This window comes from Phyllostomus hastatus, unplaced genomic scaffold (assembly GCF_019186645.2).
Source record: "Phyllostomus hastatus isolate PE091 unplaced genomic scaffold, TTU_PhHast_1.1 phas_scaffold_317, whole genome shotgun sequence".
Classification (NCBI taxonomy): domain Eukaryota; kingdom Metazoa; phylum Chordata; class Mammalia; order Chiroptera; family Phyllostomidae; genus Phyllostomus; species Phyllostomus hastatus.
Window position 1 is genome coordinate 3870085 of NW_025334023.1, and position 140328 is coordinate 4010412.

General features: G+C 53.6%; 2 protein-coding genes, 2 non-coding genes and 1 pseudogene across 12 annotated transcripts; 4 read left to right on the plus strand and 1 right to left on the minus strand.

Moving 5' to 3' along the window:
- The first annotated feature begins 8890 nt into the window (after positions 1-8890).
- On the plus strand, positions 8891-14451 carry RPS3 (ribosomal protein S3). The gene is made up of 7 exons (XM_045818015.1): positions 8891-9004; positions 10116-10246; positions 10491-10584; positions 11077-11171; positions 13047-13234; positions 13708-13904; positions 14379-14451. Exons 1-6 carry the CDS (start codon positions 8975-8977, stop codon positions 13899-13901), a joined length of 732 nt encoding a protein of 243 aa, XP_045673971.1. The 5' UTR covers positions 8891-8974; the 3' UTR covers positions 13902-13904; positions 14379-14451.
- On the plus strand, positions 9811-9957 carry LOC123805672. The gene has a single exon (XR_006783335.1). It is a non-coding gene; the product is annotated as a small nucleolar RNA SNORD15 (small nucleolar RNA).
- On the plus strand, positions 13449-13591 carry LOC123805671. Its single transcript, XR_006783334.1, has one exon. It is a non-coding gene; the product is annotated as a small nucleolar RNA SNORD15 (small nucleolar RNA).
- Positions 14452-29412: 14961 nt separating the features above from the next.
- On the minus strand, positions 29413-116313 carry GDPD5 (glycerophosphodiester phosphodiesterase domain containing 5). 9 transcript variants are annotated; one of them, XM_045817911.1, is made up of 19 exons: positions 115470-116313; positions 96357-96536; positions 80803-80885; positions 70069-70245; positions 54133-54236; positions 51246-51339; positions 50563-50622; positions 44609-44707; positions 44228-44321; positions 43709-43854; positions 39738-39820; positions 38462-38612; positions 37702-37920; positions 36907-37064; positions 36409-36556; positions 35312-35394; positions 34804-34818; positions 32721-32833; positions 29413-30396 (listed from the first exon to the last, which is right to left on the minus strand). In XM_045817911.1, the coding sequence occupies exons 4-19, from the start codon at positions 70183-70185 to the stop codon at positions 30248-30250; spliced, it is 1833 nt and encodes a 610-aa protein (XP_045673867.1). In that variant the 5' UTR covers positions 70186-70245; positions 80803-80885; positions 96357-96536; positions 115470-116313; the 3' UTR covers positions 29413-30247. The 9 variants fall into 9 exon arrangements, with proteins under 9 accessions (XP_045673867.1, XP_045673865.1, XP_045673869.1 ...); XM_045817909.1 differs by lacking the exon at positions 96357-96536; XM_045817913.1 differs by lacking the exons at positions 96357-96536; positions 115470-116313 and adding an exon at positions 100879-100898.
- A 15164-nt stretch (positions 116314-131477) lies between these two features.
- Positions 131478-131623, plus strand: LOC123805696 (annotated as a pseudogene).
- Positions 131624-140328: the final 8705 nt, after the last annotated feature.

Below are 140328 nucleotides of genomic sequence, written 5' to 3' on the forward strand. Positions count from 1 at the left end.
GTTGTTTAAAATTCTTAGCAGTTGGCAGGCTGTAATGATGGGACTAATTGTTTGGCTGGAGGTGGCAGGAGGCGACACCATGACAGACCCATCCAGGGTCTGAAGGTCTGGCCAGAGCAGCTCCAGGCCCAGCGCAGGCACTGGTGGTTCACAGCAGTTTATGTATTTTACCAAATTATTGTTCTTTAAAAGTGCTGAAATGAAGTTATGCAAACGTAGATTTTTAAGAGTTGATATTTATTTAGCTCTTAATATGTGCCAAGAGCAACTTTAGGTATCTATTTCATGCCCACAACAAGCCTATTAGATAGCTACTGTTACTACCCACATTTCACAGATGAGGAAACTGAGGCGCCGAGAGAGCTTTAAGTCATTTGCCCAAGGCCAGCACAGGGGGGGTCCACACCAGGTCTGGGGAGACCAGAGCCTGCCTTACCTCTCTGAGGTCTGCCTCTCGGTGGGGACTGGGTCTAGAGTCAAGCCGCTGTCCTCCTCCCAATCATCCTGCTCTTCGGAAGCAAAGCTCTCTCCACTCTGGGACCTCCTCAAGTCCGAACGGCTCTGGTCTCTGACCAGAGAAGGGCAAAGGGAGCAAGAGGCATCACAAAAGTTTCCTAACCTGGGAATTTTAGAAAGCAGCCCTAGTGTAGCAAAGAGGGGGCTGAGAGGTGAGGAGAGAGACTGCAGCACCCTGGCAGAAATGTTTGCAGGAGGCGTCTGGTGGAGGGGTGCTGAAGGTAGCGCCAGGGGAGGTCCTTGGCCCTACCCACAGCCCTGGGACGGCAGGGGAATCCTCCTAAGACCCTTGTCCGCAAGAGGTACTTATCTGCTGGAAATTAAATGTCTATAGTCAGTGGTAGCTGTTGCACCCCTGAACTGTGGCTAGTCCAAATTGAGAAGTGCTGTAAATAGGAAGTACATGTTGGATTTCAAAGACTTAATATTTTACTAAAAAAACTGAGATATCTCAATAATTTTTATATTAATTACATGTTACAATGATACTTCAGATCTACCAGGTAAATAAAAATATTAATATTAATGCCACCTGTTTCTTCTTCCTTTTTCTTACGTGGCTACCAGAAAATTTGAAATTATGTATGTGGCTCACATTTTATATTTCTATTGGACAGCACTAGCCCATAACCTTCCTCCAGGCACCTGCCTCCCTTCCCCGTTGTGAGGAACTGTAGCGGGTTAGCGAGATGTGCTCTCGGCCAGGCTTTTTCATTGGGGTTCACTTGACCAGGGGACCACGGCTGGGTTTCCCGGGACCGGCCCGGGTCTGCTGTGCTCTGCCGCCCTCTAGTGGCTCCTCTTCCAAGCTGTCCTGCTCTTCAGCGACCTCCCATCTTCCTGATGGGACTGCACTGGACTTGGTATCCTGAAACACTCTGTGGTCCCCAACCACTTACTCCACTCACCATCTTGTTTTGATTTTAGTTCGTTTAAAGTCACTTTGCAGAATTGAAGAGATGTCATGGTTCCTAGTTACTATCTTCTCATCGGCTCTCAATACAATTCAGATGGAGGCATCTTAAGTTTTCTTAACTTCTCCTACTGTGGCTTTTTGTTGGTAGAAAATGATCAGTAACATCTAGGAAACAACACTGCCTAACCCTTTACATTCCTGGATATTAATAAGTAATTTTACTTGGGTGGATAGATTTTTGTCTTAGAAGACAATCTCCTTTTGTCAGTAAAATGAGTTAATAGTATGGTAAATAGGTTCAACTGTATTGTGGTTCAGACCCTTCTGGATGAGTAAACAAGGGGGGATGGAAAGAAATTAAATCTTGATAGGTCACTGACCTGGCAAAAACAGCCAGCTGGTTCCAGATCTTCCTGGAAAATCACCCAGCTAAACGAAACCTGGGTTAACTCAGTCATTCGGGGCAAGACGAATGCATGGGGTCATGGACCCACTCCACAGGGCGCTCTGGATTTTCCAGGGTGCATGGAAACATTCCCGGGCTCATGCAGAATGGAAACATAAGTTCAAGGAGAAAATGAAACAATATAAAAATGTGCAACTGTTCAAGAAAACTTGTTTTTATATTTTTAAGTGGGTAATTGTGGGTATCAAATAACTGTGGCATTTATATTCTTATGGAGACATTTATAAGAGTGACTAACTGCTTTATTTTACAGTGTTGACATTATGATAATGCTGGAAATTATAGTCTTTGCAAGTTTATTTAAACATGGTGAAAAGTGTCTACCTACGTTAAAGTTCTACGTAACTTAGAATGTACAGAGGGAAACCACACCCTTCGTATTCTTGTAAGGGAGAATGTGAGCACAAAGTTTCAAAGACCAGACCATAGGCCGTATACCCAGGAGTGGAATTGCTGATTTTGGGGAGTGCACAATCAGCATTCCTCAAGGATAACAAACTTTCCAGAGCCACAAAGTTAATTTACGTTCCCCCCAGCAGCGGAGTTCGAGTTCTATTGCTCTGAGTCCTCCCCAAAGCTCAGTGCCTGTGTGGAGCTCTGCGCCAGTCAAAAGGCGGACCAGCCCATTGTCTCTCTGCAAAGCACGAGGCTAAGCAGAGGTTCCTTGGAGCCAGAACCCCAGCCTTCCAAGCTTCTAAAGGCTTCTCTCTACAAAATCCCAAAGCACTCATCTCTAAGTAAGAGCCCCCCCTAGCCAGTACCCCAGGCCTGGCTCCTGCCTCTGGGCAGTGTTGGCTGCATGCCAACCCTTGGCTCTTACCCTTTCTTTTTGTCTTCAAGCTAACCAGCTACCTGTTCCCACGGCCTTGCTCTGGGCAGGAAGCTGGGCAGTTGGTAGCACTGGCTCATTAGCATCTTATTCCGGTCCTCTGGTCACTTCAGTGGAATCACAGTAAATTCAGTCCTTTATGTGTGGGTTTCGCTATCCAAATCCTGGGAAGCCAGCTTCTCTTGCCTTTTGTTTCTGTGGAGCATTCCCACCTCCCCAGCTATGTCGGTCCCACGTCCTCAGCCTCTTGAATGGAGTCACCAAAGATGACCACTTGACTACCTGACCACTGGAAAGGGTAAGGAGGGCCGCTTAGGGACAGCAGCAGCTCCACCTACCTCTGGGAAATAGGGTCACCAAGGCGCTGTAGTTGCAGGTCGCCGACGCCAGAGGGCAAAGCACGCAGCACTGTGGGAGAGCCAGTTTTGGAAAAGTGGAATTTCCGCGTTCTAAAATTAAACGGGACAAACTTACTGTCTGGGTACTGCGCTGTGTTCCCTCCAGCTGGGTGCAGTGACACCCCCAGGAAGGATCCAGCAGGTGTTTCTTACCTGCACCTCACTCCCCCTCCTAGACCTCACTGGCCCTGTCAGGCCTTGTTCCAGCTGGTCTTGGGCCCCACCTCCCCAGATCAGACACTGATCCCACACTCCAGGAGGATGCTTGATGGTTTGGGACCTCCCTGCTCCTTTTATCTCCCTTGGCCACATCTTTCTGCTTCAGCAGCCTGATCTCCGGCCCAATTATTCCCACCTCTTCCCTTAAAGGAAGCTTTCTCTGCCCTGTACATTATAGCAGTGTGGTCCTTTTGCTTGTAGTCCAACTGTGCCCGATGTGTGTCCATCCGCGAAGAGCAGAGGTCAGAGCCCGTGTGTTCGCGTTCGGTAGGACTTGGTGAGGCAGCTCACCCTAGCCAAAGCCATTGAAGATGAACGTAACCTAAACGCCGAGTTGATTTGAACTAACAGCGATGGTACTCTGTCCCATATTGTGAACATTTTCCACGTTAAGTGGCTTGCATGGGATCACCAAGCTCGTCCGTGGCACACTGGGTATGAGACAGGTTGAGCTGGCTCCATATCTCCGCACTGCCCCTGCCTCTGTCCCCTCCTCCGGCACCCTCCTGCTGCGGCACCGACCTCCTCCGTGGTGCCCACACAGTGCAGTGACCCCATGTGTGTGACACTGCAGGTGCACATCCGGTTGTTACAGGGTATCTCGTTACTTAAGGAGAGATCTGGAAAAGGTGCCCCAAAATATTTACATGGCTCAACCAGAACAGTGTTGCTCTTGCTTGCTTCTTTATCCTTCTCAGTGTTTTTATTCATGTATTTCATTTTTTAATCATTTGAATGTATTTTATATTTTGAGCTTTTTACTTTTATTTTATTTTTAGATTGTGGGAAGGGGGTTCTTCTTAAGCTCCTAAAGTGTTCGGCCCCTTCATTCTGCTGCTGTGTCAGCTGGCCTGGCCAACACCTGGTGTCTTGTGAGCCTCAGATCAAGGACTGGACCTTTCCAATACCCCGCCCTCCTCAGTGCTCTATTGTCCCTATCATGACATGACACTTATCACATTTATTTATCTGTATCCCCACCCTGCACCCCCAGATCTGAGCTTCTGGAGGACAACAGCTGAATCAAATTAATGTGTGTCCCCTGCACCTGGCACAGGCAGTGGATCCAAGCAATAAAACAATTGCTAATTGAGCACTTACTATATTCCAGATGCTTTATTATGTGTTAAGCACTCCGCCTCTATTAATTCATTTAACCTCACAGCCATCCTGTGGGGTGGGCTTATTAATATTTTCATCCACTTTACAGAAGAGAAAATCTATGTAGAGATAACTCCACCAAAGTTGCATAGCTAGTACACAACCAGACCAGGGATGAGAACTCAGGCTGACCGGCTCACGTCTGTGACCTTTGACACTGTGCCTCACTGAACGGATGCCTGGAAAAGTTTTGTCGAGTGAAAAACACCTAGAGTTTCTCTAAAGCATCGTTTGATTTGAGAAACATTTCATCTGGCTGCAGAAGCAGGGAGTTAAAACTATACTCCTAGGCCCTGGCTGGCGTAGCTCAGTGGATTGAGCTCGGGCTGCGAACTAAAGTGTCACAGGTTCTATTCCCAGTCAGGGTACATGCCTGGGTTGCAGGACATGACCCCCAGCAACCGCACATTGATGTTTCTCCCTCTCTCTCTCTCCCTCCCTTCCCTCTCTAAAAATAAATAAATTAAATTAAAAAAAAAAAAACTATACCCCAGAACACTAAGGGCCCAGTGGCCATGCAGGCTATTTGCTTGGAAGGACCTAAACAAGGTTAAACGGTCGCTCTCGCTGAGTTCACCTCCACTTGCTCACTGGACCACTTTGGCCTCAGTTTCCGGAGGAGGGAGGGCGTTTATGTGGACCGGGAGGCTGTGATGATCTCACTTTCCTGGCTCCAGGGCTCTAGAAACAATTCTGAGTTCCACGTGACAGGCCTCCTTCACCCCTGGGCCAGGGTGGGGTCCCAGGAACTCAAACGAGCATGAAACCGAACCCCGAGTTTCCCGGGTCCCAGGCAAACAGGGAACAGATTCATCACACTCCTTGTAAAGTTTCTTTTGTTCAATAAGCCTTTAAACAGTAACTAAGTGCCCTCTCTCTGCCAATCACTGTGCCAGATCTCGTGAGAACAGAGAAGGAAAGCACCATTGACTTCCATGGTTGAAAGGTTACAGCCCTGCCCTAACTGGTGTAGCTCACCCCACACGTCAAAAGGTTGCTGGTTCGACTCCCCAATGGGGAACATACCTGGGTTGTGGGCCTGGTTGGGGGTTGTGGATGCTTCTATCCTTCGCCTTTCTCTCTTCCTCTCTCCAACAATAAATAAATAAAATCTTTTTAAACAAAAAAGAAAGAAAGATCCCAACAGCACTGTCCAACGGAAATATAAGCCCCATATGGAATTCTAAATTTTCTGGTAGCCGCATAAAAAAAGAGAAAGAAACAGGTGAACTTAATGGCATATTTTATTTAATTCAATGTCTCTAAAATATTATTGTTTTAACAATATAAAAATTATTTAGGCACTCTTTTTTTATATACTTTGGAATCTGGTCTGTATTTCACACACAGAGCCGTTCTCCACGGGGACCAGCCACCCCCCAGGTGCCCAGCAGCCCCGTGAGGCCTGCAGCCACCATATCGGACAGGGATGTGCAATCCAATGGACAGACTCAGATTTCCTCACCCCGCACTGTCAGAAGACAGGGTTGTGAGAATTCGTGTTAGAGGCTGGGCCATACACACTGTTTCACAAGTGACCACATAGTCAGAAATGCGGCTCTTGCATTTTTTCCTTTTTATTTATTTTCAATTTCACAAGTAATGTGTGAACGTATTTTTATTATTTTAAAAAGTTGAGCAATACAGCAGCTTGCCCCTTAACCTCCCAAGTACTGCTCCACTCTCAGAAGTTAGTTATCTATCAGTTGGGTATTTATCGTCCCATGCATTTACATGCATGTATGTCTCATTTTATTGTACATCAATATTATACAGCCCAGCCCTGGCTGTTGTGGCTCAGTGAATCGAGTGCCAGCCTGTGAACCAGAGGGTTGCAGGTTTGATTCCCAGTCAGGGCACATGCCTGGGTTGCAGGCCAGGTCCCTGGTGGGGCAGTGAGAGGTAACCATGCATCAATGTTTCTCTACCTCTCTTTCTCTCTCCATTGTCTTCTGTCTAAAAATAAATAAAATATTTTAAAAAGTATTATACAGCCCATAGTGTTCTGCAACTTGGCTTTGTCACATAGCGATATTTCTTGTTGCTCTTTGTGTGTCCACATCATTCTTTTTAATCACTACGTAATGTTCTATAACCACTTCTCTGCTGAGGGACTTTGGGGTCGTTCTTTATGTTTTCACCATCCCCAACAGTGCCATAATGAGCATGCCCACAGCCACCTCCATGCACATTTGTGCAGGTGTTTTTCTGGAGTAGATAAAAAGGGGTGTATTTGCTGACCAAAGAGAATCTGCATTTTAGGTGTTACCATCAAGCTGCCCTCCCAAACGAAGCCCAGTTCACATCCCACCTGCAGGGTGAGGATGCTCCTTTTCTCACGCTCTTCCACACTCTGGGTGTCATTTTTACTGTAAGGAGGGATATCAGAAGTGTGCGTCCTCTAGCAATAATACAAAAACAGTACAAAAATCCTTTTAGAATTTATTCTACAATTAGGAGCAACTAAGAGAGTCATGACCCTGGAGGAAAGGACATATTTAACATGAGTGACAAGGAAGAAATGAGCCAGTAACAAAGAGCATTGCCAGAAAGGGAGGGCGTGATTGCCAGAGCAAGTTCTCAAAGGAACAGAACTGAACTAGAACTAGAATACACAGGGAATGCTGACCGAGGGCAAGAAGAGGGTCTCTTTCATGAGCAGGGAGGGGAAAAGAGAAAGATGGGCAAGGAAACATAGTCACGGGATAGATCAGAGGCAGGTCTCACCTGTACAATCTGTTGGGGGGGGCGGGATGAGTTAGGAGGGAGGTTGACTGCTGAAAATGAGGGGGAGGTTCTGATTTGACAAAGATGATAACGGGCACCATGAGAGAATCAGGAGAATAACTGAATGGGGACGTATTCTGACTACAGCACGCAAAGCCAGGTGCCTTCCCACAGTACCCACACCCCAAGTGGGGGTATAGCAAAGTCAAGTAGACAGATTGAGCAGGGTAGGGATTTTAGCAGCCTGGCACTGATGAATTAACAGGCCATGGAGCTCAACGAAGAGGGAAGTGAAGAGCAGAGGGAAATAACACATGAAGAAAAAAACTCTCCCTGGGTTCCTCATCTCAGTGAGGGTTGTCACTAAGCATCCACTACTGGAGTCAGAAACCTGGGCATCATTCTCAGTTCCACTCTTTATGTTTTCACCATCCCCAACAGTGCCGTAATGAGCATGCTCATTGGAATAGCTCAATCCATTTGGATACATCAGGTCCATGGCCCATCTTCGTCTTTGATTCACCCACTTCTTTTCATGTTCCTTGGTCCCTCTGCTCAGCTCTCCACAGTGCTCTGTTAATTCCATGGTTATAGCACAGATCTTTGCATCAGAATTGTTAATTTAGTGCTGCGGAAAAGCATGGGTGTCTCGTAGGGCCAGACAAGAAATGAGTGAAGCTGCCAGGGACTGTGGCACCTGGGAGAGTTCTCTGCCATCTGACAAGGGAGAGAGTACAGTCACGAGGAAATGTGAGCCTGGTATTTTGTTAGGTCTTTCTATATATTTCTCTTCTCTTTTATTTATTTTTTTGAGATCTTTGTATATTTTTACAGAATAACCTGAAATAGTTTTATAGAGATATCTCCTGATTTTAAATGGAGGCAAATTATCCAAATAAACATAAAACCGTTGAAGTGTTGAGGAGTGAAGCGTACTGATGTCTGCAACTTACTTTGAAATGCAGGAAGACATGAACTGGCGGGTGAATAGAGGGGTGAATGGATATGTGACGAAGCGAATATAGCAAAAATGTTCATTGCAGCACCTAGGTGAACCATAGATGGGTGTGCACTGCACAATTCTTTCAACTTTTCTGTACGCTTGACAATTTTCATAGTAAAATGTGGGAGGAAATTTTTTTTCATTGAAAAAGAATCGTGAGTGCACAAGCCAGTACTTTGTTACTGATGGTTACAAGTTGTAACAGAATTTATGAAAGCGAGGTGGGGGTGGATTAGTTTATAATATAAAGGACATGGAACAGTCTCTAGAATACTTAACAAATGTTAAGATATCAGTTGGAACGGAGGAAATGAAAACATAAAGAGCTGGGCAACTAAGTGGATTTCACTGAGGACTTTCAGTCAGTTTTCATTACGGTGTAGAGTGTAGGGACCAGGGTTCCGTGCTTGTTAAACTATGCTGCTCTGACTTCATACTTGTAGTTTTCATCTCTGCTCCTCACATTGTTCATTTTGAAACTGCAGTACTGAGACCTGGATTCTCAGCTCCCTTGCAATTCCCAATTTCTGATGGATCTGTTCCCTTCCTTATTTCTTCCGGTAGGTGTCTCCCTTACTCTTCTCCTTCCCGGAACGCCTTCCTCAACATAAAAACTACATTTCCCAAGAGCCCTCACAGACGTGGAAGTGGCGCAGTTTTTCGTGATCGCTCTGCGCCCTTTATACCTACTTCCGCCCACGGGCCTCTTCCTTTCCTTTTGGCAGCGCCGAGCGTAAAGATGGCTGTGCAAATTTCCAAGAAGAGGAAGGTGAGATGTTGGGGTTCGGATCCAGGGAGGCTGCAGCGCCGTGCGGGTCTGGGGCTTCTCCAGGTGCCATCGCGAATCCCGCAGCTCTGTGCCCTGCCCCTGGAAGTGGCCTGGGCCGCGGGCATGCCCGAAGACCGCGGATGGCGGTGGATTGAGTACCGGGCCCGAGGCCGGCGAGCGCAGTGTGGAGGGGAAAGGAAGACGATTTCTGCCGGTTCCGGGCGGAGCGCAGAATTGAGCCCCGGGCGCCTCTCCTGCCCCAGAGAAGGCGCATGTGAGCATTTCGTGGTCAACAAATGAAATCACTAAACGTGTTGGTATTTTGAGAGCGTGAGCCGAGCCAGATCGTTAATACCATGGCTTTGGGAGGGGTAGTAGCAGCGTATTCTTGCCTTTTTATTAGTCTTGCCCGGGTGCAGCCTTCCGAACCCAAAGGCCTTAACCGCACAGGCTGCTGACAATGTATTGCTCCTTCGAGGGTCCAAGGAATCCGCGGGCTAGCGGAGGGAGGGAGCCTGGGAGGAACGCTTCCTTGAGTTTAACTTTTCCATGAGAAAGAACTGTCAAGTCTGGTTGCTGAGGAGTAGGCCGCTGGCCGCTTTTGTATGCATACGTCCGTGTTAAAGTAAAATTAGCACGCTTTTGTGATTTGCCAGCTGTCTCAGACAGCTACACTCAGACACACAAGTAAGACAAGGGAACGTGGCTGGGACTCTTCCCGCCGAGTCTCGGTGAGACTGCTGGCGTCGGAGACTTGAACAGTTTTTGTGTAGCGCGTGTTCATACACATGGCAGCCTTAAAGACCCTTCAATGAAGAGATGATGACGAGTCTGACTGGAGGTGTGATTGTCCAGGTGGCCCCTGCTCGGTGCTGCGTTCTGCAGCACCAGCTTCAGGGCCCTGGGTGAAAGCGACCACCAGACGATGACCTAGAGGCATTTGTCTGAGAAGGGTTTGCTGTGTTCCTGTTGGAGCAAGGGTGGTACAATCCGCGAGGGGTCCTGTGCCAGAGGTGTTGAGTTTGGATGAGAGCTGCATTGGCTGAAAGACCAGGCCGGGGAAGGGAACCTGCACCTGTGTCCTAACTTTGGATTTTTATTTTTTGGTTAGTTTGTGGCTGATGGCATCTTCAAAGCCGAACTGAACGAGTTTCTCACCCGAGAACTGGCTGAGGATGGCTACTCTGGAGTTGAAGTCCGAGTTACGCCAACCAGGACAGAAATTATTATTTTGGCCACCAGGTAAGAACTCACCTTCCTTGCCATCACTGTAATTGTTATCTATGTTAAGATGGTTTAGTCTGTGAACATAGGGGACGACCAGTGAGTTCGGCCTTGGGGAATGCAGTTGGTTTTTTAAAACTGCATTTTTAAATCTAACTAGTTACCATCTGACGAAGGAGGTTTTACTACTACACATATGCAAGACAAAGTTACATCAGGAATTCTGTGAGAGCTATGAACTGTCATTTTTTACTCTCGCCAGGACGCAGAATGTTCTCGGTGAGAAGGGCCGACGGATCCGGGAATTGACTGCTGTGGTTCAGAAGAGGTTTGGCTTCCCTGAGGGCAGTGTAGAGGTGAGTGGGCCTGGCCAGCGCCAGAGATTGCTGTGGGCTGGAAATAGCTCTTTAGGGGGGTACTTCCATAAACCCTCATCACACCGAAGACCTAGTTATATATATATTTATGATCAGTGGGTATTACAAGTGGATTAGTATTTTGCTGAAGTTCTCAAGGTAAGGGGTAGGGGTAGTCTCAGCTCAGTTCTTATTGTTAAGGGAATTTAGGGTCACCTTGGGTGTGGTGATGCTGCACAGGCTGACTTGGCTGCCCCACCGCTGTCCTTGTTGTGGCTGTGGGAGGAGCTGGGGATGGGAGGGCAGTGAGGGTCCGTGCAGCCCACAGTGCGGAGGGTGTACTGGGTGTGGGGAGCGGGAGTGCTTTAGTGCCTAAGGTGCCACAGCGATATATACGGCAGTATGTGTGTACATGATGGATGTGCTGGTTTTTCATCGAAACCCATGGTGGAGGTAACAGGTTGAAGGACATACCTTGTTTCTTTCTTAAAGCTTTATGCTGAGAAGGTGGCCACAAGAGGGCTGTGTGCCATTGCCCAGGCAGAGTCTCTGCGCTACAAACTCCTAGGAGGCCTTGCTGTGCGGAGGTGAGTGTCCCTTTTTTGTGGGTCAGAATGCAGTGTGTCTTCCGTTCTGTTGTTTCAACAAGTGAACTCTTTCCACGTGGCAGGCTCTGCTAGTCTCTGAGGGTTTTAATGATAAGACACTTTGCATCCATGTCCTTGTTGGACTGGCAGTCTAGCAGGAAAAAGTAGCAAAGAACCAAGTTTTTAAAGAACTGGTCAGTGTTATAATGGAGATTGGTTCTGAGTGCTTTGGGGGTGAGACTGAAAAAGAGCTCAGGGGAGGGAGGGCAGGGCCCCCGTTGAAGGCATTCGGCCGCACCGTGTGGTGACTGTCCCGGGGAGTACTAAGGAGATGAGACTGTGTGGTTGGAAGGGAGCCTGAAACCTGGGTGTTTGTCTTTGTAGGCTGCGTTTAGATAGTAATGTGAGCAGGGGTGGGCCATAGAGGGCTTGGGGTGGCTGGGCTGACCCTGAGCACAGCCCCAGAGGTTTTTCAGAGGAGAAAGGGCTATGCCGGCGGCAGGCAGACGCTGGAGTGGGTAAGAAAGGACGTGTAGAAGACCACCCCCTGGTTTTAATGCCAGCTCCACCACTTACAACACTGATTCTCAAGAGTTGGTCCCTGGGCCAGCATCACTGCCATCATCTGAGGACTTGTTAGGGGAAATTCTCAGTCTCCACCCTAGACCCCCCTGGCTTAGAAAGGGGGAGTGTGGCGCAGCTGGTGTATCTTCGGCCCTCTGGGGGATTCCGGCACACACTGGAGTTTGACTTGGAAGTTCTGGGACCTGAGTGGCTAGCTGGACTTCTCTGGCTCTTGGGTGTCTGTCTCTAAATGGCGATCATTACGTTGCTCCGTTTTTGTGGGAGTAGATGGGACCGAGTGAAAGGGTCTGCGGCCTGGTGGTAGGTCTTCCTCTGCCTTCCTATTGAAAGTGGCGGCTAGCTCCACTTAGCACCTTCCAGGTGTAAACTAATGGATGGGTTGGGGCGTGATACTTGAAGGCTTACTATCAGTTTTATGGAACTGGAAATGTTTTCCAGCATTCTAATGATCAAGGCAGCTAGGAACCTAAATTGGTGGTTAGGGTACCCAATGCACATGATTTCTGGAGGTTGTGAAATGTTTCAGTAAAGGGGTCGCATAGTGACGGGGGTACTTCTGGGTTCTTACTCACTGCTTGCCTTGTTCAGAGACCTGAGCTGGCAGAGCTGGACTGGACTGGAAAGGCCAGCTCCGGAGTGATTGGTGGGGGAGGGGGGTCAGCTTGATAATCGTTAGTTTGGGTGTGGGTTTCAACTTCGGTTGCACTTTAGAATTGCCCAGGGAGTGTTTTTTTGTTTTGTTATGTTTTTTAGAAAATGCTTATTCCGAGCATCACCACACCCAGCTCCCCACATTGCCAGTTTACTTGGTTTGGTGTAGGGCCTAGGCTTGGGGCCAGAGCCGGGTGTCCAACCTTTTGGTATCTCTGGGCCACACTGGAAGAATTGTTGATTTGGACCACTCATTAAATACATAAACACTAACGAAAACTGATGAGTAGGAAAAAAAGGGTTTTAAGTAAATTTACGATTTTGCATTGGCCTGCATTCATGGCCATCCTGGGCCGCAGGTTGGACGCCCTGCGTGAAAACAGGGCAGACTAGAGAGAGCGAGAGAAATAGCTGCTGGTTGCCTTCCACACGTGCCCCGAACGGGGACCGAGCTCTGCAGCCCAGGCCTGTGCCCTGACCAGGAATCCAGCTGGCAACCTTTTGGCTTGTGGAATGATGCCCAAGCAACTGAGCTTACACTGGCGGGGGCTATTTTATTTATTTTAATATGGGATTGGGTTGGATGATCCTGTGTTTGGTGACAACACAAACGAACATCTATCTTTTGTTCTCCCAAAGGGCCTGCTATGGTGTGCTGCGGTTCATCATGGAGAGCGGGGCCAAAGGCTGCGAGGTCGTGGTGTCTGGGAAACTCCGAGGACAGAGGGCTAAGTCCATGAAGTTTGTCGATGGCCTGATGATCCACAGTGGGGACCCTGTTAACTACTATGTTGACACCGCTGTGCGCCATGTGCTGCTTAGGCAGGGTGAGCAGATGGGCGCTCTTAGGGCAAAGGGTTTTGGTGCATAGATGCGGTTTCCCGTGCACACCTCCGTGTGTGGGGAATTCATCTTGGGGTGGCAGAGCATGTTAGTGCTCATCGGGTTTATTGATCAGCTACACTGAAGTGTAAGAAGTAAATCATTGGTATCAGTCACATCCAAGAGTTGGTTTATCCTTGTCTCAGCCACCTGGGTACCCTTCAGTGATGACACGATGACGAGTCAGAAAGGTCACATCCTGCTCTTGGTCCTTGTCAGTGCCATGTTCTATGGCACTGCGTGCGTTCCTTTTGCAAAAGTGTCCTGTTCATTGGTTGATTAGAGGCATTTGTCTGAGAAGGGACCAGATCCAGGGGTACTTAAGTAACTTGTTCTCTTCCCGTGCCCCGTCCTGTTGTATAGTGGGGGCCAGTGACACCACAGGTAGGTCCTAACCATGCTTCTAACTGCACTCTAGGTGTGCTGGGCATCAAAGTGAAGATCATGCTTCCTTGGGACCCAAGCGGGAAGATAGGCCCCAAGAAGCCCCTGCCTGACCACGTAAGCATTGTGGAACCCAAAGACGAGATCCTGCCCACCACCCCCATCTCGGAACAGAAGGGCGGGAAGCCAGAGCCGCCTGCCATGCCCCAGCCAGTGCCCACAGCGTAACAGGTATGTCTCTAGCAGCCTCTCAGGTGGAATAGGGCCCTGTTTCTGTCTCCCTGTTATTACTTATATTGCACACTGGCAAGCATTTGGCATGTAATAATTGGATTATACTTAACTTACATGGGAAAATGCAGGTTGGAGCCAGGGGCCTTTTAACTCAGGACTTTGTTGGGGACTTGGGTGTTTGGCCTTGGTCTCTTGAATTCCTATATTTTACTACAGTGTTTGAAATAGAAGTTTTCCTTTATTGTCTTATTATTTACCCAAAAATTTCAAGGCACTCTTGCTAGTAATTAGCTGTCATCCTTCAGCAGCCCCTTTAAAACAGAACACCTGTGTTGTTTTTTTTCTAAGTATTCTTTGTGGTTATTTTCATGCAAACCCTAAGGGGGAGAGTATATGCTTATAGGGTAAATGAAAGAACCTGATACTCAGATGAAGTTTCCGTTCTTACCGTTGTGCTTTGTTTGGTTTTAGGGTCTTGTCGGCAGCTGGATCTGGAGCCTGGATGTTGCTCTATAAAGACCTTTAATAAAAGCTTTTTAAAAGATGCATGGCCTGATGATTCATCCAGTATTTAGAATAAGGGTCAGGTCACCCCATCAGAGGAGCGTTACCAATTGATTTTCAGGGCTGGCGAGCTCACGGTGTTTCTGTGCTTTCCCTGAAATCCTCTTGGTTTCAGCTGTACTTGAGACAAGGGCCAGACCAGGGGGACCCAAGCAGAGCTGACCAGAGAGCGACCCCGTTGGGGCTAAGAGGTGACGATGAGGTCTGACAGCACCTTGATTAACTCCTCCGTGGTTCAGTGCTATAGGTATCGAAGAGGGATATGTTTAAGGCAATTTTATTTTCTTCATGTTTGTGGAAATTTACATTGCACATAGAAAATAAATACAAGGGCCATTATATTGGGTTGGCCAAAAATATGCTTTTTATGTAAAATAAAAGACATTTCTTATTTTCACCAATAACTATTGATTTGGATATTTTGAGTATGTCGGCTATCTCCCACTGTCCTGGTTTCTAGTGGGTAGAGGCCAGGGGTGCTGCTGAACATCTTCCAGTGTGTGAGACAGCCCCACAGCAAAGAATTACTTGGCCAAATTGTCAATAGCACCAAGAAACTTGGCAAACCATTTTTTATACATTCGATCAGTCACAGCACAAATCTTTTTTTGTGTTTCAGTTGTTTTTACCTTTGTTGAAATAATAAAGCATAATGTGCCGAAAATGTTGCATATCTTCCATCTTCATTGGTACAATGGCTGCACAAAACACCAGTTTTGAGGTTTTTGATGCACGTTGATATGACAGCTGTCACAATACAATCTAAATTGGTTTGAATGTAGTTAAAGACAACTAAGTGCTACTAGAGCCACATTATGGGAAGATGTGACAGACTTTGGCCAACGCAGTATTTTGGGCTGCATGTGCTCTGGATGTGCTTCATGTGCTTTCTTAATCTTCAAGTGTAAAGGGTGTTTGTGCCAGTGGTAAAGAGCCTAAAGCACAGAAGTAAAGGGCATTTTTTAATTGTCTACTGTTTTATTATCTCATATTCAAAGTGTTTTCTAGAGGGAGAAAAACATCAATGTACGAGAGATACATTGATTGGTTACCTCTCATAGTCCCCCAGCTGGGGACCTGGCCAACAACCCAGGCATGTGCCCTGACTGGGAACTGAACCAGTGACCTGTTTGACTCGCAGACTGGGATTCAATCCACTGAGCATCCCCCCACCTTTCGAAAGAACCTTTGTTCATATTGACTTTGTCTAGACTAACATCTTATTGATTTTGTCAGTATTGATAGAACTGAGACATCTCATTAGTAGAGGTAATCCCCTTCATAAGACTTATCTCTTGTGGCTAAAAAGCTATTAGCATTTTGCAGTTTTATGGGAAATGTTACTGTTTGAACTGTGCTAAGCTGCTTTATTCCTGTATTTCTGGATTTGTGTAGTTGGTTGTGAGGGGATCACTTTTACAGAAATTAGTTCAGCTAAGGTTAGGGCAGTCCTGGTCACGTAGGATTATAGCTTTTAGTACTGACACAGCCAGTTGGGTGTTTGTATATTACATTAGGTGATATTTCAAATTTCCTATTTCCCTAATGAGTTTTCTGCAAACGTCAGCCCACTAAAATTGGAAATTAGTTTTGCGAGGTTCAGTAGTGCTGTAACAGGAGTAGCACCAAAGTAGTGGCTTGGGAGGGGAAAAAATGACTGAAGTACTGATGCTCCTTGACTTACGATGGTGTTAATCCAGGTAAACCAGTAAGTTAAAGACACCAGAAGTCAAAAATGCCTTTAATATACCTAACCTAATGAAACCAGCCTAGCTAACCTTAAATGTGCTCAGAACAATTCTATTTTACAGTTGGGCAATTACCTTGAGTTTTCACCTCAAGTAATTTCCATCCTCTATTCACCAGAAGCAGTAGACGCAGGTGGGCATTTTGTAGACATGATGGGATGTGAAAACAACTATCTAAAAAACGCTGGCGACACAGCACTGGAGAGGGTCAGTTGTTCGCTCTCGTGGCTTGGGGGCTGCAGGGCTGCGGCTGGCTGCCCTTGCTCGGCCTCAGGCGTGGTGCCGCGTGTCCCTACCCTGGGAGAGGTTGGAATCCAAAGTCGTTTCTACTGAATGGGTGTCACCTCCACACCAGCATAAAGTCAAAAAATCACAAGTTGAACATTGTCTGCTGAGGACTGTTTGAACTGATGTGCAGAAAAATGTGCAAGCCATTAGTATTTAAATGTACAGCTTGAATTGTAAACACAGCACCTCTGTATAGCCATTACTTGAGATCAGGAAAGAGAGGGAGGGTGTTTTAAAAATCTTTTCACTTTAGAAAACCATGCAAGGTAAATGTACAACTTAGGTGAGCACTTAATAACCACAGGGGATAGCACCACCATCCCTTAGTTTATCCCAGTGAATGGTGTTTCTTCTCATTTTCTTTACATCTTTTCCTTTAAGGTTCAAAGTTCCAGATAGGAGCATCTGACTGACGGAGCCTGGTATCTGACCCAGTGGTCAGGGGTGAGGAGAAAGATAGCCAGCTCCTTTGGCTTTCGTCATGGAGGTGAGGCCTGGATTTGTGCGTTACCTCCTCCCCTGAATAGGTTAGGTACTGTGCCGGGCAGCCAGAACTGCTGTGAACCAGCCTCTGGGACCACCAGTAGAAATGCGGCTGTTGGCAGCATGAAAGCCAGTGCCAGAGCCTTTCATGGACTTTCTACCAGAAGGCCCTGAAGAGTCAGCCTGTGGTCACTACCATGTGTGGCAGCTGATGATGGGGGCCTCCAAGGGGCCGGGGGCTGACAGCCCTCAGGCTAGGAGGGGATGGATACCTGCTGCAGTCTGAGAACTCGGAATAGGCCCAGAGGGCCAGCAAGGGTTGGGGCCCATCCGACAGCCCTGCAGACCTGGGAGAAAGATAAACTGGTGAGGTCAGAGGAAAACTGCTGAAGGGTGTTTGGGGTCGGGGGGTGTCCCACCTCCAGACAGAAACTGGGCTTGCAGACACTGCTGCAGAGGCTGCTGGAGCCCCCCACAGAGCGATGGTCTGCATCTCGCAGCTGTGGTTTCACACTCATTCCCAGGGGGAGGTCCAGGAAACTTCAGCCACGAGCCCCAGCTTGCCAGTGTCCACGCCTGGCTGGGAAGTTAGGTCGAGGCTGTGAGGGAGCCAGCTAGGATGTGGAGGACGGAAGGATGCCCTTCTAGGCAGAGCGTTTTACAAAGGGCACTCAAGAAGCTGGGTTTTGCAGTTAGAAACCTGGGTTTAAATCCTGACACCAGCACTGATTCTCTGGGACTGGACCTTTCTGATCCTTGGTTGTCTCACTCAGCCATCATGGGAGGTAAAGGAGAGCCAAATGCCGATACACGTGTCTTCGTTAGTACTCACCACCTAATATCATCCCTGTTTGGATGTTAAGAGCCCAGGCCTTCAGGCCAGACTGTGGATTCAAAACCAGGTCCACCATGCAGCAGTGCGAGCACACGTCTGCCTCCATTTGCTTGTCTGCATGTACGAGTCCTTCGCACAGGGCCTGACCTCACACCAAGTGCTTGGCGTGTGCTAGCTGGTGTTACTATTACTACTAAGTTATGACTATCCCCTTGGAAATTAATAGCTAACTTCACGGTAATGGATTCTCCCCATCCTAATTCTAAGAGCCCTGACCACAGGGGCCATGCTTTCTGCCGCTACTGGAAGTGAGCACAGCTGGGCGGGTGTGAACTTGGCCTTTCACCGGGCCACGTTTCATCTAGTGGTTGCTGCTGAGCTCCTGTGTTGCTGTGTATCAATGACTCAACAATGAGGTATTATTGGGAGTCAACATTTTCTACCTCAAAGATAGTTTTTCTTAACTCTTCCTCAGGGACATCAGATGCTTGATGTTATTTATAAAACAAGCAATTTCCGTATTTATTATTAAAGTTACATTTTTAGCTTCATAACAGCATGAACATGGTGAGAAGGTAATTATGTGCCCAGAGCCTGCTGTGAAAGTGTCATTTAATCTTCCCAACATCCCTGTAATGGGCAGATTCCATTACTAACCTCATTTTGCAGTGATTTTAAAATCCATGCAACATACCTTAGGGGAATGTGTGATTTCCGCTAGGCTTTGAAAAATATTTAGAGTATCTCAGGATCCCCACTTCAGATTTGAGAATGAGCGACATAAAGCCCTAGGTTGCGAACACCTCACCGGACCCCACACCCTCACTTTCACGAGTGAGATGGAGCCCCAGCAGCTCTGCGGTTGAGACAGGACCACTCAGCAGAGGGTCCTGCCGCTCAGCCCTCTGCTGTGCCATCGCAGCCAGCCAGGTGCAGGGGGGCCTGTGTCCTCAGTGGGGAGCACTCACTGCTGGGGCGGGTGCATCCTGCCTTGTGCTGTGCTGGCCATCACCTGCCCCATGACCAGCACGAGTATTAGCGCAGCTCTGAATATGCTGAAAACCAATGAGTTGCACTTGTCAAATGGGGAATTTTATGGAGTGTGGATTACATCTCAATAAGGTTACATGTGTGTATGCATACATGTATATGAATTAAACCAACAATTTCAAATTTTCCATGTTTTGAAGGTATGTATGCCCCAAATTAACAATATCCCTTGAATGCAATGGTGTGCTCATCGGCTGCTGTATGTGAGGCTGGAACGTAGTCGTGTAACTGACCCCAGAGTTCAGATAGATCTCTGATGGGCTCTGGCCTTTCATTGCTTTTGGGGGGTTTTCCAGTTTGGTTTGGTTTTGCATTTGCATTGTCAATATGCAATATTTTTGATGGCTCATAATTTTGTGGAAGAAAGGACAGTCGTGTTTTTTGCTCCATAATTTTTAAACAGTTTTAGATTTATAATGATCAATGGGAATAAATGACCAAGCCCATGAATTTGAAGAAAAAATTGGCACTATGGACACTTGGGGACATTGGACCTGGTTTCCACCCTGGGGACTCCCATTCTGGGGGCTGCAGGATGCCCAGTTGGGACATGGAAGGTAGGGATTCCAGGCAGGGCTCGATCCACCATTCTCTCATTCCAGCCAAGAGTCTGGGCACCTCAAGCCATAGGTTCTGATGCAGAGTGAGGGACCCAGCCCCTGAAAGGTGACATGTCATCCTGCCTCTTTTTCACACCCACACCCACTCACACAAACATGCTTGGATTTGTAGACACCACACAGCTGGGGCAGCCCAGTGTCCTAGGCACTTACCTGGCCATGCCCTCTCCCAGGTGCCCTGCAGCTGCTGCTCTTGCTGGGACCACTCTTGTCTGTCCTGCCGCCGGAACCCCTGGCAGCCTGGGCTCCAGTGTCCCTGCCGCTCTGCCTGGACTGTGGCTCAGGCTTAGTTGCAGGAAGACAAAGGGACTGGATGCCAGGGGGAGGGGAAAGGTGAGGGGAAAGGAGAGGGGGATGAATAGAGGGGACGCTGGGCTTTTGTTCCCCTCTTGGACCAGCCCTGAAAGGGAGGGTAAGAGGGAGGAGGCAGGAGTAAGGGCCAGATTGACTCTGTGCAGCTCTGGGGTCTGTGTGCCTGGGCTGGGGAGACTGGGTCCTCCCAAGGTCCTGGCTCTGCCCGGGGATGATGCTCACATGTGAGGGTGGTGGCGGGAAGCGAGTGCCTCTGCCAGGAGATGGTGTGCGATCTGGTGGTTGTGAGCTTTCAGGTGTTAGGGAGTCCTGTGCTTAGGACTCTAAGTCCTAAGAGTGTGGGAGTGTGGGGGTTCGTGGGACTGGACAACTGCATGGCATTGGGGTGAGCGTAGCCTCGTAGCTGCTGTGCGACTAAGAATGTGGCTGCCTGGCTTGGAGGTCTGGGTTTCCCTCCCGCCCCTGTGTGACTGTGTCGTGTCTGTGCTCCTGCTTGTAGCAGGCGTCACTGTGGGACCGTGCAGCTGCGTATATGCCTAGCGTGTCCCTCTCTGTCTGTGCCTCTATGTGGCTGCTCATTTCTGTGTGTGGCAGGGCTGTATCTCTGTGAACAGTGTGTGTGCACGTCAGGGGTCTGTGTCTGTGGACCATATGGTGAGCGTGACGTCCTCGGGTTCTCTGTGGTATGGTATGAGTTCAGGAGGTTTTCACTCAACAGTGGACCCAACTTGGAGGGGGCATAGCAGGACTGGCGTGGTGGTCTGGACAAGCCGGGCTGGGGCGGAGAGAACGAGGCAGCTCTGGGCTGGCTTGGCCTCCTGGGGCCAGAGGGAAGCAACTCCACAAATGGGCGCCAGATCATTTGCTGCCTCTACACAGGGCCCCAGGCCTGGTGTCCTTGGGGCGGGTCAGGAGATTTGGCCTCGTGGAATAGGTCAGCATCTTGGGAGGTGGTTGCCTTGACAAGAGCCCCAGTGGGCCTGGGGCACCAGTGGCCTGTTCCTGGATGTTGCCCCACAGCCCTTGGCTAGCCCCTCCCCTGGCCCTGGCCTTTTACCACAACAGGAGGGATAATCCAGATTCCTGCTCTGTCTGATGGAAAGCCTTGTGCCGAGGGGAGTGGTTGAGGCCAGGGTGCTGCGGGAGCCCGCCCTGCCAGGCTCAGGCAGGCCCAGTCTGGGGAAGGAACTGCGGTGGGAGGGGTTACTGTCACCGTGACCAGGTTTGTGTCCAGGGACCCGGGCACGGGGTGTTCCATGGACCCTGTTCCAGAGAATGGTGTATCCCCCTTCTGCCTAAAAATAGGATGGTATGTGTTGCTCTCTGTTAAAGGATGTGAGAGATTCAGGCACTTTTTACAAACTATTTATTTATTCTTTATTCCCATCCTTCACCCCTCTACTCATTGGCAACCATCATCTATTCTCTGTATCTCTGAGTATGTTTGTTTTGTTTTGTTTGTTTATTTGTTTGAGGTTTTCAAAATTCCACATATAAGGGGAATTATAAGGTATTTGTCTTTATCTGACTTATTTCACTTAGCATAATCCATCCATGTTGCCACAAATGGCAAACTTTATTCTTTTTTAATTGCCGAATAATATTCCTCTGTGTGTGTGTGTGTGTGTGTGCACACCACATCTTTCTTATCCATTCGTTTGTAATGGACACGTAGGTTGTTTTCTTGGCTATTACTGTGAACCCTACAATGAACATAGGAGTGCATATATTTTTTCAAATAGTGTTTCTTTTCTTTGGATAAATACCCAGAAATGGATTTGCTGGATTGTATGGCAGCTCTATTTGTAATTTTTTGAGGACCCTCCATACTGTTTCACATAGTGCCTGCACTAATTTCAAATCCTACCAGCAGTGAGTAAGGGTCCCCTTTTCTTCACATCCTGGCCAGTGCTTACTATTTGTTGTTTATTGAGCATGGTCATTCTGACAGGTGTGAGGTGATATCTTATTGTGTGTTTTTTAAATTATTTTATCAGTTATTTTTTTTAAGATTTTATTTATTTTTAGAGAGAGGGGAAAGAAAGAAAAAGAGGAGAGAAACATCAATGTGTGGTTGCTTCTCGTGCTCCCCCTACTGGGGACCTGGCCCACAACTCAGGCATGTGCCCTGACTGGGAATTGAACCAGCGACCCTTTGGTTCACAGGTCAGCACTCAATCCACTGAGCCACGGCAGCCAGGGTTATCAGTTTTTTCATTTATTTATTTATAAATTCTCTTGTATTTTTTCCTTTACCATTTGTCCCCCCATACCCACTTCCACCTTTACCCACCCTCCTCCCCCCACAGCAATATGGTTTTCATTTGCATTTCCCTGATTATTAGTGATGGTGAGCATCTTTTCAAATGACAGTTGGGCATCTGTGTGTTCTCTTTGCAGAAATGTTTATTTAGGTTCTCTGCCTATATTTAAAATCAGATTGTTTGGGTTTTGGGGGTTTTCTTTGCTAAAGTTGTATGAGTTCCTTATATATTTTGGATATTAAGACTTTATCGAATGTCTTTTGAGAAGATCTTCTCCCATTCAGTAGGTTGTCTTTTTGTTCTGTTGATGGTTTCCTTTGATGTGCAAAATTTTTTAATTTGATATAGTCCTGTTCATTTAATTTTTCTTTTGTTGCCCTTGCCTGAGGAGACCTATCCAAAAAGATATTGCTGAGAGTTATGTCAAAGAGTTTACTGCCCATGTTCTAGGAATTTTATGGTTTTGGGCCTTACAGTAATTTAAGACTTTAATCTACTTTGAGTTAACTTTTATAGATGGTGTGGGAAAGTGGTCCAATTTCATTTTTTGCCAGGTATCTGTCCAGTGTTCTCAACACCATTTGTCTTTACCCTCCTGTATATTCTTGCCTCCTTGTCATAGATAAATTGACCATACAGGTGTGGTTTTATTTCTGAACTCTATTTTGTTTCATTGATCTGTGTGCCTGTGTACATGCCAGTGCCATGCTGCTTTGATTACTGTAGCCTTCTAGTTTAGTTAGTATAGTTAGATACCAAGTAGCATGAGTCCTCTAACTTTGTTCTTCTTTCTCAAGATTTCTTTGGCTGTTCAGGGTCTTTTGTAGTTTTGTATAAATTTTAGGATTATTTGTTCAGTTCTGTGTAAAATGCCATTAGTATTTTGATAGGGATTGCATTGAATCTGTAGATTGCTTTGCAAAGTATGGATATTTTACCTATGTGAATTTTCCCATTCATGGGCAAGGTGTATTCTTCCATTTATTTGTGTGTTCTTCCATTTCTTTGTTCAGTGTCTTATAGTTTTCAGAGTATAGGTCTTTCATCTTTTTTGGTTAAATTTATTCCTAGGTGTTTTATTCTGTTTGATGCAATTGCAAATGCCATTGTTTTCTTAATTTCTCTTTTGAATAGTTCATTATTGGCATATAAAAATGCAGCCCATTTCTGAATATTTATTTTGTGTCCATCTACTTTATGAAATAATTCTACTAGAACTATTTATTAGTTCTAGTAAAGGCAACCATTTTGGATGCCTTTTATTTCTTTTCTTGTCTGATTGCTGTGGCTAGGACTTCCACTACTGTGTTGAATAAAACCGGCAAAAATGGATGTCTTTATCTTGTTCCTGATCTTAAAGAGTATGATGTCAGTTGTGGGTTTGTCATATATGTCTTTTACTATGTTGAGGTATGTTCCCTCTATTCACATTTTGCTGAGAATTTTTATAAAAACTAGATGTTGGCCCTGACTGGTGTGGCTCACTGGATTGAGCACTAGGCTGCAAACTGAAAGGGCTTCAGTTTGATTCCCAGACTGGGCACATGCTTAGGTTGTGGGCCAGGTCTGCAGCGGGGGATGTGTGAGAGGCAGCTGATTGATCCTCCCTCTCTTTGTCCCTCCCTTCTCCTCTCTCTGAAAACAAATAAATACAATCTTTAAAAAAATGAAAAATAGATGTTGGATTTTGTCAAATGCTTTTTCTGCATCTGTTGATATTATCATATGATTTTTCTCCTTCAGTTTATTTATATGGTGTATCATGTTAATTGATTTGCTGATATTGAACTGGTATTGAATCCTGGGAATAAATCCCACTTGATCAAGGGGTATGATCCTTTTACTATAATCCTGAATTTGGTTTGCTAATATTTTGTTGAGGGTTTTTATTAAGGGTAATGTCCTGTAGTTTTATTTCTTTGTATTGTCTTTTTCTAGTATTGGTATCAGGGTAATGCTGGCCTCATAAAATGAATTTGAAAGCTTTCCCTCCTCTTCAGTTTTTTGGAATTGTTTGAGGATTGGTATTCTTAGTTGAATGTTTGGTAAACTTTATCTATGAAACTATCTGGTACAGGAATTTTACTTTTTGGGAGTTTTTTGATTACTGTATCTGTTTCATTAATAGTTATGGTCTATTCAGATTTTCTGTTTCTTTGTCATTCAGTCTTGGAAGATTGTATGTTTCTAGGAATTTGTCTATTTCTTCTGGGTTGTCTAATTTGTTGGCATATAATTGTTTGTAGTGTGTTCTTATAATCCTTTCTATTTCTATGGTATCCGTTGTCACTTCTCTTTTGTTTCTGGTTTTATTTATTTGGGCCCTCTCTTTATTTTCTTGATAAGCTTGGCTAAAGCTTTATCAATTTTGATTATATTTTAAAGAACCAGTTCTTGATTTGATTGATTTTTTTTTGTATTTTCAGTCTCTATTGTTTTTCCTTCCATTCTGATCTTCATTATTTCCTTTCTTCGGGCTTCGGGCTTTGCTTGTTTTTTCCTAATTCTTTTAGGTGTGAGGTTATATTGTTTATTTGAGATTTTTCTTGTTTCTTGAGGTAGGACTTTATTGCTATGAATTTCCCTATAAGGACTGCTTTGGCTATGCCTCAGATTTGGGGTTATTGTATTAATATTTTCATTTTCATTTATCTCAAAGCACCTTTTCATATACTCCTTGATCTCATTGTTAATCCATTCATTGTTCAGTAGTGTGTTACTTAGCCTCCATGTTTGTGTGTTTTTCATTTTTCTTCTTGTAATTGATTTCCAGTTTTATACTGTTGTGATCAGAGAGGCACTTTATATGATTTCAATCTTCTTAAACTTTTTAAGACTTGTTTTGTGACCTAACATGTGGTCTGTCCTGGAAAATACTCCATGTGCACTTGAAAAGCATGTATATTTTGTTGCTTTTGGGTGAAATGTTAAAAAAAATACTAATTCCATCTGGCCTAATTGTCATTTAAGGCCACTGTTTCTTTTTTTATTTTAAGATTTTATTTATTTATTTTTTTAGAGAGAGGGGAAGGAAGGGAGACAGAAAGGGAGAGAAACATCAATGTGTGGTTGCCTCTTGCATGCCCCCAACTGGGGGCCTGGCCCACAACCCAGGCATGTGCCCTGACTGGGAATCAAACCCACAACCATTTGGTTCTCAAGCCAGCACTCTACCCAATGAGTCACACCAGCCAGGGCAAGGCCATTGCTTCCTTATTGATTTCACTTTCAGTCTGAATGTGTCTTTTGATTTGAAGTGAGTCTCTTGTAAGCAGCATAAAGATGTATCATGTTTTTTAATACATTCAGCCATCCTATTTACTTCTGAATTGATATGTATGTACTTATTGACATTTTAAAATTGTTTTATGGTTGTTTTTATAGTCCTCTTCTTTTTTTTGGTGTCTTCTGTGTGGTTTGCTGTTTTACTTGAGTATTTTGTTTGGATTCCTTTCTGGTTTGTTTGTTTGCATATTTTGTATAGACTTTTGACTTGTGGCTACCATGAAGTTTGTGTATGTCACTCTGTATCTATAGCAGTACATTTTAAGCATTTAAATTTAAGTTCTTTTTGTAAGGACTATATTTTTACAACCCCCTCCATGTTTTATGTTTTTGCTGTTACTTTTTTAGATCTTTTTTGTTGTGTACCTCCTAACTATGTATTATAGTTAGAATTGAGCTTGATGCTTTTTCTTTTGACCTTTGTAGTAGCTTTTTAGATGTCTGATTTTCAGTATTTATTAAATATTTGCCTTTATCTTTTAGATTTTTTCCCTTTTCTCATATTTTGTTATTTCTGGTTATGGCCGTTCCTTTTCTGTTTAAAGAAGACCCTCTAACATTTCTCATACAATTGGTTTAATGGTGATTTGCTCCTTTAGTTTTTGCTTGGTCAGGAAAACAAGCTCCTGCTTTCACACTGTAACAATGTCCTTTTGCTCCCGTCCGACTGGTCAGGTTGCTGCTGAGAAATCAGCTGACAGCATTATGCTGTCTCCTTTGTATATAGCTTGTTGTTTTCCTCCCGATTCCTTCAAGATTGTCTCTTTAACTTCTGCCATTTTAATTACAGCGTGTCCTGGTGTGGGTCTCTGTGGCTTCGTGTTGTTTGGGACTCTCTGTGTGTCCTGAAACTGGATGTCTGTTCCCTTTCCCAGGTTGGGAAAGTTTTCCACCATTATTTGTTTAAATAAAATTTTTTTCTTTTCTATTTTTTAACCAGATTTAAAATAAATATTTAATTAGGACTTCACTAGTATTTAATATTTTCTTCTAAATAAATTTTCTGTTTCTTTCTCTTCTCCTTCTGGAATTTCTATAACGTGAATGTGTGAGCACTTGGTGTTATCCCGGAGGTCCCTTAAATGAATCCTCATTTTCTTTGTGCTTTCTGGTTGGTTGATTTCCACTAGTTTATCCTCTGGGTCACTTATCTGTTCTTCTCTATTGGATAGTCTGTGTTGATTCCTCCTAATGTGTTTTTCATCTCTGCCATTGTATTTTTCAGTTCTGCTTGGTTATTTATTATGCTTCGTAACTCTTTGTTGAAGTTCTCCATAAGTTCCTCTATTTCATTCCCAAGTTTGGTGCGCATCCTTACGACTGTTACTTTGAATTTTTCTTCAGGAAAATTATCTCCACTTCCTAAAGGTTTTTTCTTTATTTAATTTTATTTTAAAATTAAATTTACCAGTGTAACATTGGTTAAGTTTTTTTTTCTGGGGATTTTTCTTTTTCCTTCATTTGAGAGACATACTATCTTTTCACTTTCACTGTGCGTTCAAATGAATTAGGGGAAATAGCTGTCTCTTCCAGTCTCGAAAAAGTGGCCTTATGTAGAAGCTGTGAGTAGACTGTCAGGTGATTTTGGCTGGCTGGGAGGAGCTGAGCAGGTGCGTGGGATGTCCTGGGCACTGGCCTACCAAACCAGAGCGGCTCTGGATGGGGAGTCCAGGTGCACATGGTAATGTCCTGTTGGGTGTGCTTGCTCCCTTCGTTTGGAGCCAACATGGGCTCGGGAACTCAACTTGCAGCAACCTTGCAGGCATACCAGAGTGCCTGGATTGAGGCTCCACCTACCTGTGGAGGTGGAGGGGATGTAAACAATGGTATTCACTTGCGCCTCCAGCCTCGGAGTATTCCCGTGGTTCCTGGAGAGTTCCCATAGCTCCCACCCTTCTTCATACAGTCTCTCTCCTGTTGTACAGAAAGTGAGCCCGTGTAGAAGCAGCTTCTGTGCCTTTGTGCCTGGTAGTTTTGGGGAAGCTAGTTGCAGCCAACTGGGTGCTTATGGAGCCTGGGTCACTGGCCTGCCAGGCTTAGTGGTCCTGGCAGGGAAGCCTGGTGCATGTGGTGACATCCTGCTGTTCCTGATTTCTCCCTTTTTGTTGGAGGCAAAAGGTTCCAGGCAGTCTTGCAGGCAGGCTAGAGCCCTCCAAACAGAACTCTGCCCACCCTGTCAAAGTGGAGCTGAGTGTAAACAGTGGTGCTCAATGGCTCCTCCAGTAGGGAGCGTTCCCACAGCTCCTGGAGGGCTCCCGTGGCCTCCCAGCCTCCTCTATTCGGTCTCTTTCTGGTTTTCGGAAGATGTCGTTCAGTCCTCAGTTGTCTTGCAAGAGTAATTGTTCTCTATACATATGTGTGTGTTTGGTTTTCATGGTTGAGTACAGTGTCCTCCTACACCAAGGCCATCTTGGACCTCTAGGTTCAGGCATCTTCATAGCTGTACTTGGAGAGGAGAGGCTGAGAGTTCATGGGGGGCCCTGGAGGGAGTAGAGGGTGAGTTCAGCCTGGAGGAGACCTCAGCCACTGAGTCCATGGGAGGGAGGAAGGACTGTGTCTACAGGGGGTGGCAGGGAAGTAGAGGGGCCTCATCTCTGGCTTCCCAGTCAGGCTGTCCTCTGCAGACACGGGGAAGACATCGGGAAGGTGGGGTTCTCAGTAACTCCTCAGGTCGAGGGACAGGAGCCAGGGTTGACCAGGGGCTGTGGGCTCAGCTGAGGGTGGAGACAGGCCCAGCTCTCTGCCCAGCTGGGGGTTCGAGCAGGAAGTGGGACTGCCTCTGCACTGGGGGTGAGGGGTACGGAGCAGGGCTCTGGTGAGAGGGGGACTCTGGCCGTTCCACACAGCTCACCTAGCCTGCTCTACCCTCTTCTGGAAACTCCAGGGTGTCTCAAGTTGCCAGAGTCTGGCCAGGAGCCTGGGACACCGTGGCCAGGGGCGCTGGCTGGACAGGGAGGAGCTGGCATGAAGGGTCAGATCCTCACCTGGCGGGTCTGCCAGAGGCTGCGGAGGAGCTTGTTGAGGCACTTTGGGTAGGGCAGTGAACCCCACTCCTGACCCTGCCACTCCAGGTTTCACTCACATTCCCTTGGGCCTGAGGAGAGGCGGGGGCTGACCCCTGAATCCTTCACCATTCCGGAGGGGTGTCCTAGGAGTTAATGTGGGGAGCCCAGCCTAGCCTGGGCACCAACACTGGGGAGGGGTTTCTTTTCCTTTCCTCCAAGAAGGTGGCAGAATCACTCAGACCCCAAGAGCTCCACCCAGAAGGCCCCTGTTTGGAGAAGAGACATATCCCCAGGCTCCCAGGAAGCGCCATGTTTATTTAGTGCAGGCTGGTGCTAGGGGTCAGCTCCCTGCCTTCCCCCTCGGACACACACCCGGGATCACATGGACTGTTCGGACAAAGGTGGGAGTTTCTGACCTGCCCCGACCCTGCTGCTCGCTGCCCCCTTCATGGAGGGCAGAGGTGCAAGGCCCGAAAGCCAGGAAGGGACATCTGACATCTGTGGTCCCAGGGGCTACACTGGGGCTTTCAGCCCAGGCACCCCAATGTGCCAGGAATGGGGTGGACCCCACTTTGGTCAGGCCCAAAGCCTTGAGAAGTCCAAGCCCCACCTCCACCATGGTGGAGGGGCATCTCCTGGCTGAAAGTCTGTCACTCCCCAGGCCAGGGAGCTCAGAAAGCCTCTCTGTGGCTGGGAGGGGACCTCCTGGGCCCGTTGCCCACCCTGCACTGGGCCCAGCAGCCCCCGCCGATCTGCCGCACTGTCCCGGCTGGTCACTGAAGGTACCCCGAGCCCTGGGACAGGAGCCCAGGTGGGGTCTGGCGCCACCCGTCCTGTGGCCCTGGACGGTCACTTCGCCTGTCCGAGACTGTCTTCCTCACCGCAGTCAGGGGGAATGTCCCCCATCCCAGGGCCGTGAGGAACCTGCTGCCCTGTCACTGCGCCACTCATTTCTGAGAATGGCCCCTCCTCAAATCACGGGGCTGAGACTGAATCCCAAACCCAGCGAGGACTGCCCCCACCCTCCCACTGACAATTCAGAGATGACATGTCAAGATGGCAGCTTTAATCATCTTGGCCAAGGTCCGTCAGGCTCCCCCCACAGGGCAGGCCTTCGAGGCCACGTGCCCACCGCTGACCACACCCCAGACCACTCTTCCCAGGTGGCCCCTGCCCTGTGGCCACTCAGGTCGCATCTGTCCGTGGATGCCCTGAGCCGCTCTGCCCTGGAGGCCTGCCAGACACCTGGGCACGGGATCGAGCAGCCCCGAGCCTGCTCTTCTGGCCGTTTCCGGCCGTTTCCAGCTGCTCCCGGCTGGGAACACGGCTCCGCCAGGTTCCCGGGGCGGGGCCGGTGGTGATGGGAGCCTGGTCAGGAGGAGCAGCTGCACCACTGCGGCCGGCTCCCTCCCAAGTCGAACCTCCTTGTGCTTTGAGACTGATGTGAAGGGAGGGCTGCTGGGGGCAGAGGCCCAGTGCCATCAGGTCCTCAAGGCAGGAGAAACCAGGGAAGTCGGCCGCCTCACAACACGAACACGTGAGCATCCACATCCTGTTCTGCCACGGGGGTGCGGCATGGCCCAGCAGAACTTCTGGATAGGGATGCGAGGGGACCTCGGGAGGACTGGGCCCCAGGCCCCATGCTTCCCAGCAGAAGGATCCCCAGGCCTGCAGGGGCAACCGAGAGGCTGGAGTCCTGGCCCAGCTGGGCCTCGGGGACGAGGGGGGGCCCCCACCCCCATGAGAGGCCATGGCAGACGAGGGCTAGAGCCACTGAGGCCGTGGAGCCAGCTCCCAGGGCACCCTGGGTCCAGACACACTTCCGCCAGCTCTTTTGGGCATCCTGGTCTCTGCGTTAGGTCCAGCCTGGGAGAACAGGTCTTCAACTAGCGGCCACTCCTGTCTGTGAGGGTCCTGGCACGGCCGCCAGTCCCCCGGGGGTCCCCTGGGGTGGCGGTGCTGTTGGAGTATGTGTCGTAGCTGTTGTCGGAGCACACGGAGAGCTCATCGGAGACCTCCATGCCATCGCTGATCTCTGCGGGGCCAGAGGAGGCAGAACGTGAGTGGGGGCGGGAGAAGGCTCACCGGGGGTGGCTGGACGACACTGTGGGAAGGACGTGTCTGCAGTGACGCCTGGTCAGGCACTTGGAGGCTGATGAGACCACTGGGTTCAGGTTTGGTGTTGAGCGTAGTGTCCACTCTCTGCTGGAACGCTGCCTGCTAGCCCCCGGAAACCATGTGCACCCTCCCGAGCATGGCACCGTGTGTTAACTCTCCGCAGGGCCTCGGCACACGCCAGGCCCTCTCCTGGGGGGGACCTCCCGTCAACACCTCCTTGTCTTAAAGTCTGGCTCTGTTCCCCTCCTCTATGTTACTGCAGCCTCCTGCAAGCCTCCCTGATCCCCCTCCCCCGGCTGGGGTGGGACCTCCCCCTCGCCACCCTAGCCCCTGCTGCCCCTGCCCCGTCACTGCCTGTGGCCTCATCACCTGGGACACTTCAGGGACAGGGGTAAGGTCTGGGCATCTGTGTCCCCAGGGCCTGGCACAGTCAGGACACACAGCAGAGGCACAGGAAGGGTCTGCTGAGTGGAGCTGCGTACCCGCTCCCCCAAGGGGGCTGGGGGTTCCTCTGTGGGGTTGAGGGTCTCTGGAGAGGGCCTCTATTCAACCTAGAGTGGGCGGCGGTGGGGACTGGGGCTGACTCCACAGAGCCTGCACTCGGAAGGTGCCCAGTGAATGGTTTGGGGTGCTACATGAGAGGCGAGGGTCCGGCTGGGCAGGAACTGCCGGGCCTGGGGGCTGGCCTCCTGCCTGCAGTTCATTCCACTGGCCCCTTCCTCCAGGAGCTCTGCTGGGTGGCCAGAGGGCTGTGGAAGGCTGGGGAGGCCCTCCACCCTGGTCCTGGGGCTTAGGGAAGGCTCCCCAGAGGAGGAGGTTTTCTGAGCTAAGGTAAGCCCAAATCTGTGTGTCTTAAGCACCTAAAGCAGTGTGTGGCATTCATCTGTTAGAGGGGTGAGTGAGGGAAGGAGCAAATGAGATGTTCACACGATCCTTGGTCCTTGGAGCCAGCCCCCACCCCAAAGCACAGTCACCCCTGTGGGGCCCTCTGCCACTCACGCAGTGTTTACCAAGTACCCCTCTGGGCCGGGCATGGCAGTAACCCTCACAAGCACCTCAGGAGGGGATGCTAGCCCATCTTACAGAGCAGTCTGATGCTGAGAGAGGTTAGTGTGCTCGGCTCACACACTGAGCTGGGGGCAGTGCTGGGGTTTGAAGTGTGCTATAAATCTCTCCCCTTCTGTCTGGTCCCACGCCCACGTCTCTGGCCTGAATCACTGAGCCGCACACTAGGAGAATGCCATGTGAACAGGAAGACGACCCTCTACAAGCCGAGGGGTGCAGCGTGGGCCGGATCTTCCCACACAGCCCTGCTGACCCCTTGATCTTGGACTCCCAGCCTCCAGACGGTGAGACAATAAATCTGTTGTTTAAGCCCCCGCTTTGTGGTTCTTTGTCGCAGCCTGCTGAAGACAGATCTGCCCACAGCCCTTCTCTGCTTTTAGAACAAAGCCCAAGTTCCTGATCACACACCCGGGGCCCAAGAATCTCCCCTCCTCCACCCCCTAGCACCATCTTGGGGTGAGCCTGACAAAGGCGCCCCCCGCTCAAGCCATCTGGAAAGGTACTTAGCTCTCTCGGTGCCCTGGGAGGCAGTGCTCCTTCACCCCCTCTGACCACAGGGTTTTCGTGCCTGGGACGCCCTTCCTTCCCTCCGCTCGCCCAGCCCGGGCCTCAGACCCATCACCGGGCCCCTCCCAGCCATCCTTCCCAGGTCCCCGCCCGTGCCACTTCCTTGCACAGAGGGCTCCAAACCCTCCACATGAGCCCAGGGAGCGCTGGCCACCCCACTCGGGCTCAGCACTGCCATCTGGTAGAGCTCTCGTGACGCCCAGCTTCCCAGGTTTGCTTTTATAGCTGCCTCCTCCATCAGACTGGGGATGTCAGCGGGCTGGCGACAACAGGGGTGAAATCCGTGTGTGGGTCCCCGTACGAACCAGGCAGAGGGGCAGAGCCTCCAAGCTGATGCCCCCTCCCATTCCTGCCCGTTGGCCCTGCCCACTCCCCCCCTTCCCCCCACCCCCAGGGGCTGCCAGTAGGCCATAGGATGGGGAGTTCATGGCCGCACGTGGAGGGTGTGCACGTCTACATGTGAACGCGTGCCTCTGTGTGTGTGTGGGCCCCGCACGTCTCTGCCGTGCCCCCACCTGCGTGTGAACGTGTGCGCCCACATCCCTGTGCACCTATGGGGTGCAGAGCTGAGCCCAGTGCCTGGCTCAGCCTGTCTGCGGGGCCGCCCACCTGAGAAGATGAGCTTCTCCTTCATGATGCTGACGTCCCGGCTGCTCCGGTGCACGGCTGCACTCAGCATGATCTGCTCAGGGTTGTAGCTCCGTATGCCGCCCAGGCGCCACCTGCGGAGACGGCCGTGTGCATTAGGCCTGTCCCCGGGAGCAGGGGCCCTGCCTGCTCCCAGAGCCTCTCTGGGTCTGGCCTGAGGCCAGCGGGGTGCTGGTCCGCCGCACAGGCGGGGCCCAGGGAGAGGCAGAGCTGGGGCTTGAACCGGAGCCCACCAACTCTCAGCCAGGGTTCCCTGGCTGCCTCCTCTGACCTCCGGAGCTTAAGGTCCACTCCCCTTGCCCAGGAAGGTGGTTTGGGCTGGTTTACTTGGTTGGTTCTGCCTCAGGTGTCCCCCACCCCCCACATTATGCACCTGGCTCTCTCTGAATGGGACAAATTTGGGTCGGGGGAGGGCTTAGCAGACATGACTCTGATGACCCACACTGGGGTACACACCCATCTTGGGGAGCCCCAGCTGATGTCTCCTACAGCTCCACTGTCATGACCAGGCTGAGTGAAGCCAGGGGGAAACCCCAGAGGGGAGGTGAAGGAAAGCAGAGAGGTGAGGGGACATGGCCGGGGCCTTGCTCAGAGCTGGTGTGCAGAAAGTTCAGTGCCAAGGGCGTGAGAGTAACTTGGGATGGGGCTGCTGCTACTCTGGAAGAGCGGGGCATGTACTCCCCCACGGGAGGCCAGGCTGGCGTGTTAACCTGCTGATGGCCGAGGCCGGGGTGAGGCCAGGGCTGGGGGTCAAATCAACCAAGTGGGCTGAGAGGTGGGGCCGCACAGGGTGCGCAGGGGCCCGGCAGAGCCAGGCACTGTTTATCCTGCCGCAGTTCCTCTGAACCAGCCCCGAATCCCTGGCCTCTGAACCAAAGACTTGTCCCGTGACCTGGACAGAGGACTCACCAGACCCCCCACTCCCACCAGGAGAAGTGAGGGTCAGCTCGGAAACAACCCAGCCCCCAGGGCGCTGAGCCCTGCTGGGGTGGATGAAGGGAGCCCAGACTCCACAAGAAATCAGTTGTTTCCAGACCGGGTCAGCACGGCAGAAGTGGACAGACAGATGGACAGGCAGATGGGCGGAAGAACAGGGCAGACAGACAAGGGCCAAGCGGGAGGCAGGGGAAAAGGCGGCCTGCGCTCCAGCCAGGCAAGCCCCCTGCACGGCAAGCCCCCTGCACGTGCTGAAGGCCGGCCGCCGGGTCTCTCATTGTCGCTGTGTCCCTGGCACCAGCCTCAGCACCTGCTCTGTGTGGGTGGGTGCAGGTCCCCTAGGTACTTGTTGGCAAGTGAGGGGAAGAATGAGGAAATGACCTTCTCTCCCAGGAGGCCGACAACACTGCCCGTGCCGTGTGTTGAGCTGGTCAGTGAGGCCCCTGACCCAGGAGGGCCCCAGGCACTCCACCAAGGAGAGAGGGCTTGAGTCCCTGAGACGTAAGTCTCATCCTGGGACTTAGCATGGAGCCCAGAAGGAGAGTGTTAGGCCAGGGCTTCTGCAGCCATGCACACTTAAGACAGGAAGCCCAGCCACTGTGGGACCCTCCCCAGGGGAGGGGGGGTCAGACAGAAAGCAATAGAGATGAGACAGAGACAGAGAGAAGGAGTGAAGGGAGAGGCAGACCCCAAGAGGGGAAGGGAGAGACAGGAGTCGGTAGGGCGGGCGTGCGCTGGGCGGCGGGGGAGGCTCTGCAGGCGACACTGGGGGGGCAGGCGCCTGGGCAGAGCCCCCTCCCCAGGGGAAGGTGCGTTGGTGCTGAGAGAGGGCAGGTCAGCCACCTGCGGAAACACTGGCTCCCCATCCACAGAAACAGCAGGGGGAAGGGAGAGCGGAGGGGCACACAGGGCAAGAAGGGGACAGAAGGGAGGGGCCGGGGCCAGGAGGGCTGCTGGGGCGGGAAGGAGGCTCCAGGCGCCCAAGGGGTCTGGGGGGTGGCGGTGAGGGAGCCTGGGCTCCGTGCAGGTTCTCAGAGGAACTGGAGAAAGGGGGGGCAAGGACCAGGGAGAAAGAGGAACAGGAGGAGGAAGACCACACCAGAATTACCTGATCAAGTGATAGCTGTGAGAGGCCAGAGTGCAGCAGAGAGGGGGAGGATGGGGAGAGAGAGGAGGGACATGCGCCGGGTCAGAGCAGTGTGGGACAGAGAGAGAACGTCAGTCAAGAACAAAACCCCTTCCCGTGGGTTCATGGCTGGGCTGGGACCCCAGCCTGGCCCTGATCCCCCACCCTCCACCTCCCCACTGCAACCACTGTGCCAGCTGCTGTCCTGAGGGGTGGGAGGTCTCTAGCGCGGCACAACCGAGTGCTGAGTGCGGTGGGGTCCCCTGGCCCCGGGCAACAACAGGTGAGGAGAAGAGCCAGCCACAGGGAGCTGAAACCCGGCAGAGTCCACACGGCAAACCCAGCCATTGGGAGCCCTCCTCCCCTGCACAGGCCGCCTGGTTGGGCCTCCTCCTGGCCCAGGGCCCAGGAGGGGCTTCCCCTGGCTGCGGTGGGTCCAGGTCTGTCTTGGGGCAGGGAAGGCCGAGGAAGGAGGTCAGAGCCTACTCACTTCTGGAGCACGAAGATGCCAACGATGAGGGTGAAGGAGATCAGGTCGGCGATGACCCACATGAGGCAGTACTCGTCCGGGGGCTGTGGACAGATGGCCGAGGCAGCTTCAGTCACGGCCGGCCCACACTGGGCTCCAGACTGAGGGCCCAAGGGCGGGAGGACCCCTGTCACCGCTGGGGAGGGGCAGGGGAAGGCCGGGAGGCACCGGCACCAGGCACCGTGGGCCCAGGTCAGGGTCCCGTGCGCATGCGCACAGCACAGGGGGCGCCTGCGTGGTGCTCGGGCGGAGGTGGTTTGTGTTGAGCCTGTTCACTCGCTCTCAGGGGGTTCGTGTGCTTCGGGGGGCTCAAAGCAAGAGGTGAATGATGAAGGACAAACAGGTGTGTGCGAGGGCTCAACGTGGCCTGCAGGCGTGTGTGTAAGACTGCGTGTGCTGTGGGGGCTCCCCCTCCAGGGTCAGCGGAGAGGGGCCTGGCGGGCAAACCGCCGGGACCTCAGGTGGACCGGGGAGGAGCGGCGGGGGCCTGCTTGCTGTTGGTGAACTCCCGTGACCCCGAAACTTGGGTGTGCTCTCGCTGCCGCTGCCACAGGGCTGAGCGCCCGGAGGTTTTAAAGGACAGTGGGCAGGTGGATGGACTTCACCACCCACAACTTAGACCTGATTCCCTGACCCTGCCTCCCCAGAGGGGCCCCAGCGGGCGCCAAGGCGGGAGATCGAGGGCCCCCCACTCCCACCAGCGGCAGAGCTGGGACTGGAGCTCAGGCCTGTCCGCGGGAGCTCGGGTGCCCAGTTGAAAACTGGCCCGATTCACCGTAATCCCGGCAGATCTTAATGTTCCTGTACTTGTCCTGTTACCCTCTATGTATAATGACTTCCCCTCCCTTGAAACAAAATGTAACAACACCCAACCAAACCCGCAGTCGTTTACTAGACGTTCTCGCCTCGTGCCTCAGGCCTGTCCCCTCCATGGGCTCCCCCCAACCTGGGACCTCACTGGGGGCCCCAATTGTGGAGCCTGCACCTTCCCGGGTGCCATTGGCAGCTCTCCGCACCGCCCAGGTGCCCTCTGCCCCCCAGACACCCCTCCGACTCACCATGATCCAGAGTGGGGAAGGCACCTGGGACAGGGTGTGGGAGTTGTCGGAGGTGACCGAGGGGACCCCCGCACACCACAGCAGGGAGAAGAGCCAGGGCGCATTGACCGTGTAGAGGTTCACACTCAGGTTCCAGGACGCGTAGTCCCTGTGGGGAAGGAACGGGCTGGTCAGCCCCCGGGCCTGGGCCCCCGGGAAGCCTGTAGAGCACAGCACCATCCTCACAGCTGCCCCCAGAGGAAGGCCTCCGCACCCCCAGAGCACGGGACACAGAGACAAGCCCATGTGTGCCTCACGCTCTCGGCATCTCCTCTTTGAACCAGGAGCCCCTGTGCTTCCAGCCCTCTGCCCGACTGTGCGGGTGTGCAGGTGTGTGTGTATGTGTGTGTGTGTGTGTGTGTGTGAGAGAGAGAGAGAGAGAGAGAGAGAGAGAGAGAGGCGGGATGGAGGGACTCGGCCTTGCCCTCCCCTGGGTGAGCTGGAGGAGGCGGCGGGCACCTGAGCTCCTGGCGGGACACCTGAGTGTAGCGCAGGTTCAGCCGCTGGATGTGACCTCTCCGCAGGCTGGCGGCCGCCTCCTTAGAGCCTGACGTCTGCTGGAAGCCTGGAGCCACCTTCCGCACGAAGGGCCTCTGCCTGTTGGGCAACCACATGACCTGCAGGCAGAGAGGGGGTGGCCTCTAATTTCTTATCTGCAAAATGGGTTTAGAGTGCTCCCCCCGCCAGGTCCGAAAGCACCTGCAAGGGTTGGGAGGGACAGGCCCTAGCACTCGGTGAAAGCTCGCACATAATAGTCATCATGGGTGCGGCTCGGTCCCAGCTGAGGCTGTGAACTGTTTTAACCCAGGGAGCTTCCCTCTCCACCCCAGTCACGGTGAGCCTGATGGCTTGAACGGCAGTTACTCTGCCCGAGGCCGCCAGCACCGAGCACATGTCACACATTGGTGTGACAGTCCTCCGACCTCCAAATACTACACCCCAAGGCTGTGGACACTGCTTCGTCAAAGTAACAGTACTTCATAGAACCTGGACTTGCTCCTGCCCTTTGTACACTTTGAAGGACTTTCTTGTTCCCCCCTTGTTCCCTTTGTGATCCCATTTTACAAATGAGGAAGCTGAGGTTTGGACAGGGGCATGGGGAGTTTATGCTGGAGTCCTGCTCCAGCCAGGCCCTGGCTGCCTGGGGCAGCGGGGTTCTGAGGCTGCGCTCCCCAGGGGGCGTGGCTGGGCGGGGCATGGCTGGGCGGAGCCGGGCGGGGCGAGGCGGGGCGGGGCGGGGCTGCGGAGCCTCACCTGGTGCTGGGGGAAGCCTGAGCGCAACACGGCCTCCAGTGTGACGTTGAGGAAGCTGCTGCGGTAGGGATGCTCCCTCGGGGGGTCGCGCAGGTTGAGCAGCAGAGTGGCATTGCCCTTGGCCAACTCCAGGAGCTCAGCTAGGCTGCAGATGGACTGGTTCTGGACCTCCCTGTAGTCGGAGGGTGACAGGGAGCTGGCCGTCCAGAAGGGGTCCGTCTGGCAGAGACAATGACACATGTGGATGCCTCACCAGCCTTTTAGGGGTCTACACGTGCCTTCCTGGCTACCGAGCGTGGAGACCCCTGAGCTGCCAGTGTCTACTGAGGTGTGCGTGCCTAGCAGAGTGATGGCTGTGGCCTGTGGGGGCTCTTGGAGACCCCAGCCCTAACCTCTGTGCCACACCCTGCTTACCCAAAGAATTATTTGCTCGGAATGTCTCCCGGACCCCAGCATGTTTCTCCTTTAGTAACACTTCTGAGCAGAGAACCAGCCTCCCTCTAGAGTTTTACAGAATTGACAATTTTAACTGTTATCAGCATCAGCTTTTTCTGGTGAGGGAGTCAGGACCAGCGCAAGCAATGACAACAACGACATTCGGGCTGCGGTGGTGGGAGCCCAAGGAGGCTGCTAAGCAGCCTGGCCGTGAGGGAGGCTGGGGGTGTGGGGGTCACCTGAGCGATGGCCACCCGGCTCTCTCACTCTGGAGGGTCCCCGCCCATGCTTTCCAAGCCCAGGAGTGGGACAGCTGCAGCCAGACCTTCAGGAACCACCGGCCGGCGTTGAGCCTCTGCAGGACAGTCCAGTTGAGCATGGAGGCGGGCCGGCGGGCGAGCTCCGGGAACCGCTCCTCCACGTTGGTGGTGCGCCGCAGGGTGGTGTCATGCATGAGGAAGGGCACGCCGTCCAGGCTGCAGGGGGGTGGCGCCGCCGGGTCACTGCCTGTCCCCGCCTCTCACCTGCCCACAATAATCAGCGCCCTCCACTCCATTTACACCGACCCACCCTCTCTGGGCCTCCGGTTCCCGGCTGCACAGGGAGGGCAGTAGGCTGGTGGGCGACTCCTTCGCGTTCTCTGTGAGGGTCAGGTGGGGGTGGGGATTGTTGAGGAAAGAGGGTTGGGCCTATTCTCTTAGCAACCTTGGAAGGTAGGCGCTACTGTATTTGATAATGGGGAAACTGAGGCTGGGAGAGGGAAGTACCTAGCTCAAGGTCCACAGCCAGTAAGGGGTGGATCCTGGCTTGGAACCCAGACCATGCGATGCCACGATGAGAACGGTGCAGATGCAGGTTCCTTTGACCAATCTTGGCCCCCACCACCCTGGTCCACCCTGCTGCAGCTGTCTGAGCCTCTATAGTGCCTGAGCGTGAAATGGTAAAGGCACCCGAGTGCCCCTTCCTCGGGCATTTCGCCACCATCTACTAGAAAGGTTTGACAAATACATATTTCTAGGACATCTGCCCTGGGGAGGCGTTCTCACATAAGAGGTGCCCTGGTCCAGGATATAACCTGTGCATGCCCACAGCGCAGCCCTGCTCCTCTGCCCTTCCCAGGGGTATCTGCTGTGAGATGGGGGTGGATTCTTCCTCCCCGTTGTACTAGGATGCACATACATCTACATGTCGAAAACGTGCAAGTCATTTTAATGTGGTCTTTGAAAATGCCATCGACACCACAATGAGTGATCGCTCTGCAATGTGCTGCTTTCACTTGTCAGAGTGTTTAAGCTCCATCTTTCTGCGATCTGGTCCTCCACAGGGATCTGGTCTTTCCTTCAAGCGGATTTGTGGCAGACTCCGGGTCCCAGCCCTCCCTCCCTGCTTGAACCAAGAGCATCTGTTCTGTTCTTTATTTTACATCCTGGAGTTTGGCACGAGATTCACAGTCATGAACACGGTGCCCAGCCTGCAGTGGACCATTGAGACTCTGCCCTCCCACCCTGAGGCTCTGGGACCTGAAGTTTCTCCAGCAGCGACCCAGAGGTGGATGCCATGGGGACGGGACACAGTGCCATCCTTCCAACCCCAACACCTACCTGATGGTGACGTCAGCTTGTAGCCCGTACAGCTTCTGCTCGAGGGCCTTCCGGAAGGACATCAGCGTGTGCTCTGGGGCCAGCTGTGGGGACAGGGTGGTGAGGGAAGGGCTCAGAGTTAGCTGATGTGCACCCCCCCAGCCAGTGAAACTCCCATGTTGAGCCTGGCCCTAATTCCAGCTCCTCCAAGAAATAGCTGTGTGACCTGCCCCCCCCCCCACCACGGCTTCTCTGAAGCTCAGTTTCCTCATCTGTCCAGTCGTGCCTGCCTCACAGGTTTTCTGGGTGGGAGCGGTGAGTGTTGATGTCTGTAAGTGTGGGGGTGGGAGGGCTTGTCTATGGTCCTCTGCCTCTTGGGCTGGGCTGAATGCCAAGTTCTCCCCTTGTTGTACCCCGAGTCCAGGTTGAGATCCCGGAGGGAGGAGAGAGTAGACAGGCGGCAGTTTCAAGGGGCGACCAGTTTCCTTGTCTGTACAGAAAATGACATGCCCATCTCTGAGACTGTCACATGGGTGAAAAGGCCCAAGCATGTTGCCTGATAAACAGTAAGCGCTTAATAACTAACACCTGCTGACCCCGTGGCATCCATGTCAGAAGAGCTGTTTGTAGCCCTGGCTCTACCATTTAACCAGCTTTGTGACTTGGGGTGCATCTCTTCCTCCTCCAGACCACAGTTTCCTCACTGGCCCCTTGAGAGAGTATATTCACTGTTCTCTGAGGGTCCTTCCACTTGGGGAGGGTGGAGGTTCTGTCTCCCCAGTTCTCTGGTCTGAGTTCCCTGTCATACTCTTTGCTGCCACTGGGGGTCAGCACCATACCAAGGATTGGGCTAGAACAAGGAGCCGGGTCAGGAAGCGGGGCGGGCAACAACTCCTGACTGTGAGGGGATGGGGTGGAAAGGGTCCCCCTTCTCTCTCCCTCTGCCCATGCTGTTCTCTGACGTGTAACACACCCCCCTCTGGGAGGCAGCCAGGCACGGAAAGGGCTTTGGAGCTGAGGAGAAACAATTCCATTTCCCACTCCTAGGTCATCACCTCACTTTTTGGAACCTCAGTTTTTTTATCTATAAAGTAGGCTAATATTCCCAAGCTCATAGGTGAGAAAACAGCCAATAGAAGTCTCTATAACAACAGTTTCTTTCTTCCCCTTTTCCTGGTGCAGAGCTGCCTTGGGGAATGCACCCCCTGTCTCCCGGTGAAGCCAGTCTTGTGAGGCCTCACCCAGAAGTGGAACAGGGCCACAGAGGCATCTAGAGAGAGGTGTGGGTTTCCCATCCATTTTGTCTCTAAAGGTCCTGTGGCCTGGCCTCTCCGAGTGACCGCCCAAGAGGTACCACTGCTCCCTCCTGCCTGGGCTGGGGCTGCAGAGGGTAGACTGTGGGTAGACACACAGGAAGTATTTGGAAGGAGTGAAGTCTCTCTCTGGAGGCTTTTTTCAACTGAAGTCTCCCTGTATCAGGTGCTGGCCTCCTAGAGAGAGGGGCGTGGAAAGTTGGCCCTCCCTGGCCAGTCTCCGGACTCCAGGAAGGCCCCGGGAAGTGTTTGGGGTTCCAGGGTGACTTCTTAGTCTCCATCTCTGGGCTCCCACTGCCTCCAGCCTCAGCCCACGTGTGAGCCTGCTGTCAGGAGTATGCATGTGTGTGTGTGTATGTGTGTGTGAGGAGGGGTCGAGGGGTCACAAACTCAAGTGGGCAAGCCACTGTGGTGAAGAGGCCAAGATTTGGAGTGTTAAAGTGTAAATGCACACACACCCAGGCACACTTGCATAGGGAGGACACACCCAGGGCACAGGGACACCATCTCCAAGACAGGGGTGTGCACTTGGGCTCACCGCACAGATGTGTGGACTCAGGACCTCCCACAGAGAGACACGCACAGACCTCCGTGCATTCCCAGGGACATTCCCAGGGACACATGGCGGAGTTGTGCCCACACCTTTGCCAGCCCCTCAGAAAACACCCTGAGAAGTCAGTCAGCCAGATGCATAATGTGTGGATTCTATAGAACAGATAACTGTTTCTTCAACAATAAACAGCATATGGAAAAAAGGGGGAAGGGGGTCGTTACAGCCTCAAACACACTTAGGAGACATGTCAACCAGAAGCACTGGCTGGACCCCATTTGGGCTCTGATTTTTAATGACTCAACTGTAAAGAGGTATTTTTGAGAATATAAAGGAAAACTGAGTATGGATTCAATATTAGATAACATAAAGGAATTGTTATTAATTGGGTTGGTTGTCATAAAAGCATTGTGGTTATGGCCATGTTAAAAGAAAAGTCCTGTGCGTTAGAGGCACGTCCAGAAGTATGTGTGCAGAGAACGGTACGATGTCTGAGACCCACTTCAAACTGTTGCTGCAGGAAAAGGCAAGCAGGGAAGGAGATGAGCTGAGAGTGGCAAGGCACCGAGAGATGCGGGAGGTGGGACTGGATTCATCTCGCTCTTCTCCATTACACTGCTCTTCCCATGTCTGTGATTGTTGGAAAATTTCCCACTAAAAAAATAATCCACGCTGGGCCACCCTGCCACTTCCGCTTGCTGCCTCCTTCCCTACTGCCACCCTGCCACTTCCGCTTGCCGCCTCCTTCCCTACTAAGCGCCCCCTCCTGTCCCCTGGCCTACGGAGCAGGTGGGTGGGTATCTGGGTCACGGAGAAAAGGGGGGCCCCACCACCGCCAGGAGACGCTGTGCTTCCACATCCTCACTGTAGACAGGTGACCCCCGAGGCACACAGGCAGCATATGGCAAAACGGGACCCCAAATCCAGATCCCTCCGACTGCAAAGCCAAGGCCTTTCCAGCTGGTTGCCTTCAGGAAGTGATGTGACCAGAGGGGATGTGGTGGGAGGGCACCAGAGCCCAGCTCGGCACAGGTCTCTGGGTGTCGCCTGGAAAGTGGGCATAACGCCCACCACACGCAGTGCGGGCAGGCCCTTGGGGTGATTCACAGCCACATCAGACTCAACACCTCCGTTTAAAAGTTTATGAGGCCACCTTGACTACCCTGAATTCAATACCATAGCACTCCCAATCCCTGTGATAACCAAGAAAAAGCTCTCACGAAGACCCCCAAGCACCCACTAGCGGTGGGGAGTGGTACTGCCTCTGTTTAGAACCCAGGTTCAAGGTGAGGAAGCCTCTATCCAGAGAAGCTGGGGGAGGGGGGGGGGTTAGGCCCAAGATAACAGGAATGTCGATCCACCGGGCTCAGAGCTGGGCACTTCTCGCGGCCAAAGTCCCGCCTCACGGGGCCCTCCGTCCCAGGCAACCTCATTATCTCAGGGTACAAGATGAGGGAGCTGGCACAGAGAAGATGGAGTCGGGCTCCCATAGCTGCCAAGACGCCGAGGAGGCCTGGCTCTGGAGCATGCCCGTTGGCAGGGGGCGGGGCTGAGGGGGGAGTCTACCTACTGCAGGGGCCCGGGGCATCAGTAGTAAGGGGCGTCCCTGGCTTTGACTCCTCTCTCTCCCTCTCAGCACAGCCCAACTTTCACGGTCTTCCCTTTAGCGGTGGGCTCTGCGCTTCACCCGCCTCCCCTGCCCCCACGGCCGGGTGCGTTCTCCTGCTGCCCGGCCTGTGGGCCCTGCTCTCCAGCCCACACCCAGCAGTTCTCTCCTCTGGACCTTCTTAACCCACAACCTGGCAGTGTCTGGCCCTGGCCCAAACCTTCCTGTGTCCTTCCAGGGCCCTCGTGACAGAAGTCGCAGCGTTTTACAGGATGCCTTCAGGGATCATCAGGATTCAATCCCACCTAAGCTCTCCAACCTTTTCATTAGTCCTTCCCATGTACCCTCCCCCCAAAAGGGCTAAACACTGTTGTTATTATTATATTACATGTATTATATTCATTTCCTTCCAAGTTCCTCCCTACAGGAAGATAGGTCTTTGCTTAGCTCCCCCTAGAATGGCAGCTCTGCTCCCCCACCTCACCCCCACCCCTGTCCGTTAGGGCCCTCAGGTGGCACTCACCATGGGGGCGCCTCGGTGGCCAATGAGGGCGGGCTTGGGGCCCAGGTCCTTCTTCTCCATGATGCAGGGAGAGGAGAAGGTGAGAGGGGCCAGGTAGAGGGCAAACACCACAGCAAAGAAGATGCAGAGGATGGCCATCTGGGAGGCTGCAGGCACAGGCCGTGAGCACCGCCTGCTGAGTGTTCGGCTCCCACCAGGCCCGACCGTGAGCCCTGGGCAGGGGAACCCCTCTTCCCTCTGCCTGCCAGGACCCAGATGCTCTGAAGGGACTCTGTACTAAGGGCAGCCCCCATCCTTGCTGGAAGGTGACCCTGGCCCCTAAGTCACACACAGACACCCCAGGCAGACGCAGAAGGGGAAACAGGCACAGCCGACTGAAGCTGCAGGCCCCATGGAGCCGCCCACACAGAGCACGAGGGCCCCACCTCATCCCAGGAAACACCTAGGTGAGGGCAGGGCAGGCTGGCCTGGTACTTGGAGGGTACCGTCGGGGGATAGGTCCTGCCCAGTCGTACTTACAGGAACGCTCCGCTCGGGCAAACTGTCCTGCCACGATCCAGGAGAGTGCCGTGAGGGCGGCCAGGGCCCCCATGTGCAGGAACGGAGCTGTGCCCTTGGGTGGAAGGGGCAAGAGGGCCATTGACTCCCAGCCATGCCAGGCCCTCTGGCCACCAACATCCTGAGGGCCCATCTCTACCCACGGGGCAGGGGACTCTCAGAGGAAACTGGGAGTTCAGGCACCCTGGGCTGCAGTGTCCTCCCTGCCTCTGACTAGTTACGTGACCTGGACCCCCTCCCTGCCCACGCTGGGTCTTGGTCTGAGCAAATGGAAGTGATAAAAAAAGCTGCTTCCTTCTTTTGAGGGTTTGGGGAAAGCAGCGGCCCCCCACACACACTCACCTGCAGGGAGATCAGGAGCACCTCCCACTCGTCCTCCCACAGCTGGGCCACGGCCGACATGGCCACCACTGTGGACACCAGGATGACCACCAGCCCCATCTGCAAGGGGGGAGAGCCACCAGATGGGGTCAGAGCAGGTGTGGCTGGATGGCCCGAGGGTCCCCCGTGTGTCTGAGAGAGGGAGGGCAGAGGCAGAGAAGCAGAAGGAGGTGCTGAGGGGAAGAAACGGAGAGTGCAGAGGCAGACAAAGCCGGGAGGGGAGAAGCAGGAAAGAGAAGGTGGAGACCCAAAGAAGCCAGAGACAGCCAGTCAGAGATAACAGTGAGACGGGCAGGAGGAGGCAGGCAGACCCAGTGACAAAGGACCAAGGACCAAGAGAAACAGGAGGATGGAGAGGTGGGAGGGAGCTGGAGCAAGGCCCAAGTGAAGCCCCAGGCACAACCCCCTGCGGGTGTGAGGGAGACACCCAGCAAACTGCGGGGCAGGGCTCTCCTGGGCCCAGCAGGTCACCTCTGAGGCCTCCCTAGCCCTGCCAGCAACTGTTGGGTGAAGGGTAACTTGCCTGGCTCACAGGGGCAGGAGACAGCAGCCAGTTCCCCTGCAGGAGCCTGATACCCTGCCCAGCCAGGATCACAAGAAGCCCTTCAGGCTGGAGCAGGGGTGAGGGAGGGGCCTACTGCACCGGCCCCACCCCCAGGTCCCATCCCCCCTCACAGAGGCTGCCTCTAAACCCCAGCCCCTGGGCTTCCAGCCTCGAATGTGTCAGTTCGGCTGCCCTCACAGCCACCTACCAGAGACTCAAACACAGGTCTGACCGAAGACTAGATGGAACCTTCGGGGGACAGGTGGGATCTGAAATACCTCGTGGTAAGCAAGATGAGCCCCCAAACCAAGCCTGGTGTCTGGCATCTTGGTCTCCAGCCCCACACCCCCCACCCCTTTGAGCCCTGGCACTCACTCTGCCCACCTCTTCTGCAGGTCCAGGCAGGCCTCCCTAAGGCCCAGGCCCATGCCACCTCTCTCCCCTAAAGCCCCTGCCCTGCTCTAACTGGCCAGCCGTGGCCACCACACGCTGCCCGACTGACTTCCTCTGGCCTGCCCGCCAGCCGGCGCCTCTGCCAGCCAGCAGGGCCCGCACCCCCTTCTCTTCCTGCAGGGCCTTTCCTAGCCCCCTCTCGGCAGCGTCCTGAGAACCCTCCAATGACACGAACAAGCTCTAAATCAGTTTCTAGATGGTCAGGGCAGAGACGGGGGCTGATCCATGGTGGTTCCCTGCCAGGCAGGGAGGATTCACGCTTGCCTGGGATGAAGTTTTCCTCTGCGGGTTTGCCATTCCAGCCCACCAGTCTGGAGACTAATGTTCCAATAAGAAACAGTAATAAGGCTGAGATGGGCAGGGGCCTTTACAGACTGCGACATGGCTGCCCGGGGAACACAAAATGCAGGTCCACAGAAGGCTGTGGGTGCCTGAGTGTGTGGGAGGCACTTCCCGGTTTCCCCCTGTGTGTTCTCCTCACGTCCCAGGGAGGTATCGTCTTCATTTCATGCGCAGAGAAACTGGGCTCGGGGACCGGAAGGGTTTGCTTGGTCATGAGGTTTCGCGGGGGTGGATCTGGACCAAACCCCATTCTGCCTGTCTCAGAGGTCTCGCTCCAGGGGCGGGATAATGAGCCGTTTCCTGGCCATCCCTGAGAACCCCCGTCCATGTGCAGGTGCTCTGGCCCCAGCTGCCCCCACCAGGCCGGCCGTGGGCACAGCAAGTATCTCTGAAGGGCTGTTTCTGGGAGCATCTTATTGCAATATTTAATTGCTAGTGGAAACACTTGCAATAAAACGAATTCCCCCTAATCCTAATGCAATTAAAAATTTTATTATGAGTTTTTCAGTTGCCATAGTGGTGCCATGATCAGTAGTGCTGCTGCAGTGTTGGTGTCGGTGGGATTCCCCCACACACATCCTTAGGCCACAGTAACAGTGCCCACAGAGGGGCCAGCATCCTCAGATCTGACTGGAAAGGAGAAGCTCCACCCAGAAGGCACAGGGGCAGCCCACTGTCCTCTGATGTCACCGTCTTTGGTCTTCCATGTTGGGGAGATTGTGTTTTTTTATGTCAGCGGGAAGGATAGGGACATAGGAGGAATACCCATTTGTTCCGTGAGCCTTGCCTGGGTGCTGGGACCCTTACCTAGGTGCTGGGACCCAGCCTTGCAAAGGTGCCACAGGTTGGCCTCTTGAGGGCAGCTGGCACCTGGGTTCTGTGGCAGATGGTTGGCCAGAGCTCAGGGACACACAGGAGTATATCCATCAGTCAAAGCCCAGCCCTGCTGTCTGCTGAAGGAGGTTGACCTTGCAAAGTGTGTTTTCTGAGCTGTGAAATGGGGAAAGCGAGGGCCTACCCTAGTGGGTATTGGGGAAGATGAATGAGAAAATGCAGCCCTGCCTGGTGTGGCTCAGTGGATTGAGTGACAGCTTGCAAAGCAAAAGGTTGCCAGTTTGATTCCCACTCAGGGCACATGCCTGGATTGTGGGCCATGTCCCCAGCAGGGGCCACTTGAGAGGCAACCACGCACTGATGTTTCCCTCTTTTTCCCTCCCTTCCCTTCTGTCTAAAAACAACATAAATTTAAAAAATTTTTTTAAAGAAAGAAAATTCAAGTGATGTGCTTAGCACAGTGGTTGGCACCAAAATAGTAAATGCTTACTAAGTGTCAGTGGTATAATTTTTTAAAGTGGGCATAGGACCAGATGAACAGAATTATGACGAGGAATAAATGAAGCACTCTGTGGAAAGTGCCTGACACACAGAGTACGTGCCCAATAAATGAAGTCAGGGCTGTCGTGACGAGCCCAGTGCCCGACGCGCCCTGAGCAGCTCTGCTCCAGCCTCCCCACCCCAGGGCCTCGGGAACCAGAGACTCTCAAAGTACAGATCTTGGTTAAAACGTAGTATAAAACTGTAGTATTTAAAGCAGTATGATATTGCTATAGACTAGAGAGATAAAAGAAAGTAAATAAAAAGCTTAAAAACAGATCTAAATAGATTTTTTAAAATTAGAAAAAATTAGTATTTGATAACAGTGGCATCACCAATTAGAGGGAAAAGGACAGATTACTCAACAGAGAGTCAGGAACCATGGGAAGCCATCAAAAAACAAAGAAAGACCATACTATACCTAAAAGTAACTTCCAAAAAGATAAAAATGTTAAGTGTTAAAAAAGTAGAAACATGTAATTATCAAATAATACCATAGAGAGTTTTCTTTTAATCATGGAGCGGGAAGGACTTCTGACACGAAAGCCGGGTCATGAAAAGAGATGACATGTCCACACCCTTAAGGATAAAAAGTTCCCATGGCAAAACCATGACCGGCAAAGTCAAAGGGTGAGTGACAGAGGAGGAAGAATTATTCACAGTTCATCGGCCCAGGGGCCAAATTTGCAGATCTAGACAGAGCTCCTGCAAAGGAATAAGCCAAAAGCCAATCCTGTAGCAAAAAGGGCAAAAAATATGAAGAGACTGTTTATAGAAAGAAAATGCAAATGACTCAGGCACATGAAAGATGCTGACTCTAACTCATCATCAGGGAGACGCAAACCCAAACTGCATCGAGGGACTATTTTCGCCCCTCAGTCGGCACCAGTGGAGACACCCTCAGACACTTCACGGGCAAGGCTGATTATCTGTAAGCGCAATCACAGATTGCTGAGGGAGCACGAACTGGTGGCACTTAGCAAGGAGGCCATTTGATAAGAACTATCACAATTACTAAAGTACATGCTTTTTACCCAGAATTCCCCACCCAGGTCCCTGCTACACATCCTGGCAATGAATTAAAAGCAAGTGGGGTGTCATCAGGCCCATCGAGGGGGGCTAGCTAGATACCGCAGGACCCGGGGTTACTAACCCGGACACAGGCATAGGCGCTGGGCGCCAGCGGGCAGCTGTCAGTGCACGGAGGGGAGGCGCTCCGGGAGTGTCGGTTGTGTGCGAAATGGAGGGTACAGAGGCTTGTGTGTGAATAAAGGCAAGAAGGAAGTGTACATGTATATTTGTACATACTTAAAATACTCTGGAAAGATGGTAGGAAGATTTACATTGTGTACTTTTTTTGTACCTTTCTAATTTTGAAAATTGGCTAAAACACGAAAAGGATTACTTAGAATATCCCGATCAAATAATAGAATCTTGGGAACTGAACAGGAAAGTGTCCAGCCCCTACTTGAAAACTCTGAGCCCCAGAGGGCTAGCCCCCTCCTGGTGCAGTGGGCCCTGCCTGGAATGACCTTCCTCGTGCTGAGCCTGAGCTCTTGGTTGGGGGCGGTTGGGGAGCAGAGGGGAGAGGAAGGCAGGGCTGGCACTGGAGCTGGCCCTGGCATAGATGAAGGGATCTGACCCCCCTCCCAGGAGAAGACCCCCTGCAGTGACCTGCCGCCCCTGCTGGCTTGGTGCCTCGGGAGGCCTCTCCACGAGGATCACGCAGGTGTGACCTGCTGAGATGCAGGCATGACCTAGAGGAGGTGACCATGGTGTGTGCCAGCCCCACCCAGGTGCCATCTGGTGCGGTTCTTTCAAGTGTCAGTTGTGCAGCTGGGAGAAAAAAGGGCTTCACAGAGGGAACTTCACGAGCCCAAAGGAGACCTCCAGATAGAGTGACAAGCAGGAGGAGGGTGGGACACCGGGGCTGCTGGCTGCTCTTCACTGCCCCCAAGACTTCAGTCACGCAGGCTGACTCCCCAGCTAATCTCAGAGGTCCCCCTGGATGCCCATGGGCCCTCCCGGTACACAGCTCACTAGGTCTTTCTCCCAGTCCCTGCCCCATGTCTCCCTTGAAGCTGGAAGTGAGCCCCTCCCCTCAGAGTCACTCTGGACGCATCTCATGGGCTCTTAGCTATTTCTGGACATGTCTGCCCCTTCCTAAATGGCATGCCCACTCTGAGCCAGGCTCTGGGGGAAAAAGGGATGGCCTAGCCCTCCCTCCAAGGCCCAAGAGGGAAGGGCTCTCTTCTGGTCAGTTTTGCGCCACCACTGTGTCCACTGGGGCCTCCAGAAGAGCAGCATCAGGCACACACTGTACATTCGGCACCATGTACGCACTGAGGTTCTGAGATTCTGAAGCCATGAAGCCTCCCTGCTCTGGGCCCAGCCCTGAGGGGGGCACTGGGGACGCAGAGACAGGAAGAGCCCATTCTGGCCTGCAAGGAGCTCCCAGCTGGGAGAGTCGGGGTCGGGGAGCCAGATGGAAATGGACAACACAGGCGCTCAAGGCCATGGTAGGGGGCCTGCAGGGGCTGGGGCAGCCCACGCAGCCTGTGCAGGTAGAAGAGAACTGAGGAAAGGTCCAAAGGACAGAGAAAGGGAGGCAAGAGAGAAGAGGTAGAGAAGGGACAGGCATGCTGGCAGGGCCTGAGACGCCTCATGGGGTGAAAGCAGGGGTGACCGTCCCATGACGGCAGTTGGGAGACATCAGCGGGGGCCTTAATGGTGGGTGGGGGCGTGTGGGTCATCCTGGAGCAATGGGAGTGTGGGAAGGGCTTTAAGCCGGGAATAACATGACTGGGTCAGAGTTTCAGAACGAGCTCACTGAGGAATGAAGAGGCGGAGACTCTAGACAGAGCCCAGTGCAAGGGCTGGAGCCATGACCCGTGCTGCTTGATTGCATGGCTGTGGGGTTAAGATCCTGGATCCTCCACTTACTAAGCAGGAGGCCTTGGGCAAATGACTTAACCTCTTTGTACCTCAGTTTCCCTAGCTGCAAAATGAGATGACAGTGCCTGCATCACGGGGCCGCTGTGAGGGTTCAGTGAGTTAATGCGGGGCAGGCTGTGAGCGCTCAGTGTTAGCTCCCGGGGCAGCCACAGTCATGGTCCAGAGGAGGGGTGATGTGTCCTGGCTCTTCCTCTGCTGCTGAGGCCTCCAGCCTCCCCCTGTCAGACCTCGCGGAGGCGGCCCTTACCTTGTGCAGCCAGTGCAGGTTCATCTGCTGCCCCACGGCGATGTGACACAGTGCCAGCACCTGAAGAGGGGCCCACGTGTGACTCAAAGTTTCCCACCAATTCCCCAGACACCCTTCTTCCCAAAGCCTGGCTCTGATCAGCCAGCAAACCCTGCTGGTTGGCGATGGGTAGGCCCGGCCCAGCTCAGCCCAAGCCTGGCCGCCTCCCAAAGTATTTCAGGCCTCCAGCTCCTCCTCTAGGATTTCTCCCTCAGGAGGTCACTAGGAACCTGCTGCGCTTGAACTACTCAACGAACATTTTAGGAGTTCCAGGCCCCAGGAGGCTGAGATACATTTGAACCTTGTCCCCAAGGAGCCCCCAGTTCAACCTGGGGACTGACCTGCATCTGAGGGAACAGAGTAGTGGGAACAGGAACCAGAGCAGGAGTTCCTCTTTCTCACAGAAGGGAAAGTCTTCAGCGGGGCCTCAGAGCAAGACAGCTCTCCCTGGGGTGCAGGGGGAATACTCCAGGGTGAGGTGAGAGCAAGGGGACCTCCCACCTTGAAGGAGCTGAGCCCCTGAAGTGCAGCAGCCCAAGAGATGGGAAAAGCCTGCTTCCCCCCTTAGACCAGGGTGGCCCCCCACCATCAGCCCTGCACGGGCCAGGTCTCCCTTCCCCGAGAGCAGGGCCGGCGCCACATACCAGGAGGCCTGCGATGTAAGTGAAGGCAGTGGCTGTGGTCATGAGGATGGGCATGGACCAGTCGCTCCAGTAGCCCATGCGGTTGTAGAGGTACCTGAGGAGGAGAAGGCCCTGGGGTCAGACCTCCGCCAGGGACCAGGCCCGGAGCCGGGCCCCGCCCACTCTGAGAGGTGTTACTGTTTCCTTAAGCATCCGTCAGGCCTGTCCGGGCTCAGGTGGACACCTGGCATGCCGAGAGTGTAGAGAAGAAAGCGACAATCCCCACAGTCCTGCCCAGAAATAGCCAGTTCCCGAACTGGGCTGACTTGTCTTCCGTGGGCGTCCCCCACGCTTGTCTGTTTGTGCGATCGGCAGAGCCGGGGCCGCCGCACGCAGGCAGCACTCCGGCCGAGACCGGGCTTCGGAGGGAGGTGCGCTCGGGTTCAGCGCCCACGGGTTCAGCGCCCACCTGCCTCTCACCGGCCTGTAGGCGCCTGGGCAGGTGACAGGTTTCTCCAATTCTAAAACGCCATCCACTGTGACACTCATCTCAATGTCAGTGTTGAAATGTAAAAATAAGGGGTCTCGGAATTGATAAAATGCCCTTCATAGGGTGTCCTGGGGATGAACTGGGCGGGGGGGGCACGTGGTAAGTAGTCGATTATCTCCTAATTAACACGGGCATTTACTGAGGTCAGTGAACATCTGGGGATGTGTAGTTTCCCAGGGCCCCATGCAACTGAGTTAGCACACCACATGTAGTCAAACTCCTACTGATGGCAATTCATCATTTCCAGTTATTTGCTGTTAAAACTAACACAAAAAAGAAATTTTTGCACATATCTTTCCATGTTAGTAATCATTTACTTAGGATAGACTCCTACAAACAGAATTGCAGGGCTGAAGGGAATGAACTTCAAAGGCGCCTGGCGCCTGCCTTCCCCAGCCCTCACCCTCCGGTGCCAGAAGCAGATCTGCCGCCTGAAGGCCACTCACTGGGTGCACTCTTCTGCTGCACAGCTGGTGGGACCGCGGTCCACAGAGGGGTGGCCCTGCTCCTGGGAACTACTTTTAAAAAATGTTCTGTCTCTCACTGGTCAGGGAGCCTCGTGGTCCCGCACAGCGAGGCCCCAACAGCCCCTCCTGCCCTGACAGCCCCTCCCAGGCTCTCGTCATCCAGCCCTGACCGCCGGGCTCTCACTCGAGTCCTCTACAGGCTTGAGGTCACAGGGGCCCGGCCAGGCCCTCTGAGTCCCAGCCCCGACTTCAAGAAGCCAAGGTGGCAGGCAGGTGGCAGGCCGCCCCTATGTCCCAGGCAGGCCTTCCGTCTGCGGCCTCCCGACAGGACAGACACCCGCCCTCTGCTCGAGCCGCCCAGGCACCGGGAGCTTGCTCTCTGGGAGGAGTGGGGTGGCTCTGCGGACAGTATGATACAGTCAGTCAGGCGTCAGCCCCTGTCCTAGAGCTGTCGGCCTTTCACTGTGTGACTCTGGAGGGGCTACTTAACCTCCCTGAGCCTCAGTTTCCTCAGACCGTCCTCAGTACACCTTGTTAGTCCTAACTGGTTGTGAGTCCCACCCCCCTCTGGGCCTTCGCTCCCCCATCCGAGCCCCATTGGGGTGGACCCGATGGGCTTCCAGCAGCTGATGGCCAGCTCAGCAGAACCGCCCAGGGCCTGCAGGCGAGGCCAGCAATCCTACGTTCCTGTACCCACGACAGCACCTGTGCTGGGGACACCTGTGAGGGTGAATGCTTGACTTATGGGCCTTAACAGAGGCCAGAGGCCGCCTCTGGGAGTTGGCTGGGGCCCAGGCTTGTCTCGCCAGGCTGCGCCGGAGGGACAGCGGCAGGTCCTTTACTGCGCTCGTTAATAGCAGAGGTGCCGCTGAGGGCCAGGTGGAAGGCCACACGGAGGGCAGTGGGCGCCCAACTGCGTGAACAGAGTCTTAGCATCATCCTTATGGAACCCTAGAACACGGCCAATCAGCAGCCCGGAGCCCCAGAAATCCCCACTTCTGACATCATGGCCACCTTCCAGCTAGAGAACGGGCCTCCCGGGAAACAGCCCTCAGGTCTAGGGAGAACTTGGAGCCCTCTCAAGTCCGTCACCTCACTCCACCCTCAGAAAGACCTGATGCAGCATCCTCCCATTCTACAGAGGAGGACACTGAGGCTCAGAGAGGACCAGAGACTGTCCACAGCCACACGGAGCTGAACTTCTGAGCAAAAGGAAGAGGCATCACTGAACAGGGAGTGAGGAGGTCTGGCTTTCAAGCCCCAACTCTGCCCCGAAATGATGGTGTGAACATGGGCCTTAGTATCTACACTTTCCAACAGAGGAGTTCCCACCAGAACCCAGGGTCCCTCTGCTCCTCCCTTCACTGTTTGACAGAGACAGGCCATGCACGCAGAGGCGGGGGTTGGGGGGAGAAATAGGCGCCCTCCTGTACCCAGGCACAACACTCAGACAGCCCTGCCCTTGGACCTGAGACCGGTGTTCACATTGAACCTGAGCTGCACCAGAACCATGGCATCTGCCTGCCCCACCCACGGCCCTGCTCAGGGAGTTGAGAGGTCTGGGGTCTGGGGCCACTTCCTCTGCCAAGGCCTTGGCATCTCTGGGCCCCGGAGTTCTTGTCTACAAAGGCGGCATGCTGAGCCCTGCGCCAGCCCCCCACCTATTTTCCAAGACAGCAGCCCCAGGAAGGAGTTCCTGTTCCCCCCAACTGGTCTCAGCTCCTGCTGGGCTTTGTCCTTCCAGAGGACCCTGCCCCCAAAGCCGCCAGGAGCTGGTGCGGAGCTCTGAGGGCCAGCCTGGGAGAGAGGCTCACACTTCAACTCCTCTCCCCACCCCAGTCTCAGCCACCGGATGCCAGGGACCCAGGCCTCGTCCCCTGCCCTCACTTACCAGTTGAACTCGTCGTAGTCATTGTGGACTTCCCACCAGAAGTAGAGCCAGGTGAGCGTGAGGCCAAAGGTGACGGTGAGGAGCAGGAACCAGAGGCGTTCCCACTGGAGGGGCAGAGCAGGAAAGGGGTCAAGTGGGGTCAGGGGTTGGCCCGGCAGGCCACCCACCTGAATGTGCCCTCCCTTCCCCCCCTCTGTAGCCAAACCTATCAGACAGGGACTAGTGCCCTCTTCACACTGGTAGGGACCTGAGGCTCAGAGAGGGGAGGTGACCTTCCAACATCAGAGCCTAAAGCACAAAACAGCAGGAGCCAGGAGAAGGGGAGGGCCACCCCAGAGCTGGCCGTTTTATTTGCTGCAGCCAGAGGCCTTTCCGGTGTACAACAGCCTCTCCCCTCTGGCAATGGCCCCAGGAGCAAAGGCCACATCTGCCCAGAGCCTTCCCACTGGCCTGATGACCTGCAGTCTGTGAACAGAGGACCCATCATGCATCTCCTTCCCTCCTCACTCAGGCCTGCAGTGCAGGTATTGTTCTTCCCTGCCTAGGCCAGTGCTACTGGTGTGAACACTGAGGCCCAGAGAGGCAAAGCAACTTGCCTAAGTCACACAGCAACTTAGTGAAGGATAAGGTAGGAGACAACCCCTAACCCCAATACACACACACTGAGGACCTGAGGAAATGCAGTGTCTATCCCCCCCATCAGGCACTGGCCCCCCAAGCTGGGCCAGGCCACCCCTCTGTCTCCTACAGGGGTGGAAGTAGGGAGGGTGGGGGCTGCTGACCAGCACGGCTGCTTCCCGAAGGGCCGGCTCAGAGGTCTGCAGACACTTCCGCCGGGCCCCGGGTTTATCCCTGCTTTCCTCCATCCCCTTATCTCAGAAGCACAACCAGCTCGGACATCCTGCTCTCTGGGAAACCGCTGAGATCATCAGAACCAACGAAGAGCCCTTGAGGGGAAGCCGGTGCAGGAGAGAACCAAGACCACCCTCCCCTGAGGGGTGGGAGGGCTTGAGGCACCGGCAACCTCTCACTTGGGTGCTGCCCAGGGGCCCCCCGGCGGGGCTCCCTGCAGCTTGCCTCCACTGCACAGGACAGCCAGCCCTGGTGCTACGGTTCTAATCCCAATTTACCTTCTTGATGGTTCCTTACTGTTCCACCAAGCAGGGTGCCCTCTGGGATGCGGCCTATCCCCAACCCTCCAGTTTCATATCCCCTTCCAGTTCTCTTACTCTGGAAGGCCCACCCCTGCCCCGGGTTTGGTCACCTAACGTTCCCATTTACTTTTCAAGTCAGCTCAGATGTCACCTCCTCTGTGAATCCTTCCTGAACTTTGCCCCTGCCCCCATGCTCCCTCTTTGGTGCTCCCACAGCATCAGTGTCCCTGTCTTTAAACTCATACTCTGTACATTGTGATCTGCTCATGTGACTGTATGTCCCAGATGACAACCCTGTGTCCCTGTGGTTCCTGCAAGGGCAGGGGCTGAGCCTGCCTCCACTCTCCTGGTACTTATGACTGGTTATGACTGGAAGAAGAGAAGGGAGAGTTCACTCACCGCCCAGGATTCCTCCATCCTACGCTGCCCAGAGGCACCCCCATGGGGCAGTTATGCCTGGTGTCTGGAGCCAGACCCCCTGCCCACCATTCACTAGCTGTCTCACCTCAGGCATGGCAAGAGGATGCAAACTCTCTGTGCCTCAGTTTCCTCCTCTGTGAACTGAGGACAATAACAGTGCTGATCCATGGGGTTGATGTGAGAATTAAATGAGATAATACAAGTCAAGTGCTCAGGACTGGCCAGTGGCCGGCATTGTCTCGGTGCAACTGTAAGCACATTCTGCCTCTCCCCAGCATGAGTGGCGGTGGTCCACAGACCCCGATAAGTCACAACTGTGAGCGTGTCTGCAGACCTGGTCCTGGGCAGGGGGCTGGAGCTCGGGTGACAAAGCAGCCTCCTCCACCTGCTGCTACACACAGAGCCTGGCGCCTTGCTCAGCCCCACTCTGCACGTACACAGAGATGTGAAGATGGCAACACCCTGAGGATACCATCCTTCCAGCAGGTGGAGGGGTGGCTCCTCAGAGAGCAGGCCACGGGTGTCTGCCCCACCCAGACGCCGAATGGCACAAGCCCCAATGAGTGTGGCCCAGCAAGGCCCAGCCTTGCTCGGGAGTGGAGAAGCCCTGGCTAGGACCAGACAAGCCCTGCACCTTCCTGGAGCAAAGGAGCCCCGGCAGCCACCAGCCAGAGGATGGCTGGTAGTGTCTGGGGGAGCAGAGAAGGGCCCAAGTTCAGTCCTGCCTTTCTCGGCTGGGCCCTAACTCCAGAGAGGCTGGCCCACACTGGCATGTCTGAGCCACCACCCCCGTCCTGGCTGGTCCAGCATCACCCCTCCCCCAAATCTAAGAATCCCTCTTGTTACCTCCAATTCTTATTTGCTCACAGTAAGAATTCATTTACACCCATTTCCTGCAGAGGGCAGCTGGCAGGTCCCAGGCCAACTTAAACAGCTGGATCTCGGAAGACGGATGCACCTTTGCTGATGGCATTTGAGAGTCCGCTTCTGCATCCCAGCCCCCGCCTCTGCCCCAACACGGGCACTTTACCAGCCATGCACCCCATCACCTACAGCCCCTCAAACAGGCTCTTTCAAGCTGGTGTCCATGCACGAGCCGTGCCCTCCATCTAGTCCACAGCCAGGCCCTCCTCCTCCCTGAGGCCCTCCCTGTCCCTGCAGGGTCTCCCATCTCCTCCGTCCATTCCAGCACACACCCACTGGGCCGTTCTACAGCGTCTAGGTGCCAGTCTCCCTGCTGTACTGTAGGAGCCTTGACAATCTGGGTGGTCCTCATATTTCCAGGGTGGGTGGGGACTTAAGAGAGATTTGATAATGAAACAGAAAGTGAGGAAACACCCTTTCTCCTGCCCCTGAAAGAATATGCCCACCCAGGAGAGATTTCACTGCAAGCTTACCACACACCTCCCCCCCGTCAGAGGAGCCTTAGTCTTCTAGGGACCCTGAACTGGCAGTAGTGAGTGGCCATCTGTCCAGAGGTCACTCTGCCACAGCAGGACAAGGCCACTGTGCCTCTGATCAGCAGGCAAGGTTCTAAGAGGGTCCCAGGTGAAGGCTGAGCCTTGGCCAGTGATGGGTCCTGCCCCAGGCAAGCAGCCTAGAGGTCAGCAGGTGGTGGGACCAGGGGTTGGCTACAGATGCTGGGGGATGCCCCATGATGAGGTGTGATGGAGGACCCAGGGACTACGCTGGCCAGGTAGACCACAGGTGCCAGGAGGGCCCGCAGCAGGCAGGGGTCTTGTCCACCAAGGGTCACTGTCCTCACTTGGCTAGATCCTGAGAGTGGGGCAGGGCCGACAGGGTGGAAATGAGGGGCTGCCCCGCCCTGCCCCTGGGAACCAGCCGGGGTGACAGGACTAGCGCTGACAGGCGGTGAAGTACCCAGGGCAGGGAGGAGGTGGAAGCAGGGCCTAAGGAACATGGAACTAGGAACCGCAGGACTAGGCGTGGGCTGGGGCTGAGGGCACCTAGGGATGGCTGTGCTGGGAGCCGGAAGCCAGAGGTCCCTCGGCCACAGGGAACCTGGAGATGGGGATGAAGAGGCCCCGGCACAGTGCGGAGGGAGACAGGGTCATTCTAAGAACAATCAGAGGAAAAAACTAAAGGGCAGGGGCTGGAAGAAGGGGGAGGGGAGGGCAGGGCACTGGTAGGAGGAAGTGGGGGTTGGGGAGCGGCTCCACGGACAAAGGGCTCCCAGCGGCACTAGCAGTCCCTGTCAGGGCCGCCCGCACACTGCCCAGCCTGTTTGGAGGGGGCGAGGGGACGTGGGCTGAGAACCCAGAGGAGGCACGTGGATGCTCCGGCCCTCGCTTGCTTCTCCGTCTGTACAACGCCGGGGCGGGGGTGGCGCTGATTATGGGTCTGCACCCCACCCGAGAGCAAATGAAGACACTGACCCTCAGAGAGGAGCCACCACAGACAGGGCTGAGCAAACTGTGGACACCAACACCAAAAAGTGCCACTTACGCCGTGGCCACCATTGACGCGCATGTGTGTCGTGACAGTTTTCCAGCAGATGCCCGCCGAGAGTCCCGGGAAGGGGCACCTTGGCTGTTTTGCACGAAGGCTCCGTGTGGGTGAGTGGAGGAGACCCAGAGGCTGATGACGTGCCCAAGGCTAGCGAGTGGGGCAGGATGGAGGGGGGTGCACCCGGGGACCCTGACAGAAGGCAGTCCTCCAAGGTGCCTCGGGACCCAGCCCCCTACACCTCTCCCCAAAACCCACCCTTGCCCTCTGGGACCTGCATGGCCACCCCAGGCCCAGCTCGACTCACTGGGGTTCCTCTCTCCTCTCTCTCTGCTCCCACCCTCCTCCCTACCCAACCTGTCCTCCTTGGGGAAGCCCTCTCCTTGCTCCAGCCTCTCAGCCCTCCCTGCCCTGGCCCCTTCTGCACAGACTTTTGGCACCCACCAGTGTGACCCTTACATTCTGAATTATGGAGGTGGAAACAGCCCAGGCTCGAGAGCCAGACAAACCTGGTTCTGCCACCTGGATAAGAGGGGCAACTTATTCCGCCCCTCTGAGTCTCAGTTTTGTCTCCTGTAAAATGGGAACAACGCCCCCTGCCTCGGAGGTTGATGTTAAATGAGGTGGTGCGTGTCACGTGGGACACAGCAGAAGCACAGTAGGAACCAGGGCCGTGAACTCCTTCGGGGCAGGGTATCTGAGGTACTCTGCGTGCCCTGGGCCCGCATCCTGTGGGGCACGAGGCAGAACTCAGATACGGTACAGATAAGTGTGCGAAGGCAGCTGTCACGCAAGGAGGGGGCAGGGCTCCCTGTGGGTAAACCATCACCCAAGCCCAGACATGCCCGCAGGCTGAGCCCAGGGGCCCATGGAACCAAGGGAAGGAGCTCCCCAACCTCCTTCCCGTCAGACCCTGAGCTGCCTGGGCGCAGGGCGAAGGTCAGGCAGCCCGGAGCTGGCAGGTGCGGCAGGCGCCCAGAGGCTGAAAGCAGCCGGGAAGGGGTGGGCCCTGGCTCTGACACCATCCCGGAGACTCCGGGCATTCAGCCCCCCACCCCCAGCCTCATCTCCTCCCTTCTTGTCCCCACCCTCCAGGAAGATGAGACCCTCCATCCTTTCGGGGCACCAGTGTGCCACCTGCCCCAAGGCCCTGCCCCTCCTTCCTGTCTCATGCTGACTGTCACATCTTCTCCTCACCCCTCTTCATCTCCATCCCACCCACCCCAGAGCCTTCTGAATGCAGAGAAAAACAATGGCAAGAGCTTATTAGCAGCGGGCTCACGTAATCACAGAGCATGGCTGAAGCCGCAAACCCTGGCCCTACACAGGAAGTACGGGCCTGGAACCTGCTGCTGCTGCTGCTACTGCTGCACCCCAGACTACGGCCTCAGGCCAGGGTGCACACAGACACAGCTCCTGGGGCTGGGGGCACTGCAGGGCTTGCAGCGACGCCCCTGGAGCCGGGCTTCCCATCAGGACAGCACTTGAGCAGGAGCCACCTCCCTGGCCATCGCAGACGTCAGACCCACAGAGTCACAAAGCAAAGCTGTCTTGCCGGACTCCTGTCCCCTGTCCATCACCCCGAGCAGAGACTGCCTCTGCAGCATCCAGGACAGGAGCTCACTGTTTCTGCCCTCACGGCTCCAGGTATGGGCACGCTCCCTCTGGCTGCTGCCTGGTCATCCCTCCGGACCAAAAGTTCTTCCTTCTGAGACCACAGCCAGATAGGGGCAGCTGCGTTTGGGGGTTCAACAACCCTGGGTTTGCAGCCCAGACTGGATGCCTCCTGAACGTGTGCCCTTGGAGAAAACATGTGTTTGTCTTGTCTGAGTGCCTGGCTCCCTACTCTGGGAAATGGGACAGCAGGGCTGGCATGTGCACAGACCAGCGGGACCTGTGAAGCGTCTGGTGATGACAGGGCAGGAGGGGTTACTTTCCTTCCCTCGTCCCTCCCTGAGACACAGCTGAATCTGCCTGCAGCTGGTTCTCTGCTCCCACACAGGACAAGTCCCCACACAGGGCAGGAAACTCTGGGGTCAAACGACTGGAGCCTGAGGGAATGCAGTCAAGAGCCAGTCCTCCTGTTTACGAGCCACGTGGCCGTGGGCCAGTCACTCAGGACGTGAGGCCTCGGCTTCCTCTCTTCACGGGATGACGTCACCCCTACCTCATGGGAGGGCTGCCAGGCCCAAACAAGATTACAGATGTAAGCTGTAAGTCGCCAAATCCAGGATCGTTCCTGTAATTATCATTTCGCGTCTGACAGCCCTTTAATTATGTGAAGACAGTGATCAAGTCTTCCCTGCCCCTTGCTCTACACCAAACTTCTCTGGCTGCTGAGGACAGCCAGATGACTGTCCACCCCCAGCCCAGGGTGGGTGCCATGATCAGCGGACACAGAGGTCCAGTCCGGCTGTGCAGGCTGCAGCCCTGGGAGCCGCACCGGTGGAGGAAGAAGACCCTGGTGGGGCGGCCTCCCCATCTTGCCCCGTGGCCCTGCATCACTGGCTGTGGGGGCCAGAGCCCTGTGTGAGCGCTCCATAGAGCTGAGGGTGGGGGCAGACTCCTAAGAGCTCTCTGCTTGTCCATCTCATCTCACCCTCTCCAAGGTCTGCAACGGGGGCAGGAGAAGTGGAGGAAGCCAGGGCTCGGGAGGGCGGGGGATGGGGGGCACAGCGACTCACCCAAAATCATAAAGGACAAATATAATGGTGGAGCCAGAATTATTCACACCCGGATCTGGCTGCCCCAAGTCCCAAGTGTCCCAGAGCAACACGGAGCAGGGCATGTAATTTTCCTTGTCTGATTGAGGAAATAGACTTAGGAGGCAGGGCCTTGCCCGAGGTTGCCCAGTCAGTCACAGGCAGTGCCAGGTCAGGACCCCTGGAATTTCAGACTTAGAAAAGATTTCAGACATCACCTCGCTGTGTCCTCTACAGGGCCAATTAAGAAATGACAAAACTGGGACTCAGAGCAGAGACATGGCCGGGAAGCATGGACAATAGGGTAAATGGGTACAGAAATGACAGGGAATCCAACAGATGTGTTGGAACATCTGGACATCTATTTGGTAAAAATACTAGACCCCTACCTCACGCCCTCTACCAAACTGAATTCCTGCACCTCCCTTCCACATCCTCAGTGCCACTCTCTCCCCATCATTCTGCACACTCGTGCTGGCGCTGGACTATCGATCGGCCTGGACTCCATTGGGGCAGCTCACGCAAGTGACGGGCTGACCAGCAGGCAGCTCCAGCCCCAGGAGAGAGCATGCAGATGGGGGAGCCCAGGCTGCTCTGGAGCTCTCTGCCAGGTGTGGGAGCAGGGGAGGTCTGGCAGGCTCCCAAGGGGGGCTGCCCACAGCAGAGCTGGCAGAAATGGGCTTTCTAGGATGACAGAGTTAGGAGCCTCCGTGCAGGCAGAGGGAGGGCGTGGAAGGTGCCAGAGCACAGAACCAGGCAGGTTTTGTTGGGGGGAAAAGGCCTCTTTTCTTATGGGCTTATAAAAGCTTTCTCTATATAAGAGTATTAATCTTCATATATAGCACATTTTTTATTCTATCATTTGACTTTAATTTTGTTATTAAACCCTGTAGATAAAATTTTAAGTTTGTAGGCAGTCAAATCTATCTCTTTTCCTTTATAGGTTTCACCCTTGGTGTCCTGTTTAAGGACGGTGGCCCAAGATTGTATATCTAACCTACACCTCACACTGGTAATTTCCTGGCTTCATTGTTTACATCGAAATTTGTAACTCAGCCCTGGCTGGTGAGGTTTAGTGGATTGAGCGCTGGTCTGTGAGCCAGAGGGTTGCAGGTTCTAGTCCCAGTCAGGGCACGTGCCTGGGTTGCAGACCAGGTCCCCAGTAGGGGACATGCGAGAGGCAACCACACATTATGTTTCTTTCCCTCTCTTTCTCCCTCTCTTCCTCTCTCTCTAAAAATAGATAAATAAAATCTAAAAAAAAAAAAGAAATCTGTAACCCATCTCTCCATATCCATCTATCCATAGCTCCATACGGACATCTATGTGCATGGAGAGAGGCTGGAAAGCCGTATCTCTAAAGCAGTGAGACTAGAATTTGACTTTACATCTTCCCAAGTTTGAATTTTCTCAACAAATGTGTGCTTCCTAAATAGAACGAAAATACATGTGAACCCATCTGGGATTTATTTTGGTTCAAGGTAAGAGGCAGGGATCTAATTTTACTCCCACCAAACGGATGCTCCGGCTGTCCCATCCCATTCTCGATGTTCGCGCTGACGCTTGGGTTCGCTGGGCACACAGCCCGCGCTCAGTGGTGGTGGATGCTTCTAGGCTGTCAGGTCTGTCCTGAGGCTGCCCCTCCCCGAGTGCTGGCTCTGCCTGGCTCGGCTCCTTTGGCACAGCGGGGCTCTGGCCCCTGGGTCACCCTTGTGGTCCTGGCTCTGCTTTGAGGTTTGAGGCCAGCTGTGTCTTCAGCACCACACAGCACCACCCTGGCGAGAGAGATGGAGGGGTGCCTGCCCATCTAGTCTGCCCACCTGCAGGCCAGATTTGGGGCACCCAGTTCCTCCAATCACCACCTGTTTCACCCTGACCAAGTTACAAATGGGGGAACTGATGCACAAGGGGGAAGAAAGTCCAGGAAATGTCAGCTGGGAAGGGTGCAGGGAGCTCCTGGAAGGGAGAGACAGACAGGCTCTGGCAGGATTATTCTGGCCCCGACACAGGAGATTTGGGGGAGGGGCAGCCCAGGGAGGTTTGAGCAACGAGACAGCATTAGGGCCTAGCAGGCAATGGGGTTAGAGTCCCCACCCCCAGCCAGTTCCTGACAGCCTAAGAGGCTGGATTTATTTTTCTGGGCTCCAGAGAGCAGGGCAATTAGGCCTCCATCTGCCCTTCTTCTGCTGGGGGCACTCAGGGCCGCTCGTTATGCAGGAGCGTGGAACCAGGCCCAGTCTGGAGCACCTGGGTTCTCCCGCCCGTCTGGTGGGTTGCATCAGCCCAAGAGGAGGTCTGAGCAGAAGAGCTGGGGGCCCTTAGGAGAGACTATCTGGGAGTCCCTCAGAGGGCCCTGGCATGGGGCAGTGGTGGCCACCACCCCTGCTGATCCCCCATCATCGCCGTGCCCCGTCCACACGCCCTAGGCAGCCACTCACAGTGGTCAGGAGTGCCACGAATGAGGCCTAGCCACTCCCCAAGGGCCCATCAGGCATCCTCTGCCACAGTCAGGGAAGAGCTAGGAAGGGCGTGGGGTTCCCCGAAGGCCAGAAACAGCATGCTTTATTGCGGAGATAAATCCTCAGCGCCCGGTGCTGCCACAGCCCAGGCTGTGCCAGCCTGTCCTCCTCTCCCTCATGGGCACAATATCATCATCTCGCATGTTCTCATCCTCTTAGCAGCCCGGTATGGTTTAAAGGATAAAATGAGGTCTTATCTTCCTTGTTTTAGAAGTGGTAAAACTGAAGCTTGGAGGGCACTTCTCTGACCTGCTGTGCCCCTTTCCCCAAACACGGAAGACAGCACGGCCACCCCTCTGCGGGTGTGCAGGTAGGACATGTTCCTCCAGGGTTGGAGTAGCAGTCTCTCTGGAAGGCACTTTGGTGCCCTTATATAACTCGACCCCCAGGGCATGGATTTGTATCTGCATCTAACCCACAAGCAAGTAGAGGCCCAGAGAGGGTCTGGCCTTGCCTAAGGTCACTCACTAAGTCACTGGAGGAGGCAGGTAGAGTTCAGAGTACATGCAGCTCCCTTGGCCAGGAATGCCCACCCAGGTGCTTCTGGTTGACTCCAATCACATCTTGTCCCAAAGGCTGCTTCATCCAGGGAGCCCACCTTGATTCCCAAGCAAGATCCACATTTCCTTGCTGCACATCCGTCCCTGTCATAGGTCCACACGGTGTTGCTGGAACAGGGAGGTGGGAGCCAGCTTGGAATCATCCCGCCGCACACTGGCAGAGCCCAACCCCAGGGGCCTGGGCGGTCCCACAGTGGAGTCGGCACCCTTCCCCACCAGCCCCAGCCAGGGGCAGCGAAATGCAGCATCCCCTGCACCCTGCAGTCCACCCCGCACCCGTGAGCTCGGTGGTGTCCCGCCTCTCCACACAGTTCGCCCATGGCAGGGCGGCAGGGCGGCAGGGCGGCAGGACTGCGGGACGGCAGCGGCTGCGTTCCCTAACTGGCTTCCTCACCCGCTCCTCATCTCAGGGCCCAGTTGTCCCTCCGGTTGGTGCGCAGCCCCTCCTCTGAGCCAGGCCCTCTCCTCAAAACACTCGGATTCTAGCCCTGGCTGGGTAGCCCCAGGCTGCAGGTTCAATTCCTGGGCAGGGCACATGTAAGAAGAAACCAATGAGTGTATAAATGGGTAGAACAACAAATAAATGTTTCTCTCTCCCTTCTTCTCCCTTTCTAAAGTCAATAAATAAAATAAATGTTATAAAAACCACTCAGAATCTAGCTGGAGACACAGACAGTCACAACCCACATGGCAGCCCAAGCTGGAGGGTGCTACCAGAGCCCAGAGGGGAATGTCTGACTCATTTTTGGTTGGAGAAGGGGGGACTACTTAGGGGAATCGACATTTTCAATGAGCCAGCCTTGAGAGGCAGAGATGAAGAGAATTCTGGGCAGCAATGGCCTGAGCCCAGGCAGGTGCTGAGGAAGGGTGAGGGATGCTGGGACAGCTGAAGTGGCGCAAGCGTGTGTGTGTGTGCGTGTGCGTGTGTGCGTGCAAGTGCATGTGTGTGGTGGAGTGCTGGGGGATTCCCCATAGCAGGTGTCTTCCTGCCCCCATTCTAGCAGGCAGGCAATTGGGGCACAGAGTTTTATTTTGTCTGTGTTCCACCCACCCCCACTGCACTCCTCCTGGGCTCCACTGGGGCCACTCTCCCTGTCGCTTACCCCTGGGCACAGCACAGTCGCCGCATCCAGCCAGGCTGGAAACCTCGGGATGACGGGAGGCACCATCAGAGACTCAAAACCCCTTCCACAGCCAGTCTGGTGACTGTGCCTTCTAGGTGTCTCTGGAATCCCTCCCTGGGCTACCTCCCAACATCCCCCTAGCCCTAGTCGAGACCTCAGCCTTTCCCACCTGGCTGCCTGCCCTCCCTGCCTCCACCGAGGCCCCTCAGCACCCATTCTCCATGATGGAACCACAGTGGTCCTCGCACAGCCAGAGGCTGACTGGGCTCCCACTGCCCAGTGCAAGCAGGCTCCCTAGCACAGCCTCAAGTGGCTCCCTCCCCTCCTCCCTCTGGAGCCACACTGGGCCCCACTGCTTTCAGTTCCCAAGCACAGGCCACCGCACACTCAGCCCCCTGCCCGGAGTGCTTCCCTACTCCGGCATGGGGGTGCAGACAGCAGCTCAGGCAAGCTTCCCTGCCTGGGATGTCCTGGCCTCTGCAGTGATCACCTGGGTGGTCCGGGTGGGTCACTTCTTGTTTGTCTGCTGCCCCATCTGTCTAGGAGCCCTTCAAGAGAGGGGGACCAGGTCTGACACACCTGTGACCTCTGGGCCCACAGCAGGTATCAGGAAAGTTTTGTTGATTGACTAAATAACCAGTGCCTCCCAGATAAGACTGGTGTGGGACTGCGGAGAGGGCACAGAGCTGGGGGTGCCAGCAGGGGCAGTGCAGGTTGTGCCTTCAACCCCTCGGCTTGAATAAATCACTTACTCTTCGTGGAGCTCCATCTGAAAGATGGAGGAGGTCAAATAAGCTCAACACAGCCTTCCAAAAGCAAGCTCACTATTGATGTGCAAGAGAAGTGACCGTCACTGTCTCCTTCAGAGTGCTGGGCTGGGAAGTTCCTCCAGGCATCTGACCTATATCCTTCTTGCTACAGAGAAGCTGATTCTGACACCGCGCTGCCTCCCACAGCAGCACAGTCCTCAGGGGGCCCGGGGTGGGGCCTGCCTGAGGACTGTCTTCTGTCCCACCAAGGCCTTAATTGGCAGCACGAGAGTAATGAGTCACGGACAACTACCAATTAATTATCCCCAGTTATAAAAAGCATTGCTTCCCCTTCCTAGATGCTGAGTGAGCCGGCCCCCTGTTGCCGGGGGCCCCTCCACGCCCTGCTGCAGCTGCCAGCAGCAGAATAGGTCATTCCACCTCTCCAGTCCTCAGTTTCCTGTTTCCTTATTTGACAAGTGTGGGCCCTGGGGGGAGGGGACAGTGTGAGCAAAGGCTTGGGGCAGGAAGGAAGGAGGCAGCTTGAGCTCGGATGGACAGACAGATAGCAGGAGGGGCTCCTCCTCAAGCTCCCCGCCTGCCCTCCACCCTTCACTGTCCCAGGACCCACCCAGGGCTGCAAGGCCAGATCCCAGCCCCGAAACACGGAGGGAGCGTCCCCAGTGTGCCCTGGAGACACTCCCCATCTTGTCCAAAACCCGCCTGGTCCAGTGCTCTTTCTCCTCCATCAGAATGCTTCCCGAGTCCTCCCTGCCCTTCCTTTCTTCTCCATCTTGCAAGCTCTCATGACAAAAATACTCAGACTCAAAATACATGAGTCCTCCCCGACAGCCTCCCTCTTCCTGAGGCTCTTGCTGCAGATCTGTGCCGACTCCAGGTGTGACATGACTTTGAGCCTTGATTGCTCTCTCCATGCAGGGGGCATAACCAAGAAACATGCCCCCAGGGGTGCTGTATCAGTCAACAGGGCGATGCATGTTAGCTGTGCGCTCCCCGAATACAACAGGTACTCAGTAAATGTGAACCGTTACCCTCACACACCATCTCTCAGCCTGCTGAGAGTGAAACGCTTCTGTGACTCACCGCTCCTCTGTCACCTCACTCCACAGATGAGGAGGCTCAGAGAGGCCAGCTTCACAGGAGAACTTGGCCCCAGGCTTCCCCTTGACTCAGAACTTCTCTGAGTTGGGAGATGCAGTGGGAGGGCTCCCCAAGAGGACCTCAGGGGAGGTAGTGCCTGGGCAGGGGCCGTGCAGGGCGTCCCTAAGTGAGGAGGACACGGCGGGGATGAAGAGAGGCACAGGCCTGCAGGTGGACTCCATCCCTTTGCCAAGCACGGCCTCTCCTCCACCCTCAGCGGCTCTCCTTTCCCCGCCCACCTGCTCCCAGAGCTCACTGGAGGGCCTCAGTTTGTTCAGCACCATGTACGACGGGGCACCTTCTCTGCACCAGCCCTGACTCTGAGACACCAGATGGCTGTTCCCTTCACTGCGTCAGGCCAGAGAGCCCAGCACCCCCTCACTGTCCTCACGCAGCTGTCTCCAAGGGACTAGGGAGAGAGAAAAGAGAGGAGAGAGAGTGAGACAAGGGCGAGCATGCTGAGGCTGGAGCCCAGGAAGTGGGAGGGGAAGCAGGTGGGGAGTGAGTGACAGGGAAGGGGAGGATGCTCCTCATCAGCTGGGAGTCTCAGGGTCACCTGAGGTGAGCTCAGCCCTTTCTGCAGAGGCCCTCCCCCCAGAGCTGCTGCAAAACCCCGTCCCCTTTCCCAGCAAGGCTGGCTTGTGGCCTCCTGAGGTCCTTCCTGCTTTTGCCGCCTACCTGGTACCTGGACGGACCTCAGCATGTGCAGAGCCTGCACAGCACAGGCTCCCAGGCAGCTCAAAACCGGCCTCAGCCCACCACTTCCTCCCCTCTGGGCGCTGCGCTGGCCACAGCCAGGGCCCATCACTTCCTGACCGCACAGCCGATGACTGGCTGGCTGGCCTGGGCCCACCGAGGGCTGTGAGTGCCCTGGGAGACACACCTTCCTCCAGAGTCGACTCCAACAGCCAAGGAACTTTGGCTCAGAAGTTCAGCCGTCCTTCTCTCCCTTCCTCAGCTTCAGTTTCCTCCCCACTCCGACCAAGAGCTGTTGGATCTACCCTGCCTGGGGACAGTTCTGAGTGCTACCCTTCACGGGCTGTGTGACCTGGGCCCAGTCACAGATGACCAGCTTCTGTTTCCCGATGTAAGATGGTGGCCATGACCCCTGGCTCAGGGGTGGGTGTCAGTGCTCGGCACAGTGCCAGGTGCGAGACACACGGGTGCAGGCTGCCTGCCGCCCCGCTGCCCCACTGCCCGCTGCTCCTGACACAGGGAGGCCCTGCTGCCGGCCCCGGTCTCGGGGGAGAACAAATAATGGAGCCTGGAGCAAAGCAGAGTGGCCAAGGAATTCTAGAGTCTTGACCCAGCCCCACTTGCACTGCAGAGACGGAGAGGCCGAGGCAGTGACTCAGGAGTGGCTGGTCTCAGTGACTGGTCACAGCAAGCACTGCTGGTCGCTTCCTGCCGCTGTCGCACGCCATCCGCCCCGCAGCTCCGTGAGAGTCAGGTGTGCTATCTCACAGGTGAGAAAGCTCAAAGTCAAGTACACACCGTGGACAAAAAGGGGCACTGTGACAAATCTAACCGAAAGTAACCTCGAGGGTGACCTGATCATGAATTCCCGTCTGGGCAGGACTTGCTGAGCAGGCCCCTCCGGCCGGTCACTACAGGCTGTCTTTGCCCTCAGCAAGCCCTGCCCACTGTTTCCGTGCAGCTTCGTTAACACACCTTTGCAGTGCCTCTCTGTCGGACCCCTGGGAAGCAGAGCTGACCTCCAGGGAGCCCCTAACCTTGTTAACTATCTTGTATCCGTGCCCTGCCCTGCTTTCTGCCACCTTCCTGGAATCTCTCCTCCTTACTCTCAAATGCATAAAAGAAACTGCAAAATGTCATTCTCCGGAGCATTTGAGACCTCGCTTCCCAGCACTGTCATCAGTTTGGCTCAATTAAAATCGCATTACAATCCTCTACAGGTTTGGACCTTTCTGACGTCAGCAGTCCCACTAGGAGAGGCTCAGTTTTGACCGTGAGGCCTGCCCGACCCTGACAGCACAGACTGCACTGCGGTGGGGGACCCCGCGTCCACATAAGATGGAAAAGCTGTTCCAGGCAGGCAGGGCCTGGGGCAGACAGACCAGGGCCTGCTCTGCCGCTGTGGACAGGCCCCTTCCTCTCCCTCGCTGAAGTTTGGCTTGTCGCCTCCTCTGTGCTGGGAGTGCGGACATGCCCACGAATCAGGCCAGGTTCCAGGCTCCTGTTTAGTCTAGCGCTCCGCCCCTCACTACCACAGGCAGAGCAGGAGATCGGACAGGGGACAGGCCCCCCCGCCCTTCCCCCTTGTCCAGGCAGCCCTGTGCCACCTGCCCTCTGACCTCAGCAGCCACCCCTACACTCGGCCACTCCTGCATGTTCGGGGGCCAGCTGCACTGGAGGCTGGCTTCTTCGTTCGGAAGAGCAGGGAAGAGGAAAGTTGTTTTTCAGGCAGCAAAGCTTTTAGATAAACACAATTTATCTCTCTCTCCATTTCTTCTTAAAGGAATTGGGTTCCTTCGGAAAAGAAACTAGATTCACCAGCGGACGGCGCCCAGGGACGAAGTGCTAGTCACAGTTTGGCCTGGGCCGCCGACACTGAAGGAGGCGTTCTTTATCCGGCTGGGCACCTGCCGCCGGCTCTGGCTCAGGTGGCCAGGTCCCTGTGCCAGGCCACAGCCCTGCCAGCTCCCAGGCTCCGGAGGGCCTGGCCCACCTCCTCACCCTCCCCTCCAGCCACCCTCCCTGCTCACCTGCCCGTCCTGATCTGCCAGGAGGCTGAGAGCCTCTGTGCACCTTGCGGTGACCACTTCCTCTTAGAGTGCCCCTCCTGGAGCGCCCCCCTCCCCCGCCCAGCCTCAGGGGCAGCCCGGCCCCCACACTGTCAGAGCAGAGTTAGCAACTGGCTACATCCACGACAGAACAGCCTCACCCACCTGGTCAGGTAGATTTAAGCACGACCACGGGCCTGCGTGACAGAGGGAGGACTGAAACCCAGAATGGGCACTGACTGTCCCAAGCCACAGAGCAGAGTGACAGAGCTGACACCCCTTCCCCCAGACGCTGAGGTGCCCTGGATCCCTGTGACCAGGCCCCACCTCGGCTCACCGGTGTGGTGTCGTCATGGGAACGCTGGTAGCGTTTCCAGCGGCAGCCGTAGATGCCCGTGAGGCAGGAGAGGCACAGCTGGGGCTCATAGTACTGCAGGGGCTGGTGTCTCACCATGCTCGTGCCCGAGGCCCTGGTGCCCGGCCCTCAGGAGCCCATGGGGGCCCCAGGCTGGTCCTGTGGGAGAAAGCACAGGGCTGTGAGACAGGGGACAGTGGGGGATCGGCCCCAGACACAGCCAAAGTCTTTGCAGCCCAGGTCAGGGCGGGCCAGCCTCTGCATAAACCCCTGCAGGGGGCCCAGGCCTGCCTGGAGTCAGAGGCCCATACCTTCAGGTCTCCTGGAATGCCACCCACCCCCGATCTTATCCACACACTCGCCCCCTCCCCCCAGCCACCCTCGCCCAGCACAATGCTGCTTCTTCCTCTGCGTGCAAGGCTCCCCCTTAGAACTGCCCCAGGTCACCTTCTGCAAAACTGCAACTGCTTCCCATCCTCTCTCAACCATTCTCAGCCTTATTTTCTCAATCGTGTTCCCAAATATACTTTACTTATTTTGTGTCTTGTCTACCTATCCCACTCTGATGTTAGTTTCAGAGAGGCAAGGATTTTGTCTGTTTTCTCCTCTGCTGTATCCCCAGGACCTAGAACAGTGCCTAGCACACAGTGTCCGTGAGGACACTTTATATCCATTGTTCCATCGCACTGTCACAGGGGGCAGGTGCAGTACCCCAAACCCATTGGACAGGTGAACACACTGAGGCCCCACGAGAGACAGGGGCAGTGCTGGCCTTGGACACCAGCTGGATGTGGGCCATCTGGGACTCTGCTCTAATGCCCAGATGTGTTCATTCCTTCAGGCTCAGGGAGCCCGGCCCAGTGGGGCCGTGGCAGGTTGGTAGAGCAATGGGAGGTGTCTTGTGGGTTGAGTTGAGTCCCCAGGAGCAGCGGCCCCAGCCCTGCTTGGGGCCCTGGAGACACCTGCTGGGGCTCTGAGGTGGCCGCATTTGGCCAGTGGCCATTGGCTTGGCCACCTCACCCACCCTGATGTCAGGCATCATCTGGTCCTCAGCACCACTGTTACTACTGCCCCATTTCACAGATGAGGTGAGATATAATTCGCACACCATAAAACTCACTCCTTTAAAGTGCACAATTCAGTATTTGGCATACTGGGTTTTTAGGGAAGTCACTGAGTTGTACAAACACCCCCATTTTCTAATTCCAAAGCATTTTCATCATCCCAAGAAAAGCTCCACTCTCAGCTGCAGCCGCCTCCACGCTCTGTCGCCCCCATTCCCGCCCTCAGGCCCTGACCACCACTAATTTACTTTATGTCTCGATTTATGTGCCTAGTCCGGACATTTCACATAACAGGAATCACACAATGTACGGCCTTCCGTGACTGGCTCCTCTTACTTAACGCAATGTCTCTGAGGTCTACCCGTCTTGCAGCATAAATCAGCACCGCGTCCTCTTACAGAGCTGAACTGTTCAGTGGTGCGGACCGACCGTTTTCCCCGCTCACCAGTTGATGAGCATTTGCGTTGCTACCCCTTTCTGGCTGTTGCGAGTAACACCGCTGTGGACAAGTTTCTGTGTGAACATCTGTTTCCATTCCCCTTGGGTCCGCACTTTGGAACGGAGCTGCTGGGTCATGCAGTTTGACCCTTTGAAGAACTGCCAAAAGCCGTCTCCTGAAGCAGCCGCACCCGCACCATTTCCCAGGCCCTACGCATTATCATCACTGCCCCCTTTCATAGGCGAGAAGTCTGAAGCACAGAGAGGCTGGGCCACTCGCTGTGGGTGACCCAGCAGAGACAGGCAGTCTAACTCCAGCAGCCTTGCGCTAACCTGGGGTTGGCAAATAGGCTTAACTCAGGGGCCGTATCTGGCCAGCCACCTATTTTTGTATAGCCCACAGGCTAAGAATGGGGAAAAATCAAAACAAGAACACATTTGTGACACATGAAAATTACATGAGGGTCAGATGTCAGTGGGTCCATGAACAAAGCTTCACGGATGCAGCCAAGCTCATCGGGCCTGTACTGTCTGCGGCAGCTCCAGCTGCAGCTGCAGAGCTGAGCATCTGCGACAGGACCCACACGCCCCGAGGCCTACAGTGCTCACCGCCCCTTGAGAGGGAGAGTTCTCGGGCACCTGCAACCACTGGGCTACAATGGCTCATAAGCGCAGTGCACAGTAGAGTGAGTAAAGGGAGGCTGTGGGCACTTAAGGAGGGGCAGAGAGGGTCAGGGAAGGCTTCCTGGAGGCCGCGCTGAGCTGAGGCATCCGAGGTGAGCTCCCAAGATGCCTCCTTCCAAATGCCAGGGGGCAGCACCACAGGAGCAGCTGGAGCTCCAGGCCCACCCACCACTTCTGTCTCTGGGCCTCAGGCAGGGCCTCCGCCTCCCCCCACCCACCCTCATCACCGCCCAGTGCTAACCTCGGCACAGGGATCACAGCCCCAGTCCGAGGAGAGAGATGCATTAGGAGCTTGCTGGGAATATCGACTGACCCAGTGTCTCCTAATTGTTGGGAACTGTCTGCTGCAGTCTCTGGGCCGTGTTTCCCCAGGGAGCCATGTGGAATATGGTGCAGCTGCCGGGGAATCTCTGAGTCAAGCCAGGCCCAGGATGTGGAGGGCAGTAAGGGATGCGGATACTGTTGCGGTCGGCCAGGCTCCCGTGGGGTGGGGAGGCCTGGGGAGTAGAAGGGGGGATGCTCTCAGCTGTGTTCAGCCAGATCTGACCCTGTGCACCCCCAGATTAAGGCTTCTGCTGTCAGGTCGACCATCACATCCGCCCCCACCTCCCCAGGAAGGGAGGAGGCAGCTGACATGTAGAAAGAGGCCTGGATTCATCCTGTGTCAGCCACTGACTTGCTCTGTGGCTGAGGCCTCTCGGGGCTCCTCCCTGAGCCTTGCTTTCTGAACCTGTAAAATGGGATAACAGCCTTTGCCTGGACTTCGGTAGGAGACCAGGTTATGGGGGAGGGGCGCCAGGAGGGTGCATGGCTGCAGTGACTGAGGTACTGCAGGTGGGCACTCTATCAGCAGAAGCCCACGCCCAGGTTCCCCTGCCCTCACATTCCTTTCCCAGGACCCCCAGTCCTGAGACTGGTTCCCACGTGTCCTCTGCCTTTCCCCACCGCCACGACTGAGCAATACAATCCCTAGGAATGGAAATTCCACTTCAAATCTGGAAAAGAGGGAAGTAGAACTGCCTGCCCTGGGCCTCAGCCCAGTGCTCAGCTGATTTTGGCTCTTGCAGCGGCCTCTCCCGAGGTAGATTTTCACACTATCCATAAGGTCAGGGGTATCTGTGGGAGGCAAGCCCCGTCTCTCCTGTTGCTATTCTCCTGGGGTCATCTCGTCCACTCCCAAGGCTTCAGTTACCGGGCACGGCCAAGGCCACCCAATCTCTGCCTCTCCATCAAGACAGCAGGCTCCCAGCTGTCTCTGGGGGTGTCGCCCAGGTCCCGTGGACCCAGCACCGCCACACTGACCTCCTCACCACCCCAACCTGCCTCTCGTAGCCCTCAAAGCCCTTTGTCACCGTTCCCTTGACTACTGCCCTAGGGGCGGGGGTGTTATGCCCACCACCCCAAGCTCTGTCCTGCAGCCAGCACAAGCTTTTTAACAGGCACGCGACCAGGATCTGGCCCCTCCAGCTCCTCCAGCCTCGCCACTCCAGAACTTGCCATCCCTCCATCTGATCAACACCCCCTGACCCTTCGAATCTCAGCTCAGGTGTTACCTCCTCCAGGGAGCCTGCCCTGGGCCCCAGGTTCAGTCAGAGCCCTCCTCAGGCTCCTGCAGCCCTGGGCGTCCCTGATCCTGGGCGCCCGTGTGAATAGTGTGGGGGTGTCCGTCTCCCCCAGGGGATGGTCTGAGTTTCTCCTATATCCCCAGTGGCCAGCACAGGGCAGCAAGAGGACGAGGCCCTGGGGTTTCCTGGACTGCACAGCTGGGGAGGCCTGGGAGTTCTACCAGGATGTGCTGCTCAGACCCTGGGCCTTTGGACGAGCTCCCAGAGACCAGCTCTCCCGCTCCCTTCCCTCCCGTCCCGCCAGGGCAATGGCATTACTTAGGTTCAGTTGATTTCTCCAGGTTACCTCCCAGGGTTTCAGCCAAGTTCTCAAGAAATCCCCCGCCTGGAGCCCCCACTGGCTCTGGGACAGGAGGAAGCCCCAACCTCCGATCCTGATGTTTGAGGCCCCCTCAGCCCAAAGTCCCATTGTCTGTCTGGATTTTTGGCCCCTGCCCTGCATTCCTGTTTGCTCAGGGAAGGGCCTTCCCCGAGCCAGGCCTGAGATGCTGCCAGGGCCCACTGCAAAGCTGCAGGGTCCTCTCCCACCCTGGTGTCCTGGGAAGGCACCCAACCCACTGCTCTCCTGCTCCTCCCTCCCAGGACCCCCAGACGGCCGGGCCCTCACTGGCCCCAGGTCCTGCTGCCTGTGGCCCCAAGTCCCCTCTCTTTCCTGAGAGTGGAAGGACTCTCAGGCCAGGTGTCAGTGCCCAGGTTCCAGCCTAGTCGCCTTCAACTGACTTGCTGTGTGACTTCAGACAAGTCACTAGCTCTCTCTGAGATTACTTTACCCATCTGAGAAATGGGAACTAGGTGGAATAACAAATAAAAGAACCCCAGGCTGCAAAAAAAGGAATAAAACATTCATCTGTGCCACAACATGAAAGAATCTTAAAAACAGTGTGCTGAGCGAAAGAAGCAAGTTATAGAACATGGCGTGGGGCTTGCTGGGCCCGCGCTGGGCACTGCACCTGTGTCCCCTGCTGGAGGCAGCCTCCCGAGTAGAGCTTAGAGACTTCTGTTGCAGATTAGAGCCGTGGGCCCCAGGCGAATGGGCGAACGAACTGTGGCCCACCCAGATAATGGGACATTACTCAGCGATAAAAAGAAATGCACGACCAAGCCACAAAAAGACATGAAGCGACTTTAAAAGCATGACACTAAGTGATAGGAGCCAATCTGAAAAGGCTACAGACTGCATGATTCAACTACATGACATTCTGCAAAAGGCAAAACCGTAGCAGCATTAAAAAGATCAGTGGTTGCCAGGGACTGGGGGTGGGGAGCATAGGGGGCTTTCAGGACAGGGAAACTGTTCTCTGTGACACCGTAGTGATGCGCCCATGTCATTACACATTTATCAACCCCCACAGAATGTACGGCACAAAGAGCGAACCCTAAAGCAAACCATGGGCTTTGGTTAATAACATTGTAGCTGTGTCGGCCCCTCAGTTGGAACAAACGTACCACCCCAGTGTAAAATGTTAATAATAGGGGGACTCTGAGGTGTGGGTCGGAGAGCATGCAGGAACTCTGTGCTTTCTGATCCATTTTTCTGTCAACCTAAAACCAGTCTTTAAAAAAAAATAAAGCCTATTAATTGAATATATGTATTTAATTTAGATACCTGTATCGATTGACTAATAGATAAGCAGACCCAAGACATTAAGTGATTCGCCCAAGGCTGAATAGCTAATCAGGACAGAAGGATTTGAATCCAGGGCCGCTGACTCCACGGCCCATCTTTCCATGACCCTGGCTGCAGAGGGAGTGTCTGCCCACAGTTCTGCCGCCCTCCATGTCTGTGCCAACCGCAGCATTTGTGTCACTGTAAATTGCCCTCAAAGGGACAAGCTCAACATTTTGCTTGGCACCTCGGGAGCAGGAGCACAGAGTAGGGCCAAGAACCCAGGGGAGGAAAGGGGAATCCCCCCACCACCACGATGGGCTCAGAGCTGGAGTCTCCGGCATCCTGCCAGGGCCATGGGGACAGAACTGCTCCCCTCCTCCTTGGCCAGGGCTGCCCTTACTGGGGCCTCCACCCAGCCCTGCCCCAGGGCTGACAGGCTGAGGCTGAGCTCAGCCACTGGCAGGCTGGATGACCCCTCTGAGCCTCTGGCCCTTGCTTTCCTGTCTGTATTGGGGGAGGGTCTGAACACCACCAGATGGTCTCCAAGGGCCTGTTGGGCACTCAGCTTCTAAAACCCATTAACCATCTGCTCTGTCCTTACCCCCGGGAGAAAAGCAGAGATGGGGCAGTTCAGGGGGAGGGAAGGAGAATCCCACAGTCCCCACCTGGTCTGAGGGGAAGAGCCCCTACATTCCTAGGACTAATGGCTGGGCGCCCTGAGCCTGCCACCGACCGAACAGTCACAATGAGGGTGAAAGCTACAGGAAGGCCCGTGATGTCCTGAGCTGCCCCTGCCCAGCCACCTCCACCATCCCTGACAGGGACCAAGGCACAGGGAGTCACGGCCTGCATAACTCACAATGATGATCCCAAGCTTGACTTGGGCTAAAACTCAAGGCGTAAAAGGCCACAGTGACTCCTCCCCATCATGCTCAAGGAACGTGGCCTTGGAGCGAGACTGGGGCCTCCCTGGGCTCTCCCTCACCCGCCCCCAGTGCAGGTGTGCCCGTGAAGCTGCCTCAGCTCTGGCCCCTCTGCCCCTCCTTACGGCCCGGCAAACTCCTCCTCATCTCAGCTCAGGGGGCCTCTCCTCTCAGATTCCCTTCCTGCTTGCATCAGGGTCTTGGGGACCCAGAGCCCCTGTGTATCCTCAGGTCCCAGCACTGGTCACTGCACAGCGGCTTCCCAGAGAGAGCAACGCCAGGGCAGCAGTCAGCACTCAGGGAGGTTTGGAGCACAAAGGGGACAGGAGGGGGACTCTAGGGGAAGGAACAGCACAGGGAAAGCCTGGCGGCAAGGAGGGGTGAGCAGGGCCTCAAGCAGGGCTGAGACTGCACCCGGCTCCAAGATGAAAGTTAAGCCCCACGTGGGTTCAATCTGGTGGGGGAGGGGTGTGCTGCCTACCGGATCCCTCTGGCTCTCTGGGGGTTCGGGGGGCAGCAGAGCAGCTCCCGAGCAGCTCCCTACCTGGGTTGTTTCTCCCAACTAACTACTAAACCCAAAACGACAAGACAAATCCCAAACACTGAGGCCGGAGGTGGGGTGACTGGGCTAATTCCGGGACTTCCATTTTCCAAGGCTTGAAGAGCCTGGAGAAATGCAGGACCAGCCAGTCCCAGGCCCCTCCCCTCCAGCTTCTAGCACAGACTTCTGCACTTAGCTGTTGAGGAGAGGCCACAGATTTGGAGCATTTCTGGTTGTGCGGGCCTCCTCAGATGGCTTGGATTTGGAGATCTTGGTTGCCACCCCCACACTATGGCCCTGAGCATGTCACTCCACTTCTCTGAGCCTCGGAGAAGCCCTACACACGAACGACAGGGAAGGTATGCAGATGCAGGACAGGAAGGAAGTCTGTCACTGAGGCAGCTGCCAGTGGGGCAGAGGCTGGGAGAGGAGGAGCTGGGAAAGGAGGGGCCGGGAGGGAGGCCTGGGAGGCACAGAGAGGTGGGCCAGCACCCCGCCCCTTCATCACACAGGGCATTGGAGCTGCTCAATGGCCCAGGCTGGGGCTCAGCAGGAGCCCTCAAAGAATCAATCATGCCATAATTAGGGTCATTACTAATCTCTTTCCAGGGAGGTCCCAGAGCCTCCTGTTTGCACAACACTTCTGTCCCCAGAGGCCTCCGAGAGCTCTCCCTGGGGGAGCAGGCCCGGGCTAAGGCCATCGTGGGGGCGTGGGCAGGCTCGCTGCGCCCCAGTCACGGTTCTTGAGTTCTCCTGTTCCCGCCCTTCCTGGCTGTCCTCCCGCACAGAGCGCTCCCTGCTTGTTCCTGGGCGCTGCGGCCTCTGCTACCATCTGTCCCGCATCCAGGGCTCTTGAGCTCATTCAATAAATGTTTAAGAAGCCTCCACTGTGTGCCAGGCACTGCCGGGAGCCAAGAAAGATTTACAGGGAACCAGCCATGGGCCTTCCTTCTAGGGGCACGGCCTGTTCACAGCAACAGCGCTACAGTCACAACCACGTGCGTGCCCAGTGCTTCGCTGTTTCCGGAGCCTCCCCACACGTCGCTTCACTGAAGCATCCTGCCAGCTCTGCAGGCAAGTACCAGACCCACATTTTATGGACACAAGTTTGGGAGAGTTGGGGGCTACAGGCTGGATGGAGCCAGGCTCAGGACCCTGCCCAGGGGCCTTGGGTTCTCCTGGCACTGACAGGACCCCTTTTTCTTTCCCAAGCCAGGGCTATGAGTAGTCACCAGGAGTGCCAGAGAGCAAAGCTCAGCACCTCAGACTCAAAATCTCTAGCTTCAAACTCTCTAAACCAGAGTCTTGGAATCACCTCACCTAAGACTCATACAATCATGGACCCCTGGAGCAATCCACAGAACTATCTCTGGATTTCAGGTTATTAAAATCACAAAGCGTCAGCCCCAGGAAAGACCTGCAGCCACTCAGTCCAGCCTCGCTCTCCACGCAGACATCCCTAGTGCATCTCCTAGCAGGGGTTGCCCAGCAGAGCGGCCTGCACAGGCGTGCCTGCTCCCTGGAGGGCGGAGTGGTTTCCTCCTTAAAGCAGCCCTGTAGGGAAGCCCTCCCGAGAGGAGTGGCCAGCTCCCACCCTACCCCACCCTCTGCCCTCACAAAAAAAAAAAAACAACTGGCACAGGCAGGTTCTTCCCAGAGGAAGCAGAGCGAGCAAACATCCCCAGGGCCTCAGGCTGGGCCTCAAGGGCCAAACAGGGGCCTGGAGAGAGGGAAGACTTGCACCGTCCTCCACAGCTCTGCTCCTCCCAGGAGCCCAGGATCTCCCCAGGGCAGGGAAGTCGCCCAGAGAGAGCAGGAGAAGGTGGAGGCCGTGTCTGGCAGAGACTTGCACTGAGCAAACTTGTCTCTGACTAGTTTTTGCCCCCTGAGGGAATGGAGAGCAATGATTTATTTTATTTATTTATGCAAAATAGTAGGGTTATTATACAAACAGGCTTCCCAAACCAGCCCTGGGGTGGGAAGAAAGGCAAGCCCTACCATTTAAGGAGTCTTTCTCTTGCTTCCTTCCACTCACACCTACCTGTCTTGCCTCACCACCCCCTTCCCCCCTCACACGGCGGTGTTCCCAGCACACCACACTACCCACCTTCCCACAGCTTGGCCCTTGCTCACGCTGGGCCCCTGCCAGGAAAGCCCCCCACCCACCCCAGTCCACATCCCATCCATCTTAACAAATAGACCCTGTGCAAAGCACAATCTGACACCTCCTCGCCCCACCCGCCTCGGAAGCCCACTGCCTCCTCCCTGCGTGCTCACACGTCTGGCAGAGCTCTCGAGACATGATCACAGGCCTCTGCTCACAGTAATTATCTGCTTCCGCGGCTGGCTTGCCCACAGGGCTGAAAGCTTCTCCAGACGGAGACTTCTGATCCCCTCAGCCAAGTGTTTTTGAAGAGCCACAGTGTCTGTGGCCCCGCACTGGGAGATAGGGACACGAGATACTCCAGGCCCCTTCCCTGCTAGAGAGGTCACCGTGCTGGGGACCTGTGTCCCTGCACTGTGCCAGCGCCAAGGAGGCACCCATTTATTTGCCAGTCAGAGAAGCTGGCTAAATGTGCAAAGGAAGGAAAGGAGCCGATCAGAGCCTCTTCTTAAACCACACAACTGTGAGCTATTCTGAGCCTGGTCCCGACTCTGCCTCTGAGCAGTAATGAAGCCTTTCCCTATTTACCGAAAAATGAAGTTACTGAAATAAGTCTCAATTAAACATTTTCTCCCACAATTTTTATTTTTTTAAGTTATTTAAAAAATTGATTGATTAGTGAGAAAAGAAGGGAGGGAGGGAAAGAGAGAGGAATATCAACTTGGCCACTTATCCATGCACTCACTGGTTGAATCCTGTATGTGCCCTGACTAGGTATCGAACCTGCGAACTTGCCATATCAGGAGGATGTGCTAACCAACTAAGCTACATGGCCAGGGCTCCCATAGTTTTTTCTGAAACCTCCGCTATCTGCTTGCACACTTCTGCTCCTGGTCTGGTGTAGGATGACCTCGGATTCAGCACACTGACTTTCTCGCTGTCATTTACATCTGTCTTCCTCAAGGCAGGACAGAAGCAACCCTCTACTTCCAGGCAAGTCTGAGAACCCGGGGCCCAAACTTTTCTACCTCTCTTTCCAATTTCCAGGTTTCCCTTTGGTAACCAAGAAAACAGGCCTCGCTCAGACGCTGAGGAAGAAAGTTCCAGGAGTTGGTGGCCAGCACGCTCTCCAGGTTCATGCCAATTCCATCGTTCAAGGCCTCCAACTCCATTAGCTGCTATTGATTCCTTTGGCTGAAGCATCATTCTTCAAAACACAAATCTCCGCTGAAATGAGAGCCCATGAAGCCCACCCAAATTGGAGGGCAAGGTAGCTTATTTTAGTACGAGGCTCCAGAGAAGCAGAAGACCGCGGGGGTTGGGAATGTGTGCCGAGAGCCAGCCTGCCCGGGTTTGAAACCCAGTTCTGTCACTCACTAACTGAGCAAATTCCTTCACGCCTCTCTACCTCAGTCTCCTTGTTTATAAGGTGGGGACAATAATAGTGCCAATCTCATGGGCTGCTGTGAGGATTAAATGGGCTAATACACATAAGGGGCTTAGGTAAGTACAGGTGCACTGGAGTAAGCAAGAGACAGCTCTGCTCCGTGCTTCAGGTTTTTCTTGCCGTAAAGTAGGACAATAACCCCCTTTTGCCCTGCCGTTTTCTGTAAAATGCAGGGTGCAGTCCTCGTGCGAGAGGTAGACATTTTCAAACCCAATAGGTTGCTCTGTGTAGCTTGCCTCTAACTCCTTTGTCCCTGCCTGCTTCTTTTTTTTTTTCTTTACCTGGAAGAAGGCACCAGTGGCTGTGAGCTGGGCTCCCAGAGGTGTCCTGTCAGGGACTTGGTGATGTCACTTCACCGGGAGAGCTGTTGGGACAAGAGGACAAACCCAGTCAGATCACTCAGCAGTTACCCTGCCTTCTCCCTTTCCCCCTGACCCCCAGGGAGCTCCTACCCTGCGCCCACCTCGTGCTGAGTGTGGAGCTCAGGGATGGCTCACATCTAGTCCCTGCCCTGGAGAAGTCACCGAGCTGGGGGAACCGAAGGGACACACATGATCCACTTGTGGACCCCACACACACAATCCTTCCTCCACACATGCTAACCACAGACCAGCCTCAACCCAAAACCAAGTACAACCTGCCTCCTGAACTATTCCTCCTCCCCTATCCCAGACCCCAGGACCCACAGAAACATGATCCAAGACCCAGCCACCCTAGGATGAAACCCAGGGCTTTGCCCAGCTGCTGGGGTGGGGAGCAGAGGTTCTTCTGTGCTGCTCAGGGACCTGCTTCTCTAGAGGTAGCTGCCAAAGCAGCTGTTCTAAAGCAGCCACAGAGGAAGGGCTGGTGGGCTGGAGGCGGGATCTGGGGCACCGCAATTATGTGGCTTACTTCTGACTCATGCACCACCTCCCCCATCACCAGCTCTTGCAGCCCGCTGGACAGCCCTTCTGCCCAGGAACTGCGAAGAGAGATGGGCCATGGGGAGAGGAGAAAAGGGAAGGGGGTTTCGGGTCAGACTGCAGGCTGTGGAGGATGCTGCCACACTGCCCTTTAGGGGACACAGGCTGGCAGGGCCAGGAGCCTGCCTAGGTCACCCAGAGTGTCAGAGGCAGGGCAAGGGCTGGGACCCAGGTTTCCTGGTGTTTTGCAGGCTCCAGGGAGGTGGTGGCTCAGGACTGTGCCCAGCATGAGAATTCTCTTCAATCCAGTTAGGCCCCAGAGCCACACACCGGCAAGAAATACCCAGGCAAGACTCGCCCCTGGATGGGAAGGGGGCTGAGCCGGGTTCAGAGACAGTTTGGAAATGACATCCAGCTACTGACAGATTCCTGTGGCACTCCCAGCCCTGCCTCTCTCCACCTCCGCCCCCCAGGTTTCTCACGATTCCCTGAATGTACTGTTCGGTAACTTAATGTACTGTACTCTACAGTTTACAAAACATACTTATTTCCTTCATCTCCCACAGTGACCCTAAGACCTAGGCAACAGAGGGAATATACTCAACACAGCAGGGCTTCTCAGACTTTAATGTGCAAACGAACCACCTGGAGATCTTGTTCGAATGTGTCGGGTGCAGTAGGTCAAGGCTGGGGTGTCAGACTCCACATTTTTGACAAGCTCCTGAGTGAGGCTGATGCTGCTGGTCCAGGGACCACACTTTGAGTAGCAAGACCATCGTTGTTAACAGCATGGGTGCGGGGGTCAGACTGTGTAAGTTAGAATCTTGGCTGTTACTGTGTGGCCTTAGTCTAGTTACTGATCCTCTCTGTGCCTCAGTCTCCTTATGTATATATAAAGAACTCACACGACTCCACTCCAGGAAGACAAACAACCCAATTAAAAAATGGGCAAAGGACTCGAACAGACACTTCTCCAAGGAGGACATACAGAGGGCCCAGAGACATATGAAAAGATGCTCAACATCATTAGCCATCAGCGAGATGCAAATTAAAACCACAGTGAGATACCACTTCACACCAGTCAGAATGGCCATCATAAACAAATCAACAAACAAGTGCTGGGGAGGATGAGGAGAAAAGGGAACCCTAGTGTACTGTTGGTGGGAATGCAGACTGGTGCGGTCACTGTGGAAAAGAGTATGGAATTTCCTCAGAAAACTAAAAATGGAACTGCCTTTTGACCCAGCAATTCCACTGCTAGGATTATATCCCAAGGACACTGAAACACCAATCCAAAAGAACCTATGCACCCCAATGTTCATAGCAGCACAATTTACAATAGCCAAGTGCTGGAAGCAACCTAGGTACCCATCAGTAAATGAATGGATCAAAAAACTATGGTACATTTACACAATGGAATTCTATGCAGCAGAAAGAAGGAGCTCCTACCCTTTGTGACAGCATGGATGGAACTGGAGAGCTTTATGCTAAGTGAAACAAGCCAAATGATGAAATAGAAATACCCTATGATCTCACCTATTAGTGGAACCTAATCAACAAAACAAACAAGCAAGCAAAATATAACCAGAGACACTGAAATAAAGAACAAACTGACAGTGACTAGAGAGGAGGAGGGAGAGGGATAATAGGGGTCATGGGGGGGGCATGGAGGAACATGTATGAAGGACACATGGACAAAGCCAAAGGGGGTGGGTTTGAGAGTGGGAGTCAGGGATGGGTGGGGCAGGGGGCGTGGTGGGGTGAAAATGGAGACAAATGTACTTGAACAACAATAAAAAAATCCCCTTATGTATAAAGTAATAATAATACCTACCCCATGTGATATGAGGGTAGTAAAATGACTAAAGTGATTACTATTACAAAACGTTAAATGGAGCCTCTGAGAGGTGGACACAGGCAGCACAGATGGCAAAGCCAGAATTCACACCCAGTTCTCTTACTGAAAATCCTGCGATACAGGCTGCCACAAAATGTCACAGCCAGCAAACACCCCCACCCCCTCCATTAGACAGACACGGGTACTGAAGCGTGGAGAGGGGCGGAGGACTGACAGGTCACCAAAAGCTGGTGTCAGAAATCCAAGTCCCTGACTCCTGGCCTGGTGTACTGTCACCCTTCACTGTCCTGCAAGGAAGAGAGTGTCACCAATTCGCCCTGAGGCGTCCCAGCTCTGCCGCCAGCCCCCACCTGGAAGCTGAGTGTGGAGTGCCTGGGCAGGGAGGCTGCCCCCGCGCCACGTGGGCCGAGTTCCCAGCTCTGTCAGAGTCCTGCCCACCGGGCTGCGTGAGGAGGACAGTCCAGCATCGTCCTTCCAGCTCCACGTCCTACCTCCAGTCTGTGGCACTGCTCAGCCTCAGGGTCACCCCGTTGGGGTCTCAAGCAGAGGGTGGCACAGCCTGGGTCTGCCTCCACCCCCACCTCGGCTTCCCAATGCAGGGCCAGTGGGAGCCTATGAGTCACTTGAAGGAAGTGTTCAGCCTCAAGGAGGAAGTGGCCCTTGGAGCAGAAACCCCCTGGAGGATCTCCCCAGGGCCCCGGGGCAGGGGGTCTGGGCGGCTGAGCATGATGGAGGGAAGCCGAATGGGATGTGACAACACCCATTCAGACTCTACCTGGAACTCAGACTTGGCACCCAGTCTCCGCACATGAAACCTCACCGGGGGCTTCTCTGCTGTGTGATCTCAGGCGCATCAGTACCCTTCTCTGAGCCCCAGTCCCTGCATTTGTGGGATCATGGGGCTGCACTACAGGACTATCATGGCCTGGCATTGCACAATGAAAGGGAAAACTGGAGGAAGTGAACATGGGTTTTAAATAAATGAGCAAATGCATGTATGAATGAAAAGTATGAGTGAAGGCGATGTCTAGATTTGAGCACTGGCTGCCAGGACGGGCTCAGGCCATCCTTGACCCTAAACTGGAATTAAGTGGGTTGAAAATGCATTATTTTACTTGTTTTTAGTCATCTTTCTCAAATGTATGTATGGCTTACATTTATTTCAATGTTTAATACTAGAAGTGTTTTGGGTCCCTATTGGCAAGTTTGGGTGATGTTTCTGTGGCCAGAAATATGCCATAGGAACTTAACCCTTGTTTATCTCAACTGGCCTGTGGTAAAAGTGGCTTTAATATTTCATTTCACTTAAAGTGGCGGTTTCCAAGAACCTGTGAACAGCATTGAGGTCTTACCGTTTTCCATTTCCCAGTCATGCTGAGCACCCTTGACTCACTGACTGACTGACTGACTGACTGACTGACTGATTAGTGGTTGGGGGGAGAGCTTTCCCCACCTTCATCTGCGGTTCTAAACGCGCTCATGAGCCAGTGTGGTCGCTCACAGCGAACTCCCACGGCAGCCGAGAGGCACCTTACGGCACGGCAGTCCCTCCTTAGCTGTGGTTTCACCTTCTGTGGTGTTTCAGTTCCCTGTGGTCAACCGTGGTCCACAATTATTAAATAAAAAATTCTGGAGGTAAACAATTCTTAAGTTTTAAATTGCACTCCATTCTGAGTAGTATGGTGAAATCTCACACCATCCCGCTCCATCCGGCCCTGAACATCAATCATCCCTTTGACCACGCACACTTTGTTCACACTGTGTACGCCCCCTCGCCTCAATCACCTGGTAGCCATCTAGTTATCAACCGACTAGTACAGTATCACAGTGCTCGTGTCACAGTAGCCCTTACCTTACTTACTAATGGCCTCAGTTCCAGAGCAATGATGCTGGGAATTCGGATGTGCCAAAGAGAAGCCAGAAGGGCTTCCTTTAAGTGAAAAGGTGAAAGTTCTCAACTTAATAAAAAAAGGAAAAAAAATTATGCTTTGTGCTCGTTTGCCGAGAGACAGACCACATTCACATAACTTTTAGTACAATATATTGTTATAATTGTTCTATTTCATTATTAGCTATTATTATCAATCTCTCACTGTGCTTAATTTATAAATTAAACTCCATCACAGGTATGTATGTATAAGAAAACACACAGTAAACATGGTGACCCTGGAACCTCGGTTTTGAAAAAAAATCATGTAAGTATAAGTGGACCCACACAGTTCAAATCTATGTTGTTCAAGGGCCAGCCATATCTCCATCTGCAGGAGGGAGCCTGCGTGTGCAGAAGGTAGACTCCAGTCATGCTCGGACTTGTGTTTGCACGGGGTCGGTGCCCCTGACCCTCGAGTCGCTCGCAGTTGGTTGTGTGGGGTTTGGAGCTCTCTCTGGTGTCAGGCACCCCCACTCGGGGGTCTCGGAATGTGCCCCTGTGGATAAGGGGGACGACTGTCTTTAACAACTCACATTGCTCAGGTCGGCACCGCATGAAATGTGACACAAATTCTTCCCATTGGCCACTAGATGAACCTTCAACACCGGAACTGTCCATAGTTTCATTTTATAAACCCTTCAAAACTCTGCATATCTGATCTCTATTTAAATAATTTTATTTTAAATCTGATCTGTGTACATTGTGATGTGTATAGTTTTAATTTCTATCATATTTTCAAGAAAAATAATTTTTGAAAATATAAATTTTCCTTTCTTTACATTTACTTTGATTTACATTTTTGATGTAAATACATCCAAATTTCATACTCTTTAAATACAATTGCATTTTATTTTTTGATCCTTTAGATTATTACCATCAATACAAAATTTTCAAATGATGTGAAAATCTTGATTATAACAATATAATCATAGTGATCTTGCTAAAATGAAGACAATAAAGTATATTTTATGAAATAAATATGAACTATAAGTCCTATTACTCCTCTGAACATTACCAGCCCATCATCAAAACACCCAGATGTGTAATAATAATTAAATTCAGTCTTCCTTGATATTTTTGTCACTTTCAGTCATATAAAACCATAACTTTACATGTGTATTTCAATTTACATTATCAAGGTATATTTGCTAAGGTGTGAAAATCAAACTGTTTTATTTTAAAGTTTCAACTATATGACAAATATATAGGGGCCTCTATTTGTATTTTTGTCCCAGGCCCTGCAAATTTTGGGCCAGGCCTGCCTGCTGGCTGCGACTTTCGTGGGTCCCTGGCCACCTGTGCTGGGCCTTTTGCCCTGCTGAGCACCAGCCCAGCTTCCGGCCAGCCCTGCCCTCCCCGGAGTCTGCCTGTTAGAAAGTGCTCTACACATGGAATGTCTGTCCTTTTGCTGCTTAGATGGGGCCTTATGTCCAGAGTGACCCACATGCCTGCAAGGGCAGTTACCATGACTTGACCGGTGTCTCTCACAGACGGGGTGCTCCTTCAAGGCCCTTGTACTCCAGCACCCTCTGTGAAGGGCCACCAGGCTGGCCACCCCCGGCCCTCAGGCAGTAAGTAAGCGACCCGTGTCCCCCCTTACTCTGGGCCTACTGGTCACAGCGACCGGCTTCCGGCTAAAGCCCTGAATGCACCCTCAGCCCCCTGCCATCTGGGCTGACAAGTCTCCACATCCCTGCCCACCACCCTTCCTTCCTAGCATCTTTCACAAAGAGTTTCTGGAGGCAGAAGCTAGGTCCTGCAGGGGGCAGGGGCATTAAAGAGAGAGCAGGAGGCAGAGAGCCAGGAGATCTGGGCACTGGAAGGCAGGCCAGCCTCCTCTGTAGGCTCGGAGTCCTTATTTGCTAGATGGGAATTCTGCAGCCAACCCCGACTGCCTCACGGAATGGCTAGAAGAACCCGGTATCAGGACATGACAGGGCTTTGTAAACTGCCAAGTGCTGATCCGTGTGATTGGGGCCTAACTCCGTCCCTCCTGTGTTTCCTGCTCAACCGGGTGCATGCAGTCCATCTGCGACAACACTGTCCACAGTTTAGAGAGGGCTGGCCACAGCCCCGTACAGGGCCAAGACTCGGTCTGTTCTCTCACTCACTCCTCTTAGCCTCCCATTGCAACACATTCTACAGACAGCAAAACAGAGGCTCTCGGGGCACAGGTAAGCAAGTGGCAGGGCCAGGATTCATACTCTGACTCCCAAACCAATCCAGTTGACATAAACCCAGTCACCGATACACATTTCCTAAGCTCACTTGTGTGCCAGGAGAGGCCCTGGTGCCCCGGTGGACAGAGAGAGCTTCTGCTGAAGAAGCCTACGGTCTTCGTGGTGCACAGATGCTGGCTGGCACCTGTGAACGGTAGAGGCAGGGGGAGGGACGAGAGAGGGACTTGCTGGCGGATCGAAGCCATCTTCCAGCCCAACTCTACAGGGATGCACCACAGGCAGCAACAAACACCTGGGAGCAAGCCGACTTGTTCCCCCTCACCCACCACCCTGGCCAGCCACACCTGGCCTGCTTGGGGGCCACCACCATATGTCCACCCTTCCGCCTGGGGTCTGCGGGTTCCCCAGGCTACAGGATAAGGCACAGCCTTACTGTGGAGTAGATATTAGGCCTGGAGAAGCAGGACCCTGCCCACCTGAGCAAAGAGCCCCCTACATTGTTGGTGCTTCATAAATGGTTGCCAGATGAGCTAATGACTGAACACCAGAGACTGACCACACAGGTGCCTGGTTCTCTTCGTCCTGGCCACTACGAGGTTATATACAGGAGTTAACGCCGTGTTGAAATCATCTGATTTAGGGGAGAGCACAAAGAGCTTTGGTTAGAAACACGGGGCATGCAGCCTCAGAGAGGGAAGGTAAGGTGGCCAAGGTTAAGCAGCACGTGATGCAGTCTGGACTAGAACCCAGGCCTGTCAGGCTCTGTAGAGCTAAACACTCAGAGGCCTGAGTGGGGAGGCCGGATTATGAGTGACATTCCTTGTGATATCACGGGGTGTGGGGAGGCAGGAGAGGGGTTGGGTCAAATTCCACCGGGGCCAACCCAGGCTGACATCACCAGTTCAAGTGGTCAGAGTCCTGGAAGCTCAACTTCCATTTGTTCATTCCTGGGGCACACAGAGGGACTCGAGTTCCACAAATGATCCCTGAGCACCTTCTGTGTAAAAAGCCTCAGCAACGCAGCGGGGTGGGCTGGGCTGGGAAGGAAAGAAAAGCCCAATTCAGTTGAGCTGGGGCTGGGCCCCAGGGGCCTCAATTCCCTCCACAGCACTCAGGGCTTCCGTGGCCCTGACTCAACCTCTGCCCTTGGGCCCTGTGCCGTCCCCGGCTCTTCACCAACCCACGCTGGGCTGTGCATGCCAAAGTGGGGGTGGCGCAAAGGCAGGCGTCTCTGGAGGGACTGTGGCAGGCACCAGACCAGCCCTGGCAGGGTGGGGTAGGCTGCCCGCAGCCGTCATAGGAAGAACCTGGGAGCTGGGGCCCAGTCTGCCGGCTGGGGAGCTCTGTGGGCTTCTGTCTCTAGAAGCTGAGAGACACTGAGTAGCCAGGGTAGGGGCAGCAATGGGGTCACAGGGAAGCTCTCAGAGGCCATGCCTCTTGCTGACCACACAATCCTGGGACCCTCATTCTGCACTCCTCTTCCTAATAGGTGAGAAGAGCTGTGAATACTGGTGCTTCCTCTGTGCCAGGTTTTGTATAACCCGTAGCGTATACACTTTATCACGTAGAATCTGCACACTCCTCTGCAGGAGAGGCCTCTGTCATGCCGCACCCATGTCTCTCGGGACCTGTTTACCATTCTGGGGCTCACTGGCTTGCGTGGTCCTGTCCACAGCTAGTGCCTGCGGAGGTGCGTGAGTGGGCTGCCTTCAGGCCCTTAGAGTCTCCTTGCCTGAGGCCCAACAATCCCCCAGGGCCCCCTTTACCAGTGACCTGGTGGGTGGGGGGCTAAGCTGTCCTGCACCCTTGCCCCTGGCATCCAGCTCCAGCTCCGTGTCTGCAGAGCTCTGGGGGCTGAGCCAAGTTCCCCTCGAGGGGCTTGGCTTGAAGTCACACTCTTGCTTCTCCTCTTTCTGGTTCATTTTCCTATTTCCTTAGCAGTTTTTTTCTTTCCTGGAAAACTTCTCATGTGAATCATTCTGACATAAATCCTGGTCTCTGGGCCTGCTTCTGTATCACCCAACCTCCGGGGTCGGTGCCATTCATGTTCCCACGTCAGGGACGAGGAAAGGGAGGCTCGGAGACAGCTGCCCGAGCTCCCTCGTGGCAAGGTTCGAACTGAGGTCAGCCCGGTGCGAAGCCTGACCCCTGTCCACCACCGGCACCACTGGGGCCTGTTTACGTCCCCGGACGCTGTTCGCTCCTGGCCATTTGAGCCTGCTCGCTTTCTCTCTTTTTTTAATTGGAAGAAAAGCCGGAGAACTGGTGGATGAGCCGAGGGGGATGACTAAGTGTTCGGATTCCTCTGTTGGCTCCGACCCTGTTTTGGTCAGTCCTGTGAACCAGGGCGGGCCTGACGTTCTGGGAATGCAGGGAGACTTCAAACCAACTTCATGAAAACAAGTTGTAAAAACACTGGCCACCACTCAAAGGGGCCGGCTGATTGGCTTGGCCCCACAGAGCTGGGTGGAACAAGTTCACCAGAAGGGAACACACAGCAGGGAAGACTTAGGTAGACCCAGAGGAAGAACTTCCCGGTGACTGGGAGCTGAGCCCGGGGATGGAACTGGGCATGGCCTCTTTGGAAGCAGGCCAATCCATGCGCTGACATTCCCAGGCCTTTCTTGTTGGAAGCTTTGCGGAGCCACTTCTGTGAGCATCGGAGGCATAGAACCACCGTGGGCCAAACCCGCCCAGCCCTGAGCTTCCATCACTGCCCTGAAACCTGGCGTATTGATGAGGATGTTCTGACTTTGAGTGGCTGCTGCCTCCTAGGTCAACAGTCTCCACAGGGGGGCCCTGGAGCCTGTCAGAGCTCAGGGCAGGATGGAGTGCCTCAGTGCCACCACCTCCGCCCCTGCCTTCCACAGCCAGACCTCCAGGAAGAGCCGCCTCCTCCGGGAGCCCTCCCTTGATGCAGAGGCCTACACAGGTGTGTATGGGTGAGACCTCCCCACCCCTCCTGCCTCCCGTATCTCCTCTCTCTTCTCCAAGCGGCTCTGATAGGCCCGGGCCTCAGCCAGTTTGTCCCCCTCCACCCCCTGCCAGCTCTCCCTTTCTTTCCTTCCTTCTCACCCCAAGTTCTCAAACAGTTGTCTACACTCTTGCCCCCACTCCTCCCTCCCACCACTGCACAACCAACCGTCCTCCGTTCCCACCGAGCTCACTCGTGACCTCCAGGGAGTGAGCTCCCCGAACAGTTCTCGGTCCTCCCCGACACTGCAGACCTCACCTCCCTGCCCTGGCGTCCAGGCCACCCGCTGCTCTGACTCCCCTGCCCCTCTCCCACCACCTAAGGGCCCCTCTCTCCGCCCAGGCCCCCTGCTGCTGCTCTTTATCCTAAGTCCCGTTCCCACCCTCGCCCTTCCCACTCTCCTTGGATGGTATCATTCATCACCCCTGTCTCTGCTCAAGGCCTGTGCACCCAGTGAACCTCCGGACATCCCACAGGTACCTCATGCCCACAGGGACCAAATGGGAATCCACCACATCACCCTAAACCTGCTCCTCCCCCTCCCCCCACCTCAAGCCACCTCCATTCTCCCAGGCTTCCAGGCCTGGAAGATGGGAGTCACCCTCCCCACCTCCCCAAATTCTAGCCAGCACCAAGCCCCACTCTGTTCTCCAGCCCCTTCCCTGCATCTCCCACCAAACATCCCTCAAGACTCCTGTGGGAAGCCTTCCTTAGCCCTCCTGTCAAACTTGGGCATGCCTGGTCCTGTTTCTGTGTGCCCTGCACAGCCCGTGGGTCACCGGCCGTGCGGGTGTCCAGCAGCACATCCCTCGGCCCAGGCTGTCCCCAGAAGGGGAGGGGTGGCGTCGGATCTGACTCAGGCCCCCGCACCCAGCCTGAGCTTGGTGCAGAGAGGCCTCCAGGGGGGTTCCCAAATCTGAGAAGCTGTGTTTCTGCTGAATGTGCTTCATTGGTGAGGTCTGCATCTCCCCTCAGCCAGCAGCCCCGCACCCTCCGGGGCAAGGGTAGTCTCTTTGCTCTTCCCCTGCTCAGGGCTTGAACCACAGGAAAGCTCAGTTCCCTTTTAGAGATGCTCCAGCCTATCATTGACAAGGAGCTCAATGGGGCCTGGAGGGAACCAAGGGCCCCCCACCACGTGTGCTCATGCACACACACAAATGCACATAGGCACACATGCACAAGTACGCAGAGCACAGGTTCACAGACAGACCCAGGTAAACACAGACATAGGGGCACAGGGCACAGGCATATGGGCTCAGAAGGGACACGCAGGTGTGCAGACGGGCGCATAGGAGCGCAGCATCCTGAAAGTGGCACGGACGTGGGGCCACTGCCTCCCCCAGGGCACCAGCCTCCCTGGGTGCCATGGGCTCCAGGAGTTAAGATTGGCTTGGCCCGAGCTCAAGGCTGCAGGGCAGGGGGAAAGGGAAAGGGAACAGCGGTCCTGCCCCCCAGGACAGGCCCTTCTTCAGTCCTTCCTTCCCTCTCAGTTTCCACAAACTCTCCCTCCAGGAAGTCCTCCCTCATCATGCCCGCCCTCCCTCCCAGTGCTAGGACAGGAGGCTGCCCCCAAAGGGGATCCTGGCTGAATTCCACCTTGATCTTTCCCCTTGGGCCCCTTCTCACATGAGAGAGGAGGGCTGTATCCGCCCAGTCACAGCTCAGAGCTTTTAGGATTGAGGTTCCTCCCTTTTCCCAGCCCTAGGCCTGACTTGCCTCCAAATCACGGTTCAAATGTCCCTTCCCAGTGACCCTTGGCACTTCCCTTTCCCAGGCACCAGGGAGATAAAACGCAGCACTGGCCAGTTCATCCAATCCTCGGGACAGCCCTGCTGGGCTCTGTGTTCTCACACCCCTTTTACGGATGAGGAACCATGGCCCGGAGAGACAAGGCGAGATTCCCAGGACCGTTAAGCCCTTCTTTCCTTTCCTTGAAATCATGTTCCCAGCCACACCCCCCTGTGGAGGGACCACTGGCTTCTAAGGGTAGCTGGGAGGAGGCTTCAGGTGGAGTGTGGGTGGAAGCTCTGACATAGGCGCCCTGCCCCTCCACAGCACCCACCCGTTTGCACCTGACTTGGAGGCAGCTCCGAGTGCTGAGGCTGGCTCCTTTATCGTGGGATTTGGAGCAAGTCACTGAGCCTCAGTGTCCCCACCTGTGATATGAAGGGACCTGGATATCACAACCCTCAGGATCTGTTCTGTATAGACCCTGCAAGACTGCAGAGTAGGGACGGGTGTTGGGAAGGGAGACCGTTCGGGGTACAGGAGCTGTTCTGCACAGGCAGGGCTGGGAGCAGAGAACAAGGCCCTGCCTGGTGACCCAGAGCTGGCTGCCAGGCTCCTCCAGGCCCAGTCTTCCAAGGCAGTCACCCTCTGACCCTTCTACCTTCCCCCGCACGAGAGCTGGTCTGAGCGGAGAAAAGTCACAAAGTACCCAACACGAGAAGCAGTGGAGGGAAAGCAAGCCAGGGTGGGTATGCATAGCACATGCAAAGCTGATGCAAACACTTGAGGCAAACACCTGAGTTAAACACCTGAGTTTCAGCCCCTTGACTCCTAACCTCTGCCTGTTCCCCCCAAGTCCACTCCCTATCCCCCCCTAAGTCCAATACCTCCCCAAGTCCTGCTGATCCCTCTTGGCTCCCCATTAGGGCACTCCAGTCCTTCACACAGCTGCCTAAGAAATAGCTAAGGACTCCCTGGGACCTAGGGGATCAAACCTCCTATGCAGAAAGCTTTTCTCATCTTGGCCTCAATCACCTTCCTGGCCTACCCCTGCTCCCCCCAGGGAAACAACAGCCCCCTGGAGAGTCCCTGCCCCAGGACTTCTACTGAATAACCCTGAGCCCCGACATAGCAAGTTCACTCTGCAAGAGATGCCTTCCCACTTGTCTCTGCTTGGTGAACTCCTACAGATCCTGCAACACCCAGTGGGAATGCTGTGGTTCAGTGAACTGGCTTCTGTAGCAGGAGCCAGTGACTTCAAAATCACTGTGACTTTTGACCACATATACAACTACCACTTACATTTGATGCCTGTTCTAGACGGTTCCCATGCTTTGACTCATCTAATTCTAACAACAGGGGCAGACTGTATTTCAAAACACATTTCCCTTCCCTCTGGCTCTTCTTATAATGTAGCTCTGACACTCTTCTCATGCACAGGTAGGGTCCGTGTTCCCTCCACTGGAATCTGGGGTTGGGGACGAACGGCTGAAGTAACACCACGAGACTTCCAAGGCCAGGCCATCATCTGGTGACGCAGCCTCCGCCTCATTCCCTGGAGCATGCCTGCTGGAGCCCCAGCCACTGTGCATGCGGTTGACTGCTCTGAGGAGCCGTACTGTGGGGAAGCCTAGGCGGCCCACAGAGAGCAGCGAGGCCCCGGGACTGCACAGAGAGCACGAGGGACCCAATCAGCCGCCGGCTCCCTGCCACTCCAGCTACCATCCATCCATCCGACTGTTTCCACGCAGGACGCCCTGAGCCAGAACCACTCAGCCGAGCCCAGCTTAAATTCCTTTTCTGTAGAAACTCCAGATAATAAAGTGATTGTTCTTACAGAAAAACACTAAGTTTCAGGGTGATTTGTTATGTAACGATAGTAACTGGAACCTCATTATCCCCAATTTAGAGAAGAATCTGAGGCCCAGAGAGGCCAAGCAACTTGCCCAAGGTCACAGAGCTAGTAACTATCAGGGCCAGGATTCGAACCCAGGCAATGTTGTCCCAGAATCCACACTATTCACTAGGATGCCTTACTAACTGCCTTTGAGGTATCCCTGGCCTCCAGGCCCACAGCAGGCCTCAGGGAGTGGTTCAGAATAAATGACCGAGGGAAGGAATAAGCAAATGAAAACTGAATGGGCTTGAGTTGAGAACGACCTCCCAGGGGCAGTGCAGGGAACTCAGACAAGGCTGCACAATGCATATGAGCTTGACCTGAGGTCCCCATCACTGGGGCAGCCCCACTGTCCACAGCCACGGGAGAGGGTGAGGATCAGAGGTGCCTGGCAGATACCACCTGCCTCTGTTCATCAGAGATGAGCCTCAGAGGCTCACCTCCCTGTTCCCTGCCTCCCGCAACTCCACGTGCTGCAGGATTAGACACAGCCCCTGGGGAGCCAGTCCCTGCTAAGGACTAGACCTGTGGGTCCTGGGGACTGCACCAGGGAGGGCCCTGGGCAGGAAGGCTGGAGGTCTGGGTTAATCCTGGCACAGCCAGTGTCTGTGTGAATGTGGGCAAGTCCCTGCCCCTCTCCAGGTCTGTGTGCTCTTCAGCTCCACTGTTCGAAGACTCACCAGATGCTGAGCTGGCCTTCGGGATAGGGGTCCAATAATCCACAGTCCTACAACCCCCCAAAGGGATCTGTCCCTAGAAGGAAAGTGGACAATGGGAATAAATCCTACCTACCACTCCCTGGGAGCTTGCTATGCACCAGGCGCTTTTAAATGCACAATTTCCAATCCTTGCCAGCAACCCCATTATGCACAGTAGCGAGTGACGAGGGACCCAGACTCACAGCTCAAGTGAAACCAGAAGCCAGGGCTGCAGCCCAGGCCTGTTCAACGTCCAAGCCTCTGCCCCTTTCACAACAGCAAGCAGTAGAGGCGACCCGAATGCCCAACAACAAAGAAATGGATAAACAAAATCTGGCATATGCACACAATGGAATATCTTTTGGAAGATTTTTGATGGTATTTTTTTTTCCATTAAACTCAATGGAATATTGTTCAACCATAAAAAGAAGGAAATCTTGTCACATGCTACAACCACGGAGCCGACACGGGTGAGCCTGGAGGACATTGTGCTGAGTGAAATAAGCCAGTTGCAAGAGGACAAATACTGCGTGAATCTCCATGTACGAGGCATCTGAAGCGGTCAAATTCACAGACACAGAGAGTAGAGTGGTGGTTGCCAGGGGGTGGCGGGGGGTGGAGGAATTGCTGTTTAATGGGTATAGAGTTTCTCTTTTTTTTTAATTGATTTTTTAGAGGGAGAGAAAGAAAGAAACATCAGTTTGTTGTTTCACTTATTTACACATTCACTGGTGGGTTCCTGCATGAGTGCTGACGGGAGAAGGAGCCTGGGACCTTGGCCTGCAGAGACGGCACCGTAACCAGCTGAGCCACCCGGCCGGGGCTAGAGTTTCAGTTTTGAGAAGTGAAAAAGTTCTGTGGACTTTTGTGAAACAACGTGAACATAGTTAACACTACTGAGCTGTACGCACAAAAATGTTTATGGTGGTATACTTTGTGTGCTTTTCACCAGTTTTTTAAAAGTCCCATTCTTGGGGTGGAGAGAGATTAGCAGGGGCCCTGGGGAGCGGAGTCCAAGCAGCATCACTGCACGGAGAGCACTAGAGCTGGGCGGGATCTGGGCGGGTCCAGGTGAGTCAGGGGCACTGCAGACAGAGGCCCCGGCCTTTGGCCCCTGCCGCTTCCCCCAGGACCTGGCTGACTCCGGCCCAAAGCCAGCCCACCACAGGCCCTCCAGACCCCCCACACAAGAGCAGTGCCCCGCAGGGGAACAGGCACGGGCCTGGAAGAAGGGGTTCCTTGAACACCTACTATGGTTCCCAGACTCACTTAGCGTGAGAGCTTGGGTCGGTCCCTGTCCTTCTGGGACCTCAGCCTCCCCTATGGACAACCAGAACCCCTTTCCATTCCCACACTGGGAATAATCTCTGAGTGGAAGGGAGGAGGGAGGCAGCAGAGAGGGGGACCAGGAGTCAGGAGCGGCGGCCTGTGACCCTGCCCCAAGCAGTCTCTGCCCACCTCACTGAGGAGGTTTGGTTTCATTCCAACTCAGCAAACAGGTTCCTGTACTTGCTATGTCTGCGAAAGCATCATAATTCCTCCTCCCAGCCTGACCTGTTCTCCTGCTCCAGGCTGCCCAGTGTGGAGCGGACTCTCACGTGAGGCATGGTGTACGCAGTGACCAAGTCCTCCACAGCCAGTGCTCTCTCCAAGAATCCCGACTCTCACCTCTTCCCCTGAGTCAGGAATTGTTGTCCCCACGAGGAATGAGGTGGGTCAGTCCTTGGTTCCAATACCAGCTCTGCCAAGTACTAGCTGGGTCTCAGTGTTCACATCTTCGTCGTGGGAATACTGGCAGCTCCCACAGCGTCCTGGTGAGGCAAGGATGCGGAACACAGATCCCAGGGTCTGGAACAGAGTAGGCGCTCAGTGAGCGGCTGCCATCATGGGCTTTCTCCTCGAAGACAAAGCCATCTCCACCAATCTGTTTGCTCCTCTCAGAGGCCGCTGTGTCTGTCTGAACTCTTCCCAGAAGAGACACTCCCCCAGGAACGCTGGTGATGATCCCTAGCCAGCCACAGAGGGAAGGAGGGAGGAACGATGCGCCTTACTTGATGGAAAAAGTAAAATCATCATCACGTGGGAATGAGAGAGCAGTCCAGGGAAGCCTAGCAGTGCTCTCAACCCGAAGGACCCACAGTGCCCCCAGATCTTGCTTAATAAGCTACCTGGGGCCTGGCAGGGAGGCCTGATACGATCAGGCTGCTACTTAAATCACACAAAGCCTTCTATTCTTAGCTGAGCTGGGGCCGGTTCCTTCCCTGCAGCCGGTCGGTGCTACCAGCCCTAGCAGTGGGGGCCTGGTGGTCAGTCACGGCCACAAGAAGATGGCAGGCATCCCTGTGACCGGACTGAAGCCCGAGGTCCCCACAGGAGGCTGTGGAGTGAGCCCCTGGTTTCCAAGGGGTCTTCAGGGAGGCGGCCTGCGCTGGGTGGAGGACTGGATCAGATGACCCCCGAAGGTGACTTCCAAGTCTGATCTGGTTCCCAAAGTCTTGATTCCAAAGGGCCAATTTTCTAAGGTTCCATGATTCAATGCTTCCAAGGTTTGGAAATAGAAACATTCCATGGTTCTAAAGGATTGAGACTCCAAGATGCAGACAAAGACCTGAGGCTGAGCTCCAGTGCGTGCACCTCTCCTTCCCCTTCAGAAGCAGAGGGTGGCCGGCTCTGTCCTGACCCTGGGGCCCCCGGCACACACAGTGCAGGCAGACTCAGCAACGAGGTCAGCAACATGCCCCTGCCCTCCCCTGCACCCCGACCCAGCTGGATCTGTTGAGGCAAGAGTTCTTGGGAACTTCTGGGCATGGAGAGGAAACAGGGAAAGGAGGAGGAGACAGGCCAAAGTCGCCCCGAGGGCCAACACCAGACACAGCTGGGCAGGGCATCCCCTATCAGTGTTTGTCCTGTGACAGCAGGGCCAGCATATGTCGTCAGAGAGGCCCAGAGAGGCTGGCTGACCTGCCCAAGGTCAAGTCTGGGAGATGGAGGAGCCAGGGCGAGAACCCCAGGCCTGGCTGGCTTCAGAGGTCATTCTTCATGCTGCTTTGCTGTAGGGCACAGCTTCCTGGGACCGCCACTTCCAAACCTCTTTTAGATGCAAAACAGCAGTTCCTGGCCCAGAGAAAGGTCAGGTGCTCAAGGTCACAGGAATTGGTGGCAGAGCCAGACAGAACTGTTACCCCTGACTGTTCCCCATCCCCTGGCCAGGTCCCCACCAGTGACCCTTCTTTGGATCCCCCTTTTCCACCCACGTGGAACCAGGGCTCCCAGGGCAGGGCCATCTCCCGCTCCCTCAGCCCCCAGCACAGTGACTGCTCCACAGGGTCATCCAAGGGACAAGCCGAAAATCAGGAGATAGGACAGTGGGTCACAGACTCATGCCCAATGCTGGCCAGCTGAGTGCCACACGGTCTGGCAAGGGCTGACCTTGACACGTGTCAGGAACGTGCAAGTGGGCACTTGCCAGGAACACTCAGGGGCTAATTAGCCAGCTGTCCCATTAAGGAAGGCAAACGAGGCTCCACTCAACTGGCCTCACAGAGCCTGCTTGTCCCCTGCATGGGGAGCCCAGCCTTGGCTTCCTGAGCCACTGGCCTGCACCCCAGGCCTTCTGCCCCCCAGACTCCCCCAAGTACCTACTGTGTGTCAGTTGCTTTTCCCCCCAATAGTGTTATAGATAATTTCTCATCTGAATGTCACAGAGTTGTGAGTTGGTGTCCTTTACCTCCCTTTTACAGGTACAGGGAGAGCCAGGCCTTCCCTAGGCCACTGCCAACTCTGCAGAGCTGGGACTTGCACCCTGGGCTGCCTGGCTGCACGGTCCCAGCCTGGGCCCAGCTCCCGCACGCCCCAGGGATTTGGAGAATCCTCTGCTGGCGTCATAGGTTGAGAACGTATCTAAGCTGCACTGACCAAGGAGCTCAAAAGAAATTTCCTCTTTTCTGCTTACAGAGACCACAGGTCAAGTATCTAAAAACCCATTTTCTTTGCTCTGGGCTGGAATTAGATCCTCTCTGCAAATCGGTAGCCAACTATGTGTCCAGTGCCCTACTGGGTGTTCCCACCCACTGGAGTTTGACTTGACCTCACACCAGCCTTGTGAGGTTGGCCTAGGCTGAGCCTCAGAGTAGCCATGTCACAAATCCAAGGTTGCACAGGCATGGGGTGGAGCTGGGACAGGAGCCCAGGGATGGCAGGCCTTTTAAAGATGGTGGAGAATTGATGTTTACATGCACTGGGCCCAGTTCTCAACAGACTGGTTAAATTTACACTGACCCTCCATCATACCCTTCTCTCCGCCTGCTCCCTGCCCTCAGCCCTCCGCCTCCACGCTGACCCGGAGGGCACATCCATCTGCACTGCCTCCAGGTACCAGCCGAGCCCAGCTGTCTGCACCCAACCCCAGCCCTGGTGGGTCTAGGACACCATCTGGGAGCCACGCAGGAACAAGGGCATTGAGAGTGACCCATAGAACTCTGTCGGAAAAGATGCTAGGCATAGCCCAGCCCTGGACCCCTGCACCCACCCTGGGCAGGGCGGCTTTGACCAAGCACTGTGTGCATGACAGGCTGCAGGCCCCCAGAGCAGGTGCCCCAGGCCCTGCTGAAATAAAGTCACATCCACACCAGAAACTTGAGTCGCCCCGACTAATACCTCCTGGCACCAACTGGGAAGTGGAGCAGATGGAAGGGTGACAGCCTCATTCTGCCCCTCAGGCCCAATGTCCCCCCAACTCCCAGCTACGAGGGACACAGGACAGAGTCCCCTGCACAAGGGCAAGCCCTGTTGGGCCCTACCTGTGAGCACACAGACAAGATGGAGGGGGGGAGTTCCTGACACGTGCCCCCCATACTTCCCCAGAGGCCACATTTAATACTCTACAGGCCTCTGGGGTGCGGCTGGGAAAGGGGGTGGTGCCTGGTCCCAGGACCCAGCAGGTTGATTCTCTTCCTACTCAAATGCTCACAGACACAGGAGAGCAGACACACAGCCTGATCTGCATGTGCAACATGTACATAATTCATGGGCTCCTATCACTTTGGCTTGGATAAAATGAACCCAGCGGGAGAAGCCACATAGAAAATAGTAAGCAGCCACCAGGAAGCACTTTGGGGAAAAGGGTTAGTGGCCCTAGGCCTGGGGGGTTATGGGAATTGGACCAATAAATATAATTATCAACAAGAACTCTTCACATGCATGTGGGTAAGTCGGTTTACTACATGCTTCAAAATTTTATCTCAATCTTACAAAAGCTATTGTTCCCATTTTACAGATAGCAAACTGAGGCTCAGAGGTAAAGCAACTACCCATTTTCCCAGAGAAGGAAGAGCCAGAACTTCATACCCAGCACCAGGCTGCTGTATGCACAGTCCTCAACCTCAGCCTGGCCCACCGCCTTCTCCCCCAAATCACAGCTTGGGGCCTTAGAAGAGCCATAACAAGGGCACCAAGGCACTTCATCCTGAGCTCAGATGGCCAGCTGCTGAAAGAAGAAAGTAGAGCCAGTCTGACCACCACCCAGCAAATGGGCTGCCCCCGCCACAGCATCCACTGGGGCTGTCCAGTGGGCCAGGCGGCAGGGGTGGCGGGAACAGTCTGGTCTTTCCCCGCACACATGCACAAACTCCTGAGAGCCCTTCAGAGCTGAAAGGGATGTGCTAGCTGACCTGGCTCAGCCGTGAGCTTGAGGAACTCAAGGTCCAGAGAGGGAAAGGACTTATCCAAGTTCTCACAGTGGAAGAGTCTAGTCAGTCCACCAACCTACCAGTATGAGCCAGGTGCTGGGAACATTGGGATGAATGTGACACGGTCTGGCCTCCGAGACGCTTCCAGTCAGGTGTGCACCCACTCAGTCAGCGTCCGGACCCTAACGATCTGCCCCACCCAGCTTCCCCAGCTCATGTTCAAAGACATCCCCTTGCCCTCCCTCTGTCCCCATCACCCCAGGCTCCTTGCAGCATCCTAAGGATGTAACCCACCTGTTGTCACCTCTGTCCCTTTGTTCTGCTGTTGCTCTTCCAGCCCTGGCCAGAGCCTACTCACGCTCCAAACCTCCACTGCTGACCTCTGTCCTCTTTGTGAGCCTCACTCAAGTTTCCCTTCCCTCCCCTCCACACCCCCAGCTCAGGCTAACCCCAGGGGAAGTCTCCCTCCCCGCCCCCATCCTGAGCCTCCCCCCACTACTGACCTCCCTTACAACATCTGTGCCCTCTGCCAGGGTGATTGTTTCTGGAATGGTCTCACTCACTCACTCCCCTCAGGATCTGGGACTAAAGCTGCGCTGGACTGAGCAATGTGTCACACAGCCACCCACCACGAAGACCCAGAACGATTTAAACAATCACTCCTTCCTTTTAAGGGCTGTGTTTGTCATTCTTTAAACACCCTTGGTGGGCACGGGGGAATGGAATGGAAGGTTCTTAGTCAGACTCGTCCTGACATTTCCGAACACTGGCTCTGCGCCTGGCACTCAGTAGATGCCTGAGATTCGTTAGTGAAAGAATAAAAATATCTCCACCTTCCACGTTCCCCTGCTGCCTGGAATGCCACCGTTATCATCAGTTCTGTCCTGGGGCTGAGCTCCGCTCCCTGTGATCCTCTCAGACAGGCCTGGGTGAGCAACATGCTGCAGGGGGAGGCTTCTGTGTGCGAAATGTTAACACGAGGGTCTGTTAACTTCCCGAAGTGTTTCTGTAAACTATTAGTCCCGGACCACGTGCTCCACGGCCATGCAGCTGCGTGTTTTGGCAGCGTGGGGAAGGCCGGCTGCACGCTGCACCACCTGTCGGGGATCCCTAATTCACGTCGACATAGTCAGGGCCCCGAGGAGTCCTGTTGTGACTCATGTGCCTGAGCATTTCCAGACTCTGCATGCCCGTGCGTCCTGGGAACTGTCACCATCCCGGGGGACCGAGGCCCCTCAGAGCACAGTTGGGAGGCATACACTAAATGGTGTGTCCACTGCAGGACAAGGTATGGACATGACATGGTCTTTGTGGCTGGCACCGGCCAAGCCGCACTTCCTTGCACTAACCATTTTATAGAGGCAGAGGTCTGACCTAAGCCACCAACCATCCTTTGTGACAAGAGCAGAAGATGAATGGGGCATCATGTAGCTTGTAGACGGAGCACAGAAGAGGGAACAGGTAACGGGCCAGTCTGGAGACCTGAGCTCCCACCGCAGCCCTGTGCTTACTGCTGGCCTCATCCTGCTGACCTCTGCTTTCATCAGCTGCAAAACGGGGATAATGCTGTTTTCAGGGCTGTTGTGAAGATCCGGGGTGGTGATGCGAGCAGAGGCAGGCAACAAACTGCAAGTCCTGTACTGGAATTTGCTATGTCCATCCTTATTTCCCGGCCTGCCCTGCAGGAGGGTGCTGCCATGCCTTAATTGATCACAAGCCACTGCAGAGGTCCTTGATCAGGATGGATGGATATATGGATGGATGGATGGATATATGGATGAATGGATATATGAATGGATGGATGGATGGATGGATGAATGGATATATGAATGGATGGATGGATGAATGGATAGACGGATGCATGGATGGATGGATAGATGGGTGGACGGATGGATCCCTAGCAAGACCCAGGATCAACAAGGGCTGACTGAACAGGTATGAATGAATGGATAAACCAATTTTAACAAGCTCAACTGTCCCATTTCTTAGCCCTCAACTGATAGGGGCAGCAAATCAGAAAGGACACACACATACTCATGCACACAAGTAAGAAGGGAGAAGAAGGAGGTGCTGGGTTACAGGAGGCAGGTCTTTGGGCAGCAGACTGAGGGTCAGGGTAAGAGCCAGAAACCCAAAAAGGCAGAAACTGCTGCCGAGCAGGTGCAGGGGTCCAGGGCGGCTGGGTTCGGAAGCCGAGTGGTCTCAGCACTCCCAGCACCGCCTGTCAGGCGGACCGAGTCAGCATTGTGCAGAGAAAGGAGGTGTCGATCTTTCACAAAGGTTTCCAACCAAAACAATTAGAGGGCTGTTTTTAAAGGAGATAGGGAGCAGAAGGAAGGCTTAGGGGCATTAGCCTTAGCTGCCTGGAAAAACACTTCAGACATTTTACCCACCTTATCAACAGTCATGCACAGGACAAACACTTTGAAAGTGCCTGCTGGGTGCCAGGCAAGCACTGCCAGGTGGGGAGGGCGGTGCAAGGCCGCTGCAGACAGCACCACTGCTGCAGACTGGATAAATGAGGTGTCAGGTCAGTGGGTCACTTGAGGACAGAGAACAAAGTGTTAGAAAAAAAGCCACACATACAAAGTTTGGACAACCAAGTTAAATCACTGCATGACCTTGGGCAAGTCACCTTCCTTCTTTGAGCCTCCATCTTCCCACCTGTAAAATGGGCTGATAATAAAATCCACAAAAACCACTGTCATACCAGTCACTGGATCAGCGGCTATAGACCTTACCTCACCATGTGCACACAGACAGCAAGGCAGCTGTTGCTAACTATTGTGGGGAATGACTGTCCCCTTCACATGTGAGCAAACGGAAGCTCAGCTGGTTACTCACTGGCCTGAGGGCAGAGAGTTGGCAGGAGTCAGAATTTAACCCTGGGTTTGTCTGGTTCCAGAGCTCACCCTCTCCTTGGCCTCCCAAACAAGTCCCACACTGCCTCTCACAGACGGCTGCTGTGAGGATTCAGTGACATCATAGATATCAAAGCACTTTATAAAAGGTAAACTATTATGTGTCCAAAGCCAACAAGAAAGGAGTCTTGATTCCTCCATGAAACCAGAACTGAAGTTCACAGGGGTATCCAGAACTGGCTGTGGCCCAGAGCTCTGGGGTTCCTGACCCCTCCACCTCCTGCATTCCTTGGCCAACTCCTTCCCACGGAGAATGACCTGGCTGGTCGGGAGCCCCCTCCCAGCCCGCAGAGCCCCTCCCAGACCAGAAACCACCTCACTGGTAACCACATGGCTCTGAGGTGCTCCACCCCTGCTGAGAATCCAGACAGCACGGGTGGGCGCAAGGGCCGTGGGGACCCCCGCTGGCAGGCTGGGGGACCTTAGGTCTCACCTCTCTGGCCCTTGGGTTTCCCGTCCACAAGATGAGGAGTTAAGGCAGACATCACCAGGGAAAGGAGCTATTTCGAGGAGGGACTTGACTGACCTTGAGCAGGATGAGATCAGCTGGGTGGGAAGGAGGAGACTGAGGCTCCCAGAACCCCTGGTCTGAGGAGGAAGGTGCTTGCACTCAGCCCACCAGAAATCCCAACTCACTGCGGGCCCGTGAGACCCCTGGTCTGAGAGGTGGCCCCAACTCCTACCCCTACCAGTCAGCAGGACACTAATCTGCCTGCTTCCCAGGTGGGCTGAGGCCCAGGTGAGGGAGAGGTAGAAGAAAGATCTTCCAGCTGAACTGCACACATCTTCACTGGAGAGACTAGGCTGCAGGGCCCAGAGAGGTTGCTAACTGGCTTCAGTCCACACAGCATGATAGGGGTCAAATGGATGTTGGGACCCAGGCCTTCCAGCCCAGGGCTCTCTCCACTGCCCCAGAGTCATCCCTTTGGAGCATGGATCAAGCACAGAGAGGAAGAACAGTGAAAAGCCAAGAGGAGGCACCCACCCCAACACCACGCTAGTCGGGAGGCGCTGGCCATTGACAGCTGGGCGCCCAGGCCCCACGATGAAAGCCAGCTCCCAGTTGCTCCATTCCCTACCCCACTCGTGGCAGTACTGATGGGGCACGTTTGTGTAGAGGGTTTTGTCTGCCTCTGCAGAGCCTTCAACAAGAGGAAGGAGGTTCTGGTTGCAGCATAACAGATTTAAGTTAGACATAAGAAAGAACTTCCTAAGGTGGTATTAAAAATGGACAGTGCACAGAAAAAGGGAGCAGAATAAGGGTGGTTGTGAAGTCTCTAAATTACAAGATGCTGTCTCATCCAATTGTATCATGTTAGCTTCAAAACAGACCTAGAAGGTAAGTGTTGTTGCCCTCATTTTATAGATGAGCAACCAAGGCTCAGAGAGGGTGAGTGACTTGCCCAATGTCTTCACAGCTCCGTTCAAAAGAGGCAGAGCTGGGTTCAGAGCCAGGACTGACTTGGAAGCCCGCACACTTCCCTTCTTAGGCAGGCCCCTGAGGATCCACGTGCTACCACAGCCACACGGGCAGCTCACAGCTTCTCCTCAGGCACTCAGGGGTGAGCGCTGGAGATGCCAGAGCATTTTCGTCAGGGAGTGGGAAGTGGTGGGGGGGGGCCAGTGGTGGCCAGCTATAAAGAAAGGGTTCAGGCCCTGACTGGTGTGGCTTAGTTGGTTGGGCATTGTCCCCCAAAGTGAAAGGTCACCAGTTTGATCCCCAGTCAGGGCACATGCCTGAGTTGTGGGTGCAGTCCTTGGTTGGGGCAAGCACAAGAGGCAATGAATTGATGTTTCTCTCTTTCTCCTGCCCTTCCCCTCCCTCTAAAAATAAATAAATAAATAAACAAAGTCCTAAAAAAAAAAAAAAAAGGAAGGGTTCTGTGTTCTAGGCCTGCCTAGCTGCTCCCGAAATGCTGTGGCCTGGGGGCCTCACTGGGGCTCGCCCACATCACCTCCAGCACGCCACCACGGGCCCTGGAGTGCTGGCCGGCAACACGGGCCCGGCCCACCTAGCCCCACACTCCCCCTACCTGGTCTCCATCGGCTCCTGCGGCCACGTGAGCTCAGGACGGTGTGGCTCATCCTGGGGAGCAGGGGCAGATGTGGGCCCCGGACTGATTTCCTCAGGTAGCCAATGGCTGCCCAGCTCTAAGGAGGGCATGTAAGGTGGCTGCACCAGGGCCACTTTGATCTGGGGCACCTGAGCTCACCTGACACCAGCTTATCCTGACCTTTGTCCCACTCTGGAGATAAGGCCCTCCCTGGGAAGGCCACCCTGGAAGCCACCTGCAGCCTGGTTTGGGGGAAGAAGCACGAACCAAGACAGACCCCGAGGGTCCCTGACTTCCCTGCACCCCAGGGTGGAGAAGCAGCCTGACCCCTCCAGCCACACTCAGCTGCCCTGAGTGTGGCATGCCGTATGCCGCATGCCCCTGCCCCAGCCCAGGGAGGGCTTGTCTCCGTTCCCCGATGGGGAGACGGAAGGCAGGAGAAGCCAGGCTGCTTGCCCACAGTCACAATAAACCAACAAGAAAGTGAACTAAGATGAGAACCCCGGCCTGCCTGGTGCCAGAGTGCCAAGAGTTTTCTGGCACACCACTCTGCCTTGGAGGACCCGCCACACCCCACGTGCTGCACACCCCACTCCCTGCCACAGCCCTACGACCGTGGCCCCTCACCTCCTGCTTACCCTTCCCACCTCTGACAATGCAATGGGGACCAGTCAAGGTCCTAGCCTACCTTCAAGGCTCATTTCAAATACGCTTGTCTTCACGAAGCCCCCCTGATTTCTCTCATTCTCCTCTGAGCTCCTCTGGTTTTGCTTGTCGCCTGCTCATGGCTGCCCAGCCTGCCCCGTGAGGAAGAGGATTGGACTGTGCCCTGACCACTCCCCGCCACCCCCAGTCTCCAGGGCTCCTCCAGGGCAGGGACAACCTGGGTCCTCTTCCTCCCAGCTCCTGGCACAGGCTGAGGGGCAGAACTTGGGGCCATCTAGTCCAGCTGCTTTCTTTCACAGCTAGGAAAACTGCAGCTCGGTGGAACGAGAGGCCACTTTTCACAGGACATGGTTTGCAGGAGACGACAGCAGGGAGGGGCTGGAGGACTGACGGGGACGTCCACCATGTGGCACAGCCTTGTCGCTGGAGCAGAGTCTAGATGGAGGGCAGGGGCAGTCCCCGCCCTCTCACTACCGGCCCAGCCACGCTGTGCGTTCTGGGCTCTCACTGCGTTATTTGTGATGATGGTGACGGCTGTCCCTTACTGGGCACTTCCTGCTTCCTGGGCACCGTCCTCAGCAATTTCCTAAATGTCGATCGTCCTAAGTGTCGATTCACTCCTTCAGTCGTCACCACAGCCCCGCTCTCTGTTCTCTCCGCTTCAAAGATGAGGAAACCGAGGCACTGGTGGGTTAAGGGGCGCACGGTGCAGTTCCGCAGCCGTATTATGGTGGAGTCAGATTTCAGGCTACTTCCAGACCTGTGTTCTAACCACTACTCCACACTGCCTGCCCAAGAGGGTCAGAGACACAGGTGGATCAGGTGGTCAGGCTGGAGAAAACTCAGAGCCAGGTCCTCTGAGGCCCTGGCCCTGGGGGTGGGGGGGGGTCTGGGCACCAATCTCAAAGGGGTGCCACAGCACTTCTGGAGAAGCAGAGATGAAAAGACGGGTACCCCAGAACCCCACTCCCTGAGAGGACTGTGGCGGTTGGAATGCTACAGCTTGTCTCTGGGGTCGGGGAGGACACCCCCTTCATAAGAGGTGCACCCAAGTAACAACATATGGTCCCTACACTGCATCCTGAGGGGGGTGAGACCAGCGCATTCCACAGCTTTTGACTGACAGGGTGAGAAGTGTCTCCTGTGCCTTTCCAGACCCACTCTCCATCCTGCTTGGGGACCTGCCTGGGGGCTCATCTCAGTGGACAGCACTGGGCTCCACGCCCCTGGCTTCTGGGCGGGTGCACCCAGTGGGAAGCCCCAGTGGGAGGCTGGGGTAAGAAAGAAAGACAGTTGAGGTTTTATTGCCCCGACAGTTCTCCTGGGCTGATGGGCTCCCTCCACTGCAGACCACAGCCCCTGTCCATGAAGCTGACCACTTCCTCCCGTGCAGTGCCGGCCTGGGCCATAACCGCTGCCAGGAGCTGCGCGCCTGGGGCTGTGCTCTCCTCTGCGCATCTGCTACACCCTACTGCCTGAGCAGCTCACTCCCGGCTGATGCACCTCTCCGGCAGGGCCAAGGCAGCAGAGATCCACCAACAGCCCTCAGAGCCTCCTGTAACTACGATAGGCATGACACAGACATTGAGCTTTTACGCACCAAGCATTTCATTCACTTCTCAGAACAACCCAAGGAAGTATGTCCTATGTATGCGTTTTACCGAAGAGAACACAGGTGCTAAAAAAACTGAAATGACTTGCCTTGGGTCATATTGCCAGTGAGAGACAAAGCCAGAACTTACACACAAGTTTTTCTGCCTCCCAAACCACCCCACCCCCACCCAGTCACTACCTTGAAATAATTTTAGTGAACTGGCTTCCAACAAAGAACTGATTTAATTGGGGTCAATTATTGGTGAGGACCAGACAGAGGCCTCCAGTGTCTCCCCAGTCCCCTCCCCTAGATGAAAAAAAAAACCCTCTGGCATTCTTCAGTTCTCCCAGGTGGGATGGGGGGTGGAGGCCCCGAGCGGGCAGTGTAGTTGAGTGTCCGGCTGGAAAAACAAGCAGATGCAGACAAGGCTTCATTGTTAAGGAGAGCCTGACGCTTTGGCCATTAAAACAAAACCAAGCAAGACAAAAATGCTTGCTGTCTTGTCTTATCGTTTAGAGAGAAGGGGAAGCAGAGGGAAGAGCCCCAAGACTGGGTGTCGCTCCTCCCCTCCACCAGCAGTGATCTCAGAGACCCCGGGCTCAGGCGGTGAGGGCAGGAGGATGAGCACTGCGGGGGGAGGCCAGGGTCTGAGCCCAGCCGGGCTCTGCCAGTCTATGGCCCACTGCACCCTCGTGCTGTGTGTGTGCGGCCTTGTTTGGTCTCCAGCCCTTTCAGAGACGGACTATTGTTACTCCTGTGTTCACATGAGGATGCGGAGGCTCCAAGAAGACACCCAGGCAAAGAGCAGATGAGTGTTGGAACCCAAGGGCCTTGGATTGTAAAGTCTTTCCACACCCCTGTTTCTCCAGGCAGGGGGGATCCAGGGGGAGCAGCACCACAGGGTGGGGAGCAGCTGAAAGCAATGAGCTCCTTGCCAGAGGTGTGCAGGTCTCATCCCGGGGAAGCTGTAGGAGGCAGGCTGCAGAGAGCAGCCAGTGGTTCTCATTCCCGACAGCCAACGGACCTCAGCTGGGGCGCTTTCAAAAGCGACTGCTGCCTGGGTCTTGCCCAGAACTGTGCGGAGGGACCCAGGAGGGACTTCAAAAGTTTCCTGAATGATTCCAATGTGCCCACCGACATTTGAGGGCCGTGGACACAGATGCCACCAAAGCCTCACCCACCTCCAAGCTCCCCACCCCACGCCTCTTGAAGGAGAGAAAGGCTTGACTATTCTGACCCCATTTTATAGGAGGGGCAGGAACAGGCAAAATAGAAGGGGCGAGGTCGTGTCCTCAAGGCCCCACAACCAACCCCGAGTGCAGGCAGCACCCTGACTTCAGGGTGCATCTGAGGTGACCTCCTATAAGATACTTGGGGGGTCCTGGCACCCTTGTCAGTAGAAACAAACTTGCCTTTGAGCCTTCTGGGTGGGAGGGTGAGAGAAATTCTTTGTGGTATTTAAAAAAAATCGAGCCCTCGCACTCGAAGCTGAGCAGTGGCAGGACTGGTGCGGGAAGGCCGCCTCTGCCCGCAGGTGCGCCTTGGAAGCACAGCCTGTCCCTCCTGTTCTGCAGGAGGTCTGGTCCCGGGCCTGGGGAGGGCTGGGACACTCAGACCTCGGCCCGCACTTCCTCCCCAGCTGCCTTCTCGCCTTCCTCGTGCCCTCAAACAGAACATCACAGGTGGCGAGGCAGCGTGAGGCGGCGGAAGGAGGGAGGCCCGTGGTGTCTGGCAGGCCCGGGGTCCGCCCAAGCTCTGCCCTAGCCGGCTACCCTGAGACAGAGACCGCTCGCCTCTGAGCGCATGCCCGGCGCTGACCTCATGGCAGTGCTGGGGTGCGTGAGTGTGCGTGTGTGTGCACGTATATGTCAAATGACACTTCCAAACTCGGCTCTGGGAGCACCATCTCCAGGGAAGCCTTTCCCGACTTCCTTCCGCCCAGCTCTGGACAACCCCAGCCCCTGCCTTCCCTGCCACATCCTGTCCCTTTCTGTGTTGTCACTGTTTCTGTGTCCCTCCTTCCTTACCAGGCCATCCTTTCTTTCACTGTGCAGAGCAGCAGCCCTCTACCTGGGACCCATTCCATACAGCCTTCCCAAGCATCTACTCTCTTCCAGGCACCCTGCAAGGTGCTGGAGGCACAGCCAATGACAGCTGCCATGCACTGAGCACTAAGTGCTGGGTATTGTTCTGAGCGCTTTGCATGCATACTTCATTTAATCCTCACCACAACCTAATGAAGTAGGGGCTGTGATTGTCCCATTTTATAGATGGGGAAATGGGGGCTCAGAGAGGTTAAATCATTTGCCAAAGTCGCATAGCTAGTGTGTGCATTCGGGCTGTGATTTGAGCGTCACCCTTTACCATCATCCACAGGCATCGATGGCAGCGGCCCCACCTCAGGAGCTTGATCTTCATGATGTGGAAGTTTGGTGTCTGTGTTTACTTGTGTAACATCTGTTTCCCCCCACAGACTGAAATCTCCAATCACGTTACATTTTGTATGAGACAGAGAGAGAAAAAGCAAATAAATGCTGCTTAAGGAAGGACTCACACTCTGCCCAGCATCTGCCAACTGGGCCCAGATGGTTCCTCCCAACTGGGTCATTCCCACTGCCAGTCCCTGGACACCCCACTCCCTGTCTGAACGGAGCTGGGAGCCTTCTTCATCTCTCTCAACTGCCGGCTTACCAGAGGGGTGATGGGAATCGCTGCTCTATAACTCCCAACTGACCCACCCAGCATCCCCCCTAGATAGCAAAGTGTCCTCCTATGGGAAGTCTTCCCTGCCACCTGCCACACCTCCCTCCTGGCATCACTCACTGGACTCTTCAATCAGCTTCCTACTGAGTCACTCGTTCACAAGGCTACCAAGAGGATGGGCAGGTGGACTCCTACAACACTGTTATTATTATCTGCCCCATTTTACAAGTACAGAGGTTGGGCGCCTTGCCCAAGGGGCAACTCACAATGCCTCTCCTGCCCAGGGGGTTGCCACTTTGTGCCAGGCAAGCTGCTAGGCACTCTGGGGGGAGGGGAGGGTTGGGGTGGCAGAGCATCTAGTTCTGACTGGCTGGCAAGGAAAGCAGACCTACACAGCCCCAATCCACAGACCATAGCCAGTGAGTGAGGGCTAGGGATCTGCAGAGGCGGAGGGCTGAATTCTGCCTGCCTGGGAGGAGTCCTGCGAGCTTCTAGGAGGAGGCATCTTGGGGCCCGGCTAGATTCCTCACTGCTCCGCTCCCATGACCACCATAGCAAAAGCAAGGGCACGCCTTGGCCTACAAAGCTCTGGTGTCCAGTGGGTACCCACCACCGCCCTGGAGGCCGTGCAGGGAGAAGCTGTGGCTGCCCCGCCAGCTGCCCTGCCAATGACCCCACCGTGGCCAGGCAGCCTGCCTTCCAACCCTGCCAACCTGGCCTGGCCCAGCCGGCTCCCAGTTCACAGGGTCCTCTCTGCCCAGCTAATGACCATGCTGCCAGCAGCACAGGGCACCGCCCTTCTTCGGGAAAGGCAGCAGCTAACTACAGAGCCTGCTGTCCCAGACAGCAGCCAGGCCAAGAATCACAGCCACCCAGCACACCACATCCTCCGGCCCTGGTGCTGTGGTCTCCTCCTCTCCCTCCCAGGGTCACAGAGGACACTGCAGGAGTTGGAGCTCTGGGAGCCCGGACACCACCCCACTCACGTGAGGGAAAACTGAACCACATAGCGGGGCTGACTGCCCCCAGACCACGCGACCAGCCAGCGCAGAGTCCAGGGGCCTGCATGCCTGGCCAAGCATTCCTTCCCGGGGCCCCCTGCTGAACCCAGCACTGCCCTTCCTTAGCTTTAAAGAGAAGGCTCATTTCCAAGCTTTTTACATGGGAAGTATGCTCTCAGGGTACTTGGGCCCAGTTGAAGAGCCAGGATATCTTTTAAAAGGTGTCAAGCTGTCGTTTAGTCCCAGATGGGAGTACAGCCTTGCCTCCTCACTCCCCACTGTCTAGCTGTCTGACCTTGAGCAAGACAACACACCTCTCCGAGCCCCAGTTGCCTCCCGGAGTCGTGAGTGAGTGTCTGTAAAAAGCGCTTAGCAGTGTCTGGCTCATAATGAGTACTCAAAGCTTTAGCTATTGTTAATATCATCATAGTATTATTAAGGACTATGCGAACACATTCTACAAACTGTAAAATGTGATGCAATGGCAGGCATTATTTATTACTATTACTGTGAAGTGTTAAAGACTCAGAGAGGGTGTGACCAGAGGTTTGGGTAATCCAGGAATGTTTCCTGGATATTTTATGACCAGAGTTGGGCCTCAGCAGATGGGCAGTTGAGCAGAGAAGAGGCAGGGCTGGCAGGTCTGATGGGAGGAACCCTACAAGCATATTAGCAGTGACGGGGCCACAGGTGGTGTGTTTGGGAGACAGTGATGGGCAGTGAGCCAGGGCTCCGTGCAGTGGCTACAGTGGGTAAGGCCCTGAACACACAACAGAGGGGCCTGGTCTCCATCTTACAGGCAAAAAGGAGCCACGGAGGGTTCTGGGTGTGCATTCCATGATGCTTCCTGGACTGTGAATTCCGTCTGACACTCAAGAGGTCTGTCTGACCTCTACCATCTGGCCGCCCACCCCTCTTCTCTGCACCCCTCATGATCCCACAAACCCCAGAATCACTACCCCAGAGTTCTACCCACTTCTCTGCTTACTACGCTATCCCATCTCCCCTGCCATTAGCCCATCCCATGCTTCATATTCACAACGAGGCACCCTTTCACTAAGTACCTATGGTGACATGTGCTTTACTTATATGGCCTCACGATTACCCGTAACTGTCCTAATTTTATAGAGGAGCAAACAGAGGCCTGGCAGGCTTAGTTGTCTTGCTCATAGTCTCACAGTAAGTAGCACAGTGAGGATTCAACCTTGAACAGACATCAGGACCCCTACTCTCTACAGAAAGTTGCCTTTAGCCCTAACCCAGACACCTTCCTCCTTAATGAAGACTTCCAGGATTTCTCCAGTCCTCAAAGGCCTCTCTCTGCCACCTCTCATCACCCATTTGGAATCAGAGGCCCACAGCTTGACCCCAGCTCAGCCAGCTTGGTTTCCATTGGAGAGAGCCATGGTTGATATTAGGTCTCTTTCTTCCTGTCCTGCCTCCCTCCCTCTCCTCCATATCCAGGACTTCTTACAGCACTAACAGGAACAACCCGCCTCCTCTGGGGGAGGCAGGGAGTTCAGAAGAAGCTCAGCTGGGCACAGAGCAATTTCTCTGAGCCCGCCTCCCAGCCTGAGGGGGCCCATAAATTATTCACTGCACCTTGGTGCCTAAGGGAGGCCAGACAAAGAGCCAGAGGGAATGAATACCAGCTCCCCCAAACCCTGGCCCCAGGGTGGGGGGTGGGGTCAGAATCCAAAGCCCCTTACCAGGGTCCCCAAGCAGATTCTAGAGGGCTGTGAGCCCGGGAAGGTGGCGCAGGAGAGCCTGACCCACGCAGGAGTCTCCTCGGAACAGACCTAAGTCTGTGCACCTGCAGTAGCAGCCTGCACTCTAATCTAAGGCAAGTCTGAGAGTTTCCCCAGATTTCCTGGTCAAAATTCAAGCTTCCTTCCCTTATAGTGAAGGAAACAGATAGTTTGCCAAGTACTGTATATTTATATCTCACTTAATCCCCACAACAACCACATAAAGGTAGAACTCTAACTTACAGAGCAGGAGCTGAGGCTCTGCGGAGTGAGTTGGTTTGTGAGATGCCACATGGCCAGTGGGAGGCAGAACCCATTCACACCCACCTGGCCTGTCTCACCACATGCTGGCGCCACTTAGCCCACCGGGTTGTGAGCTAGTCACCCCACTGCCTTCTCCATCTGGGTAACTTCCAGGGCACCTTGGTGTGCTGCTGGCACTGAGACAGTTCCTGAAGCAAATTCAAAGGCCCGGGCAAAGGCTCTCTGAGCCTCAGTTTCCCACACAAGATCACCATTAATAAGTCCAGTCATGGCCAATACTCCAAAAGGAAAACAAAACAAACAAGCAAAAAAACCTCTTTAGCACTCAGCAGTCTGACACATGGCCCCATAATGATGGCCCCATTATCTGAATGGGGAATGCAGCCTGCCTTGACCCCATTTTACAGGTGAGGCTGGGAGCCGTGGACGCATCTGAGGTCCCAGGCGGCTCCCCAACCCTGTGCTGCCTCAGTCCAGGTTCTTTCCATCACACCATAAAATGAGATCACAGGTGTGAAATTATCTCATCCAAAAGCTTTGTTTAGAGGCAGGGACTATTATGAAAATTTGAATCTCCATGGATTGGTAGGAATCCCAAGCCCCTCAGTTACCTTCTCTTGCAGTTCCCCTGACCCTTCTATCCCCAGGGACTGGGGTTCCAGCTTTCAGCTGACCTCGCCACCTTCCTCCACCTCCCAGGGGCTTTCCAAGGTGGTTTCCCCTAGACTCCAGGAAGCCGGGCACAGCAGGGGTTAACGAGTCTCAGCCAATGCTACCGGGCTCAGACCAAGGCCATGTCCCCTCCCCCACCGCACCCAGAACAAGAGCCCACAGAATCCACGCCAAACCCTCTTTCACAACACCCCTCTCCCTGCACTGCCCTGGGGGTGTGGGGAGGGGTGGGTAGTGGGAGGAACCCCTTCCTGGAAATCCAGACACCTGGGACCGTGCCCTCAGCCCTGGCAGCCCCACCATTAAGACCTTGAGCAAGCCCTCCCGTCCTGGGTCAGAGCTGGCCTGAGGTCCCATTGCCCAGGAGAGGCTAAGGTTAGATCTCTGGTCTGGGCCAATGGCTATGAGGCTGCTGGCATGTCTTGGGCCCCAGCACCGACCACAGACTCTCACAACAGCCTCATATGTGGTCACCCTGACCCCACATCAGGGGTGAGGAAAACCCCAGCCATCCACCCAGAAAGTGCTAACTGGGGAGGGGGAGTGAATACCTTGAAGGATGTTTGGGAAGATTTTTCTCAAGTGTACTTGTGGTTCAACCACTCACTCACTGCTTTAGGATCTGGGACAACTGGCACTCCCCATCCTAGCCCCCCCTACCCTGCTCCACCCCCCCCCCCCAGATACCCTGTCAGTAATGTGAAGGATGTGAGCTGGGTGAGTGCTAAGGGGCCTCATCTTCCCCAGCTATGATAGGCTCTGACTCTGGGACCTCGGCAGTGAGTTTCCCCGAAGGTAAGTTACTGTCTCAGGACCTCCAGAGCACGTTAGAGACCCAGGAGTCTGCAGCAGGGAGGAGGGCAGATGCTCTCCAGTCCCTGGCCCACGGGGAGGGGAGCTGTGGAAGTGGGAAGTTTCCCGCCTCAACTCTGGGTCACCTCTCCTGGGAGGTGACATGGCCATGGAGTGGGAGGGAAGGAGGCCAGCAGAAGCTACCTCCCGCCTCAGGATCAGCTCCAGGATGCCCCAGTGGCCGCACCTGACCCCTTCCCCCACCTCCTGCCTGGTGGCTATCCACTTCCTTTCTTTTTCTCTTCACTTTCCGCTTCTTTCCCTCTCCAGCCTAGCCCTTTTGCCAGTCTTACCCCCAGAGTGAAAAGAGCAGGGTCACTCAACCCCGTCGGACCTCAGTTTCCTCACCTGTAAGCACTCATAACAATACACGACACCTTTTAGGTCACTGAGTATTAGTGAGCCTTAAAGAGGGACCACTTGCGCCAGCGCGGAGCGCAGACCCGTACACAAAGGGCGGTCAATAAGTGCCCGTTTTCTCCGTCCTCCTCCCTTTCCCGCGCCCCCCTCCTAGTCAGTTCCAGCCTCAGCTTGTGCCCGGCACACGCCCGCAGCTGGCCTCGGCGCTTCCCGGATGGGGTCGGAGGCCGCCTTAGACCGGCATCCGGGGCTCTCTCACCTGCAGCTCTCGGCTCCTGCCGGACGCCAGGGCAGGGGCCCCTGTGTTCTCTTCGCCGCGAGCACCAAGCCCCTCGCCTGGGACAGCAGGAAGGTGGCCGCTTCGACTCGCAGTACCACCCCAGTCAGATTCAGTCCGACTGTCCTGTCCGCGTGGGACCCCTCAGGGGGCGCTGGACCCGGGTCGGTGCTTCCTGGGCGCTCGCCGGTCCCCAGTCCGGAGCACCGGGTCGGCAGCAGCTGAAGGTTCGTCTCCGGGGAAACAGAAGCTGGGGGCGTCCGGGCTCTTTTGCACTCAGTCGGAGTCCTGGGGGCAACCTGCGTTAACCCCGGGCGGAGGGCTGGGGGCCCCAACACACACTATAAAGGGCTGGAAACCACCCTGCAACCATGGACCTGTGTGGTGGGCCAGTCGCGTCCCGCCCAGGTGCAGAGTCGGGGTCCGGGGCTCGGGGAGTCCCAGCCACGACGCCCCGGACCGTGGGGCTGGAAGTGTCCCGGCGCGGAACCCGGGGCCGGGGCAGGGGCAGGCGGGGCTGGTCAGGACGCCGGCGAGGAGCCGCAGCAGCCGGAGCCGGGTGGGGAAGTCTTTCGAGGTCCGGACTCAGCTTGCTCTGCAAAATGGGGCGGACCACGCCGGCGGCTGACTCTGGCGCTCCGGGCCAAGGCTCCACTTCCTTCTCTTCCCCTGGCTGGCACGCCGCTGGCTCAGCCTCGCGCCGCAGCCGTCGCCACCCCCGCGGCTGTCATCCCTGTCGCCCACCCCCACAGGACCTGCCAGCCGAGCCCAGAGGAGCCTAGGCAGCGCCGCCCAGCGCCCGAGAGCCAGCAAGCGTGGTCCCGCCCGAGAGGGGCGGAGTCAGCCCGAGGCCACACCCTTCGTCCGGACCACGGGCAAGGGGCGGGGCGCTCTCCAGTCGCCTTCCCTCAGCCCGCGCCGTCAGGCAACAGGAGCCAATGGGAGAGTGGGAAGAGAGCGGAGCTCTGCGGAACTGGGACACTACCTTGGAGAGGGCGGGGCTGACAGTGGAGAGGTGAGCTGGAGAGAGGACAATGCAGGGGGTGGGGGCAGTTTAAAGAGTGGAGAGGGAAGGAAGGTAACCTGGGACCCCAGATGGAGGGAGAGGTGAAGAGGACTGATAAGTCTGGGACTGGGGCGTGGGCACTGCCTCGTGTGGGAGAGAGAGTGTTGGGTAGGAAGAGGGATCAGGGTAGGGAAAGAAACAGGATGGAGGGGGGTTTTCGGGGATAGTGGGATCCCCAGGGATAGGGGAGCCCTCCGGAGTGGTGAAACACCTTTTAGGGCTCAGCGCAAAGAGGTGAGCGTTGGATGCTGTGAAATGCCCAGATTTTAGGAAGTGATGAAAAATAAGTTTTTGAAAATAAAGAGCAGATCTTTCTTAAACATTTTGTTCTTCTCAGTCCCCCTGCGTGGAAAGGAGCATCATTATAAGTTTTAAAAATTTGAAGTCAAGAGCAGAGGATTGTGAGTGACCTTTCTGTCCTCTGCTCCTGTCCCTCTCGAGGGCTTTGGGGTAGGAGCTGTGTCTGATTTATATCTACTGAGTTCCCAGCACCCTGCTCATGCACAGTGGGGCACAGAGCTGGCATTGCAGGGGTTTGATGTGAGGAGGAGCGAATGTGGAATGGCCTGAGGAGCAAAAGAAAGGAGGCCACACAGTACAGCTTTTCTGTAAGCTTCACACCAACCTTATGCAGTGGTACCTCATTTCACTGGTGAGGACACCAAAGCACCGAGAGGCCAACAGATGTTCCCAGGACTATATAACTAGCACAGGATTCTATCTACTCGTCACTATGGCATTTTAGGGCAAAGCTGTGTGACTTTGAACAGGTTACTGGACCTCTCTGAGCCCCTGGTTCCTCATCTATTAAAAAGTTAATAAAGATGCTGCTACTTGGCAAGGACTGAGCAGGCAGAAGGCTTCAGAGGATGGAAGAAAGTCTGTTCCTGGCAGAGGAAACTGTTCAAAGGTATTTGGAGTCTGAATAAAACACTGCTGGGAACCCCTGGTCTAATCTGGGGTGGGTGGGGGGGATTGGGAGAGGCTTTCCTGAGGAGGGATAGGCAAGCTCAGGCTAGAAGTAGGGGTTACTTAGGTTAGGAGGGAACCTCAGAGAATGAACAGTGCTCTGGGCAAAGAGGCGAGTCTAGGCAAAACCCTGGAGGTGAGGGAGAGTGTAGCTTTGTTGGAGAACACAGACAAGTTCAGGGGGACTGGAGCTCTCAGGGCAGGGACACCCCAACCAAGAGAAGAGAAGAGTATGAAGGAGCAGGAGTGGCCAGAGAGAAGGGAGTTCAGGCTTTATTCTGGGGGCCAAGAAGTCTACTGGGGTCTTGCTTGTGACCCTGGTCTCAGCAGGTTATGCTGAGGCCTGTCTTGAAGACCTTGAGTCCGTATTCACCGGTTATCAGAGGGGTGTCCTGGGAAGTTTTTAAGCCAGGTACTGATGTGGGAAAGAGCTTAGTAGGGAACCCACGTAGCATGAAAACAGTGAAAGCCCACAAAAAGCAAATGGTGTGTGGCCTGCAGGGTTAACGGTTGGAGTCCTCAGTGAGGCCTGGACCCAGAGGCTCTGTCCCTTCCCCTCTTTAGAGCGTACCAGCCTTTGAGGATGATTGAGAGCACAAGGAAGAGGCTGAGCGGGAGGCTGAAGTCCAGGCTAGTGGGTGTCTTCCAGTCAAACCCAGGGTTGGGGTTGGGCAGGTTGGCCCCAGGAAGCTTGCACTGCTGGCTGGGGCCTGAGGTCTGGTAGGGTGATGTTTGCCTTATGTGTTGAGCTTGGTAATGGAGCTAAGAAACCTTGTGACTTCTCCCTGTGTTTAGAATTGTCTGTGGCTTCTAGTTGTCAGTATGGCCAAGTTCTAAGTCCCTAGCCTGGTATTCTAGACCCTCCATTATCGCTCTCTGCCAACGGCACCAGCCTCATCTTCCAATCGCTTCTCCTCTCACACCAAACTCAGCTCCATCCACAAGCAGGGTGCCATCTCTCCCCTCCACGTAGTTGCTCCTCCTGTTCCCCTTGTCTGGGGGGCCGTGTTACTCTCCTGAGTCAATTCCTACTTTCCTGCTGGGCTGAAGGGAAGAAACTTTGGGGCAGATGCCCATCTGTCCTTTTCACTGCTGTACCCTCAGAGCCGGGCACTTAGTAGGTGCTCAATAAATAACTGTTGCATGAATGCCCCATCTCTCAAATCAAGTCTTCTCCTCTAAGAAGTCCGTCTCCTCCAGGAAGTCCACCGTTGGTGTGGAATCTCTCAGATTGAAGTCTCTAATTATGACTTTCAGGTCCAGTTGGCCCCGCACCCCCACCCGTCTGAGTGCTGGCCGGCCCTTGTAAGACCTTGGTATTGGGAAATGAATGAGGCTCTCAGAGAGCAGTTCTCTGCCGCCCCTTCTGTGACAGCCTCCTGAGCAGGTCAGAGGAGCAGAAGGCCAGAATAAAAAGGCAGCTTTCAGAACAGACTCTCCGTGACCCCTGAGGTCCGGGAGAAGAGTGCCCAGGTCGCCGGGAAGTGACCAGCAAACAGCTCTCGGACGCCCACATCACCCTCTGGCTACCCTCCCACGGGGAGAAAGTCTCCAGACCTGGGAGAATCAGGCATTTTTACAGCCAGAGAGACTCACAAAGCGTGACAGAGACATGGTCATGGTGGCTTGTCTAGGAGGGTGATTGAGGGCTCCAAGATGGCTGTGAACTGGGGCCTCTGGGGTTGACAGAAAGGGCTACCCTTGTCAGCCTGGTGCCCCACCTCTCCGAGAACCTTCCACCCCTCTGTGTTCCGGCCAGAGGAGAATGAACAGTGAAGCCACTGCAGCTTCAGCTCTGCTGCACGGCTTCCTATTCTCACAGCAAATGAACATCCACTTTGTGCCTACATTTGTAGTAGAAATCTGGCACTCTCTTGAATAGAGCCACCAAATTGTATAAAACTTTACACCCTCTGAGACCTGCTTCCAACAGACCCTGATGTGCCCCACCACGTGCAGGCACCATGTGTTGTGGGGGCGCATGGCATCCAGGGGCAGCAGGCCGACGCGGCCCTGCCCTCCGCAGCTCACTGTCTAGTAGGATCTGTAGGCTCAGCTGAACTCTCGGCCCTCACAGTGAGCCTGCTTTCTGAGCTGTCATCCTCTGCCACTGTAGAATCCCTTCCCCAGCTCTCCTGTCTTCCCCAGCTCTCCTGTCTGCCTGTTCAGCACGGGCATTTTCTCCATCCTTCAAGGCCCGGGACACAGCTTGACCCCTCTGGGGAGCCCACCCAACCAGCTCTGTGGGAAGCACAGCGTTGTGCGGTGGAGCCGGTGATACTGTGGGCTCTTTGTGCCTCTGTTGGGACATTGATTCCCCTTGGATCTTGGGCTGTTTCTGGGTCAGTTTTCCCATCAGAGTATGAAATTCTAGAGGGCAAGTGATGGAGTCTCATTTCTCTCTATGCCCCAAGCTCATCCTACATTTACCAATAATTTCTGAGTTGGATGGCAGTCCAATACCAAACATTGAGCACCCAGGGATGGGACAGCCAAGGACCCCCCAGTCCGAGGGCTCTCTGCAGTGGTGTGTGCAGAGTACCCTGTGAACACAGGACACCACCAGGGAAGGACAGGGTGGGAAGGTGACACTGGAGTTGGTGCCAGACACGCAGCCTGACCCAGTCACTTCCCTTCTCTATGCTTCAGCTTCCTCATAACTAGAATGGAGATGAAGCCCTGGCCAGTGTGGCTCAGTTGGTTGGAGTCTCATCCCATTTTTCAGTTTCATCCCGTTACCAAAAGATCATGGGTTCGATTCCCAGTCACCGCACATGCCTGGGTTGCAGATTCAAACCCCAATCAGAGCACATGCAGGAGGCAACTGATTGATGTCACTCTCTCACATCCGTGTTTCTCTCTCTCTCTCCCTTCCCTTCTCTCTTGAATGAGGATAAAATAAACCTTTAAAAAAACAAATAAATAAAGTGGAGATGAAAGTAGTGGCCCCTCAAAGGTGGTGCACGTTAAACGAGACTAGTGTTTAGTCACCCAGCCCGGAGACAGTGCCGTGTGTGTGTGTGTGTGTGTGTGTGTGTGTGTGTGCGCGCGCGCACCAAAGTCATTTCCATAGTACCAAGGCAGAAAGGTCCGGGTAGTCTGTGGCTGGAGAGATGGGTGGGGGCGGGGCGTGTCACACCGGTCTCTGTCCCTGAGTTTGGCTTGAGTTTGGCTTCTGTGCTGAGGGCAGAAGGAGCCTTGGGAGGGTTTGTGCAGAGGTTACAAGGTCAGGCTTGCTCCTCAGCTCACCTGGTCGCTGGAGAAGAGACTTAGGCAGGGAATCTCTACCTGAGGCCTGTTTTGAGAGTGACAAGGAGAGATGACTGTCTGAACCTGGAACATTTAGGGAAAAGAGGCAAGCTGCTGGCTGTGTCTGTGTGGGGTAATGGAGATAGAGAATTTGAGGCATTTGGGGCTCAAGAGAGGGACCACGGCTGGAGGACACAGCCAGGAACAGCCTTTGGGGTGACAGGTTAGGGGCCTCAGGGAGGGAGTGGACTTGCAAGGAAGAAGCAAGGAAATCCACAGGGAGAGGGGCGGGCAGTGGATGGAGCCCAGGAGAGCACGAGAGAAGGGCTGGTCAGAAAAGGGGTGAGGAGAGAAAGCTGTAAGGAGAGGTTTGGAGGGCCAAGAGCCCCAGGGCTGAAGTGTCGCAGGGTCCACAGCCGGGGCTGAGGGTGGCAGGGAGACGTGGAGGCAGGAGCAGGGTGCACCTGGAGCCGGTGTGGTCTGCCCTTCCCAGGGTAGCTGGCAAAGGGCTCGTGCTTGGGTGACAGCTGGGGGAGGAGGCAGAGCTGGAGGCTTGTAGAGGACTTAAAGCCACATGGAAGAGCGGAGGTAACCGTTAAGTGTAGAGGAGAGGCCCAGAGGCTGAGGAGAGGCAGCACTTCCACTTCAAGGGGGTGAGGATGGGGCAGGAGAGGGGGACCAGGCCTGGAGGCCTCGGTGAAGCAGGAGGCAAGACATCTGCTCTCCTGGGGAGGACCAGGTGGAGCAGGAGCTGTGAGGAGAGGCATGAGGTGGGAGCCATGGCTGTGGAAAGTGGAAAAGGAGGAACAAGCCCTCCTAAGGTAGGAGCCGTAAATATGAGGTGGCCCCTTTCCCTCGGTGGAGGGATTGGGGTGCCTTCAGGAAATGCCTGTGTCAACCTAACAAAAAAATGATACCTGGCCCCCCTTCTCATGCTCCTGAATCCCTGCAGGCTCTGTCCTTGAAAGAATGGGCAGCTTCAGGCTTCTCTGATCCCACGTCCTCCCAGCTCCCTTGCCTCCAGTGGGAGCAACAGTGGTCACAGTAACTCCAAGCTTACTCTTTATCAGTGCCTCCTCATGCCCACAAGAGGGGACATCTGGTTTAGCCCCACCGCAGTCAACGGCCAGGGTCTGCCACCTGGTGGACTGAACTTCACAGATTTACTTCTTTGTCTCCAGCACAGGGGTAGGGACACACCCAATGTGGGCGATCAGTACATCTAACTAAAGAAATGCGAGGGGAACATCCTCATTTGGCTGCCTCTGCTGCCCCCTGCTGGCTAATACTGGTTGGTGCAGAATTATAGTAACACTGGAGTGGTGGTTTTCAAACTTTTTGTTATCAGAACCCTTTTCAGACCCAAAAGCTATTGAAGACCCTGGAGAACTTCTGTTTATATAGCCCATACTAGTATTTATAATATTAGAAATTAAAGTGGAGACATTTTTTAGAAATTAAGTAATTAATTTAGCAATATAAATCTTATTATAAGGTAACATATTTTTATGGGAAATATATTTTCCAAAACAAAAAGTTATTGACAAGAGTAGCATTGTTTTATATGTTTACAAATTCTTAAATGCTTGGCCTAATAGAAGACAGCTGGATTCTCATATCTGCTCCTGCATTGAATCGCATTGTTTTGGTTGAAGTTTACAGGGAAAATACAGACTTATACTAAAATGTAGTTAGAAAAGGGAAGGGTACTTCAATGGCCTTTTTGAATAATTGTGGCTATTCTTGTTTTATACTAGCCCAACTTGACGAAATTCTGAAAGATTAGTTGTTGTTAGAATCTGAAACCATATCAATAAAATTTTCTTTCTCAGTTACACGAAAACCCATTGGTCTCTTTTGTACTTTGAATGTGTTTTTGACCCATGCATGATCTTGTAACAGCATGCATTGGACACTTGGGGAAAAAATGGTTCACCAAGTCATGCAGATCCTTCAAATATTGACCAATTTCAGTATATAACATTTAAAAAATCAAATTCATTAATGTCACTACTAATCTCATCGGAAACATTCAATTCAGATATACTTTGTTTTATTGCCCTTCACTTTACTGCCCTTTTCAGATCTTGGGGGTTTCTTACAGATTAAAGATAAGACTCTCCACCAGTAAAAAGATTGACTTGTTGAAAGCTCAGATGATGGTTAGATAAAGTGTTATTAAAGTAAGGTGTGTGTTGTCTTTCTAGACATAATGCTATGGCCTGCTTCACAGACTGCAGCACAGTGTGGGGAAACCAGAAAGCGCGCGCAACTTGACTGGATGCTCACGCCCACTTGGTCCCTGATCTGTGCCTGCCCTGGGAAGCCGTCAGGTTCACAATGGTTAACAGAGTTTCCCAAAATTCTAATTTTCATGAAAAGCTTGAATTTTTTAACCTTTATTGTATTTTTCCATTACCACGTAGTCCCCTTAGACCCCCCTGCCCCCAGCAATCACCACACTGTTGTCCATGTCCATGAGCAAAAATCTTGGATTTTATCATTAACAACAAATACTGTCAGTTTACCTTGCAATGGCAGACTTACTTTGTTCCTCTTTGAGAAAATAACTGCCAGATACACAGTCTGTATGGTCACAATTTATGGGTCAACATTTCTTTCAAGTAGGAATGCTGCTCCATGAAAAAAGCGGCCAGTTCAGCTCACAGGTCAAACAACTGCAGAAATGTGTTCCCTGGGGACAGCCATCGTGCTGTCGTCTGCAGAACGGCCTGATGACAATTCCTATTTTGTCACACAGAACGTTTAAAAGGTGTGCCATTAGGAGTCAATATATAGTGCATTAAGTAAATGTTACTGCTTCCCCGATGACTCTCTTGGGTGACATTGGCTGTATTTTGCTGTGAGGGCAAGACTCGGAAGGCTCTGGTTCCATTTGGGGCCACTGCTGTGTTTCCTGCTGAGGTGCCTGCAGGTTAACCAGCGTGGCCTTTGCATCGTCTGTGTATGAAACGTCACCCCAGTGAAGAGGGCCAGTGGTGCCTTAGTGTCAGTATGAAAAGGGTTTGGACCTTGCAGGCTTCCCCCTGCAAGGGTCTGCTGTCTCCTCTGGAGTGTATATTATGTATTAGGCACAGGCCAAGCCTTTTACTCTCTTTAAAAAAAAAAAAACTCTCACCCAAAGGTATGTTTTATTGATTTTAGAGAAAGAAGTAGGGAGAGAGAGAGACAGAAACATCGATATGAGAGAGAACATTGATCGGTTGCCTCTCATACACACCCCAACTGGGAATCGAACTCATAACGTAGGCATGTGCCCTGACTGGGAATGAAACCTGAAACTTTTTGGTGCATGGGACAACGCTCCAACCAACTAAGCCACCTGGCCAGGGCACATCTTACTATTTAAAAAAAAAAATACATGGTGGTAATGAATACCAAGTGCTGGCGAGGATGTGGAAAGTGGAATCATCTGCACTGTTGGCGGGGGCAGCATGGGAGACGCCTCAAAACACTAGAAATAGAACCGCCCTAGGACCCAGCAGTTCCACTTCTGGCCATTTATCCGAAGAAAACAGAAATGTGAATTCAAAAAGATATACTCGTATACACCCCTGTGTGTATTGCGACATTACTAGTAATAGACAAGACAGGAAAGCAATCTAAGTGTCCATGTATAGACGAATGAATGAAGAAGATGCGGTGCATACATGCGATGGAATATTACTCAGTGATAAAAAAGAACGAAATCTTGCCATCTGTGACAACATAGGTGGGCCTAGAGGGTATCACACTAAGTGAAATCAGTCAGAGAGAGAAAGCCAAATGCCGTATAATCTCACTTATATGTGGAATCTAAAAAAACAAATGAATGAATAAACAAAATAAAGCAAAAACAGACGCATAGACATAGAGGACAAACTGATGGTTGGCAAACGTTGGGAGGGAGAGGGTGGGGGTGGGAATAAAGACACAAACACCAAGCATTGGGTAGTTAGAGAAAAGGTTCCTGCACTCAGTGGGGACAATGGGACAATGAAACATGTCAAAGTGGTTACGAAGGTGTTCATCAGTTCACATTCAAGCATAGAATAAAAACTAAACTGAAAAATGTTGAGTACTTATTAAAAACCACCTACAAAAAAACAAGTAAAAATAAAACTAAAAATATTGTGGTAGAAGACCAAATATAACATAAAATTCACATTTTCACCATTTTTAAGTGTATAGTTAAGTGGCATTGAGCACATACACTAGCCACCACCACCACCATCCATCCGTCCCTAGAACATTTTTCATTTTGTAAAACTGAAACTCGGTTTCCATTAAACGCTAACTCCTTATTTCCTTATCCGAGGCTGCACATAGGTCCTACCCACTGCACCCCTCACCCAGACATCGGCCGGAGGTGGATTTCTCGGCAGAACACAGGAGGCGGTGAGGGGAGTGCCCGGTCCCGTGCTCTGTAATGACAGGTGGCTGTTACAGTGAAAGCAGTGGCCAGGGGACACCCAGAGAGAAGTGTTGAACAGGAGGGTGACGTGGGCAGACATTGTAGGGTCTTCACTGTGTGGAAGGTGGAATAGAAGGGTTGAGAACAGAGGTGAGGAGATAAGTACAAAATTCTGGGAGAAGAGACAAAGGTCTGGCCCCCACGGGAAGGGGCTGTGGGGATGTGGAAGGTGAGGTTGCTGGGAGAATGCAGTGGCTGGCTCAGCGGCTGGGAGTCTGAACCGCCGGCCTCTGCACTCTGGGTCCCGAGTGCTCCAGCTGAGGCTTTGCAAGGGCCCTTCCTGGGACCTACTATCCACGTAGAATGAAAATGCAGGGCTCTACGCCCAGAAATCATTAAGAATTTCAAAGTGGTGGCACCGGAGCATTATATCAAGAGCAGAATACTTAGCTTAGGGCCACCAGATTTAGAAGGGGGAAAAAAAAAAGAGGACTTCCAGTTAAAGTTGAATTTCAGATAAACAGATAATGTTTTAGTGTAATTGTCTTTGCAATAAAAAAATATTTTGTGTGGATGAAAAGGGGCCACATACTAACCCTGACAAGCTCAGGGGAGGCCTGCGTGGTGGCCTTACAAACTCAGAGCCCTAAAGAAACCATATAGAGTGGTCTGAAGTTGAGATTTCTTAACTAGAGGCAAGTCACGGCAGGTAGTCATGTCCTAGGTTGGTACCTTCCTTGGCAAAGGTCAGTCTTTCCCTTAACCGGGCCTGTCTGTCATCGCCTCTACGATAACATGCCCTTGGAAGGTAAGGGCAATCCCCCTTTCCCAGGCCTTTCAGGGCACATTCTCCCACCAGAAGAAGGGCTCACAGAACCCCTCATTATCGTCTTGTTCCCCCAAACCACCTCTGTGGGCTGCGAATGTTAGTTGTTAACTATCCTGTACCCACCCACGTAGCTTGTGTCTCTGTTTCACTCTTCATCCGATCTCGGAGGCTTCCCTGCTCTGCTTTCTCCCACCTCCCTAGTCTGCCACCAGTGGGTTTCACATATCCCTTTACTCTCCCCCTCTGGTACTGATGGGTAAGTGGTAAAACTGCCATTTCCTCAGTCCGCTGAGATTTTTCTTCCTGGCTGTTGTCAGTTTGGCTCAAATAAACTCATAAAAATTCTTTGCAGTTTCGGATGTTCTTAGGTCGACAGTTGTTTGTCTGAAGTTCAACTTTAACCAGGATCCTGGATTTTAGTTGAGCTTATTAGAGGCAAGTCTTACCCAGGGATCCTGCTGTCCTCTCCTATTACTCCGGGCTCCTGGGAGAAGGGTCCCCAAACTTTGGCCTGTGTCAGAATCATGTGGAGCACTTGTTAGAACAGATAGCTGGGCCCACCCTTTCTGTTTCTGATTCACAGGTCTGAGGTGGAGCCCAAGAATTCTTATGTCTAACAAGTTCCAAGGTGAAACTGATGCTGTTGGTCCCAGAGACACATTCTGACAACCACTGCCCTAGGGCTCTTACCCCAGTGAAGCACATAAACGGGACACAGAAAAGCGCAGTGACCCAATGCGACCACCAGAGGGCAGAAGCGCTCACTAGTCAGGCTTCAGGCTGTGCCCACAATCCTGAGTCTTAGCTTACACACCTTTGCTGAGTGTTTGCTCTGTGCCTGAACATATCCAGGGCCCAGCTACAACAAAAACATGGGTCAGACTCAGCGCCTGCCCTTGAGGAGCTCAGGGTCTGGAGAGTGAAACAAAGGTGTTAACTTGAGATTACAATTGGTACTGAGGTGGTGGGAAGCACAGGTGGTGGGTACTGAGGGGGTGGGATGGGGAGGCTGTGGGAACCCAGAGGAGCCTTGTGGGGGGGTAGGCAGGCGGGCTTCCTGGAGGAGCTTGTCGCTTGAACCATGAGTAGGAGTCACCCAAGTGGGAAGTAGAGGAAGAAGGGCGTTTCTGGGCATAGGCACACAGGCTGGGAAGCATCGGCTGTGTTCATGGAACAGTGTAGAGGCAGGAACAAGATCTGGTGGGTGAATACCTGGCAAGGCTGGCAGGGGCTTGGCTGGATCCTGAGGGTCTCAGCAAGCCCAGGCGTTTTCACTAGCTGGTGTGTTAGACTGACCCCCTGGCAACTGTGAGAAGGAAGAGAGGCCAGAGCCAGGGAGGCTAGTGAGGAGGCTGGTACAATGGCCCAGGGAGAGGTGACCAGAGGAAGCAAGAATGGCAACCGTGTCTCATCCATCCATCCACTCGCTGCACACTTTTTTGAACACATTCTCTGAGCTAAGCCCTGGGCTGGGTGCTGGGAGTTGGTGGTAACCACAACAGTTCCTGGACTTCTCCGAGGGCTTACGTTCTTGTGGCAAAGGCCACCAGCCAGTGACAGCAGAGGGACCAGCACAAGGGATGCTAAGGAAGACAAATGGCAGGGTCTAGGCAGTGGTGGGGGTGGGGGGCATCTCCCAGGAGAGCCCCTGACCTGGGCACCCTGACCTAGTGAGCACAGAAGCCTCATTCAGCCAGACCCTGGCACCCTCCCCACCACAGCCCAGACCTAACAATATGGCCATTGAAGGTTGCTGCCACTGCTCGAGGTCCATCCTTTCCTGCCCCCATCCTCCCTCAGCCACACAATCCTGGCCTTCAGCGAGGAAGAAAGAGCAGGATTATACGCAGGTACCAGGAGCTGGGCCCACCCTTCCACCAGAGTCAGCCTGCCCCAGCTCAGGTGAACACCCAGGCAGGCACCTTCTTCAGGTGGCCAGGGCTCTCGTTCTAAGCATGTGAAGAGTCGGCCAGCTAGAAGCAGAGGGATGGAGGAGGCGACCTTAAGTGTCAAGGGGATGCTCTAGAAAGGTGTTTTGGATGCTCAGGGTCTGTGGAGTACCACACTGGTCTTCAGAGGTAGGATTGATCCCATGGATGAAGTTGATTAAAATCAAACTAACTGTAGCATGACTTTCTAGAAGAGTGGCCTTCTTGCTGTTTTCCAAGAATATTCTCAGTTCATTCTAGCCTTGGGGCCTTTGCTTACAAAGTCCCATCTGCTTGGGGTGCTCACTCCTCTCCAAGGCCTCTGCAGGGTCAGCGTCTGTGGTAGGAAGAATAATGGCCCCCAAAGGTGTCCATGTGCTGGTCCTCGGATGTGTTAACTTATATGGTAAAGGGGATTTTGCAGATGTGACTAAAATGCGGGTGTTGAGATAGGCAGATACCCTGGTGGCCCAATGTAATCTCCGTGGTCCTTATCAGAGGAAGGTGGGGAGGGGCTTCAGAGGAAGAGGAAGAGATATGATGACAGAAGCAGAAGTCAGAGAGATGGGGGACAGGAAGATGCTACACTCTGGCTTTGAAGACAGAGGAAGGGGCCATGAATCACAGAATGCAGGCACCTCTAGGAGCTGGAAACGGCGTGGAAACAGATTTGCCCCTAGAGCTTCCAGAAGGAATGCGGTCCTGCCGACCCATTTTCATCTTCTGACATTGAGAACTAGAAGAGAATACACTTACATTGCTTTAAGCCACTAAGTTTATGGTAATTTGTTACAGCAGCAATGGGAACACAGCTCCTTAGCATTGAGGTCCCGGGCTACCCTGTGTGAAGGCAGTTGTTCGCACCACCTCCAGCCACCTGTTTCTGTCTCCTCGTGGCCCTTATTGTGATCTGAAATTATCATATTTATTTCCCAGTTTGTGGCCTGTCTCCTCTGCCTGCTACATGCAGTTCCTTGAGAGCAAAGGCCTTATTTTGTTCACTCTTGCAACTCTGCCCCTAGAACAGTGCCTGGTACATAAAGTAAATATTTGTCACATAAAATCAAGAATGACGGAATAAATGAAAGACTGAGTATGATCTGTCTCACATGCACTCTGAGGACTCGGGGAGGGAGACGCTTCAGCTGGCTGGTGGGGGTGGGGCACTCCTAGGCAGAAGGGGTCTCAGGAGCCGTGAGAATGGAGGCAGAGGCACTGGCACTGGAGGGGTGGGCGAAGGGGTGGGCGAGGTGAGCACGTGCCTGCCCGTGGGGGCTGGAGTGGCACCCAATGTTGAACCTGTCGTGCATTTTGCAAGTTACAGTTTCAAACTGAGAATTTTTATTTTTTTCTGGCACTCATCCCACCCTTGCCGGTCTCCCAGGGCTGGAACCACGTGTCCGGGAGCTCGAGGAAGCTGCCCAGGCCCCTGACCCTCAGCCTATTCTGATCCCTTCAGATACCAGACTGTATCCTGGGACCTGGCCCACCACTGGTCCAGCTCCCCTTTCTTCATTGCCCTAACGCTGGCGCCTGGGCAGGGTGAACAAGAATCCATCTGTAGGTGGTGCTCAAGACTTGGGCCACTGTGGGTCCTGGGCTTCGGCGACACCTGTGGGAGCCTCCCAATGCCCTCAGTGCAAGGCTGAAGTGGACAGAACTCTGGGCCCCGGGCAGGGAAACCCAGCTTCAGAACCCAGGCTCTGTCGTTCCTGGGCTGTTTGTGGCTCACTTTCCCCATTTGCAAACTGGAAATGTAAAGGCCTACCTGGCAGCAGGTAGTTCACAGAGAGTGTAAGAACTCCTGGCACGCAGGGGGCGCCAAAAAGTGCGAGTTCCCTTTCTCTTGTGCCTGGTTTGGGGGCCCAGACTGTCAGCTTTGCCCCTGGCAGACCCCCTTCCAACTCCAGCCCCCAACTTCTGAGTTCTTTACCACAACTCTCTGTCCCAGCTAGAGAGAAGGGGAAACTGAGGGCCAGAGGGATCAGAGACTTGCCGGAAGTCACACACTGAGTACAGACTGGAACCCACGGCCCTACTCTTGGCCAGGCTCTGCAGATGCCTGGCTCCCCCTTTCTCCATTCGTTTCCATCTTGCCTTGAAAATGCTGAGCCTGGGAGGGGCAACTGTGCGTGCAGCCTCAGCTGGGGGGCCCCTCCCCCATCACGCACTCACGCACGCACAGGCACAAAGCTGAGGACTCTGGATACTTCCATGAAAGGCTGGTTTCCCTCTTGAGTCAGAGCAGATCCAGAGCAGAGGGCTTGGGGCCTGGCTGGGCTGCACTCCCAGAGCTCTGGCCTGCTCAGAGAGCGGTTCCCCCACTCCTTACTGGAACTTCTGGACATAGGCCAGCACAGCTGCATCCCCTCAGCAGGGCCTGCAACCATAGGCCCACGTTGCATCAGCTCGGCCTGTCTCTGTGCCCGTTCCTGCCCGCCAGCCAATGGGGTCTGGCCTAGTGTACACATCCCGGCTCTGACCCACCCACTGGCCAGGGAATCACCACGCGGCAGCCTGGTCCTCCCTCAGCATTCTCAGCCAGGGAGGCTGGACGGAGGGGCTAGCGTTCCAGGCATCCAGCATGGCCTTCCTCCCACTTCCCCCACCTCACTGATAGCCCTGGGAGTGCCACCTTGATTCTTCTTCCTGGAGGTGGCAAAGGTGCCCCTCTGCCCCAGCCTCTGTTCTTCTGCCCTCTGTACCTGCGCTCACCCACACCTACCATCCCGTGGCATCCATTACTCTCCTAGGCCATGACTCTGCAATTGTCCTCTCCAGCACATAGCCTCCTCTCCCTAGTGCCACACTCATGGATGCTGCAGCTCCCTGGGTGTGCCCAACTTATAGACAATGGAGCTCACCATCCTCCCATCTCAGAATCTCCACCTCAGGAGGGGAGCCGTTCGCCACTGCTCACCCAGGCTGGACCTCGGGGCCCTCCTTCCTCCTCTGCCCAGGTTCAAGCAGTAGCATCTCACTCTGGGCTCTTGCGGCATTCTCCTCTGACCCCCCCCCCCCCCCCACCACCACCACCATCCCACAGGCAGAGAACTCCTCGGAAAGCACCATGTGCCCTCAGCACTTCCCGCTAAACTGCCATCAGGAGGAAGCTCCCGAGCTTCTGGCCCTCAGGCTCTTACTAGTGGCCTGGCCGCCTTCTGTAGCTTTACCCACACGTGCTCCTGCCTGCCTGCCTTGGCTGCTTCCCAAGAAATCCTGTCAGGATGTAGCTCCTTTTAGTCTGAGGCCTGAAGCCAGCAGGCCCACTGTAGAGAATGCCAAGCCTGGCCGGAGGGGCTTGCCCCAGCCTCCCCTCTTTTCCCGGGCTACAGTGAGGGGCCCCAGCCCCCACTCAGATCTGCACCCCCCACTGCATGCTTCTCTTTTATTCAGCTTATTGATTTCAAAAATGGAGTATAAAAGTAAATGTGCTACTGAAAAAATTCAGAGAAAAAGAGGAGAAAATACAGGTAATATGCATTTGCATCTCCAAAGATAAACAGTATTAAATCATTTAAGAATATTTCCTTCTGTACTCACCTGGCGGGGGGGTGGTCACAGAGGGGTTTCCCCGGAGAGGCTTCTCCATTGCACTGTGCTGTGCTGACCTCCGGGGTTTCCCCGAGTGTGGTGCTGCCTGATTTGTGGTACTGGGGACTGTGTTTGCACCGTCCCCTAAACATAAAAGAGAAAAAGGGAGCCCTGACCAGTGTGGCTCAGCTGGTTGGGCTTTGTCCCATAAAGCAAAAAGTGGCTGGTTCAATTCCCTGTCAGGGCACATGCCTGGGTAGGGGGATCATCCCTGGGTGGGGCATGTACGAAGTGATCGATGTTTCTCTCCTTCTCTTTCTCCCTCCCTTCCCCTCTCTATAAATAAATAAATATAATCTTTTAAAAAAATATTTTCTTCTAGCTGTACTCTGAGTATTATATCTGTCTATCTATTATTAGTGCACCTTCACTGGGGGGACAGAACACCTCCAAACAGCAGAAATGGTTTTAAAACCAAGTGGTGTGGATGAGAAAAGGGGCTCTATACAGAGTAACCTCAGGGTGATCTGATCATAAATCCTAAGTGGGATTTATAACGTGCAGCTTCCTCAGTGAAAGCTTTACCTTTGCCTTAAGCAAACCCTGTGCATTTTTTCTGTGCGGGTAGGGTTAACACACCTCTGAAGTAAGCCATGGCCACCCTCATAATCGGAACTGTCCTGTAGCGCAATTCCTGCCTTGCTTTCTCCCACCTCCATGTAATCTTCCTTATCTTCTCTCCTTAATTTCAAATGCATTAAAGAAGCTGCAAAGCTGTTATTCTCTGGAGCATTTGAGATCTTGCTCCATGGCATTTATGACCAGTTTGGCACAAATAAACTCATAAAAATTCTCTATAGGTATGGACATTTCTTACATCTGCAGTGGAAATCACCTAATAACAAGAGCTTACTCTTTGGTGAAATGCGGGCCTCCTTCCACACATCGGTGCCTCCGCACATGGAGATTCCTTAAACATGCTGTGTCACCAGCTACTGTGTTTTCAGTCCATGGAGCTATCTTTCTCAAGGATTAAAAAGCTTCCCCCTGTATGATGGCTGCCAATAGTCCATCCCTCCGTGACACGGTCTCCGATGTCTGGCCCTACCAACAAGGCTGTAATAAACATCCTTGTTCATGGGGCTGTGCTCATATTTTCAAAAATCTCTTCCTTGGGCTAAATTCCAAAAAAACCTGATTTTTTTTTAAAAAGAACATAAATCATTTTAAATTTAAAACACGTGTGAATAGGGACTGCATTCATATAGTCCAAAAATTCATAAGGGATGGAAGCTGAGTCTCCCTCCTGTCCCTCTCGCTCCCACCCAGTCCTTCCCCAACAGACAAGGGACATCCCAGTTCTCACCCGCCTGCGGGCTCAGCTGGGCGGACCCAGCTCTGGCGGCCCAGCTGTCCTCTCCGGGGCTCCACCCCGAGATCCCGTCAATGTCAGGACATAAAGAACTTCCCTCACTTTTTGTTTGCCCAGTTTCTTGGCGTTCCCAACCCCTACTGATGGACAGTTAGGTTGTTTCCAGTTCCTGCTACTACAAACCATGTTGCAGAGAATTATTCAGTAACACATTTTTAATATTTATTATTTATTTTGCAATACTCAACATTATATTAGATTCAGATGTACAACACAGTGATTAGGCATGTATACAACTTACGCAGTGATCACCCCGATAAATCTAGTACCCCTGTTACACCATGCATAGTCATTACACTATTATTGGCTATATTCTCTATGCCACACTTTACATCCCCATGACTGCCTTGTAACCACCAGTTTGTACTTGTTAATCCCTTCCCCCTTTCCTCCCAACCCCAATGCCCCTCCCAACTGGCAACCATCAGGTCATTCTCTGTTTTGCTCATTTGTTTATTTTGTTTTTTAGATTCCACATGTAAGTGAAGTCATATGGTGTTTGTCTTTCTGTGTCTGAATTATTTCACTTAGCACAATACCCTCTAGGTTCATCCATGCTCTCCCTAAAGGTAAGATTCCATCCTTTTTTATGGCCAAGTGGTATTGCATTTTATGCATGCACCACCACTTTCTTATGTGCTCATCTGCTGATGGGTGCTGGGGTTGCTTCCGTATCTCAGCTATCACAAACAACACTGCAACAAACACAGAGGTGCACACATCTTTTAGAATTAGTGTATTGGGTTTCTTTGGCTATATGCCCAGAGGCGGAACTGCTGGGTCACAAGGTGGTTCTATTTTTAATTTTTGAGGACCCCGTACATTGTTTCCTACAGTGGCTACACGGACCTGCACTCCCACTGACGAGGCAGGAGGATCTCCCTTTCGCCACATCCTTACCCCCACCTGTCGATTGTTGATTTACTGTTGACAGGTATCAGCTGATATATTATTGTGGTTTTAATTTGTATTCCTCTGATGATTAGTGACATTGGGCACCTTTTCACGTGTCTGTTGACCATCTGCATATCCTCTGTGGAGAAGTGTCTGTTCAGTCCTCTGCCCATTTTTCCAAATTGGATTGTTTGGGTTACGGTATGTGTGTGTTGGTGTGTTGACTTGTATGAGTACTTTATAAATTTTGGACATTAACCCCTTACCAGATGTATCATTGGCAAATAAGTTCTTGCATTCAGTACATTGTCTTTTCGTTTTGTTGGTGGTGTCTTCTGCTGTGCTAAGACTTTTTAGTTTGAGGTAGTCCTGTTTGTTTATTTTCCCTTCGCTGTCCTTGCCCAAGGAGATATCTTAGAAAAAACATTACTAAGAGAAATGTCGGACAGTTTACTCCCTATGTTTTCTTCTAGGAATTTTATGGTTTCAAGTTTTACATTTAAGTCTTCAACCATTTCAAATTTGTTCTTTTATATGGTGTAAGATGGTGGTCTAGTTTTACTGTTTTGCGTGTATCTGTCCCAATTTCCCAACACCATTTATCAAACAGACTGTCTTTACCCCATTGTATATTTTGCCTCCTTTGTCATTATCAATTGACCATATATGTGTGGGTTTATTTCTGGGCCCTGTTCCATTGATCTGTGTGACCTGTTTAATGGCAATGCCATGCTGAGTTGATGACCATAGCCTTGTAGCACAGTTTGATATCAGGTGGTGTGATACCTGCAACTTTATTCTTCTTTCTTAAGATTGCTGTGGCTGTTCAGGGTCTTCTGTGGCTCCACATAAATTTTAGGATTATTTGTTCTAGTTCTGTGGAAAATGCCATTGGTATTTTGATAGAGATTACACTGAATCTATAGATTGCTTTGGACATTTTAACAATGTTAATTCTTCCTGTTCATCAGCACGATGTATGCTTCTATTTATTTATATCTTCTTCAATTAATTTTAAAATCTCCTTCAATCTTAAAATATTCTGAGTACAGGTCTTTTACCTCATTGGTTATATTCATTCCTTGGTACTTTATTTTATATTTTATTTATTTAATTTTTGATGACTATGAACATGTAAAATAGTTTATTTCATCTGCCTATTACATAGAAGAATATTTTCCAAAAAGATTAGTTTTTTATTTTTTATGTAGTTTATTTTTTCCCCATTGCCTTTGCATGATTTTTCTATTTCGAGTCATTTTTATTTTTTAATTCCAGTGGACACACATTATCTGAGTTTCAGGTGCGCGCCGCAGTGATCAGACATTACATCGCTTACTAAGTGGTCATCCCAATAAATCTCACACCCATCTGACACCACGCATAGTCACTAGAATATTATTAACTATATCCCATACGAATAGTTTTACATCCCATGGCTATTTTGTAACAACCAATTTGAACTTCTTAATCCCTTCACCTTTTCTACTTATTGTTCCAACCCCCCTTCTACCTGACAACCATCAAAATATTGTCCATATCTATGAATTTGTTTCTGTTGTGCTTGTTCATTTATTCTGTTTTTTAGATTTAGTTATAGATATGTATTTATTGACATTTTATTGTTCACATTTTTTATCTTTTTCTTCTTCTTAAAGAAGACCCTTTAACATATAAGAGAGTACCAGTTTGGTTGTGAGAAACTCCTTTAGCTTTTTCTTGTCTGGGAAGCTCTTTATCTGTCCTTCCATTCTAAATGATAGCTTTGCTGGTAGAGTAATCTTGGTTGTATGTCCTTGGTTTTCATCACTTTGACTATTTATTGCCAATCCCTTCTGGCCTGAGGAGTTTCTGTTGAGTAATCAGCTGACAGTCTTATGGGAGCTCCCACATAGGTAACTAACTGCTTTTCTCTTGCTGCTTTTAAGATTCTCTCTTTGACTTTAACATTTGGCATTTTAACTATGAAGTGTCTTGGTGTGGGCCTCTTTGCATCCATCTTGTTTGAGTTTCTCTGTGCTTCCTGGACTTGCATGTCTATTTCCTTCACCAAGTTAGGGAAGTTTTCTGTCATTATTTTTTAAAATAGGTTTTCAATTTCTTGCTCTGTCTCTTCTCCTTCTAGCATTCCTGTAATGTGAATGTTGGTACATTTGAAATTGTCCCAAAGACTCCTCACACCATCATCATTTTTTTTGGAATATGTTTTCTTTTTGATGTTCTGATTGGGTGGTGTTTGCTTCCTTATCTTCCAAATTGCTGATTGGATCCCCTCGTTTGCCTGATCTGCAGTTGATTCTTTCTAGTGTAGTCTTCATTCTAGTTATCGTAGTCCTCACTTCTGACTATTTTTAATTGTTTCTGTGTTCTTTTTATGTTTTTACCTTTTAAAAAAGGATTTTATTTATTTATTATTAGAGAGAGGGGAAAGGAAGGAGAAAGAGAGGGACAGGGGGCTGGCCCCATGACCCAGGCATGTGCTCTGACTGGGAATCAAACCAGCAACCCATTGCTTTGCTGGACAACGCTCAACTAATTAAGCCACTCTGGCCAGGGCATCTATGTTCTTTTTAATGCTGATTATCTCTTTGTTGAATTTCTCACTGAGATCATCTATTCTTCCCTTAAGTTCCTTGAGCATCCTTACAATAAGTGTTTTGAACTCTGTATCTGGTTGATAGCTTGCCTCCGTTTCATTGAGCCTTTTTTGGATGGGGGATTCCCCTGTTCTTTCATCTGAGACATGTTTCTTTTTCTCCCTATTTTGGCTGCCTCTCTGTGTTTGTTTCTATGTATTAGGTAGATCTGCCTTGTCTCCTAGTCTTCGCAGCATGGCCTTATATAGTAGGTGTCTTGTGGGGCCCAGTGGTGCAGTCTCCGTGGTCACCTGAGCTGAGAGCTCCAGGAGTGTGTGTCCTCCTGTTGTACCTGATCTTTGAGTGCTGAGTACTGACCCTCAGGCTGGCCAGCTGTGAGGACTGGCCGTGACCACAGCATGTGAACTGCTGTGCTGGGGCTGACCCCACAGAGCAGGATCTGCCCAGCAGGGCCAGGGGCCTGCCAAGACCACTTTGAGCATGCCACTTGTAGAGCCAATCGGGTGGTGCTCTGTCATAGTCTAAAGCTGGCCACTGGGTTTTATGGTTTGGGGGCCTCTTGGGAAGGAGTTTGGTGCAAGTCAAACTCAGACATTGCCTGTGAGTGGCCTAGCATCTGCAAAGTGATCTGCAGTTGGTAGCTGCCTGTACTGGGCCTGGATGCATGTGGGGTGGGGGACAGGGGTATGCTGCAAACCAAGGCTGGCTGCTACCAGTACCAGTCCTGGAGCAAATCAACAAAAAACCCAAGGCACCCCAAGACCTACCTTGCCTTCCACCTGTAAACTCAGCCCCTGAAAGAATCTTGGGCAGAATGTCTGTTGTATGAGGCAGGGTCTCAGGGAGTCACAAGGATAGGGTGAGTGGTGTTCACCAGGTTAATACAGGTTTGTATATGGTACTGATGCTGTGCCTGAGGCCACTCAGCAAAAGTCTCAGGGTACATCTTGGCCAGCTACCAACCACCTGGGGCCTGTGGACCTTCGTGGTAGGGTAGGGTCTCGGGAAGTCAACAGAGAAGAGCTAGTGGAGCTCACCAGGCTAATGTAGATTCAGATTTCGTCATGTGGGGAGAGACCCAACCATGGAAAGACAGCACCCGTCAGCTGTGTGCGACGGCTAGGTACAGGACAGCCACCGTCCCTCCAGCCCTCGCCCCAAAGCCAGGCTGCTCCGTTCCTCCCTGCCTCTGGCACCCCCGAGATGCTGTCCCTCTACTGGTGCCCATGGTGAGTGCCTACCAGTGAGAGTTTGTGCACTGACCCTTTAAGAGGATGTCTGGGTTTCCAGCTACCTTCTGAGTCACCCAGGCAGATAGAACCCCTTCTTCTTAATGAAATCCCTTTAACATTTCTTGGTGGAAGTAAACTCCTTGAGTGTTTTCTTATCGGGGAAGCTCTTTATCTGCCCTTTGATTCTACATGATAGCTTTTCTGGGTGAAGTAATCTTGGGTGTAGGTTCTTGCTTTTCATCACTTTGAACTTCACACTCATCTCTTCTGGCCCGCTCAGTAACATGTTAAAGCTCCCAATGCAAACTGCCTCCTAGAAGAGATGTCCCAACTCCTCCTCCTGCCCACAGTGGGGATGAGCCCTTCTTCCTGTTAAAACGAAATCTCTCAGACCCTTCCAGATCCCGCTTGTATCTCCAGGTCACAGATGAGGGACGGAGACACAGAGTGGCGCAGTGACTGTCCAAGGTCCCTCAGTGAGTGGTGGCACCAGACTTCCTGCTGCCCAGGCTGGGCTCCTGCCCTCCGCCAGGCTGGCACCCCCAGGGCTGTCTCCACCCCAGTCACGCCCCCTTGCTGTCCTGCTGTGCATGTGCAAGGCCAGGTGTGAGTGGAACTGACTGGAGATTGCTTGGAGGACAGAGGTGGCTTCTTAAGATTAAGCAGGGTTTTGACGAGGTGAACATGAGGTGAGCAGAGCAGCATGAAGACACTAACATCACTGAGTTCTCCAAGCTCTCCAGTTTGTTATTTCACCTGTGCTCCTCATCATCCTCGAGATTATCACTCCTATCTCACTGAGCGTGCAACTACATCGTCAGCACAGAGCTAAAACACAGCCGAGCTGGGACAGACCCAAGGGCTCTGACCCCCAAATCAGGGCTTTTTGCAATCCATCACACTGGGGAGGTTGTCCTGGGTTGAAGCAGATTAGGGCTGGGGCGGGGGTGCGGCCAGAGCTCAGGGGTCCCTTTCCTGAGTGTCAGAGATGCTGAGACAGGGAGGCAGCCCTGTGGCTGATCTAGGCATTAGTATTATCACAGCTGTTAGTGTCACCTGGGGGAGAGAAGAACTGGGCACTGGACAAGAGGGTGGCCACAGGTGAAGAGAAAGACCAGGGCAGTAGTGAAAGACCATATTACCAGCCCTCCAGCCCTCCAGGCCCAGCCTCACAGGCAGCTAGAGCTGTTTCTCTGGCTGCCTGGGGGGAAGGAAGGAAGCTTGCAGTTCACCCAAAATGAACTGTGCTCCCCAATCCCATGCTCTGGCCCTAAGTAGGCAGAGAGCCTTTGCCCAGGAGCACCCAGGACATGCACTTGCAAACTGGAATGCCCGATGCAAGGGAACGAGGGCAATGAAAGGGCCTGGAGTTTCTCTAGTGGTCCCTGGGGATAACAGAAGGTTTGGGGCTGGCTCGGTGAATGGAGTCCTAGGCTGGGCTCGGGGCCCTGTCCTGTGTTCTGCCCCTGGCTCCTGCTGTTTCCCAGCAGGACCCACAGCCTTGCCTTGTTCTGGCATCCCACACCTGAGAGATGCTCAAGAGATGCCTGCAGGTTGTGAGATGGGGGCTGGGAAGTGTCAACTGGCAGGAAGGGGGGTGGTGAGAAGTCATCACATTCTCTCACTTTACAAAAGGAAACTGAGGCCCAGAGAGGGGACGTGACTTCCCCAAGGCTCCCCAGCTAATAAGGGGTTAAGAGGTGAGAGTGGGGCTTTGGGGCTGTGCCCCTTCCCCAGCCCCTCCAGTGTGTGCCGGTGTGCAGGCACCTGTCCAGCACCTGTGCCATGTGTGGTCCATCCATGTGGCTAGAGGTTACACAGATGTGTGTGTAAGAGACTTGCATGAAAGGACCACAGTGTGCATGTGGACAAGTGTGCCCGCAGTGTCACATGTCAGTGAGCGTGTGTTTCCTGGGTGTTGTGTCAGGCCTGTCCGTGAGGGCACTGTGTAACTTCTCTCAGCACTGGGATTGCAGAGGGGGTGGGGGTGGGGCCGGGCCTACTCTCGGAAGAGGAAGGGAGGGTCATAAGCCCGCCCACCCCCATATCCACCTCCCAACCTCCAACCCTCTAACGTGGCAGCTGGCAGGATGGCCCTTTCTGTTGGAAGGCTCCACACTCTGAGAGAGGGAATCAGAGATTGCAGAGAAATTGCTTTCCCTGACTCATGCTTTGGGCTTGGAGCACATTCTTGGTTCCCAGCCAGCATCTCAAAGAACCGCCTATAGCGGCCCCGGCTAGCCAAGCAAGAGGCAGTTTGGTTTTAAGAGCCTTTCTGGGCCCCATTTTCTCCCATGTAAAAACTTCCTTCCAATCCCCATCCTCTAATTAAAAGTGAGATACTGTTTAGGGTCCCAGCACAGGTCTTGGCCACAGAGAAGGGCCCCATAGATGTCACTTCCCCCCTTCCCCTCCCCCACTTCCCCACTTCCCCACGGACAAACAGACCTAGTTCAAACCCAGGTCTGACTGCGACTCTGCAGTATGCCCTTGGACACACTGAGACTCCCTGAGCCTCAGTTTTCTTATGTTTAAAATGTGGACATTTGCACTTAACCTAAAAGTATTCAGTATGATAATGTGAATGCACTGGGCACTTACATAAGGGTAGTCTTTGTCCCAGAATTTTGTAGGGTGAGGACTACATTAATCTAGCCATTAACGACGACCAAAGAATGACCTGCTGTGTGACCTTGG

What these genes read in the sequence shown, in the direction of transcription:
- RPS3 (XM_045818015.1), top strand. Translation starts at nt 8,975, where the DNA reads ATGGCTGTGCAAATTTCCAAGAAGAGGAAG. An exon ending in AAATTTCCAAGAAGAGGAAG is followed by an intron (nt 9,005 to 10,115) that starts GTGAGATGTTGG and finishes TTTTTTGGTTAG; the next exon opens with TTTGTGGCTGATGGCATCTT. An exon ending in ATTATTATTTTGGCCACCAG is followed by an intron (nt 10,247 to 10,490) that starts GTAAGAACTCAC and finishes TACTCTCGCCAG; the next exon opens with GACGCAGAATGTTCTCGGTG.
- GDPD5 (XM_045817909.1), bottom strand. Translation starts at nt 70,185, where the DNA reads ATGGTGAGACACCAGCCCCTGCAGTACTATGAGCCCCAGCTGTGCCTC. An exon ending in ACCTGCACTGGCTGCACAAG is followed by an intron (nt 44,708 to 50,562) that starts GTAAGGGCCGCC and finishes CCCCCCTTGCAG; the next exon opens with ATGGGGCTGGTGGTCATCCT. An exon ending in TGCCCGAGCGGAGCGTTCCT is followed by an intron (nt 43,855 to 44,227) that starts GTAAGTACGACT and finishes CTGTGCCTGCAG; the next exon opens with CCTCCCAGATGGCCATCCTC.